The 139,521-nt window shown below is 56.0% G+C and overlaps 5 protein-coding genes across 5 annotated transcripts; all 5 read left to right on the top strand.

Annotated features, from left to right (window-relative positions):
- Positions 1–6,579: 6,579 nt before the first annotated feature.
- LOC311200807 (olfactory receptor 14C36-like) lies at positions 6,580–7,503 on the top strand (the record flags this gene model as incomplete). The annotated part of the gene is made up of 1 exon (XM_084275113.1): positions 6,580–7,503. The coding sequence occupies one exon, from the start codon at positions 6,580–6,582 to the stop codon at positions 7,501–7,503; it is 924 nt and encodes a 307-aa protein (XP_084131239.1).
- Positions 7,504–19,073: 11,570 nt separating this feature from the next.
- LOC311200800 (olfactory receptor 14C36-like) lies at positions 19,074–19,997 on the top strand (the record flags this gene model as incomplete). The annotated part of the gene is made up of 1 exon (XM_084275106.1): positions 19,074–19,997. The coding sequence occupies one exon, from the start codon at positions 19,074–19,076 to the stop codon at positions 19,995–19,997; it is 924 nt and encodes a 307-aa protein (XP_084131232.1).
- Positions 19,998–42,901: 22,904 nt separating this feature from the next.
- Positions 42,902–43,843, top strand: LOC311200865 (olfactory receptor 14A16-like; the record flags this gene model as incomplete). Its single annotated transcript, XM_084275169.1, has 1 exon — positions 42,902–43,843. The coding sequence occupies one exon, from the start codon at positions 42,902–42,904 to the stop codon at positions 43,841–43,843; it is 942 nt and encodes a 313-aa protein (XP_084131295.1).
- A 14,465-nt stretch (positions 43,844–58,308) lies between these two features.
- On the top strand, positions 58,309–59,235 carry LOC311200790 (olfactory receptor 14A16-like; the record flags this gene model as incomplete). Its single annotated transcript, XM_084275096.1, has 1 exon — positions 58,309–59,235. One exon carries the CDS (start codon positions 58,309–58,311, stop codon positions 59,233–59,235), a length of 927 nt encoding a protein of 308 aa, XP_084131222.1.
- A 9,102-nt stretch (positions 59,236–68,337) lies between these two features.
- LOC311200954 (olfactory receptor 14A16-like) lies at positions 68,338–69,264 on the top strand (the record flags this gene model as incomplete). Its single annotated transcript, XM_084275256.1, has 1 exon — positions 68,338–69,264. The coding sequence occupies one exon, from the start codon at positions 68,338–68,340 to the stop codon at positions 69,262–69,264; it is 927 nt and encodes a 308-aa protein (XP_084131382.1).
- Positions 69,265–139,521: the final 70,257 nt, after the last annotated feature.

The following is a 139,521-nucleotide window of genomic DNA, read 5'->3' as shown; positions in this document are numbered from 1 at the left end:
TGCCAGATTGCAGGCCGCGGCCCCAGAAGCACTCTCCGGCCAACATGCCCATCGTCCAGCATCTGCTCCCAAAGCGAAGGAGCCAGGACCCAAAGACCTAGCTGGCCTGAAGTGGCCCCAGGGGGCCCCCAAGCAGCCCCTCTCCATTTGGGTCTGGGGGCATTCGTTGGGCCGGGAACCTGGGAGGTACCTGCCAGGTTGCAGGCCGCGGCCCGAGAAGCACTCTCTGGTCAACATGCGCAATGACCAGTGAATGCTCCCAAAGCGAAGGAGCCAGGACCCAAAGACCTAGCTGGCCTGAAGGGGCCCCAGGGGGCCCCCAAGCAGCCCCTCTCCATTTGGGTCTGGGGGCTTTCGTTGGGCCGGGAACCTGGGAGGTACCTGCCCGGTTGCAGGCCGCGGTCCGAGAAGCACTCTCCGGCCAACATGCCCAACGTCCAGCGACTGCTCCCAAAGCGAAGGAGCCAGGACCCAAAGACCTAGCTGGCCTGAAGGGGCCCCAGGGGGCCCCCAAGCAGCCCCTCTCCATTTGGGTCTGGGGGCTTTCGTTGGGCCGGGAACCTGGGAGGTACCTGCCAGGGGGCAGGCCGCGGCCCGAGAAGCACTCTCCGGCCAACATGCCCAACGTCCAGCGACTGCTCCCAAAGCGAAGGAGCCAGGACCCAAAGACCTAGCTGGCCTGAACGGGCCCCAGGGGGCCACCAAGCAGCCCCTCTCCATTTGGGTCTGGGGGCTTTCGTTGGGCCGGGAACCTGGGAGGTACCTGCCAGGTTGCAGGCCCCGGCCTGAGAAGCACTCTCCGGCCAACATGCCAAAAGTCCAGCGACTGCTCCCAAAGCGAAGGAGCCAGGACCCAAAGACCTAGCTGGCCTGAAGGGGCCCCAGGGGGCCCCCAAGCAGCCCCTCTCCATTTGGGTCTGGGGGCTTTCGTTGGGACGGGAACCTGGGAGGTACCTGCCAGGTGGCATTCCGCGGCCCGAGAAGCACTCTCTGGCCAACATGCCTAACGTCCAGTGACTGCTCCCAAAGCGAAGGAGCCAGGACCCAAAGACCTAGCTGGCCTGAAGGGGCCCCAGGGGGCCCCCAAGCAGCCCCTCTCCATTTGGGTCTGGGGGCTTTCGTTGGGCCGGGAACCTGGGAGGTACCTGCCAGGTTGCAGGCCGCGGCCCGAGAAGCACTCTCCGGCCAACATGCCCAACGTCCAGCGACTGCTCCCAAAGCGAAGGAGCCAGGACCCAAAGACCTAGCTGGCCTGAAGGGGCCCCAGTGGGCCCTTAAGCAGCCCCTCTCCATTTGGGTCTGGGGGCTTTCGTTGGGCTGGGAACCTGGGAAGTACCTGCCAGGTTGCAGGCCGCGGCCCGAGAAGCACTCTCCGGCCAACATGCCCAACGTCCAGCGACTGCTCCCAAAGCGAAGGAGCCAGGACCCAAAGACCTAGCTGGCCTGAAGGGGCCCCAGGGGGCCCCCAAGCAGCCCCTCTCCATTTAGGTCTGGGGGCATTCGTTGGGCCGGGAACCTGGGAGGTACCTGCCAGGTTGCAGGTCGCGGCCCGAGAAGCACTCTCCGGCCAACATGTACAAACGTCCAGCGACTGCTCCCAAAGCGAAGGAGCCAGGACCCAAAGACCTAGCTGGCCTGAAGGGGCCCCAGGGGGCCCCCAAGCAGCCCCTCTCCATTTGGGTCTGGGGGCTTTCGTTGGGCCGGGAACCTGGGAGGTACCTGCCAGGTTGCAGGCCGCGGCCCGAGAAGCACTCTCCGGCCAACATGCCCAACGTCCAGCGACTGCTCCCAAAGCGAAGGAGCCAGGACCCAAAGACCTAGCTGGCCTGAAGGGGCCCCAGGGGGCCCCCAAGCAGCCCCTCTCCATTTGGGTCTGGGGGCTTTCGTTGGGCTGGGAACCTGGGAGGTACCTGCCAGGTTGCAGTCCGCGGCCCGAGAAGCACTCTCAGGCCAACATGCCAAACGTCCAGCGACTGCTCCCAAAGCGAAGGAGCCATGACACAAAGACCTAGCTGGCCTGAAGTGGCCCCAGGGGGCCCCCAAGCAGCCCCTCTCCATTTGGGTCTGGGGGCTTTCGTTGGGCCGGGAACCTGGGAGGTACCTGCCAGGTTGCAGGCCGCGGCCCGAGAAGCACTCTCCGGCCAACATGCCCAACGTCCAGCGACTGCTCCCAAAGCGAAGGAGCCAGGACCCAAAGACCTAGCTGGCCTGAAGGGGCCCCAGGGGGCCCCCAAGCAGCCCCTCTCCATTTGGGTCTGGGGGCTTTCGTTGGATCGGGAACCTGGAAGGTACCTGCCAGATTGCAGGCCGCGGCCCCAGAAGCACTCTCCGGCCAACATGCCCATCGTCCAGCATCTGCTCCCAAAGCGAAGGAGCCAGGACCCAAAGACCTAGCTGGCCTGAAGGGGCCCCAGGGGGCCCCCAAGCAGCCCCTCTCCATTTGGGTCTGGGGGCTTTCGTTGGGCCGGGAACCTGGGAGGTACCTGCCAGGTTGCAGGCCGCGGCCCGAGAAGCACTCTCCGGCCAACATGCCCAACGTCCAGCGACTGCTCCCAAAGCGAAGGAGCCAGGACCCAAAGACCTAGCTGGCCTGAAGGGGCCCCAGGGGGCCCCCAAGCAGCCCCTCTCCATTTGGCTCTGGGGGCTTTCGTTGGGCCGGGAACCTGGGAGGTACCTGCCAGGTTGCAGGCCGCGGCCCGAGAAGCACTCTCCGGCCAACATGCCCAACGTCCAGCGACTGCTCCCAAAGCGAAGGAGCCAGGACCCAAAGACCTAGCTGGCCTGAAGGGGCCCCAGGGGGCCCCCAAGCAGCCCCTCTCCATTTGGGTCTGGGGGCTTTCGTTGGGCCGGGAACCTGGGAGGTACCTGCCAGGTTGCAGGCCGCGGCCCGAGAAGCACTCTCCGGCCAACATGCCCAACGTCCAGCGACTGCTCCCAAAGCGAAGGAGCCAGGACCCAAAGACCTAGCTGGCCTGAAGGGGCCCCAGGGGGCCCCCAAGCAGCCCCTCTCCATTTGGGTCTGGGGGCTTTCGTTGGGCTGGGAACCTGGGAGGTACCTGCCAGGTTGCAGTCCGCGGCCCGAGAAGCACTCTCAGGCCAACATGCCAAACGTCCAGCGACTGCTCCCAAAGCGAAGGAGCCATGACACAAAGACCTAGCTGGCCTGAAGTGGCCCCAGGGGGCCCCCAAGCAGCCCCTCTCCATTTGGGTCTGGGGGCTTTCGTTGGGCCGGGAACCTGGGAGGTACCTGCCAGGTTGCAGGCCGCGGCCCGAGAAGCACTCTCCGGCCAACATGCCCAACGTCCAGCGACTGCTCCCAAAGCGAAGGAGCCAGGACCCAAAGACCTAGCTGGCCTGAAGGGGCCCCAGGGGGCCCCCAAGCAGCCCCTCTCCATTTGGGTCTGGGGGCTTTCGTTGGATCGGGAACCTGGAAGGTACCTGCCAGATTGCAGGCCGCGGCCCCAGAAGCACTCTCCGGCCAACATGCCCATCGTCCAGCATCTGCTCCCAAAGCGAAGGAGCCAGGACCCAAAGACCTAGCTGGCCTGAAGGGGCCCCAGGGGGCCCCCAAGCAGCCCCTCTCCATTTGGGTCTGGGGGCTTTCGTTGGGCCGGGAACCTGGGAGGTACCTGCCAGGTTGCAGGCCGCGGCCCGAGAAGCACTCTCCGGCCAACATGCCCAACGTCCAGCGACTGCTCCCAAAGCGAAGGAGCCAGGACCCAAAGACCTAGCTGGCCTGAAGGGGCCCCAGGGGGCCCCCAAGCAGCCCCTCTCCATTTGGCTCTGGGGGCTTTCGTTGGGCCGGGAACCTGGGAGGTACCTGCCAGGTTGCAGGCCGCGGCCCGAGAAGCACTCTCCGGCCAACATGCCCAACGTCCAGCGACTGCTCCCAAAGCGAAGGAGCCAGGACCCAAAGACCTAGCTGGCCTGAAGGGGCCCCAGGGGGCCCCCAAGCAGCCCCTCTGTGGGAAAAGCAGACGATGATTCTGCAGCTGCGAAATTGCACAGTGGAGCAAGCGACCAAGATCTGATAGCCTTGGTCGGACGAAAGTTGTGGGAGGCCTGATAGCCTTGGTCTGACGAAGGCTGTGAAGGCTGTGGGAGACCCGAAGAACGGGGCTTCTCAAAACATCATGAAGCGAGGAGCATTCCATTGTGTTGACAGTGTAACTGCAGCTGCGGTGTGAAGATAACCTTTAACTCTGATGACATCAGTAACCTGTAAAAAGCCTTCTGACGGTTTTATATTATCCAATCAATTTAAAGCTCGCTAAGCTTGACGCACTTAGAAAATATATAAGCTGCTGTATGTGTGCAATAAATAAAGTCACTTGCTTACATTAAGCGGTGTCCCGTCTCTCAGTTGCGGCAAATGGTGACCCCGACGTTATTCGATCCAAAACGGACCGGAGGACGTGATTCGATCCTAAGCGGACCGGACGACTCGGCACTCCAAGGAACTGGAGAACTGCCTATCTGGCAGCCGGTCGCAACTCCCGCAGAACTACAGAGTACGCTGCTGAAAGGAAGCAGGAGCCGGCAAACAATCCCTCGGGGAAGAGAGGTGAGCTGCGGGTAATCCAGATGGGAGGGCAAGCTTCGACTCCCGTAGAAAGAGACATATATGAACTTATGAAAGCTTTATTAGCTAAACATGGTAAGACTATTTCGGGTCATGATCTTAAATGCACTTTGAAGTGGGTCCAGGTTATTAGCTAAACATGGTAAGACTATTTCGGGTCATGATCTTAAATGCACTTTGAAGTGGGTCCAGGTTAAAATCCCCACTGTCACTGCATCGAATATTTTTACAACGGATATATGGGACTCCGTGGGTGTTAAACTTTGGGACGGAGCCACAAAGGGTGACCCCCAGGCACAAAAACTGCTCCCTTGGTGGAGAATTATATTTGAAACTTTAAAAGAGCAAGAGCGCTCTAATAGAGCGAATCAATCGCCTGGAAAAGACTCTGACGGGGACGATTCCCCTGTCGCTCCTTCAGCCCCACCGGAACTGCCTCCCTCCTCTGAAACCGACCCTTCATTAGTGCCAAAGCCATCCTCAAATAAAGGGGGATTAGTAAATTACCCTCCTGAAGACGACCCCTTTGATCCTGGTCCTTCGGACCCAGAGGATGAGCCTGATTTGTTCCCCCCTGACCCGCACAACGTATGGACCAAAATCAAACGGCAAGCGTTACGGGAAGGGGACTTGGAAATGGCACAAAAAATCGTAGCACCGGTCATGTATCAAGGGCTCGGGCGCGGGGCTCAGTGGGAACCTCTGTTGTTCAACAGAACGGGGGAGATGTGGGAAAAGCAGACAATGATTCTGCAGCTGCGAAATTGCACAGTGGAGCAAGCGACCAAGATCTGATAGCCTTGGTCGGACGAAAGTTGTGAAGGCTGTGAAGGCTGTGGGAGACCCGAAGAACGGGACGTCTCAAAACATCATGAAGCGAGGAGCATTCCATTGTGTTGACGGTGTAACTGCAGCTGCGGTGTGAAGATAACCTTTAACCCTGACGACATCAGTAACCTGTAAAAAGCCTTCTGACGGTTTTATATTATCCAATCAATTTAAAGCTCGCTAAGCTTGACGCATTTTCTGCTCCTGTGCACTGGGTGGGAAGTGGGAGCTGAGCTTTTCTTGATAACTTTGCAGCAGGCAGTGCAAACTCATTTGTCATTAGGACTTGTTAGAGCATCTCCTGAGCCCTGCACACACAGAGGTTCCCCAGGGCAATGATCTGATGCCAGGAGGGGTCTGCAGAGCAGAGCAGAGCACTAGGCAGTTTGGATGAGGTCTGTGAGCACAGAGCAGGAGGTGACATGGGCAAAGAGCATCAGCTCCAGGGACAGCTCCAGGCAGCAGAGACATTGTCAGGTAGGGAGAAGGAGCTCCCTAACAGGTATCCGTCAGGTACGTCCCTGACATCTCCTGTTGTGCTGCAACTTTCCCGAAGCAACCGCCTGGTTTCTGTCTCCAAGCACAAACTGCACCCAGAGTTCAAGGATTTCATACTGAGTCTTCTCCTTGGCAGCCCAACCCCAGTGAGTAGAAACCCCTGAGTGTCTCTCTGTCTGTCCCTGTCCTTACAGCCTTGGCTGCAGCATTTCTTGCTGTTCCTCCTCACGTCCTTGCTGCTTTTGTCCCACCATACCTGGGACTCTGGGCACATCCATTGGTGGTGCTGGCACTGAGCTTCCCCTCACTTCAGGACTCCCATTTGTAGCTTCAAAGCTCTGCTCTGGGGTTAAATTGGAGTGACAGTGCTGAAAAGCTCATTCCTATCCACAGGGGATTTAGTCTGAGATCACTCCAGCCTTCTATTTCCTTACTGCTGACTGTCAGGACTGAGTTCTCGAGAGCCAAAGCTGACCCTCCTTTCAGCAGTGGCACGCTCAAGTCAGCACAAAGCAGAGCTCCCAAAAGGGACTTGACAAAACTTGTCCTTAATGCAGAGTCAATCTGAGGGTATTCTATTAGAATTGAAGAGGTTTTCAAGAAGGAAGAGTTCCCTCAACTAGCTGCCTTTTCCTCCTTGGACAGGTCTCCACACTTGATGGAAGCAGCAGATGTCCAACAGCAGCTCCATCAGCCAGTTCCTCCTCCTGCCCTTTGCAGACACACGCGAGCTGCAGCTCCTGCACTTCTGCCTCTTCCTGGGCATCTACCTGGCTGCTCTCCTGGGCAATGGCCTCATCATCAGCACCATAGCCTGTGACCACCACCTCCACACCCCCATGTACTTCTTCCTCCTCAACCTCTCTGTTCTTGACAGTGGCTTCATCTCCACCAGTGTTCCCAAATCCATGGCCAATTCCTTGTGGGACACCAGGGCCATTTCCTACACAGGATGTGTGGCTCAACTCTTCTTCTTTGTATTGTTTATCTCTACAGAGTACTGTCTTCTCACTGTCATGGCCTATGACCGCTACGTTGCCATCTGCCACCCCCTGCACTACGAGACCCTCCTGGGCAGCAGAGCTTGTGTCCACATGGCAGCAGCTGCCTGGGGCAGTGGGTTTCTCTATTCTGTGCTGCACACAGTCAGTACATTTTCACTGCCCCTCTGCCATGGCAATGCCCTTGACCAGTTCTTCTGTGAAATCCCCCAGATCCTCAAGCTCTCCTGCTCAGATGCCTACCTCGGGGAAATTGGAGTCATTGTGTTTGGTATCTGTTTAGGTATTGGGTGTTTTGTGTTCATTGTGGTGTCCTATGTGCAGATCTTCAGGGCTGTGCTGAGGATCCCCTTAGGACAGGGACAGCACAAAGCCTTTTCCACCTGCATCCCTCACCTGGCTGTGGTCTCCCTGTTTGTCAGTTCTGGTATGTTTGCCCACCTGAAGCCCCCCTCCATCTCCTCCCTTGTTCTGGACCTGGTGTTGGCATTTCTTTACTCAGTAGTTCCACCAGCAATGAACCCCCTCATCTACAGCATGAGGAACCAGGAGCTCAAGGATGCCATGTGGAAACTGATGACTGGTTGTTTCTAAGAAACAATAAACTGCTCATCTTCCGCATATTGCTGCCCATGGAACTCATTATGACCAGCCTTTATTCTGTAGTGGTTTTAGTTGTTGGGGTTTTTTCCTTCTATTTTGACTGTCATGTAATTGCATGTTTCATGTTCATCCCATTTCAAACGTAGCACCTTCTGGTCTTGTGTGACCCAGATGATGAGTAATGACGAGCTGTGCTCTCCTTGCATCATATCTGCCTCCAAAGGGCTACAGTTTTTTCTTTCTTTTATTTCCCCATAAATTTTTAAATAATTTACCTCACATTTCCATCAGCTGAATCACTTGTCTCGAATGGCTTTCCCACTATGACAGAATGGGAATTTCCAGGATTGGGACCCATGGCAGCAGAAGAAATGTTCACCTGTCCCTGTACCTGCATTACCTCCAGGGTGTTTCTTTCATCTCCCCCATAATTCAGGTGTTTCCACCTGTCCTGATGATACAGCCATGACTAAGAACATCTTTTCCACAGATGGGCTGGACATGTGCACTTTACTTTGATCACAGGTTTCCACCTCCACTTGCTATTTGGTTACTCAAATGCTACTCATCTCTCTGGTTTCTGCTTTGAGCTCCAGAGAGTTGGAAAATGAGACCAATATCCATCCCAGAATGCTGCTGTCACTCCTTCCATCAACTGAGCCATGACAGGAAATACCTGTGAAAGGGAAAATATCCTCCATTGTAATATTCCTTTGAAATATTCATCATTAAATACCTAACTGTAATCCAATTATTTGTAGAACTCTGGATTATTTTTATGAAAAGCACTTGAAGAGGTATGCTTTTTAAGGCTTTCTGTATTTTCATTTGCTCCATGGTGTCTTTTCTTCTGAGTCCACACACCACAGATACTACGTGGCGAGTGAAGAAACCTCTCAAAATGTCAAAGTCAGAACGAATGCCCAAAGTACCTTGAAGTATTCATGGGCCCTACTGTGAGCCATTGCTGACAAAGCCTCCCCATGAACATCTTACACCTCACAAGTGGAGGCCATGAGGACAAACACAGGCACAGGGCAGGCAGCTCTGATGCTGAGGACACCCTGGCTTGGTCTGAGGAAGCAGAAATGCCAAGCGCTGACCCCCAGCCCCTGGGCAAGGAGATCGTGACCCTCACCTCTGTCTCAGGGCTCTTCCTTGGGATGTGGGCAGTGTGATGCCAAGGGAAGGACAGGGGTATGACACATGGATGCCTCCCTAGGTTGAGTTCAAGGAGGCAATGATATTCCATGGCCATGAGGACAATGTGTCTCCTCTGAGGCCTCTGCAGGGACATCAACCATTGCCAAGGGGGAAAAGACCTCGTTTCTGTCAGTTGCTTTCAGCCTGGCCAACACCCCCGACCTTCTGCACCGCAGCCCATCTCACTCTGCCCCACACCTGTGCCTGTTTCCCTGCAGGCACCCAACCCCTTCCCCCGCTTTGTTCTCACCCCACGATGTCCCTGCCTGTACTGCTGTCTCTCCCTCCTTGCCAGCTGTTCCCAGATAAACCAAGCTACCAGGTCATCCACACTTCCTCCAAGTAACTCCAAGCATCACAGCATTACCCTCAGAATGGCATTTCTCCATGCTTATTACCCATCTGCACCTCTAGTTTTAATTGCCATTAATTTGAAAAGGAATTTTCAAGCTCTCTGAGCTACCCCTACACTCTCCTCAGACTCCCCTTCCCCAGGCTAAAGAAGCCCGGGTCTCACAGCCTCTCCACACAAGACTCCTAACCCTATCTTGGCAGAATTTCTCTCAACCTTGTGACAGTTCCTCCACACTCGTCCTGACCACCCCCCCCCCACACACAAACTGACACACACAGACACTCCTGGACTCTCTGCTGGTGTCCTCCAGTACTGAGTCAAACTGTAAGTGCCTTTGCCTGTGTGGCCATACTGCTCCCAGTGCTGCCCAATGTGCTCACGGCCAGGTTTCTGTGTTGCAGCTCCGGCTGCTATGGCATCCCTCAGAATGCCCAAAGCCTGCTCCTTGACACTGCTGCTCCACCAGTCATGTCTGAATTCCCTTGATGTGTGGGTGTTGAGGTTTAACCCTGCTTGCTGATGATGTCATCATGCATGGGAGATGCTTTTGGGCAGCTGGCATCAGCTGCCCTGGCAGTCCTCCCTCACAACAACCAGTGCTCCCTGAGCTTCCTTTCTAGTGGAGCAGCATGTGAATCAGGAAGGGCCTTGATGCTGTGCAAGCACTGGGCAGCAATGAATAAATTATCATAGGTCACCAATGCTGGATTGGTCACAAAACAGGACGATGTGTTGGTTCTACCCCCTGTTGTGGTTATCCCCTGATGCAGAACATCACAAGATCAGAAGGAGCAGGTCAGCTCAGGTTGGAAAATGTTCTTGAGGTTTCTCTTTGTAAAACCACGGAGGGTTTTTGCCAGGATCTGCTGGGAGTGAAGCTCCGATGTGTCAGTGGTTAATGTGTGAGTGTAGAAGCCTCAGCTGACTTGTGGTGCCTCAGCAAGAGGCATTAAAGGACATGATAGAAAATCAATAAAAAGAGGAGAGAGTGCTGTAAATGCTTGTGGTGGTTCAGCCCCAAACAGTGTCTCAGCACCACACACCACAGGCTCACTCCCAGAGGAGAAAGAGACAGAGCCTCTGTTGGTTGGGATAAGGAGAGATCACTGAAAAAAGCACCATGAAACTAGAACAATAAACAGCCCATGACACTCATACCCGGTGAGACCACAGAGTACCTTACCCACCTGAGGGTTACAGAGTGCTGCAGGACAGGAGGACCAACCCAACACCCCAGCTGCACTCAGACTGCCCTGGAGGCACCCAGGAGTGGTGCCCAAACCAGCTTCTTTATGGAGAAGTGATGTCAGGTGGTGTGAAAAACAGCCAGGGCCAACTCAAACTCCTCAAGCAGCCAGCACAGGTGAGATAACTGTGGCCTGACCAGAACCAGGACGATATCTACCCCTTTTTGAACACCACCTAAGTCATGGACAGATGGATTTGCCTCTGCACTCCTGGTTGCTTTGTTTCTGTTGCTGCAACCACCCCCACAGGGCACCCCCACAGGAGTTGGCCAGACACCTCAGCCACTGTCGGTGCTTCTCCCTTTCCCCAATCTATTACTGCCAGTCAGTTGGCATATGATGCTGGTGCACTCCACACAGACTTACACCACATGGGTGAGGAACATTGGACTTCATCAGGATTGGTGGGTAGCTGCAGATCATCAGGATCATAGCAATTCATCTCTCACATGGCTAATCCCCTCAAACACTGCATACTCTGCTCTGTGGTCATGCACTTGCCTGGCCAACACATGACATCTTCACTGAACGGGTACCTTTCCCCAACACTTGACAGAAGCGGCCACCAGACCCTGAGAGCTTGAGACTTCTTTCCAATCACCTTGTCAATGACTCATTTTCTGGACAGGGATCCCAGCTGCTTGGCCTCCCTGCCTTCTAATTCCAGGCTGCCTGCCCCATTGTCTCAGCATCGGAGTAGCCAGGTGATGATGTGCTCCCCTGGAAGGCAGCTGAAACCTTTTCTCATTTCTCCCAGGTCCCTCATGTACAAGGATCAGGTTATAATGCTCACTCCTGGAGGAGAAACAGACAGACCCTCTGTGGGTTTGGAGGAAGACAGTTTACTGACAAAATCACGGTGAAAAAATGATAACAGCACATTGCAAACTACACTCACATCCAGTGATAACAGAGAGTACTTTATTGACCAAAGGATCACAAGGTACTGCACAATGCAAGGACAAACCAAATGCCACAGCCACACTCAGACTGCCCTTAAGGAACCCAGGAGTGCCGCTCCCCAACCAGCCCCTTTTATGGGGGAATGATGTGAGGTGGTGAGGAAAACAGCCTGGGCACACTCAGCTCAAGTGTACTAACTCAAGTCACCACTGCTGGCTAATTGGGGAGGTGAACTCTTGCCTGTCCAGAAGCAGGACAGCTGTGCATTTAATCTCCCCTGTCTGTCACATATTTCTACCTTTCCAAAGTCAATTGTCCATGTCTTAAATTATAGTTCCAACAGTGGATCTGCACACCAGTGCTTCTGGTTGCTCTCAAAATTTCCCTTCTACTTCCCCTTGGACCATTCAGACACCTCTCAACCATCCAGCTGCTGCTCTGAGTTTCAGGGAGTTAAACCCTTGCCTTTCTGGCAGTTGACTGACTCATTCTGTCTTTAGCCAGCTCTTGAGTTGCAGTGATTTCACAGCCTCCTTCCTCACTAGAACATTTCTCACAGGGTTAAGCTTTGTGGAAGGTGAACCTCACTGGTGGCAGATTGCACTTGGCATAGAGTGAGGAGTGTTGAATTTAATGGTGAATCTTGTCAAGTTTCTTCTGTTGAAGGGAAAATAACTCCCTCTGTGCTGCCTGTGTGCAGCCAGTTCTCTAAGGAAAGCAGGGGAGCTGGTACAGAGGGGCTGTAATGCCCCACTGTGGAGTGCAGCAGAGAGACCTAATGTAAGGGCAAGGGATGCAAGTCCCAGTTGGCTGGTGAGAGTCATGGTGGGCTTGTGGAGATGTGCAGCAAGGTTGTCCCCACTGTGTCAAGCAACCCTTTTTCAGACCAGTCCAGAGGTCCTTAGGAGGCACCCTGGATCAATCTCAGTCAGAGGCTGTCACCTCTCCTCTACAGTGAAAATAATAACCTACACCCTTAAAAAGAAATCAATTTTACTCTGAGCTCCCTTTGAAACAGCTTCAATGATCTGTACATCTCTTGAAGACTTGAAGATAATTACACAAAGAGACATAACTCATTAGGGCTTGCTTTTTTATTTTTAATTACCTCTGGGGTGCATTTGGTGCTGAGTCCTTGAAGCTCAGGTACTGAGAGGAAATTACAGAAGAAACTCCATGCCAAAAGCAGAAGCCAAAGTCCCCTGAAGTATTAATGAGTCCCGCTGAGAGCCATTGCTGGCTGAGCCTCCCCAGGGACTCGTTAGAACAGGTAATTGGAGGCCATGTTGTCTGGTAGGGAAAGGCAATGTACAAGCAGCTGAGATGCTGAGCAAGCCCTGGGTTGGTTTGATGAAGCAGAAAGGCCACGCCCTGCCCCCCAGCCCAGGAAAGACAGGTCCTGCCCCTCAGTCATTGCTCAGGCTCTTCCTGGGGCAGTGTGGGGTGCATAACACTCAGACAAGAACAACAAGGCTGAGGTGCTTAATGAAATCTTTGCCACTGTCTTCAGTAATAGAAGCAGTTGTACAGAGAGAATCCAATTCTCTGAGCTAGGAGACAGGGACAGGGAGCAGAATGAGCCCCCCTCAGTCCAGGACGAGATGGTACTGGTTCACCACAGAGGTGTGCACAGATCTGTGGGGCTGAATGGGATGCAGCCAAGGGTACTGAAAGAGATGCAAGGGGGGTTCACCAAGCCACTTTCCATCAGTCCTGGCTGACTGGATCAGTCAACGTAACCCCCTATATAAGAACGGACAGAAGGATGATCTGGGAATTTACAGGCCTGATAGTTTGACTTCAGTCCCAGAGAAGCTGATGGAGCAGATCATCCAGAGCAGCATTATCCAGTTCATGAAGAACCCCCAGCTGATCAGGCCCAGTCAGCTTGGCTTCATAAGGGTTTCTGTTTAACCAACCGGATCTCCCTCTGTAACAGAGTGACCTGCTTCTTGGAGAAGGGAAGGGCTCTGGATGTTGTCTACCTTGACTTTAGCAAGGCCTTGGACACAGAGTCCCACCACCTTTTCCTAGAGAAGCTCACTGCTTGTGGCTTGGATACTGTGGTGGTTCAGCCCCAAACAATGGCTGAGCATCACATGCGGTTCTCTCACTCGCGGAGGAGAAACAGACAGAGCCTCTGCGGGCTGGGATAAGGACAGTTTACTGACAAAAGCACCATAAAAGGGGAACAAAAACAGCCCATATTGCACTCACACCCAGGTATAGCACAGAGAGTACCTTACATACACAAAAATAACAGAGTGCTGCACCGTGTCATGACCACCCCTCCCCAACCAGCCCCTTCGACAGGGAAATTATGGCAGAGTGCTTATTTTGGTTGGGATGGAGTTAATTTCTTTTCTAATAGTGGATGGAATGCTGTGTTTGGGAGTTGGGATTGGAGAAGTGCTGATAACACCCTGATGTTTCTGGTTGTTACCAAGCAATCAAGGACTATTCAGATGTTCCTATTTCCCTACCAAGGAGAAGGAAGGGGACACAGCCAGGACAGGTGACCTGACCTGGCCAAAGGCTGTATTCCATGCCAATAACACCATGCTCAGCACAAAAAGGGGGCTGGTGGGAGGAGGAGAAGGCAGCTCCAGGACGTGCAGTATTGGGGATGGTCCTGTTTTCAGGACAGCTCTGGGCTGCATGCCTGGGTTGTGTGGTCCAATGACAAACTGCATTGTGCATCACCAGTTACATATATATTTCTACAAAGTCCTGGTATCTTTGTTATATCTCTCTTTCTGCTATTCTAGTAAACTATCCTTACCCCAACACACAGGGTTTTGTTTCCTTGGTTTTGTTTTTTTTTTCCTTTTCCATCCTCTTCCCCCTCCCCCTCCCCCCCCCCCCCCCCCCAAACTGTTTCTTCTTCCACACTCCCTTTTAAAGAACAAGCGACTGTTTGGTGCTCGGCTCTCAGCTGGGGCAAAACCACACCTACTAAAATCCAAAACAAATCTATTCTTAAAAACATGAAAATTCTTATATTAAAGTTGTATTAATTGTCTCCTAGCTACATCTACATCAATCTATTCAGCATGATTACATTTCATTGAATCATCAGGGCCAGTAATACAATGAAGAAGATGATCAGTTGGTTGCTGCTTAGAAACATCCAGTCATCAGTTTCCACATGGCATCCTTGAGCTCCTGGTTCCTCATGCTGTAGATGAGGGGGTTCACTGCTTGCGGAACCACCATGTAAAGAATTACCTCTACCAGGTTAAGTGGTCTGTGGAGATTGGACAGAGGCCAATGGCTCCAAGTTTGAGCATAGGAAGTTCCACACCAAAATGCAGAAGAAATTTTCAAAGTAAAGATGATACAGCCCTGGGACAGTCTGCTGAGAGGGTAGCAGAGTCTCCTTCTCCGGAGATATTCAAGACCCATCTGGATGCCGACCTGTCCGACCTGTCCAAGGGACCCTGCTTTTGAAGGGGGGCTTGGAATTGATGATCTCTGGAGGACCCTTCCAACCCCAGCAATTTTGAGAATCTGTGAATCTGTAAATAGGGAGGAGATTGAGAGGGGCTTCAGGTAGGCAAACATGTCAGTGCTGATGAAGAAGGAGTCTACTCCCATGTAAGGAAGGCAGGTGGAAAAGGCTTTGTGCCATCCCTGCTGCGAGGGGATCCTCAGAACAGCCCTGAAGATCTGCACATAGGACACCGCAATGAACACAAAACAACCCACAACTAAACAGACACTGACCAGAATGACCACTATTTCCCTGAGGTAGGCAGCTGAGCAGGATAGCTTGAGGATCTGTGGGATTTCACAGAAGAACTGGTCAAGGGCATTGCCTTGGCAGAGGGGGAGTGAAAATATATTTGCTGTGACAGTATATTTAGTAAGAAATTAAAAGTTATCTGCTGCTTTTTGCTGCCAGAGAAAAGAGCGAGAAAGTGCAAGAAACTTTGCAGACAAGGTTGGTGAAGAAGGGGGAGAAGGTCCTCCAAACCTCATTGCAGAGATTCCCTTGCAACCCATGCAGAAGACCATGGTGAATGAGGCTGTTCCCCCTCAGCCCATGCTGGATGATGTGGAACAGTGATTCTTTGTGCAGCCTGTAGACGTCACCGTGCTCAGGCAGGTGCAGACACCTGAAGGAGGCTGTGACCTCATAGGAAGCCTGTGCTGGAGCAGGTTTGCTGGCAGGACTGTGGAGGACCCACGCTGGGGCAGTCTGTTGTTGAAGGATGGCACCCCATTAAAGTGACCCACCCTGGAGCAGTTGGTGCTGATCTGAAGCTATGTGGGAAGGACTCATGTTGGAGGGAGTCATAGAAGAATGTCTCCTGTGGGTGGGACCCAATGCTGGAGCAAGGAGAGCCTGTGAGGAGTCTTCCCCATGATGAGGAAAAAGCAGCTGAAACAACGTGTGATGAACTGACCCCAACCCCCAATCGCTATCCCCCCGCGCCACTCAATCAGAGGAAGGAGAGAACTGGATGGGTTTATTGTTGTGTCAAGTTTATTCTACCAGCTTCCACCTTTGAAACCATTAGATGTAGAGAAATACCTCCCAAGCAAAATGTGTGTGGGCTGAAAAATGCTTTGGGCACCTCCTCAGGGTGGGAATTAGAAGAATCAGTAACCTTGGGGTTCAAGGCTTTCCCATTGAATGGAGGGGTCCTAACACTGCCTGACACCATTTTGCAGCTCTATCAGCATCAAGTTTCACAAACGCTCAATACCCAGCAACAGCACCCAAACAACATCTGTGAGGGATGAAGGATCTTACTGGCCTGAAAACTCCCTCACTAGGAGCACCAGTAACCTTGGGGCTCAGGGCTTTCCTAGCCAAGGGAATGGTTGTAACAGTGCCTGACATCATCTTCAAACTCTACCAGCACTTGACCTTTTGTTACATCTTCTCTTCCCTATGCAGCTGAGAAGGGGGAGAGATAGAGCAGCTTTGGTGAGCACCACACATTCAACAAGGTATGGAAGAGGAACAAATCCATGAGCATGTGGAGTCAATGGTTGTAGGCTGCAGTAATGATCATGACACTCTTGCCCAGGACAGCAGCCAGGTAGATGCCCAGGAAGAGCCAGAAGTGCAGGAGCTGCAGCTCCCATGTGTTTGCAAAGGGCAGGAGGAGGAACTGGCTGATGGAGCTGCTGTTGGACATCTGCTGCCTCTGGGTATGGAAAAGTGTTTTCCAAAGTAAAAGACAGGAGTGAGGAGAGATTTATAACAAGGAAAAATACAATCTTCATTTGTCTCACAAACACCCAGGTGTGCATGAGGAGCAGAAGCCTCCCCCATGGGCTCCCAAAGAGTCACTCCTGGTCTTCAGTTATGAGTACAGATGAATGGGGGTGACATACATTTTCAATCAGATGAAGTCCACTGTCATGGAGGAGGGGACCTTACAAACTTACCTCCACCCCAAGTAATTCCCATGGGAGCTGGGACCAGCAGCTCCCAGACAGAAGGTGCCTATTTTGTGCACACCAGAACTGTGGAAAGAAGAATCCCAGATCCAATGGCTTTGAGGCACACACAGGCCAGAGCTGTGTTCCCTTCCAGCCCCAGGGCTGCAAAGCAAGGATGAGGGGTCTGGAGTGAGTCGACTAACTCTCTTTCTTTCACAGGGGGAAAGAGTCCCCTTCCTTTTGCTGCCTGGTGGTCCTGCCTCATGGGGAGACACAAAAAAGATGATTGTCCTGCCCAGCTCTGGTTTGATCAGGAGAAAGGACTCTGCAGGACAGGATTTCTCCCCAGCCAAGGGAGGGAACATCAGAGAGGACTTCAGTGTCTTTCCAAGTAGATTCCCTGGAGCTCCAGGGAGGAGCCCAGAGGCAACAGAGGGTATGATGTCTTCACCTGCTCTTCTCCCGCTGAGCTGGGCTCGGCTCCTGGGACAGTGGGAGCTCAAGAATTATTACAGCGCTGCAGAGAGACAGCTCTGCCCAGGAGCAGCTCCTCTGCCAAGCACACAGGGCTGGGGACACTGCCTGTAGGCACCAAGGGGAGACCTGTGAGGCTGAGAGAGCTGATGGATGCTGAGAGCTCACTGGAGGAGAAATCTCCACAGCACTCTGCCTGGTATGTCTGTGGGTGCAGGGCAATGCAGGTTCTGTTCCTGGAGGCATCTCCTAAAGCTGGGACATGGGGCAGTGTGTGGGGTCTGTCAGGAGGACCGGTTCTCTCTCAGAAAGTGCTGCCTGGAAGGGATGCCCTTCTGCCCCATCAGAAGGACAGTGCAGGACATCTGTCTTCTCCTGGACATGGCTGCAGAGGTGTGAAGCAGCGTGTGCACCCAGGGGTGCCCAGGGCTGTCCTTGTGAGCAGGGTCCCTGCACCCCAGGGACTGTGTGCTGGGGCAGGGACTCTGCTGCTACCAGGGTCAGCAAGAAGCCTGCCTGGTGAGCTACCATCAGCATCGCTGCAGAAAGAAGCTGTGGGTGTAAAGTGTGTAGCACAGTGTAGGGTCCTTCTGCTGTAAGACAGTGCTGCATGGGTCAGCTTTGCTCCCAGCTCCAGCTGATCCTTATAAAAATTCGGAAGGGACTATGAAGAATGACATGAAGGAGGCATTTTCCTTCCTGACAGTGTCTTTACTTTGACATTTCCTCTCTTGTGGACTTTCTGACTGTGGTAAATGAGAAGTTATTTCTCCCAAAGTGGTCTGCAGAGAAGACCTCAGTGCAGGGCAGTTTGGATGAGGTCGGTAAGCACAGAGCTGGAGGTGACATAAGCAAAGAAAAGCAGCTGCAGGGACATCTCCAGGCAGCAGAGACATGGGCAGGGAGTTGAGAAGGAGCTGCTCCCAGAAATGTCCTGGTAGTGGGGATTTGGTACCTCCCCAACATCCCCCTCAGAGCAGACACTTTCCCACAGTGACCCCCTGGTTTGTGCCACCCAGCTCAGAATCAGAGCCTGGAGTTCCAGGATTTTAGACTGAGTTGTCTCCTTGGCAGCCCCTGAAAACCTCAGAAACCCCTGAGTGCCTGTCTGTCTGTCCTTGTCCTTCCAGTGTTGGCTGGAACATTTGTTGCTGTTTCCCCTCCTGTCCTTGTTGCTTTTGTACCACTATTACCCAGGGGTTCCTGCTGGGCTGCAGCTGCCTCCCAAAATGGCACCGCTCTCCTACAGACTCTTGTGCCTCAGAGAGGAGCCCCATGCTTGGCACTGAGGGCATGGAAATGCTGCTCATCGCCTGTGTTTGGCCAACTGCAATGAGCCCTGTGTGTCCCTGGCTGGGAGAAGGGAGCTGAGATCTTCCTTGGGTAGGATGAGACCTCAGGAGGGCTTTGGAGCTCTGCCCTGTGAGACTGGATTCCTCTGCTCTGTATGGGGTCCAGTTTCTTATGCGGGGAACAGCAGGGTGTGATCACAGAGTGTCCAGCACAGGGCAGCTGAGACCAGGGCTGATGGACAGAGCAGCTCTCCCCACTCTACACTCAGGGGAAGGTTTCACTGGCACTGCAGCAGCAATGTCAGGCAGTGCAGACAGAACAAACACTCCTCAGGTACAGGCAGGAGAAAACCAAAGCTGCAAAGCTCTGCTCTGCCATAGGGTGAAACTGGAGTGACAGTGCTGAAAAGCTCATTCCTATCCACAGGGGACTTAGTCTGAGATCACACCATCCTTCTATTTACTGACTGCTGCCAGGCAGGACTGAGTTCTCATGAGCCCACAGCTGACCCTCCTCCCATCAGTGGTATGCTCCAGCCAGCACAAAGGAGACCTCCCAAAAGGGACCTCCTGAATATAGAGTCAATCTGAGGGCATTCACTACGAATTGGAAGAGGCCTCATATAAGAATTCACGAAGTTCTCACTGCCTTTTCCTCCTTGGACAGGTCTCTACACTTGATGGTAGCAGATGTCCAACAGCAGCTCCATCAGCCAGTTCCTCCTCCTGCCCTTTGCAGACACACGGGAGCTGCAGCTCCTGCACTTCTGCCTCTTCCTGGGCATCTACCTGGCTGCTCTCCTGGGCAATGGCCTCATCATCATCACCATAGCCTGTGACCACCACCTCCACACCCCCATGTACTTCTTCCTCCTCAACCTCGCTGTTACTGACCTTGGCTGCATCTCCACCACTGTTCCCAAATCCATGGCCAATTCCCTGTGGGACACCAGGGCCATTTCCTACACAGGATGTGTGGCTCAACTCTTTTTCTTTGTATTTTTGATTGTCACAGAGTACTTTCTTCTCACTGTCATGGCCTATGACCGCTACGTTGCCATCTGCTACCCCCTGCACTATGGGACCCTCCTGGGCAGCAGAGCTTGTGTCCACATGGCAGCAGCTGCCTGGGGCAGTGGGTTTCTCAATGCTGTGCTGCACACAGGCAATACATTTTCACTGCCCCTCTGCCATGGCAATGCTGTTGACCAGCTCTTCTGTGAAATACCCCAGATCCTCAAGCTCTCCTGCTCAGATGCCTACCTCAGGGAAACTGGACTCACTGTGCTCAGTTCCTGTTTAGTTTTGGCATGTTTTGTGTTCATTGTGGTGTCCTATGTGCAGATCTTCAGGGCCGTGCTGAGGATCCCCTCGCAGCAGGGACGGCACAAAGCCTTTTCCACCTGCCTCCCTCACCTGGCCGTGGTCTCCCTCTTTGTCAGCACTGCTGTGTTTTCTTACCTGAAGCCCCCCTCCATCTCCTCCCTATTTCTGGTACTCTTATTGGCATTTCTTTACTCGGTTTTTCCACCAGCAGTGAACCCCCTCATCTACAGCATGAGGAACCAGGAGCTCAAAGACGCCGTGTGGAAACTGATGACTGGATGTTTCTAAGCAGCAATAAACTGCTCATTTTCTTCTGCATATCGCTGGTCATTTAACTCATGTTAGGACCAGTGTTTATTTAGTAGTTTTTAATTGGCTTTTTTCCTTTAATTTTGTCTATGCTGTAATTACATATTTCTCATTCATCCCATTCCTCCTGCAGTATGTCCAGGTCTTGGTGAACCCAGACATTACAGAAGAAATATGTACTTCCCCTGTACCTGCATTACCATAAGTCTGTCTCTGTTATCTCCCTCATCATTCGTTTTTTTCCACCTCTCCTGATGATATGGCCGTGCCTAAGGACAGCTTTTCAGCAGACTGGTTGGATGTATGAACTTCAATTCCTCACAGGTTACCAACTCTGATCGCTCTTTGGTCATTCAGATGCTGCTCAACTCTCCAGGTTCTGTGTTGTGCTTCAGAGTTGGAAAACATCCCATCTTTCAGAAGTCTAATGAAGTTCTCTGTAATGTCCAGGATAGAGTTAATTTTCCTTCTAGCTGCCAGTGGAATGCAAACTATGGGAGCAGGGATGAGAACAGTGCTGATAGAACATGGATGTTTCTAGTTGTTACCAGGCAATCAAGGACTTTTCAGTTGTTCGTATTTCCCTGCTAAGGAGAAGGTGATCTGAACTGGCTGAAGAGGGGATTCCATTCCAATTACTAGATGCTCGGCATAAAGGGTTGATTGGTGGTGGAAGGAGGAGGCAGCTCCAGGATGCACGGATTTGGGAACGGTCCATTTTTGGGATGACTCTGAGCTGTATGTTCTGAGCTTTCCAGTTGGGTGAGAAACCACACTGTGTATCACCAGATTTGTATATTTCATTATGAAGTCCTACTGTTGTTTCTCTCTCTTTGCTGCTCCAGTAAACTGTCCTTTTCCCAATCTCGAGGTTATGGATTCATTGGGTTTCCTTCTCCCTCCCTTTCCCCCTCCCTCAATTCCTCCCTCCCCACACCCTCTTAAAGAATAAGCAGCTGCCTGGTGCCTGGCTCTCAGCTGGGGCAAAACCACGACATGTCAGAAATTCAGTCTGTCAATAGCTAAGGTTATGGGACTGCTGGTGTGCTACCTGCAGAGGTTTCATGCCAGGAACACCTTTTCTTCAGCAGCTATTACAATACGTCTTATAAGTTGGAAGGTGGATCCTGGTAGAGACGGAAAATTATGTCAAGGAATATTAGGGTCATGTCCGTTGTAAGAATCTGCAGCTTCCTGTCCACTCCCTGGGAAGGCTTCAGGCCAGGAATATCCTTCATCCCTCACACCTTTTGCTTGGGACATACTGCTGGATGTTTAACAGGTTGAAAGGTGGGTGTTGGTATAGCTGGAAAGTGCAGCACCATATTACTGGCCTAAACCTCCCCTTTCCCTCCTCAAATGCCCACATATCCAGTCCCAGCACCTCGCTAACACATCCCCACGCTCACTCCCAGCACCCATGAGTTCCCCTGCAACCCCAGCTCCCTCAGCACCACCCTAGAACTCCTGGTAGGCCCCCCAGCATGACATTGTCACCCAGCCCTCCCTTTTTCACTCCCAAAAGTCCCCAAATCACCCCAGAGCCCCCCTACAATCCCCAAATTTCATCTCAGCACCAACTGGTTCCTCCCATCCTCATCCCCACGTTAACTCACCTAGCCCATCTTTTATACCTCCCCACCCCTCCCCCCCCCCAAACCTCCCTTTTTCATTTCCAAATCCCTGCATATCTCACGCAAGTGCTCCCATACACCCCCCTCCTTCATCAATCACGGGTACCCCTCCATGCTTTGACCCCCCTCTCAGCCTACCCTTAACCCCACCCAGAACCCTTGGTGGCCCCCCACCTCCCTGGTATGCTTTTCAAACCCCCCTTCCCCTAACAAATCTCACCATGCCCCCCCCAGCACATCCTACGCCACCTCCATGCCATTGCAGCACATATGCTGGAATGCTATGTGCCATGCCTCCTTTATGCACCCCAGCACTCCTTGGTGGCCCCCCAACACCCTCATAAACCCCACAACCTACTCTTTTCACCCTCAAATCCCTCGATATCTCCCCCTATCATTCCCGTATGCCCCCATGCCCCCCCCCCCAGAAACAAAGGGTTCCCCTACAACTACTTAAGACCCCTCAACCAAACCTTAACTCCCCAGCACCATCTATACCCCATATTACTCCCCCAAACCCTCTCCTTTTAACCCCCAAATCCCAACAGATCCACCCACAACAACCCCTAAAACCCCTACAAGCCCCCCCCTGAAAAATTAAGTGATCCCACTCTGTCCCCAGCCTCTTTTTAACTCCCCCCAAAAGCTTTTATACCCCTAAACACCATATTATCCCGCCCCAAATCCCACTGTAGTGAGGGAGGTAATATGGTGCTGAGGGTGTATGGAAGTGAGTGGGAGAGAAGGGTCTCTTTTATGTCAGGGCTGAGATCAGCCATGTTCAGAATCATATTGGCCACCTTGCTTTGCCTCATCCTTCTTACACCGACTTGTTTTGCTCCTGGAAATGAGCTGTTGCTCCTGAGCCTGGCTATCTGCAGACAGGGAAGGGACTGGCATGGATAGACATAAAGCAGGTGTGTTTGGAATAGCAGCCACACACAGAGGAAAGGGGATGAGGAGAAAATGCTTTTGTCCTACACTGTAAAAAGCCCAACACCGGCCCCACCCCCCAATAAAGCAAGGAAATGGGAATAGCACTTCTAAAGGTAATGAAGACTTTGCAACAGATGAAGGAAGTACTGTCACAGAATCACAGAATCACTGAATATCCAGAGTTGGAACGGACCTTGAAAGATCATCTAGTCCAAACCCCTGCCAGAGCGGGATCACCCAGACTAAATCACACAGGAACACATCCAGACAGGTTTGAATGTCTCCCGAGGAGGAGACTCCCCAACCTCTCTGGGCAGCCTGTCCCAGGGCTCTGTCACCATTACAGTGAAATAGTTTCTCCTTACATTCACATTCAACTTCCTCCGCTCCAGCTTGCACCTCTTGTCCTTTGTCCTATCGCTGACCATCACTGAGAAGAGCCTGGATTCCTCCTACTGACACTCACCCTTTATATATATATAAACCTGAACGAGGTCAGCCCTCAGTTTCCTCTTCTCCAAGCTAAAGAGGCCCAGCTCCCTCAGCCTTGCCTCATAAGGAAGGTTTTCTACTTTTGGGGTCGTTGAGCTGGGCTCTTTCAAGGGGTTCTCTGTCCTTATTGAACTGAGGGGCTGAGAGCTGGACCCAACATACCAGGTGCAGTCTCACCAATGCAGAGGAGAGAGGGAGAAGGACATCTCTTGACCTACTAACCACATCCATTCTCATACACCCCAGGATGCCACTGGCCTTCTTAGCCAGGAGGGCACATTGATGGCTCATGGTCATCCTGCTGTCCACCAGGACCCCCAGGTCCCTCTCACCTATGGATCTCTCTAACAGGCCAGTCCCCTACCTATACTAATGGATATTCTTGGGGATCTTCTTCCCCTGCTGCAAGACCCTACACTTGCCCTTGTCAAATCTCATAAACTTCTCCCTGCAAGTAGTAGTGTCAAGAACAACTCCAAATATACAAAAAATTCATGAGGCAATCACAGTCCTGGCCTGCTGTGGTGCACTGGGGAGCTGGAAGAAGATTCCTGAACTTTGACCCAAATGAAGTTAACCCTGATGAAGTTTGTGGGTTATACAGAACTCAGTGGGGAATGTAGGAACTTGGGAAGGGATTGTTATCTGGCAGGAAGATATGGACAGGCTGGAAGAGTGGGAAAGGTCAAGTGTGGGGACTAGGAGCTGGGAAAGCATGATCCAGGAGCGCAGCACTGACTGGGATCCACCTGGCTGGAGAAGAGCTCTGTGGAAAGGGACCTGGGGGTTCCTGTGAACAAGCAGCTCACTAGGAATAAACAGAGTGCTGCTGCAGCAAACAACTCCAAGGGGCATCAGCATGGGGATCACCAGCAGACATAAAGAAGTCACTGTCCCACTCTACTCAGCACTTGTCAGCCCATACTTGGAATACTGGGTGCAGTTTTGGTCGCTGCTCTAAAATAAATAAGTTATGTCCAGGCTGGAGAAGGGTCCAGAGAAGGGCTACAAAGATGACCCAAGGCCTGGGCAGCCTGCCATCTGAGGAAAGGCTGAGGGAGCTGGTTTATTTCAGCCTGCAGAACAAAAAGGCTTAGGGGAGACCTCACCAACAGATCCCAGTACTGAAAAGCTGTCTACAAAGAAGGGAGAGACTCCTGTTTTTAGAAGGAATCACATGAAATAGCTGAAGAATAATGGGTGCAAGTTCCCCCTGGAGAGGAGGACACAGGGAAAACCTTTTATCCTGAGAACAATCAGCCTTTGGCATAATCTCTCATGGGAAGTGATGGATTCCCCAACATCAGATGTTTATAACATTCAGTGGGATGGGGTGTGGGGACACTGGTCTATGTGGTGATTTTATTGAGACTGAGCATTAGCTGAATAAAGGTGGACCAAATGATCCCATCATACCCAATAGTCTGTGATGATTCTATTGATATCATTGCTATCCTCCAGAATCCTTCTGGAGTGGTTGAGCCCTTGTATATTGAACTAGAATGGTGGCCTGGTTTTGGCCAGGATAGGGTTAATTTTCTTTCTAGCAGCATGTGGATTTGGGAGTTTGGATGAGAACAGTGCTGATAACACAAGGATGATTTAGTTGTGTACAAGCAGTCAGGGACTTTTCCATTGTTCATACAGCCTTGTTCATTATAAGGCGGGGGGCACCCAGGAGCTGGGAGGGGACACAGCCAAGACAGGTGACCCAAACTGGCCAAAGAGCATATTCCATTCAATTACACTGAGCTCATGTGAAGATAGAGGGTTGTTTGGGGAGGATCATACAGACCCAGGATGTGCAGCTTAGTGGAGTGTCCAGCCTCAGGACAGCTCTGAGCTGTACGGCCTGAGCTGTGCAGTTCAGTGGGAAACTGCATTGTGCATTACCAGTTGTGTATATTCTGCTACAAAGTCCTATTGTTGGTGTTTCTGTCTCTGTCTCTCTGCTGTCCCAGTAAACTGTCCTTATCCCAAACCACAGGGTTTGTGGTTTTCTGGTAATGCAGGTACAGGGGATGAAGAGCATTTCTTTGTCTGCCTTTGATACCGATGCTGGAAATTCCCATTCTGACATGGTGGGAAAGCATTGCCATTTCAGACTAGTCAAGAGATTCAGCTATTGAAAAAGAGCTTGTGAACATGTTTAAAAATGTAAGGGAAAAGGTAAAAAGAAGGAAAAAAATGGCCTTGGCTTGCAGACCTAATGCAAAGAGAGCAGAGCTCGTCATTACGCAGTGTGTGGGTGAGACTGGAACTGGAGATACTGTATTAGCAAAGGATGAACGTGGAGCATGTTATTGCAGCTTAGAAAAACTGGAAGGTAAAAGCCAAAAACCCGATCTGAATAATCTAAAAAAACAGGGAGTGGTCGTAACATGAGTTACAGTTTTGGTGTTTATTATTATTATTATGAGCAGTTTATTACTGCTAAAAACATCCAGTCATCAGTTTCCACAGGGCATCCTTGAGCTCCTGGTTCCTCATGCTGTAGATGAGGGGGTTCACTGCTGGTGGAAACACTAGGTAATGACACTACAAGGTCCTTCCAGCCCCATGGCTGAGAGCAAGGATGAGGGCTCTGGAGAGAGTCACCTGACTCCCTTCCTTCCACAGGGGAAAAGAGTCCCCTCACTGTCCCTGACTGTGTCTTCTGTCTCATGCAGAGACAAGGAAAGGTGATTCTCCTGCCCAGCTCTGATCAGGAGAAATGACAGAAAGATTTCTCCCCAGATGACGGAGGTAACTTTAGTGAGGACTTCAGTGTCTTTCCAAGTTGGTTCCTTGGAGCTCCAGAGACACCTTGAAGGAGCCCAGAGGGGATGGAGTATGTGACGCCTTCACCTGCTCCTCTGCTGTGAGCTGGGCTGGACTCCTGGGATGAAGGGAGCCACTGCAACCCAGCAGCCCTGACAAGAGACAGCTCTGGCCAGGAGCAGCTCCTCTGCCAAGCACACAGGGCTGGGGACACTGCCTGTAGGCTCTGAGGGGAGAGCTGTGAGGCTGAGAGAGCTGATGGATGCTGAGAGCTCACTGGAGGAGAAATCTCCACAGCACTCTGCCTGGTATGTCTGTGGGTGCAGGGCAATGCAGGTTCTGTTCCTGGAGGGATCTCCTAAAGCTGGGACATGGGGCAGTGTGTGGGCTCTGTCAGAAGGACAGGTTCTCTATGGGACCAGAAGGTGCTGCCTGGCAGGGATGCCCTTCTGCCCCAGCAGAGGGACAGGGCAGGACAGCTGTCTTCTCCTGGTCATGGCTGCAGAGGTGTGAAGCAGTGTGTGCACCCATGGGTGCCCAGGGCTGTCCTTGTGAGCAGGGTCCCAACACCTTGTGGCTGTGTGTTGGGGCAGGGGCTTTGCTGCTGCCAGGGTCAGCACTCAGCCTGCTTGTTGGGCTTTAGACAGAGATAGTGACAGCAGTTGTGGGTTGTAGGAGAGACCCAGGGAAGGGCTGCGTAAGGTCCTTCTGCTGCAAGAAAGGGCTGCATGGGTCAAGTTTACTCCCAGTTCCATCTGATCTATGAGAAATTGCGAAGGATCTTTGAAGAACAATATCAAGGAAGCATTTTCCTGCCAGGCTAAGTCTTAGCTTTGACTTTTCCTCTCTTGTGGGCTGGGCTGACTGTGGTATATTAGAACTTATTTCTCCCCTCAGTAATATGCAATGATAATTCAATTCTCATTAAGACGTCAGAGCTTTGCCTGAGCCCTGTGCACACAGAGGTTCCCTGGGGCAGTGCCCTGATGCCAGGAGGGGTCTGCACAGAGTAGGAGGTCACATGGTTGAAGAGAAGCAGCTCCCAGAAATGCCCTGGCAGTGGGGATTTGGTACCTCCTTGACATCCCCCAGAGTGCTGACTTTCTCCCACGGTGACCACCTGGTTTCTGTCAACCAGCTAAGATTCTGCATTCAGAGTTCAAGGGTTTCAGGCTGAGTCTTCACCTTGGCAGCACAACCCTCTAGTGAGGAGAAACCCGTGAGTTCCTGTCTGTCTGTCCCTACCTTCCCGCCTAAGCTGAACCATTTTTTGGTGTTTCATCTCCTGTCCTTCCTGTCTTTGTGCCACCATTACCTGGGACTCTGATCATGTCCATTACTGGGACAGGCACTGAGTTGACCCTGACTTCAGTACCCCCATCTGTAGGACTGAGGACTTCGTGGGGGCTCCTGCTGGGCTGCAGGCTGCCTCTCACAATGGCAGCGCTGTCCTAGGGACTCTTGTGCCCCAGAGAGGAGTCCCATGCAGGAGACATCTCAGGATTGAGGCAATGGTAATGCCCTTTATCTCCTGTGTGTGGGCAGCTGCACTGAGCCCTGTGTGTCCTTGGCTGGGAGCAGGGAGCTGAGATCCTCCTTGGGTAAGATGAGACCACAGGAGGGCTTTGGAGTTCTGCCCTGGGAGATTGGATTCCTCAGCTCTCTGTGGGGTCCAGTATCTTCTATGGGGAACACGAGGGTGTGATCAGAGAGCGTCCAGCACAGGGCAGCTGAGAGCAGGGCTGATGGACAGAGCAGCTCTCCCCACTCTGCACTCAGGGGAAGGTTTCACTGGCACTGCAGCAGCAATGTCAGGGAGTCCTGACAGAAGAAACACTCCCCAGTTGCAGTCAGGAGAGCAAAGCTCCAACAGGCTGAGTTCTCAAGAGCCCACAGCTGACCCTCCTCCCAGCAGTGGTGCAATCAAGCCAGCACAAAACAGACCTCCCATAACGGGCATGACAAAAGTCTTCCTGAATCCAGAGAATCGATCTGATTCCCTAAGAACTGGAAGAGGTTTTCCTCAGAGAAGAGTTCCCTGAATTCTCACTGTGCCTTTTCCTCCTTGGACAGGTCTCCACAGTTGATGGTAGCAGATGTCCAACAGCAGCTCCATCAGCCAGTTCCTCCTCCTGCCCTTTGCAGACACACGGGAGCTGCAGCTCCTGCACTTCTGCCTCTTCCTGGGCATCTACCTGGCTGCTCTCCTGGGCAATGGCCTCATCATCATCACCATAGCCTGTGACCACCACCTCCACACCCCCATGTACTTCTTCCTCCTCAATCTCTCTGTTACTGACCTTGGCTGCATCTCCACCACTGTTCCCAAATCCATGGCCAATTCCCTGTGGGAAGAGTACTGTCTCCTCACTGTCATGGCCTATGACCGCTACGTTGCCATCTGCCACCCCCTGCACTACGGGACCCTGCTGGGCAGCAGAGCTTGTGTCCACATGGCAGCAGCTGCCTGGGCCAGTGGGTTTCTCCATGCTGTGCTACACACAGCCAGTACCTTTTCACTTCCCCTGTGCAAGGGCAATACTATAGACCAGTTCTTCTGTGAAATACCCGGGATCCTCAAGCTCTCCTGCTCAGATACCTACCTCAGGGAAATTGGAGTCATTGTGGTCAGTGCCTGTTTAACTTTTGGTTGTTTTGTGTTCATCGTGGTGTCCTATGTGCAGATCTTCAGGGCTGTGCTGAGGATCCCCTCGCAGCAGGGGCGGCACAAAGCCTTTTCCACCTGCCTCCCTCACCTGGCCGTTGTCTCCCTTTTTGTCAGCACTGCTGTGTTTGCCAGCTTGAAGCCTCCCTCCATCTCCTCCCTGTCTTTAAACCTGGTATTGGCATTTCTTTACTCAGTGATTCCACCAGCAGTGAACCCCCTCATCTACAGCATGAGGAACCAGGAGCTCAAAGATTTCATATTGAAACTGTTGACTGGATGTTTCTAAGTAGCAACAAAATACTTATCTTTGTCTGCATACCAATGGCCTTCACTTTGCTCAACGGTTTCCACCTGCGTTTGCTCTTTGGTTATTTACCTCCCATCAGCTCACCTGGTGATAAGTGACCTTTCTATGGATCTGATTAAATCTTTTCTGGGAGAGAATCTCCTCTGAAAGCTGACCCCCTTCACACGCTGCTTGGCCATAGCAGGCAGCTGAGGAGAGAGATTTCATGGGTATTAAACTGTGTCATGTTTAACTGCTGGGTTTTTGTCAGAGAAATCTGTCCCTGCCTGAGAGCACAGATGATGCCAGGAAAAGTGTTGGGAGTCCCAGGAGACCAGTGAAGCGACCTTCTGCGCTTTGGAAGAGCAAGACTCTCCAAACCGGGTTGGACCTCAAGAGACTGCTTTTCCTGACTGTCCAGATCTCTTTAGGAGACCTCTGGACCAGCCCCCATTGCAGCATGCTGCTGAAATTTCTTCCATCATCTGAGATATGACAGAAACATTTTTTCCTATGAAAAAATCCTCCATTGTCAAACTCCTTTGAAATTTTCATCACTCAAATAAAATCTCTCCAAGGAGTTGGCATGGCTTATTTTTTTTTTTTTTTTTAGAGAAAATTGCATGAAGAGCTATAGTGGTAAGGGCTTTCTGGATGTTAATAAGCCCCATAGTGTGTTTTCTTCTGAGTCCACAGACCTCAGATTCCAAGTGGAGAGTGAAGAAACCTCTCCACAAGTTGTCAGGAATAATGCCCAAAGAACGTGAACCTTACTGACAAAGCCTCCCCATGGGCTCCTTAGAGCAGACAACTAGAGGCCATAAGGACAAACACAGGCAAAGCACAGGCAGCTCTGATGCTGAGGACACCCTGGCTTGGTCTGATGAAGCAGGAATGCCAAGCGCTGACCCCCAGCCCCTGGGCAGGGAGATCCTGACCCTCACTTGTGTCTCATGGCTTTTCCTTGGGAAGTGGGGAGTGTGTTTCCAAGGGAAGGACACTGGGGCATGAAACATAGAGGCCTTCCCTGGGGTGGGTACAATGGGACAACAGTGCTCTGTGGCCATGAGGACAATGTGTTACCTCTGAGGCCTCTGTGGCAGGGACATCAGCAATAGCCAAGTGGGCACAGACCTCGTTTCTATCAGGCAGTTTCAGCCTGGCTGGTACCCTTGGCCATCTGCATCACAGATCATCCCACACTGCTCCACACCTGTGCCTGTTTCCCTGAAGTCTGCAGGCACCCAACACCCTTCCCCACCTTGTTCTCAGCCCACGATATCCCTGCCTGTTCTGCTGTCTCTCCCTCCACATCTGCTTTTCCCACAGACACAAAGCCACCAGCTCATCCACACTTCCTCTGAGTTTTTGCACCACAGCACTGCCCTCAGAATGGCATTTCTTTATCCTCACGTACACTCTGATCTTCAAAGCTGCAGTTTCAGTTTGACTTCCTTTCTTATGTTCTTTCCCTGTAGCACAAAGATGGATTCCCTCAGCATCTCCTTCACCAGGCTCACCCCAGGTCTCTCAGCCTCTCCACACAAGACCCCTAACTGTATCTTGGCAGACTTTCTCTGCCTATGTGACAGTTTCTGCCCATTCCTCCAGACCGGGGATACCAGCACTGGGACTGACTACTCCAGACATGGCCTCACCTGATCTGAGTCCGCATGCACAAGAAGGGCCCTTGTCTGCGTGGTCAGATTCCTCCCAGTGCAGCCCAATGTGCTCATGGCCAGATTCCTGTTCAGCACCTCTGACTGCTATGGCATCCCCTGCAATGCCCAAATTATTCTCCTTGCGGCTGGTTCTCCACCCGTCATGTTGGAGCCTGACTTGATGTGTGGGTGTTTGTCATGGTTTCGTGCCATGTTCTGCAAGGACAAGCTGACACCTGGAGAGCCCACATCAGAGCCCCAGACAGCCAGAGGCACCCTCAGATGGCAGGAAATGGACTTCCCAGAAAGGACCTTTCCAATATCTTATAGAACAGGGAGAGGCAGACCTTGGGTCTGCAATGAGAATGTTTTGCTCAGAGAAGAGTGCCCCATGTTCTCACTGCCTTGTTCTCCTTGCAGAGGGATTCATGCAAAGAGGCAGAGAATGCCCAAGGGCAGCTTCATTCCCCACTTCCTCCTCCTGCCCTTGGCAGACACACAGGAGCTGCAGCGGGTTTCTCAGTGCTGTGCTGCACACGACCAAGACATGTTCCCTACCCCTCTGCAAGGGCAATGCTGGTGACCAGTTCTTCTCTGAAATCCCCTAGATCCTCAGCCTCACATGCTCAGATGCCTACCCCTGGGAGACTGGTCTTCTTGTATTCCGTACCTGTTTAGTTTTGGGATGTTTTGTGGGATACCTGAGGAGGTTTGATGCCAGGAACATCTTTTGGCACTCGCACATTTTTTGGGGGGTGCTATTGTGGACAATTAGCGGTCTTGAAAATGGTCTGTGGTTGAGCCCAAAAATACGGCAGTCAATGTTATGCATTAGCAACACGGCCAGTCGTATGCAGTCCAGACAATTTCTGCAGTATGTTGAAGACAATTTCCTGCTACAGATGGTGCAGGAACCTACAAAGGGAGGGTGGGTGCTGGACCTTGTTCGTTAGGGAGGTGAAGGTCAGGGGCAGTTTAGGACAAAGCAACCACAAAATGTGAGAGTTCGAGATCCTGGGTGGAAGAAGCAAGCCAAAAAGTAGGATAGCTACCCTGAATTTTGGAAGAGCTAACTTTGATCTCCTCCAAAGTCTAGTATGAGCTGTCCTGTGGGCTATGCTGTTAGAAGGGAAGGGAGCCTGTGAGAACTGGGTAGCATCCAAACAGAGCTTCTTCCAAGCTCAGGATAGGTGCATCCCTTTGAGTAAGAAATCAGGAAAGAGAGGCAGAAGACCTGTGTGGATGAGCAGGGAGCTAATGAGTAAACTCAAAGGGAACCAGAAGGATTATGAACTGTTGAAACAGGGTCTGAGCACCTGGGGAGAATACAGGAATGTGGTCAGGGCCTGTAGGGACGTGACTAGGAAGGCGAAAGGCCACTTGGAAATGAAGCTGGCAAGGGACTTAAAGGGTAATAAAAAGGGTTTTTTTAGATACGTGAATAGTAAGAGGATGACCAGGGATAATGTAGGTCCCTTGCTGAATGAGGAGGGTGTCCTGGTAATGGGGGATGCTGAGAAGGTGGAGATACTGAATGCCTTATTTGCCTTGGTGTTCACTCCAAAGGCCCCTTAGGACCCACAGATCCTGGATGAAAGTAGGAGTGTTTGGGGAAATGAAGAGCTTCCCTCTGGTTGAGGTAGGGGAGGTCCAGGAGTGGCTCAAAGGGATTAATGCACACAAATCCATGGGCCCTGATGGGTTTCATCCACGTGTGCTGAGGGAGCTGGCGGAGGTGATTGCTGAGCCGCTCTCTATCATCTTCAACAGGTCTTGGAGGACAGGAGAAGTGCCTGAAGACTGGAGGATAGCCAATGTCACTCCAGTCTTTAAAATGGGCAAGAAAGAGGAACCTAGTAACTATGGGCCAGTCAGCCTCACCTTTGTCCCCGGAAAGGTGATGGAACAGCTTGTTCTGGATGCCATCTCCAACCAATAGGAAGAGGAGAAGGTCACAAGAAGTAGTCAGCATGGATTCACCAAGGGGAAATCGTGCTTGACCAATCTCATAGCCTTCTACGATCTCATGACCGGCTGGGTAGATGGAGAGAGAGCAGTGGATGTCATCTACCTTGACTTCAGCAAGGCCTTTGATACTGTCTCCCATGACACCCTGATAGCAAATCTGAGAGAGCATGGGATAGATGAGTGGACAGTGAGGTGGGTTGAGAATTGGCTGTCAGACCAAGTGCAGAGGGTTGTGATTCGAGGAGCAGAATCAGACTGGAGGCCTGTGACTAGCCGTGTTCCCCAGGGCTTGGTGTTGGGTCCAGTCTTGTTTAATATCTTCATTGACGACCTTGATGAGGGAATAGCATCAGCAAGTACCCGATGATACAAAGCTGGGAGGAGTGGCTGACATGCAGGAACACTGTGCTGCCATCCAGAGAGACCTAGACAGGCTGGAGAGCTGGGCAGGGAGAAAACAGATGAAGTTCAACCAAAGCAAGTGTAAAGTCTTGCACCTGGGAAGGAACAACCATTTGTATCAGTACCTGCTGGAGAAGAGCTCAGTGGAGAAGGACCTGGGGGTCCAAGTGGATGACAAGTTGGCCATGAGCCAGCAGTGTGCCCTGGTGGCTAAGAGAGCCAATGGGATCCTGGGGTGCATCCGGAGGAGTGTAGCCAGTAGGTCAAAGGAGGTGATCCTCCCCCTCTACTCTGCCCTGGTCAGGCCCCACCTGGAGTATTGTGTCCAATTCTGGGCTCCTCGGTTCAAAAAGGACAGGGACCTCCTGGAGACAGTCCAGAGAAGGGCTACAAAATGATTAATGGCCTGGAGGATCTTCCCTATGAGGATAGGCTAAGTAAGTTGGGACTCTTCAGCCTTGAGAAGAGAAGACTAAGGGGGGACCTAATTAAAGTTTATAATTATTTTAAGCAGGGGATGCAGGGGGAATCAGCCAGCCCCTTTTCAGTGTCTGTGGGGATAGGACAAGGGGCAATGGCTGCAAGTTGGAGCACAGGAAGTTCCGCACCAACAAGCGGAAGAACTTTTTCACAGTGAGGGTGACAGAGCCCTGGGACAGGCTGCCCAGGGAGGTGGTGGAGTCTCCTTCTCTGGAGATATTCAAGACCCGTCTGGACGCCTATCTGAGTGATATGTCCTAGGGAACCTGCTTTGACAAGGGGGTTGGACCCGATGATCTCTTGAGGTCCCTTCCAACCCCTACAATTCTATGATTCTTTGATTCTATGATTCAAAGTTGGAAGCTGGGAGACCCTGAAAATGACGTCAGGCACTGTTAGAACATTGTCTTGGTAAGGAGAGACCTGAGCCCCAAGATTTCTGGGGCTGCTAGTGGGCTAACCAGGGAGATTTCAAGCCAGGAACATCTTTCAGCCCTCACCCCTTTTCCTTAGGAGCTATTGCTGGACATGTAGGAGTTTCAACTGTGGACACTGGTGGAGCCCAAAAACATCAGGCAATCTTAGGACCTCTCCCTTGGTTAGCAATGCCCTGATCCTAAACGTTACTGGGGCTGCTTGTCCACTCCCTGAGGAGCAGTCAGGGCAATAATATCTTTAAACTCTCGCTCTTTTGTTTGGGAGGTGTTGCTGGAAGGTTAGAAGTTTTGAAGGAGGATGCTGGTAGAGCCTGAGGAGGCGTCAGGCAATGTTAGGAGAGTTCCCTTGGCAAGGAACGATCTGAGCACCAAGATTCCTTGTGTTTCACATCTGAACACTGATGAGGGTTCATGCCAGGAAAATCCTTCAGCCCTCGCTCCTCTTGTTAGAGACCTGTTGCTGGAGGTTTAGCACTTGCGAAGGTGATTGCTGGTAGATGGAAAAATGACATCAGGCACTCTAAAGGCTGTTGCCTTGGCTGGGAATGCCCTGAGCCTCAAGGTTTGCTGTACTGCTATTCTACTACCTGGGGAGGCTTCAGGCCACAAATCTTTCTCAGCCCTGACACCAATGGGTTTGGGAGCTATTCCTGGACGTTTCTCAGTTTCAAAGGTGGGCTCTTCTAGAGCTCAAAAATGAAGTCAGGCAATCTTAGAACTGCTCCCTCTCCTAGGAAAGCCCTGAGCCCCAAGGTTACTGGGGCTGTTAGTGGGCTACCTGGGGAGGTTTCATGCCAGAAACATCTCTCAGCCCATGCACATTTTGTTTGGGAGCTATTACTGGACATTTAGAATTTTCAAAGTTGGACTCTGGTAGAGCCTGAAAATTACATCAGGGACCCATAGGACCGTTCCCTCAGCTACGAAAGCTCTAGGCCCCAAAGTTACTGGCGCTGCTTTTGGGCTACCCAGGGAGCTTTCAGGCTCTCAAACCTTTTGTTCGGGACCTATTGCTGGACATTTGGCATTTTTGACTGGGGACATGGGTAGAGACAGAAAATGATGTCTGATATTATAGGACCATTGTCTTGGCTACGAATGCTCTTTGCCCCAAGGCTACCAGGGCTGCGTGTGGGCTACCTGGGGAGGTTTCAGCCCAGGAACATCATTCATCCTTTATAGATTTATTTGGGAGCTATTGCTGTATGTTTAGAATTTTTAAAGGGGGACACTAGTAGAGCCACAAAATGACACCAGGGACTCTTCAGACCATTCCAGTGGTTAGGAAAGCCCTGACCCCCAAGGTTACTGGACATGCTAGTGGGCTACCTTGGAGGGTTTCTGGCTAGGAAACTTTTTCAGCCCTTGCTAATTTTTTTTGGTGATCTACAATAAAGATTTTGGATTCTCCCTGTCCCTCCTTTTCTTAATAGTTCTATAAATACATGAATAACAATATTACTGGTATAAATAATAGTTCTTTTATATATTAATTAATATTAAGTATAAATATTAATACCAATGTTAATATTATTATCAATATCAATATTGATAATTCATAATAATTATATAAATATATTAATGACAAATGGAGTGACAGTGAGAATCTCGAACGTTTATTCGACTCAGGGGGACCAATGTAATAGAGGGTGAAGAAAAGGCTGAGGAACTTAGTGCCTTTTTTTCCACAGTCTTTAGCAGTAAGACCAGTTGTGTCCTGATTCCCAGACCCCTGCGTGGAAAAATGGAGATGTGAATCGGACCGAAGCTCTCATAATCCCAGGGGAATTGGTTAGTGACCTGCTCAGCCACTTAGATCTGTACAAGTCAATGGGTCCGGATAGGATACACCTGAGGGTACTGAGGGAGCTGGCAGAAGTGCTCCCCAAGCCACTTTCCCTTATTTACCAGCAGTCCTGGCTGACCAGGGTGGCTCTACCTGACTGGAAGCTGCACATGTGACACCCATCTGCAAGAAGGGCCAGTAGGAGGTTCCCAGGGAACAAAATGCCTGTCAGCCTGACCTCGGTGCTGGGGAAGGTGATGGAACAAATCATCTTGAGTGCCATCATGCAACACATGCAGGGCACCCAGGGGATCAGGCCCAGTCAGACTGGGTTTAGGAAAGGCAGATCGTGCTTGACCAAACTGATGTTTTTCTGTGACAAGGTGACCTGCTCTTTGGATGTGGGGAAGGCTGTGGATGTGATCTACCTGGACTTCAGTGACACCTTCATCACTGCCTCCCACAGCATCCTGCTGGAAAAACTAGCTGCCCATGGATTAGATGTGTATACTCTGTGCTGGGTTAGAAACTGGCTGTACAGCCAGACCCAAACAGTTGTGATGAAGGGAGTTAAATCCAGTTGGCAGCAGGTCACACGTGGTTTCCCCAGGGGTCAGTGCTGGGGCCAGTTCTCTTTAGTATCTTCATTAATGATCTGGCTGTGTGGATCAATTGGACCCTCAGTAAATTTGCAGATGGCACAAAAGTGTGTGAGTGTTGATCTGCTGGAAGGCAGGAAGGCTCTGCAGGGTGACTTGGACAGGCTGAAAAAAGGTCCTCCAGAGGAAATTCCTTTGAAATCTAAGGAATTACTAAGGACCCAACTAAAATCCAAGTAGTTGTATAAGTCCTGAGTTTTTTAATGAAAGTGACTTGAAGAGCCATGCTTGTAAGGGCTTTCTGGATGTTAATGAGCCCCATGGTGTCTTTTCTTCTGAGTCCACAGACCTCAGACACCAAGAGGAGAGTGAAGGAATGTCTCCAGAAGTTGAAGTCAGGTGTAAAGCCCAAAGTGCCTTGAAACATTAAGAGGCCTCACTGGGAGCCATTGCTGACAAAACCTCCCCATGGGCTCATTAGAATAGACAACTACAGACAAACACAGGCAAAGCGCAGGCAGCTCTGATGCTGAGGACACCCTGGCTTTGTCTGATGAAACAGAAATGCCAAGTGCTGACCCCAGCCCCTGGGCAGAGAGATCCTGACCCTCACCTGTGTCACCCTCCTTAGGTGTGTGATGCCAAAGGAAGGACAGGGCTATGAGACCTGTGGCCTCCCCTGCAGTGGGTGCAAGGAGGCAATGATTCTCCATGCCTGTGAGGACAATATGGCTCCTCTGAAGCCTTTGTGTCAGGGACATCAGCCATAACCAATGGGTAAAGACCTGGTTTAATCGGGGCATTTCAAACTGGCCACCACCCTTTGCCATCTTCACCACAGCCCATCCCACCCTGCCCCACGCCTGTGCCTGCTTCCCTGCAGGCTGTAGGAACCTAATGCACTCCCCACCTCATTCTCACCCCACCATGTCCCTGCCCGTACTGCTGTCTCTCCCTCCTTGCCAGCTGTTCTCACAAACACAAAGCCACCAGCTCAGCCAGGCTGCCTCCAAGGGATTTCTTGCACCACAGCACTACCAGAGGGTCAGAATGACATTTCTTTATCTTCATGTCCACTCTCTGACCTCCAAAGCTGTGGTTTCACATGGACTTCCTTTCTTATTTCTACATAGCACAAAGATGGCTTCCCTCAGCACTCCACCGGCCCCTACAAAGAAAATGAACATTATCTTGGTCAGAACCAGGCCACCTTTGCAGACAACAAGTGCAACACAACACTTGGCTCACTCCTGTAGTCACACAGTATGGATAAGCCTGTTGGTCAGTTATGGTCAGCTGGGGCTGTTCTGTCCCCTTCCAGGTACTTGTGCACTCCCAGTTGACTCATTTCTGAGGCAGAATTAGACAAAAGCCCTTGATGCTGTGCAAGCCCTGCTCAGCAAGCAACAAACAGGTTTATTCAGACTTTTTTTGCTTACAAATCCAAACCACAGAACTCTGGTGGCTGCCAGCATGAGAATTCATTCCAGTCCAGCCAAAATATGGTCAGGAGGAGAAGATCTTTCCTGGTTTAATACATTCTCAATATTCCTGTTCATCAAATTCCCAGAGTTTGTCAAGGTCTGTTTGAAGTGCAGTGCCATTTTCTTAGCAGTACACATCTCCTTGCAGGTGGCTCTTCAAAGTTGTGGTGCATTAAAAAAAATGACAGCAAGAGGTGTCAAAGAACCTGGGACTCTATTGCTGGATTTGTAGCATCTTCAAAGGTCGATTATGGTAGAGCCTGAGCAAAACAGACTCAAGACAGAATAAAAGAAAGAAAGAAAAGTGATTTATTACTACTACAACTACACACTGAGTGAACCAGTCGGGTAATGAGAAGCACAGGCCTCTCAGAAGGACTCCCTTCCATGGGTGCTGATGTTCGGGCCCAGACTCCCCTGACCTGGTCCCCCACAGAGTCACAACTCCCCTGGCAAACCTGCTGCAGGGTGGGTCAGTCTGTGCACAGGCCATAGATGGTCTCTGCTCCTCGTCCTTATCCATGGGCTGTGAGGGGACATCCACTCCACCATGGTCTTCACCATGGGCTGCAGGGGAATCTCTCTCTCTGGCACCCATGGGTGGGGATAAGGACAGTTTACTGCCAAAAATCACCATGAATGTGGAACAATAATGGTTAGTTACACTCACACCCAGTGCTAACAGGGAGTACCTTATTGACCCAAGGACAACAGAAGGCTGCCCAACAGGAAGGACAGAACAACAGACCCACCATCCCAGCCACACTCAGACTGTCCTGGAGGCAGCCAGCCAGCTCCCCCTCAACCAGCTGCATTTATGGGGAAGGTGGAGTGGAAAACAGCCTGGGCCAACTCAGCTCACCTGGGCTAACTCAGATCACCTGTGATGGCTGATTGGGGAGGTTAACCCTGGCCTGGCCAGAACCAGGACAGCTGAACAATTAATGGGTCGACACCCAAGGAAGATACAAGGATTCCCAGACCTGAAGGTCCAATCACACACACTGTGACCCACAAAACCTCCATTGTTGTCATTCCAATTCAGACAATATTCCCCCTTTTCTGGAACTGGGGTTTTCCATGGGTTTGTTTCCTCATTCCAACAGAATGAATCATGACCAATGGTTATGTCACTTCTATCACTCAGGAGCCATTTAGGGGATATTGTTTCAATGCCCATGGCCAGTCTTTAAATCCTGAAGGGCTCCCACATCCCCAACAATTTGTCAGGTTAAAAGCGTTGGGCACCTGCTGGCCTAAAGTTATAAATCCATTTTGCCACCCCAGGCTGAAGAGGGGGGCACAAACGTTACCCCAGATATAATAGGTGGTGAGAATGGTCGACTAAAACAATGTTTGTGATAGTCTGCTAAACCTCCTATAAATATTAACAAAGCAGTTATTAACTAAACTATACAGACAATTAACAGCTTCATCTATTCCTTCAAGAAGGTGTCAGAGATTCCATCTGGAAAAGAAAAGAAGAAGCTGGACTAGGTTCTTTTTAAGAAACCAGAAGTAGCTTGTTATCAGAAGGATGGAATAATCCACCTTGTATTGACTTTGTGTTCCTTCCCATGGGCATCTTTTGCTTTCCAAGCGTGTTTGTTGAGGGGCTCAGCCAGTACTTGGGGAACGGTCCCAATGGTCGGCATTTCTACCAAGACTGGCAGACCAGGAGAGAAAAATGGCTTGTCTGGGGTGCTGGGAGTGTGGGGTTTGGGGATTAAGTTTGGGGTTTGGGTCAAAAGGCATTGAGTTGGGACATCCAATTATTCCCCAGCAATCACTGACTTGGGGAACTGCATCCCAGAGTCGTTCTGCCCAGTGTGGCTTGTGAGCTTTTAAAAACCCTTTCAAAAGCCCATTAGTTCCCCCACTATCCCATTAGCTTGGGGGTAACACGGGGGGTGAAACCCCCACCTGACTCCTCCTTCCTTGGCCCACTCCTGCCCCTTGGCAGCAGTGAAATGACTGCCCTGGGCTGACTGAACAGACTGGGGGTTGGCAGAAAGTGAAACCAGTTTGTCAGGGCCCTCCCTGGCTGTTCTCCTGCTGCTCCTGGAAATGCCTGGGCTGGGACTAGGCCAGAAATGATTTCCACTCCCACTAATACTCTTGTTTCCCCTCCGCCTTCCCAAGGGCTCCAATAGAGTTGATTTTCCAGGCCTCCCAAAGGGTCTTTTTCTCTCTCAGCTGGAGGGGGGTCTCTTCCATGGGGTGCCGCTCTAGCCGCAGGCAGCATTGTTCACAGGCCCAGAGCCAGGTGGGGCAAGCTTCCCAGTGACAGGCCACCCCCTGGCATGTGCCTCCCTGTGGGAATCCTTGGATCCTGCCTGGCCACGTTTCACATGCAGCCATTCCAGGAGCCTGTCCCAATGTCCTCTGAGCTGGTCCTCTTTCTGCAGAGGGGCAATGCTGGCCAGTTCCTCTGAGCTGAGGGAGCTGGGCCTCGTTAGCTTGGAGAAGAGGAGACTGAGGGGTGGCCTTATTCAGGTCAATGGGTAAAAGCTGGAGCAGAGCAAGTTCCATGTGAATGTCAGGAGAAACTCTTTCACTGTGAGGGTGCCAGAACCCTGGGACAGACTGCCCAGAGAGGTTGTGGAGTCTCCTCCTCTGGAGACATTCACACCCACCTGGATGTGTTCCTGTGTGGTTTAGTCCAGGTGATCCTGCTCTGGCAGGGAGGTTGGACTAGATGACCTTTTGAGGTCCCATCCAACTCCTGACGTTCTGTGATTCCTTGACCTTGGATCTCCCTGCACGTCTCTGGAGCACCTCTGGCCCCTCAGGTTTCACCGGGTGTTGGTGTTTGAACACCTCCTTCTTGGCCTCCCCCCCATTAATTCCCATGAGAGCTGGGACCAGCAGCTCCCAGGAAGCAGGTGCCTCTTTTGTGCCCACTGGAACTGTGGGAAGAGGAATCCCAGCTTTGGTTGGATTGAGGCAGCCATGTGCCAGAGCTGCATCCCCTCCCCAAGGGGAAAGAGTCCCCCTCCCGTCAACGTCTGGGGGTCCTGCCTCATGTGGAGACAAGAAAAAGTGATTCTTCTGCCCAGCTCGTGTTTGATCAGGAGAAAGGACTCTGCTGGACAGAAGGATTTCTCCCCAGACTAGAGAGCAGATGGCAGGGAGGACTTCACTCTCTTTCCAAGTTGGTTCCCTGGAGCTTCAGGAATACCTCAGAGGAGCAGTGGAGTACGTGACGCCTTCACCTGCTCCTCTGCTGTAGCTGGGCTGGACTCCTGGGACAGTGGGAGCTGATGAAACATTACAGCACTGATGAGGGACAGCTCTGCCACAGAGTAGCTCCTCTGCCAAGCACACAGGGCTGTGGACACTGCCTGTAGGCATCAAGGGGAGACCTGAGAGGTTGAGAAAGCTGACAGATGCTGAGAGGTCACTGGAGGAGAAATATCCTCAGCACTCTACCTGTGAGTATGTCCGTGGTATGTCTGTGGGTGCAGAGCAATGCAGGTTCTGTTCCTGGAGGGATCTCCTAAAGCTGGGACATGGGGCAGTGTGTGGTGTCTGTCAGGAGGACAGACCTGAATGTTCTGCCTGGAAGGGATGCCCTTCTGCCCCATCAGAGGGACAGTGCAGGACAGCTGTCTTCTCCTGGGCATGGCTGAGGGGTGCCGAGGGCTGTCCTTGTGAGCAGGGTCCTTTTATCCCAGGGTGTGTGCTGGGGCAGGGACTCTTCTGCTGCCAGGGTCAGCACTCAGCCTGCCTGCTGGGCTTTCCACAGGGATATAGACAGCACCTCTGGGTTGAAGCAGTGACCCAGGGAAGGGCAACGTAAGGTCCTTCTGCTGTCAGAAAGTGCTGCCTGGGTCAGCTTTGCTCCCAGCCAGAGCTGATCCTTGAGAAATGCCAAAGAGAATATTTCTGCAAAGGCAGAGTCTTTGCTTTGACTTTTCCTCTCCTGTGGGCTGTGCTGAGTGTGGTAGATGAGAACTGATTTCTCCCCTTGAGAATATGCAGTGAAAACTTGATTCTCCTGAAGATGTTGGAGCCTGGGCTGAGCCCTGCACAGACAGAGGTTCCCTGGGGCAGTGCCCTGATGCCAGGAGGGGTCTGCAGAGCAGAGCTGAGCATAGGGCAGGTTGGATGAGGTCTGTGAGCACAGAGTAGGAGGTGAGATGGGCAAAGAGAAGCAGGTGCAGGGACAGCTCCAGGCAGCAGAGACACTGTCAGGGAGGGAGGAGCTGCTCCCAGAAATGCTCTGGCACTGGGGATTTGGGACCTCCCTGACACTTTCCAACACCCACCCCCTGGTTTCTGCCACCCAGCAGAGGCTCTGCAACCAGAGTTACAGGGTTTCAGGCTGAGTCTTCGCGGCAGCCCAAACAGCAGTGAGGAGAAACCCCTGAGTGCCTGTCTGTCTGTTCCTGACCCTAAAGATTTTGCTGCAGCATTTCCTGCTGTATCCCCTCCTGTCCTTGCTGCCTTTGTCCCACCATTACCTGGGGCTTTGAGCACGTCCATTGGTGGGGCTGGCACTGAGCTGACCCTCACTTCAGGACCCCCATCTGTAGGAATGAGGTTTTCCAGGCAGCTCCTGCTGGGCTGCAGCTGCCTCCCACAATGGCACTGCTCTCCCAGGGACTCTTGTCCCCCAAAGAGGAGCCCCATCCAGGACACATCTCGGCACAGAGGCCGTGGCAATGCCACTCATCACCTGTGTGTGGACAGCTGCACTGTGCCCTGTGTGTCCCTGGCTGGGAGCGAGAAGCTGAGATCCTCATTGGGTGGGATGAGACCGCAGGAGGGCTTTGGAGCTCTGCCCTGCAAGACTGGATTCCTCAGCTCTCTTTGGGGTCCAGTTTCTTTTGCAGGGAACAGCAGGGTGTGATCAGAGAGTGTCCAGAACAGGGCAGCTGAGAGCAGGGCTGATGGACAGAGCAGCTCTCCCTACTCTGCATTCAGGGTAAGGTTTCACTGGCACTGCAGCAGCAATGTCAGGGAGTTCTGACGGAAGAAACAGTCCTCAGCTCATTTCACAGGGGATTTAGTCTGAGATCAGGCCATCCTTCTATTTACTGACTGCTGCCAGGCAGGACTGAGTTCTCCAGAGCCCACATCCAACCCTCCTCACAGCAGTGACACGCTCAAGCCAGCACAAAGCAGACCTCCCAAAAGGGACCTGACAAAAGTCCTCCTGAATACTAAGTCAATCTCAAATGATTCTGTTAAAACTGGAAGATGTTTGCCTCAAAGAAGAGTTCCCTAACTTCTCATTTTGCCTTTTAATCATTGGAAAGGTCTCCATGCTCACAGAAAGCAGAAGATGTCCAACAGCAGCAGCTCCATCAGCCAGTTCCTCCTCCTGCCCTTTGCAGACACACGGGAGCTGCAGCTCCTGCACTTCTGGCTCTTCCTGGGCATCTACCTGGCTGCTCTCCTGGGCAATGGCCTCATCATCATCACCATAGCCTGTGACCACCACCTCCACACTCCCATGTACTTCTTCCTCCTCAACCTCTCTGTTCTTGACCTTGGCTGCATCTCCACCACTGTTCCCAAATCCATGGCCAATTCCTCGAGGGACACCAGGGCCATTTCCTACACAGGATGTGTGGCTCAGTTCTTTTTCTTTTTAATTTTTATCTCTACGGAGTACTATATTCTCACCATCATGGCCTATGACCGCTACGTTGCCATCTGCCACCCCCTGCACTACGGGACCCTCCTGGGCAGCAGAGCTTGTGTCCACATGGCAGCAGCTGCCTGGGCCAGTGGGTTTCTCAGTGCTGTGCTGCACACAGCCAATACATTTTCCCTCCCCCTCTGCAAGGGCAATGCTGTTGACCAGTTCTTCTGTGAAATCCCCCAGATCCTCAAGCTCTCCTGCTCAGATGCCTACCTCAGGGAAACTGGACTAATTATGGTCAGTTCCTGTTTAGCTTTCGGGTGTTTTGTGTTCATTGTGGTGTCCTATGTGCAGATCTTCAGGGCTGTGCTGAGGATCCCCTCGCAGCAGGGACGGCACAAAGCCTTTTCCACCTGCCTCCCTCACCTGGCTGTGGTCTCCCTCTTTGTCAGCACTGCCATCTTTGCCTACCTGAAGCCCCCCTCCATCTCCTCCCTATTTCTGGACCTGGTAGCAGCATTTCTTTACTCAGTGTTTCCACCAGCAGTGAACCCCCTCATCTACAGCATGAGGAACCAGGAGCTGAGGGAAGCCGTGTGGAAACTGAGTCCTGTATGTTTTGAATTAGCCATGAACTGATCATCTTCGGCATATCACTGGCCATGTAGCTGTCATTAGGACCAGTCTGTATTTAGTAGGGGTTTTGGTTGTTGTTTTGTCTTTTCATTAGCCTAGAGGGATGTATGGACTTCACTTGCTCAGCAGGTTTCCACCTCTTCTTGCTGTTTGGTCATTCAGGAGCTGTTCATCTTTCCAGTGTCTTCTTTGAGCTTCACAACATTTGAAAACATCCCGTCTTTCAGATGTCTAATAAACGGTTCTCTCAGAAGTTCAGTGTGTTGATAAGTGACCTTTCTATCTATCTGAACAAAAGTTGGTTTGGAGAGAATCTCCTCTGAAAGCTGAACCCCTTCATATGCTGCAGGATGAGCATGAGCCAGCAATGTACCCTCCTGGCTAAGAAGGCCAATGGCATCCTGGGGTGTATTAGAAGGGGTGTGTTCAGTAGGTCAGACAGGTCTTTCTCCCCTTTGCCCTGGTGATACCACACCTGGAATGTTGTGTCCAGTTCTGGGCTTCTCAGTTCAAGAAGGACAGAGAGCTCTTTGAAAGAGTCCGGACAGGGCCATTCTGTGGCTCTATGATTCTGTGGTACCTGCACAATGGAATGATCCTAAAAGCTCCTGTTATCATTTTCAGGCTCAACCAGTGTCCACCTTAGGAAGTGCTAAATGTGCAGGTAGGGCTCCAAAGCAAAAGATTTGAGTGCTGAAAGATGTTCCTGGCCTAAAACCTTCCTAAGTACCCAGTAGCAGTCCAAGTAACCTTAGGGCTCAGGGCTTTCCTTTCCAAGGGAACAATCCTAACATGCCTGTGGGCACTGACAGGCTCTCCCAGCATCCAACATTGAACACACTAAATGTAAAGCAGTAACCTCAAACATAACATGTGAGGTTATAAAAACTCCCCTTGTAGCCCACTAGAACCCCATTAACCTTGGGGCACAGGGTTTTCATAGACAATGCAATGGTATGATATTTGCCTGTTGTCGTTTTCCAGCTCTAAGAGTGTCCACCTTCAAAAACATTCAATGTCCAGCTGTAAGTCCCAAAGAAAAAGTTTGAGGTGTGAAAGATGTTTCTGACCTTCAACCTGCCTGGGTATCCCACTAGCAGCCCCAGTAACCTTGGGGCTCAAGGTTTTCTTTACAAAGGGAACAGTGTGATGCCATTTTGGAGCTATATCTGCATACACTGTCAAACTGCTTAATGAACAGCAAGAGATCCCTTACAAAAGTGTGAGAGATGAAAGATTCTCCTGGCCTGAAACGTGCCTAGGTAGATCACCGGCAGCTCCAGTACCTTAGGGCTCAGAGCGTTCAGAGACAAAAGAAGGGTCCTAACATTACTTGATGTCATTTCTGGCCATACCAGCGTCCACCTTTGAACCTGCTAAATGCCCAGCAATACATCCCAAACTAAAGGTGTGAGGGATGAAAGATGTTCATGGCCTTACATATCCCCAGGTATCCCAATAGCAGCTCCAGAAATATGGGGGTGAGGGCTTCTGTAGCCATGGGAGTGGATGTAACTCTGCTCAACATAATTTTCCAGATTCAACACTGTCCACCTTTGAAACTGCACAATGTCCAGCACCAGCTCCATGGCAAAAGGTGCGAGGGCAGAAAAAGGTTTCTGGCCTGAAACCTCCCCAGGTAGCCCACTAACAGCCCCAGTAACCTTGGGGCTCAGGGCATTCCGAGCCATGGGAACAGTCCTAACAATGTCATTTTCAGGCTATAACATCATTCACTTTCAAACATGCTGAACAATCAGCAATCGAGTCCCAGGTTCTTTAGCACCTATTGCTGTCATTTTGTTAGAAGCACCGTAAGTTGGAGAGCCATCAGCAAGCACATGTGAACCATTAGTGAAATGGGCCTTCCCTTCAAATGGACCTTGATGAACAGGAACATCAGGAAGATTTCCAAACAGAAGAGATCTTCTCCTCCTGCCCATATTTTCTATGCGGCTGGAATTAATTCTCATGTTGGTGGCCCCAATAGTTCTGGTGTTTGGATTTGTAAGTCATAAAGTCTAAATAAATATGTTTGTTCCTTGCTGAGCAGTGCTTGCACAGCATCAAGGGCTTTTTTCTAGTTCTGCTGCAGAAATGAGTCAACTGGGAGTGCACAAGTGCCTGGAAGGGCACAGGAGTGAGCCCACCATTGTGTTGCACTTGTTGTCTACAAAGGTGGCCTAAATTTGGGAGGAATACATTTGACTTTCTTTCTAGCAGCCAGTGTGGTGTCACGTGTGGGTGTTCAGATGAGAGCAGTGCTGGTAACAGGGAGGCTGTAGTTGTGTCCAAGCAATCAGACTTTTCTGTTGTTCATACTCCACTACTAATGGGAAGCTGGGGGGGACCCAGGGAGCTGGGAGGGGACACAGCCAGGACAGGTGACCCAAACTGCCCAAAAAAGCATATTCCTTTCAAATTGCACCATGATCAGCATAAAGGAGTGTGGTGGGGGCAGAAGAACTCAGCTCCAGGACACACATGTTTTTGGGATGGCTGTGAGCTGTGCGGCCAGAGCTGTGGGTTCAGTAAGAAACTGCACTGTGCATCACCTGTTGTGTGTATTTTGCTACAAAGTCCTGTTGTTGTTGTTTCTCTCTCTTCTGTCCCAGTAAACTGTCCTTATCCCAGCCCACAAGGTTTAGGGCTTTTTGGTTTCCTTTTCCCATCCTTTCCCCCCACCCCCAATCCCCCTACACACACCCCCTCTTAGAGAGAGAGCGGCTGCGTGGTGCTCGGCTCTGGGCTGGGGTGAAACCATGAGAAAAGGTTCCAGCATAACACCCCCACATCAAGGCAGCTCAGACATGATGGGTGGAGAACCAGCCACAAGGAGAAGAATTTGGGCATTGCAGGGGCTGCCATAGCAGTCAGAGGTGCTGAACAGGAATCTGGCCATGAGCACATTGGGCTGCACTGGGAGGAGTGTGGCTGCACAGACAAGGGCCCTTCTGGTCCATCTGGACTCAGCACTGGTGATGCCACCTCTGGAGCAGTCAGTCCCAGTGTGGGGCTTCCCAGTCTGGAGGAATGAGGAGGAACATGTATGTGGTCAGGGAAAGTCTACCAAGAGACCCGGGCTTCTTTAGCCTGGGGAAGGGGAGGCTGAGGGAAGCCCTCTTTGTGCTACAGAGAAAGAACATAAGAAAGGAAGTCCATGTGAACTGATGGCTCTGAAGGCCAGGGTGGACATGAGGATAAAGAAATGTCATTCTGAGGGTAGTGCTGTGGTGCAAGAAGTCACTGGGAGGAAGTGTGGACGAGCTGGTGGCTTTGTGCTTGTGGGAACTGCTGGCGAGGATGGAGAGACAGCAGTACAGGCAGGGAGATTGTTAGGTGACAATGAGGTGGGAAAGCGTGTTGCATCCCTGCAGCCTACACAGAACCAGGTACAGGGGTGTGAGGCAGTGTGGCACGGGCTGTGGTGTAGATGGCCAAGGGTATCATTCAGGCTACAAGTGCCTGATAGATCTTTGCCCCCTTGGCTGTGGCTGATGTCCCTGCCACAGAGGCCGCAGAGGAGGCACATTGTCCTTATGGCCATGGAGCATGGTTGCCTCCTTGCACCCACCCCAGGGGAGGCCTCCATGTGTCATACCCCTGTCCTTCCCTTGGTGTCACACTCCCCACATCCCAAGGAAGAGCCCTGAGACACAGGTGAGGGTCAGGATCTCCCAGTCCAGGGGCTGGGGGTCAGCACTTGGCATTTCTGCTTCATCAGACCAAGCCAGGGTGTCCTCAGCATCAGAGCTGCCTGTGCTTTGCCTGGGTTTGTCCTCATGGCCTCCAGTTGTCTGCTCTAACGAGCCCCTGGGGAGGCTTTGTCAGGAATGGCTCCCAGTGGGGACTGTTGGTGCTTCAAGGTACTTTGGGCATTAGTCCTGCCTTAAACTTCTTGAGAGGTTTCTTCAGTCTCTTCTTTGTAGCTGAAGTCTCTGGTCTCACCAGAGACTCCATGAGGCTCATTAACATCCAGAAAGCCCTTACAAGCCTATCTCCTCAGGTAATTTCCTCTAAAAAATTAAGACTTGTATAAGTAATTAGAGAGGTTTTAATTGGGTGATGAAAATTTTGAAGGAATTTCACAATGGAGGATTTTTTCATACAGAAAAAAATTGTTTCTGTCATTTTTCAGTCCATGGAAGAGGTTTTAGCAGCATTCTACAGTGGATGTTTGTACAGAGGTCTCCTAAATAGTTCTGGACAGGCAGGAAAAGCAGTCTCTTGAGATCCAACCCTGCATGGAGAACCTTGCTCTTCCCCAAGCCCAGCAGTTCCCTCACTGGCCTCCTGGGACTCCCAACACTTTTCCTGGCATCATCTGTGCTCACAGGCACAGACAGATTTCTCTGACCACAAACAGCAGTTCAACATGACACAGTTTAATACCCATGAAATCTCTCTCCTCAGCTGCTGCTACGGCCAAGCAGCGTGTGAAGGGGGTCAGCTTTACTGGTGCTCCCAGTGCACAACCTGGGGAGGTTTCAGGCCAGGGAGATCCTTCATCTCTTGCAACTTGTGCTTGGGTGCTCTTGCTGGGTAGTTAGAATTTTTGAAACTTTTTCTGGTAGAGCTGGAAAACTACCTCAGGCACAGTTAGTGGGAGAGCTGGGGATGTTTCAGGCCAGGAATATCTTCAAGCCTCCACTCCTTTTCTTTGGCACCTCTTGCTGGAGGTTTAGCAGTTTTAGAGGTTGTTGCTGGCAGATTGAAATATGACGTCAGGCACTCTTAGGACCGTTGCCTGGGCTAGGAATGCCCTGGCCCTCAAGGTTTCTTGTTGTGCTACTTTACTACCTGGGGAGGTTTCAGACCACAAAACCTTTTCCAGACCTCCCATCAATTTGTTTGGGAGCTGTTACTGGACATTTATCAGTTTCACAGGTGGACGCTTGTAGAGCCTGACCATGAAGTCAGGCAATCTTAGGACTGTTCCTTCACCTATGAAGGGGGGCCTGAGCCCCAAGGTTACTGGTGCTCTCTGCTGGCTCCCTGGGGAGATTTCCTGCCAGAAAATTCTTTCCTGCCTCACACCTTTTGTTTGGAGCTCTTACTGGACGTTTGGCATTTTTCAAAGTTGGATGCTTGTAGAGCCCAGCAAGGACATCACACACTCTTATGACCGTTCTCTCAGCTATGAAAGCTCTGAGTCCTAAATTTACTGGGGCTGCTTTTGCTCCTCCTACCAGGGGAGGTTTCAAGCTTACAAGATATTTCAGCTCTCAAACCTTTTGTTTGGAAGTTATTGCTGGACGTTTAGCACTTCTTGACTGTGGACACTGGTAGAGCCAGAAAATGATGTCTGGTGTTACAGGACCATTCCCTTGGCTGGGAATTCCATTCGCCCCAAGGTTACCAGTGCTGCTTGTGGGCTACCTGGAGTGGTTTCAGCCCGGGAACATCGTTCAGCCTTCATAGATTTACTTGGGAGCTATTGCTGTATGTTTAGAAATATCAAAGGGGGAACCTAGTAGAACCCAAAAATGATGTGAGGCACTCTTAGGACCATTCTCTTGACTAGGAACGCCCTGACCCCCAAGGTTACTGGGCTGCTAGTGGGTTACCTGGGGGGATTTCAGTTCAGGATGCTTTTACAGCCCTTGTAACTTCTGTTTCCCACCTATAATAAAGGTGGGATATTCTTTCTGTCCCTCCTTTTGATATTGTACTTAAGGAATTAAAAAATAGAATCTATTAAAAACTGATAAAGTATTAAAAATAGAATCTCCCACACGTTGGATCTCGGGGGAACCACTGTGATGGAGGATAAAGAAAGAGCTGATGTACTTAATGCCTTTTTTTGCCTCAATCAATAGCAGCATGGTCAGTTGTCTCCTGATACCAAGACCCCTGAGTGGAAAGATGGGGATGGGAGGTAGATGGAAGCCCCCATAATCCTAGGAGAATTGGTTACTGACCTGCCCAGCCACTTATATCTGCAGAAGTTGATGGGCTTGGATGGGATACACCCAAAAGCACTGGGGGGGGGGGGGGGGGGTGGGGTGGATTTGCTCATCAAGCTACTTTGCCTTATTAACCAGCAGTCCTGGCTGACCAGGGTGGTTCCACCTGACTGGAAGCTGGCACATGTGACACCCATCTACAAGAAGGGACAGAAGGAGGACCCAGGGAACTACAGGCCTGTCAGCCTGACCTGAGTGCTGGGGAAGGGAATGGAACTAATCATCTTGAGTACCATCATGCAGCACATGCAGGACACTCTGGCCATCAGGCCCTGTCAGCATGGGTTGAGGAAAGTCAGACTGTGCTTGACCAGACTTACCTCCTTCTATGACAAGGTGACCTGCTGCTTATTGGATGAGGGGAAGGCTCTGGATGTGTTCTACCTGGTGTCGGTAGATAGGGCCTGGCGGTTGGAAGATTTCGGGCTGTACGGAAAGTTAGGACCCCCCCCTCTCCTTAGGTAACCAATAGTAGGTAGCCAGTGAGATAAGCGGACGGAAGTGACATCAGACCCCTGGGGTATAAAGCCCCGCGCCCCTCTCCAATAAACGCCATTTGCCGCCCACCACATTGGTGTCTGTGAGCTGATGGACCGTGCTGCCAGAGTGTGGCACCGGTGCCGTTCCTGAACCAGGTCGCCATGCCTAACAAAGGCAACAAGTGGCGCCGAAACCCGGGAAATTCGCCTGGATTCGGGTGAATGGTGGCCGGAGCGGCGGGACCAGCCCGGCGGGGAGGACGCTCCCGGACCAACAAGGAGGATGGAAGCCCTTGTGAAGGTCGTATTGGAATTGCATAAGCAGTGGGGTATTGAGTGTCAGGTTAAAGATTTTACTCTCACCGTTGTGAGACTTTTAAAAATCGGGGTCATTGACCAGCTGGTTGATATTCTCCACCCTGAGGTGTGGGATAAATGTACTAAAGCTTTGGCCGAGGAAATTATGTCCTCAGTTAGTGGGAAAACTCTGAAATCGTGGGGGAGGGTCGTGCAGGCCCTCCGGAAAGCGATACAAGAGCAGGACACTTGGAGGGAGGCGAAAGAATGTTTGTCGGTCATCCCAAAAATTGGGCATCGGGGCAGCCACACAAACTTTGCAGCCCCCAGACGGTGATAAGCCTGCCGAGCCCAAAGATCGAGAGGGTGATATGCCTCGTAAAAGTTCATGTAAAGTATCATTGGTTTGTTTTCCCCCAGCCCCTGAACTACAAGGGACAGCAATATGACGTGATTTGGATTTTTGCAATTGGACACATTCAAATCGTTAATTAATGTCTATCTAATGTTAACAGTCCTTACTGACTATTGCAAATGCAATTTGAAAATTGTTAATTGTTTGAATGTTTTGATTGTAGCTATTGAGCTATTGTGCACACACTTTTCCTTCCTCCTTACTTTATCTCTATCCTCTATCTATCACGGAGTACCATCAATAAGATGGCAATGTTGAGCCATGGGGTGGTGTGACATACCGTGTCCCTCCACGAATGCCTGTACCAGTGGAATTATGTCTCAACATTGCTGAAATGTTGCATTAAGACGCTTGTAAAGGGTTAAGGAAGGATTGCTAACAGGATAGCTTGAAGTGCCCTAGCTATAACCTCCCATAAACAATGCCTCACTTGAACGACTCTGCCTCACTGATAAAGAAGAAACATCAAAAGGGACATAAGTTTGGGTCTAACACCCTATTTTAAGTAAATTACACTCTCAAGGACTATGTGCTCTGTGGAAATAAAATGACTTCTTTGATGAGTTCCAGTCTCCCCCTCCTCCTTATCTGTTCATGAATTCCTTGCTTGTCTCTAATTGGTCACAAATGCAGGCAAAGCATTTCATTGTAACTAGTTCAAGCTCCCCCTTGTCCTTGCAGGTACACAAAACCTGCTAAATCCAAACTTGTAGTTTGGATCAGAGTCAAGGGGTAACTGAGTCTGCAGAAGACAGAAGGTTACTTGCAGTGACAAAGAGGAGCCACCCGACTTCATCCCCATGAGCCTCAACAACCACCACCCAACAGCAGTGCGCAGGCGCAGCTGGGAGGAGTTGATGGAAATCACTTCTTGGAACTCATTTTAATACAAAGTGGGACAGGTTATGAATATGTACAGGGGTGTGAGGTCACCTAATGAATAAGTAACATTGAACTGTATATAACCAAGCAGAACTGCCACGTTAGTGTGCATGTCCCCAGTGGAGCAACCCCCCGGCACCCAGCGCTGAACCATGACAACCAGCAACTAAAGGAACTCCCCACCCGACGTGAAGCCGATTCAGACTGATGGGACGCTTCAGCTCCGTGGTGGTAGATATTGCAATCTCTCTCTCTCTCTTTCTTACTGTCTCTCTCTCTCACTCTCTTTCTCACTCTTCTCTCTTTCTTCCTCGCCCCACCCCCCTCCTTCTCCTGCGCACTTGTTGCAGGCCAAATAAAGTGACTTAAACCTTGACTGCATTTTGAGTCTTAATTCTGTTCCCAGGAATTGAGAAGACGTCCTCACGATAAAGCACCTAATTGGACATCACTCAGGGGTTCAGCCCAGCCACCCCCAGCCACCCAGAGCAATCTGAGGTGGGTTGGAATGCAGGGGGGTTTAACCTCTGCCAAAGCAGTCTATCTGGTGTGGATCATGACATTCCTGACTTGAACTTCTTGAGAGGTTTCTTCACTCTCCTCTTGGTATCTGAGGTCTGTGGACTCAGAAGAAAAGACACCATGGGGCTCATTAATCATACAGAAAGACCTTACAAGCATGTCTATTCAAGTAATTTACTTTAAAAACATTAAGACCTGCGTAACTAATTGGAGAGGTTTTATTTGAGTGATGAAAATTTCAAAGGAGTTTCACAGTGGAGGATTTATTTCATAGGAAAAAATGTTCTTGGGGGACAGTCGGGTTCTGGGACGGCTCTGGGTGGCACGGCCTGAGCTGTGAGTTTGGTGAGAAACTGCATTGTGTATCAACAGCTTCATATATTTTTGCTTTGAAGTCTTGTTAGTATTGTTACATTGTATCTTTCTGTTATCTCAGTAAACTATCCTTAGCCCAACCCACGGTCCTCTTAGTTTCTTGGTTTTGGGGTTACTTGCCCCTTCCTCTTCCTTTTCCCTTCTCTTCCCTCTTTCCCCACCCCCCACCCCCCCCCCCCCACCCCCCCCACCCCCCCCTTCCCTCTTCCCCTGCTCTTTTCCTTTAAGGAGCAGGCAGCTGCGTGGATGTTGGCCCTCAGCCGGGGTGAAACCATGACAAAGTCAGAGGTCAGAGTGGTTTTAGATCCACAGGGAGGGAGGGAGTCCCAACGCTGGCAGCCAACCCAGGCTGGGAAATGGGAAGCAACAGAGGGACTGTGAAAACTACGCTCCTGATACCCTGTGACAGTATGCTTCCCCCATTGCCCCCATGTTTTCCTGACTTTTCCCTGTTTATATGGATTGGTAACCATTGGTGTTGATTGTGATTTCTGCATCTGTCTCACAGTGAGTTCAGGAAGACAGGTAACAACACAATCGCCAAGGGTTATCTATGCTCATGTGCCCACCCAGGCACTGGTCAGTGTCCACTGTCCACGGGTGGTATGTAAATATGACTATGAGCCAATCATCTTACTCCATAAATAGTGAGCAGTCCAAGAGCCCTTTGAGCTCTCCTGAGACGACAGTGGGCTGCACGTCAGGATCTCCCCTTGAAAGGGACGCCTCTCAAGGTGACTCCTCGAGGTCGAGAGAATCCTTGCCACGACAGATCCGCAACAGATCCTGGGTAAGTGAGCTGGGAATAAGTGCACTTAGATTTGTGATCTTGGCTAAGAAATAGAAAGGATTGATTGTGTATAGAATCCTTTAGATATAAACCGTTGACCAAGTCTGGGACTGAGACTGAATCCAGCCGCACCTGGGCTCCTCTCTGAGCAGGAGTTTAGAAACCAAGGGGATTCTTTCTGAACCTCGTGACTCAACAGGAGGGTCTCCCTGATAGATTCGTCTGACCCTGTTCTCTGTGCACTAACTAATCAAGAGTACCTTCCTATCGAATCTGAATTACTCTCACGTTTATTACCAAACACCATTACACCCTTTTGTTTTATATCCATAAACATATTATTGCCTCTCCCTTAAGAGTGAAGTGCATCCCTCTGATCTATCCCATCTGCGACAGCTGTGCAGCCCAGAGCCATCCCGAAAACTGGACCGTCCCCAAAACTGCACGTCCTGGAGCTGCCTCCTCCCACCAGCCCCTGCTTTTATGCTGAGCATGACAGAATGGGTATGGAATACCCCCTTTGGCCAGTTCGGGTCACCTGTCCTGGCTGCATCCCATCCTTTCTCATTAGTAGGGAAATATGAACAACTGGAAAAGTCATTGATTGCTTGGCAACAGGGTGCTCTCAGCACTGCTCTCATCCTAATTCCTAAACACAGCATTCTATCCACTATAAGAAAAGAAATTAAACTCCATCCTAGCTGAAAACAGGACACTTAGGTATGCAATGGATCAAGCATGTGGAGAGTAGCCTCATAGATTTGGTAGATGCTTGGGAGGTCACTGGAAATCTCAACAATGTGTCCTTGGCCAATAGGGGAATACATGCTTCTGAGGTCATACTGACAGACCTGGAGCAGGCTGTGGACAGTGGAGGTTGTTGTGAGGTCACTGATTCCGGAACAGTTGACAGGACAAGAGAAGGCAGATGGTCTGTGTTGTGATGTCAGTGGTTCCCAAGTAGCTGATAGGTCAGACAAAGCCCAAAACTTGTGTAGAGAGTATCATTACTCCCTGAATGGTTGATAGGCTGGGAAAAGACCAATAGGCTGTGTGGGTTCTGAGGAAATATCTCTAGCCTGAGTCTAGGACCAGGCTTATGGACAGTACACGTCCTTCTGAGGCTACTGGTAGCTGGATGTATGATTAGCCAGGAACTGACAGATATCTTGTGAATGTCCTTGTGATGTCAGTGGCACCAAAATACCTGACAAGCCAGGAATGGGCACATGTCAGTGGTAGATGCTGTGATATCACCTTTGCCTGAGTGGTGGACAGGCCAGGAGTGTGCCCCTTACTTGTGCATGACGTTGTGGTTTCATTGGTGCTGGATTAGCTTTGATGCTGAGAGAGGCATGTGGCTGGTGTGGGTGTGGTGGTTTAGCCCTGGCTGGAGGCCAGACACCCACCAAAGTCGGTCTATCCCTCCCCTTTTTATTTGGACGGGGAGAAAATAGATATCAAGAGGCTTAGGAGTCAAGATAAGGACAGGGAGGGATCATCCTGTAATGAACGACCTGGGCAAAACAGACCCAACAGAGGGAAGGACAGAAAACTCTCCAGTTTCTTACACTGCACTGCACACCCAGTGACACCAGAGTTGGGTAATGAGAAGCGTGACCAGATCTTAAAACAATGGGACCAGATCTCAAAGCACCTTCCCCCCACCCCTCCCTTCTTGCAGACTTCAGTGTAGTCAGGATTTTGCTCCCTTCTTCCCCCCCATTGTGGCTCGGGAGGGGCAGGGACTGGGAGATGGGGGCTTCAGTTAGTCCCTTGCAAGTTGGTTTCCTTCTTGGCCAGGGTGGGGGGGTCATTCATTCCTCAGCCCCTTCCCCTGCTGCACTGTGGGGTCCCACCCAGGGCAGAGAGTCCTTCACGACCTTCTCCAACATGAGTCCATGAGCTGCCCCACCGTGGGTCACTGCTATGGGTGCAGTCACCAGTCACAGTGTCTCTCAGTCCCAGTCCTCCACGGGGTCACCAGCCTCCCCCCAGCAAAACTGCTCTGGCACAAATCTCTCCCTCGCTCATCTCTGTGTCTCTGTCTCTCTCCATGAGCTGCCAGTGCTGGCAGGGGCTGGCTCCAACGTGGGTCACAGCATCTCCTGTCTGTCTCCCCCTGCTCCATACAGCATGGGGCCTCTCCACGGGCTGCAGGTGGGGTCTGGGCTTTTTCCCTGGGCTGTGGTGGGACACCCGCTCCACCATGGGTTTCTCCCCAGGCTGCAGGGGCATCTTTCACTCGGGCACATTGGGCACATCCTCCCCCCTCTTCCCGGCCTTGGTGTCTGCACAGCTCGTTACATCTTCTCACTCCCTTCTCTGCTGGAAAAAGGCAGCTGCTTGTGTTTATGTTTCCCTAAATGTGATTCCCAGAGGCGCTGTGACCATCACTGATGGGCTTGGCCTTGGTCAGCAGTGACTCTGCCCTTGGATCAACCAATGTTTGCTCTGCAGGGCCTGCAGAGAACTTATAGCTGCTTCTTGCAGGAGCCATCTCTGCAGCCCCCATCCTCTCCCAGCACCCAGCTACGCCAGACTGCTACAATAACTGACCTTCCTATGTATCTGAATAACAATGTTCTGGGAGAGAATCTCCTCTGGAAGCTGACCCCCTTCACATGCTGCTTGGCCGTAGCAGCAGCTGAGGAGAGAGATTTCATGGGTATTAAACTGGATCATGTTGAACTGCTGTTTGTTGTCAGAGAAATCTGTCTGTGCCTGTGAGCCCAGATGATGCCAGGAAAAGTGTTGTGAGTCCCAGGAGGCCAGTGAGGGAACTGCTGGGGTTGGGGAAGAGCAAGGTTCTCCATGCAGGGTTGGATCTCAAGAGACTGCTTTTCCTGCCTGTCCAGATCTCCTTAGTAGACCCATATCGATCACAGAATGCTGCTGACACTTCTTCTATCAGCTGAGCCATGACAGAAAATACCTGTGACTGGAGAAAGGTCCTCCATGGGAAATTCCTTTGAAACATGTATCACTAAGGACACAACTAAAATCCAAGTAGTAGGAGGAGTTTTGAGATCTTCAATGAAAATGAGTTAGAGCCATGCTTGTAAGGGCTTTCTGGATGTTAATGGGCCCCATGGTGTCTTTTCTTCTGAATCCCCAGACCTCAGATACCAAGAGGAGAGTGAAGAAACCTCTCACGAAGTTCAAGTCAGGAGTAATGCCCAAAGTACCTTGAAGCACTAACAGGCCCCACTGGGAGCCATTACTGACAAAGCCTCCCCAGGGGCTCGTTAGAGCAGACAACTGGAGGCCATGAGGACAAACCCAGGCAAAGCACAGGCAGCTCTGATGCTGAGGACACCCTGGCTTGGTCTGATGAAGCAGAAATGCCAAGTGCTGACCCCAGGCCCTGGGCAGGGACATCCAGAGAATGTCAGAGATGAGATCATAGAACGATCCCCATGAGGCCTGAGGCACCAGGAGGGAGTCTACAAGAACTGGTCTTCTCCTGCTGAGCTAAGCCAGGCTCCTGCGATGGGGGGAGCTCATGACAACCTGGCAGCGCTGCAGAGAGACAGCTCTGCCCAGGAGCAGCTCCTCTGCCAAGCACACAGGGCTGGGGACACTGCCTGTAGGCACCGAGGGGAGACCTGTGAGGCTGAGAGCTGATGGATGCTGAGAGCTCACTGGAGGAGAAATCTCTGCAGCCTCTCCCTGGTATGTCTGTGGGTGCAGGGCAATGCAGGTTCTGTTCCTGGAGGGATCTCCTAAAGCTGGGACATGGGACAGTTGTGGGGTCTGTCAGGAGGACAGGTTCTCTATAGGACCTGAAAGTGCTGCCTGGAAAGGATGTCCTTCTGCCCCATCAGAGGGACAGGGCAGGACAGCTGTCTTCTCCTGGCCATGGCTGCATTCGCCCTGTGGAAAGAAGCGGTGGATGTAAAGTGTGACAAATGGAAATATGGTGCAGGGTCCTTGTCCCAGAGAGAAGAAACCTCCGAGTGCCTGTCCTTCCAGCCTCCTGTGGAATATTCCTCGCCGTTTCCTCTCCTGTTCTTGTTGCCTTTCTCCCACCGTTTCCTGGGCTTCTGGGCAAATCCAATATTGGGGCTGGCACTGAGCTGACCCTCACTTCAGGACCCCCATCTGTAGGACTGAGGTTTTCCAGGCAGCTCCTGCTGGGCTGCAGCTGCCCCCCACAATGGCACCGCTCTCCCAGGGACTCTTGTGCCCAGGAGAGGAGCCCCATGCAGGAGACATCTCGGCACAGAGGCCGTGGCAATGCCACTCATCACCTGTGTGTGGGCAGCTGCACTGAGCCCTGTGTGTCCCTGGCTGGGAGTGGGGAGCTGAGATCCTCCTTGGGTAGGATGAGACCGCAGGAGGGCTTTGGAGCTCTGCCCTGCGAGACTGGATTCCTCAGCTCTCAGTCAGGAGAAAACCAAAGCTCCAAAGCTCTGCTCTGCCCTCGGGTGAAACTGGAGTGACAGTGCTGAAAAGCTCATTGCTATCCAAAGAGGATTTAGACTGAAATCACACCATCCTTCTATTTACTGACTGCTGCCAGGCAGGACTGAGTTCTTGAGAGCCCACAGCCAGCCCTCCTCCCAGCAGTGGCACACTCAAGCCAGCACAAAGCAGACCTGCCAAAAGGGACCTGACAAAAGTCTTCCTGAATACAGGGAGTCAATGTGAATTGGAAACTGTTTCCCTCAAAGAATCGTTCCCTAACTTCTCAATACATTTTTCCACCTTGGACAGGTCTCAACACTTGACAGCAGCAGATGTCCAACAGCAGCAGCTCCATCAGCCAGTTCCTCCTCCTGCCCTTTGCAGACACACGGGAGCTGCAGCTCCTGCACTTCTGCCTCTTCCTGGGCATCTACCTGGCTGCTCTCCTGGGCAATGGCCTCATCATCATCACCATAGCCTGTGACCACCACCTCCACACCCCCATGTACTTCTTCCTCCTCAACCTCTCTGTTACTGACCTTGCCTACATCTCCACCACCCTTCCCCAATCCATGGCCAATTCCTTGTGGGACACCAGGGCCATTTCCTACACAGGATGTGTGGCTCAACTCTTTTTCTTCCTATTTTTGCTGTCCACAGAGTACTTTCTTCTCACTGTCATGGCCTATGACCGCTACGTTGCCATCTGCCACCCCCTGCACTACGGGACCCTCCTGGGCAGCAGAGCTTGTGTCCACATGGCAGCAGCTGCCTGGGGCAGTGGGTTTCTCAGTGCTGTTCTGCACACAGTCAACACATTTTCCCTTCCCCTCTGCCATGGCAATGCTGTTGACCAGTTCTTCTGTGAAATCCCCCAGATCCTCAAGCTCTCCTGCTCAGATGCCTACCTCTTGGAAACTGGACTCATTGTGCTTGGTATCTGTTTAGGTTTTGGGTGTTTTGTGTTCATTGTGGTGTCCTATGTGCAGATCTTCAGGGCTGTGCTGAGGATCCCCTCGCAGCAGGGACGGCACAAAGCCTTTTCCACCTGCCTCCCTCACCTGGCCGTGGTCTCCTTGTTCCTTAGCACTGCCTTCTTTGCCTACCTGAAGCCCCCCTCCATCTCCTCCCAAATTCTGGACCTGGTAGCGTCATTTCTTTACTCAGTGTTTCCACCAGCATTGAACCCCCTCATCTACAGCATGAGGAATCAGGAGCTCAAGGATGCCCTTTGGAAACTGATGACTGGATGTTTCTAAGCAGCAACAGACTTTTCATCGTCTTCTGCATATCACTGTCCATGTAACTCACATTAGGACCAGTCTCTATTTAGTAAGTTTTAGTTGTCAGAGGTTTTTGTCAGTTTCTGTTTTGTCTCAGCTGTAATAAGGTTTCACGTTCATCCCATTCCTAATGACGTATCTCCAGGTCTTGGGTGACCCTTTACATATCACTGACCATGTAACTCACTGTATGACCAATCTTTATTTTGTTCCTTCTGTAGTTGTGGTTGCTTTTGTTCCAGTTTGGCTGTGCTATAATCACAGTGTCCACGTTCATCCCATTCCTGCTGTAGTCTTGTGTGACCCTGACACTGCGTGTTGACTACAGTTTACTAGCACATGACTGGAATGGCCATGCTTTCCATCCAGGGCAGAATGTGAATTTCTAGGATTGGTACAGATGATAGCAGAATAAATACCTTCCCCTGTACCTGCATTACTGCCAACCTGTCCCTTTCATCTTCCCCATCACTCAGGTGTTTCCACCTCTCCAGATGATAGGACCATGTGCAAGGACACCTTATAAGCAAGCTGGCTGGATGTGTGCACTTCACTTTTCTCAACAGGTTTCCACCTCCGCTCAGCTCTCTGGTTTATACTTTGAGCTTCAGAGATTTGGAAAACGTCCCATCTATCACAGAATCACAGAATCACAAGGTTGGGAGAGACCTTTGAAGATCATCAAGTCCAACCATTCCCATCCTAATATAAACCAGATCCCTAAGTACCTCATCTACCCTCTTTTTGAACACATCCAGGGATGGTGACTCAACCCCCTCCCTGGGCAGCCTCTTCCAATATCCAATCTGTCCCTGCCCTGGCACAGCTTCATGCCATTTCCCCTTGTTCTATATACACACTCTTACAGAAAGGTAAACCCTGGGAGTGGAAATTAGAACATGAAGAAGCAGAAAAGGCTTTAACTGAAGAATTAAAAACATATCAGTCACTGGGACCAGTACAGCCACGCGACCCTATCACAGTCGAATGGGGTTTTGCTGAACATGTTACTCACTGTGGTCTGTTCCAATCTGGCCCTGAGGCGCCACAAAGACCTTTATTGTTCAGCTCAACCGCATTTAAAGAAACAGAGCAGAGATACTCTGAATGGGAAAAAGGACTCTTATCTTTAGTCCGAGCAGTTAAACAAGTTGAGAAAACACATCAGGGACAACCTGTGAAAACTAGCAGACCTTTTAATTTGCTGGAAGCAATTTTAAAGGGAACTGCTCCTCCAGAGGGAATTGCTCAAAAACCCACCATCAGAAAGTGGTCTGCTTATCTGACAGGAGTTGCAGAAAATATGCAATTAACTGAAGGACACACTGAGGTTTCCAAATTTCAAATGCCCATAAATACAGACCCTTTAGCATTACAACAGCCTTTTAAACCTTCCCCCATTCCGGATGCACCTCCCCTCACTGAGGATACACCAACAGAAAATATTTGTTTTACAGATGCTTCAGCAACAAGATTAAACAGTAAATGGCAATATAAGGCTGTTGCATTGGATATTACCACTGGCAAACAAGTGATAGAGGAAGGTGAAGGCAGTGCACAAGTAGGAGAAATAAGAGCAGCTGTTTTGGCAGCACAAAATGGAGCAAAAATCATATATGTAGAATCTTACGCTGTCTGGGCTTGTGCCACACAGTGGCTCTGTCAATGGGAAACCTTGAATTGGGAAGTAAACAGATCTCCAGTATGGAGAAACAAAGACTGGCAAATATGACTAGATATAGCCAGGAAAAAACCCTTTAAGATGGGATGGGTGAAAGCTCATGCTAAAAATAATCAACCAGCCACAAAATGGAATCAAAAAGTAGATGAACTAACTAAAATTCGGACAATCAGCTTAAATCCTGAGTGATATCGATTAAGAGAATGGTTACATCAAAACTTAGGCCACACAGGTAAAGAAGCACTTTACTTTGCTGCACAGGGTAGAGGCTGGCCTATAAACAGGAAAACTTGTGAAACTGTTCTTCCAGAATGTCCTCAGTGTAGATTGAAATTGCAAGCAGATCACCCTGCTACTGGGATAATGCAACTAAATTTGCAAGGGAATTTCAATCCTGGTGGTACTTAGTTAATTTTACTTATGACCCCATCAACAATAAAGCCACAGCTTTTGTCTTAACAATACACAAGCTTCGGTATACACAATATACCCAATCATTGCGTTAGGATTAAATCATAATGGAGCTATACTCTATCCATTGGAACATAGAGTATGGGCCCAACGGAATGGAAACAAATGGCAAACTGTTGATGTCAGTGCATGTATTGTACGGAAACAAGAAGGATTTATTTGTGAGAGTAACACCATCAAAGCTCAAGACATTTGTCTTGACACTGAACAAAATGTATGTCATTTTGAAATACATCCTGATGAACCCCCTGAAACTGTACTTGTATATATTGGAAAAGGATGTATTTGTATGAGAACTCTTTGCAACTTTATAGTCATAGATAACATTACTGTAGATACAAGTAATCACTCAAATATTTGTGTTTGTAACTTTACTAAAATTATGGGATGTGACTTTAATTATTTAGCCCCTGTAATGTCTTACCAGTTATTGCAATCTAATTATATGTTAAGTCACGATATATTGCCTACCCCCATTGGAATGAACCTTACTTTGGTGAAGAAATTATTACAACACAATGACCTGTGTCAACTGTTAGAACGTGCCCGAAACAATGGACACAAAACTCTAATTAACATTCATCATGATACCGAAGAGATACACCATGTCATGGAAAGAGTGAAGAAGGATGGAGAACATCGTTTGTGGGAAATTCTTCTTGGATGGTCACCAACAGCAACAGGACTGTTTAATTGTATGCTTCACCCCGTTGTGGTTTTACTAATTCTAACTCTGGTATGTCTGCTACTTCTAACCATATTGTATATAAAGGTTTGGTATATGATGAAACAACTAACACAAACCAAAACATACAAAGTAGTACATAACAAATAGCAATACTTCACTGCCTACTTGCCATGGATCTGTAAGTGCATAAACTACCAATAATCTATTTATGGCACAGAGGCAAGAGGTGACCGTACCACCAGTCTGTGAGGGTAAGATGAATTGACTATAGTCACGGGGTGGAGTGTGACAGTATGCTTCCCTCATTGCCCCCATGTTTTCCTGTTTATCCTGTTTACATGGATTGATTGATAACCATTGGTGCTGATTGTGATTCCTGCATCTGTCTCACAGTTCAGGAAGACAGATAACAACACAATAGCCAAGGGTTATCTATGCTAATGTGCCCACCTGGGCACTGGTCAGTGTCCATTGGCATACATGGGTGGTATGTAAATATGACTATGAGCCAATCATCTTACTCCATAAATAGTGAGCAGTCCAAGAGCCCTTTGAGCTCTCCCAAGATGACAGCGGGCTGCACGTCAGGATCTCCCCTTGAAAGGGACGCCTCTCAAGGTTACTCCTTGAGTTTGAGAGAATCCTTGCCGCAACATATCTGCAACAGATCCTGGGTAAGTGAGCTGGGAATAAGTGCACTAACATTTGTGATCTTGGCTAAGAAATAGAAAGGATTGATTGTATATATAATCCTTTTGATATAAACCGTTGACCAAGTCTGGGACTGAGACTGAATCCAGCTGCACCTCAGCTCCTCTCTGAGCAGGAGTTTAGAAAACAAGGGGATTCTTTCTGAACCTCGTGACTCAATGGGAGGGTCTCCTGATAGATTTGTCTGACCCTGTTCTCTGTGCACTAACTAATCACGATTACCTTACCAACAAATCTTAATTACTGTCACGTTTATTACCAAACACCGTTACAGCCTTTTGTTTTATACCCATAAACATCTTATTGCCTCTCCCTTAAGAGTGAAGTGCATCCCTCTGATCTATCCCATCTGCGACAGCCGTGCAGCCCAGAGCCATCCCGAAAACTGGACCGTCCCTAAAACTGCACGTCCTGGAGCTGCCTCCTCCCACCAGCCCCTGCTTTTATGCTGAGCATGACAGAATGGGTATGGAATACCCCCTTTGGCCAGTTTGGGTCACCTGTCCTGGCTGTGTCCCATCCTTTCCCATTAGTAGGGAAATATGAACAACTGAAAAGTCCTTGATTACTTGGCAACAACTGGAAACATCAGGGTGCTCTCAGCACTGCTCTCATCCTAATTCCTAAGCAGAGCATTCTATCCACTATAAGAAAAGAAATTAACTCCATCCCAACCGAAACCAGGACACTTAGGTATGCAATGGATCAAACCTGCTTCAATAAAGTTTAATTTATTGAAGAATAAATGTTTAAAGGTGAAAAGAAACACAAAGCCATCCGGGTCCCCCACTTAAACAGGCTGCTGAACAAACCCTGAGAGGTCTGAGATGGAATACTTCAAGCATGTGGAGAGTAGCCTCTTGGATTTAGTAGATGCTTGTAAGGTCACTGGAAACTGAATATCTCAACAATGTGTCCTTAGCCAATAGGAGAATACGTGCTTGTGAGGTCATACTGACAGATCTGGAGCAGGCTGTGGACAGTGAAGGTTGTTGTGAGGTCACTGATTCCGGAACTGTTGACAGGACAAGAGAAGGCAGATGGTCTGTGTTGTGATGTCAGTGGTTCCCAAGTAGCTGATAGGTCAGACAAAGCCCGAAACCTGTGTAGAGAGTACCATTACTCCCTGAATAGTTGATAGGCAGGGAAAAGACCAATAGGCTGTGTGGGTTCTGAGGAAATATCTCTAGCCTGAGTCTAGGACCAGGCTTATAGGTCCTTCTGAGGCTACTGGTAGCTGGACGTATGATTGGCCAGGAACTGACAGATATCTTAGGAATGTCCTTGTGATGTCAGTGGTGCCAAAATACCTGACAAGCCAGGAATGGGGACATGTCAGTGGTAGATGCTGTGAGATCACCTTTGCCTGAGTGGTGGATAGGCCAGGAGTGTGCACCTACTTGTGTATGACGTTGTGGTTTCATTGGTGCTGGATTAGCTTTGATGCTGAGAGAAGGCATGTGGCTTGTCTGGGTGTGGTGGTTTAGCCCTGGCTGGAGGCCAGACACCTACCAAAGTCAGTCTAGCCCTCCCCTTTTTATTTGGACAGGGGAAAAAATAGATATTAAGAGGCTTAGGAGTCAAGATAAGGACAGGGAGAGATCATCCTGTAATGAACGACATGGGCAAAACAGACTCAACAGAGTGGACAGAAAACTCTAGTTTCTTACACTGCACTGCACACCCAGTGACACCAGAGTTGGATAATGAGAAGCGTGACCAGATCTTAAAACAACGGGACCAGATCTTAAAGCACCTTCCCCCCACCCCTCCCTTCTTGCAGACTTCAGTCAGGATTATGCTCCCTTCTTCCCCCCGCATTGTGGCACAGGAGGGGCAGGGACTGGGTGATGGAGGCTTTGGTCAGTCCCTTGCAAGTTGGTTTCCTTCTTGGCCGAGGCAGGGGAGTCATTCATTCCTCACACTCTTCCCCTGCTGCACCGTGGGGTCCCACCCAGGGCAGACAGTCCTCCACGACCTTCTCCAACGTGAGTCCTTTCCCACAGGGCTTCAGCTCTTCCCCAGCTGCCCCACCGTGGGTCACTGCTATGGGTGCAGTCATCAGTCACAGTGTCTCTCAGTCCCAGTCCTCCACGGGGTCACCAGCCTCCCCCCAGCAAAACTGCTCTGGCACAAATCTCTCCCTTGCTCATCTCTGTGTCTCTGTCTCTCTCCACGGGCTGCCAGTGCTGGCAGGTGCTGGCTCCAACGTGGGTCACAGCATCTCCTGTATGTCTCCCCCTGCTCCATCCAGCGTGGGGCCTCTCCACGGGCTGCAGGTGGGGTCTGGGCTTTTTCCCTGGGCTGCGGTGGGACACCCGCTCCACCATGGGTTTCTCCCCAGGCTGCAGGGGCATCTTTCACTCTGGCACATTGGGCGCATCCTTCCCCCTCTTCACGGCCTTGGTGTCTGCACAGCTCGTTACATCTTCTCACTCCCTTCTCTGCTGGAAAAAGGCAGCTGCTTGTGTTTATGTTTCCCTAAATGTGATTCCCAGAGGCGCTGTGACCATCACTGATGGGCTTGGCCTTGGTCAGCAGTGACTCTGCCCTTGGATCAACCAATGTTTGCTCTGCAGGGCCTGCAGAGAACTTATAGCTGCTTCTTGCAGGAGCCATCTCTGCAGCCCCCATCCTCTCCCAGCACCCAGCTACGCCAGACTGCTACAATAACTGACCTTCCTATGTATCTGAATAACAATGTTCTGGGAGAGAATCTCCTCTGGAAGCTGACCCCCTTCACATGCTGCTTGGCCGTAGCAGCAGCTGAGGAGAGAGATTTCATGGTTATTAAACTGGATCATGTTGAACTGCTGTTTGTTGTCAGAGAAATCTGTCTGTGCCTGTGAGCCCAGATGATGCCAGGAAAAGTGTTGTGAGTCCCAGGAGGCCAGTGAGGGAACTGCTGGGGTTGGGGAAGAGCGAGGTTCTCCATGCAGGGTTGGATCTCAAGAGACTGCTTTTCCTGCCTGTCCAGACCTCCTTAGCAGACCCATATCCATCCCAGAATGCTGCTGTCACTTCTTCTATCAACTGAGCCATGACAGAAAATACCTGTGACTGGAGAAAGGTCCTCCATGGGAAATTCCTTTGAAACATGTATCACTAAGGACACAACTAAAATCCAAGTAGTAGGAGGAGTTTTGAGATCTTCAATGAAAATGAGTTAGAGCCATGCTTGTAAGGGCTTTCTGGATTTTAATGATCCCCATGGTGTCTTTTCTTCTGAATCCCCAGACCTCAGATACCAAGAGGAAAGTGAAGAAACCTCTCAAGAAGTCCAAGTCAGGAGTAATGCCCAAAGTCCCTTGAAGCACTAACAGGCCCCACTGGGAGCCATTCCTGACAAAGCCTCCCCATGGGCTCATTCGAGCAGACAACTGGAGGCCATGAGGACAAACACAGGCAAAGCACAGGCAGCTCTGATGCTGAGGACACCCTGGTTTGGTCTGATGAAGCAGCAATGCCAAGTGCTGACCCCCAGCCCCTGGGCAGGGAGATCCTGAGAATGTCAGAGATGAGATCATGGAACAATCCCCATGAGGCCTGAGGCACCAGGAGGGAGCCTAGAAAAACTGGTCTTCTCCTGCTGAGCTGGGCCAGGCTCCTGGGATGGAGGGAGCTCATGGCAACCCAGCAGCACTGCAGAGAGACAGCTCTGCCCAAGATCAGCTCCTCCACACCGGGCTGGGGACACTGCCTGTAGGCACCAAGGGGAGACCTGTGAGGCTGAGAGATCTGACGGATGCTGAGAGCTCACAGCAGGAGAAATATCCTCAGCACTCTGCCTGGTATGTCTGTGGATGCAGAGCAATGCAGGTTCTGTTCCTGGAGGGATCTCCTAAAGCTGGGACATGGGGCAGTGTGTGGGGTCTGTCAGGAGGACAGGTTCTCTATAGGACAAGAAGGTGCTGCCTGGAAGGGATGTCCTTCTGCCCCATCAGAGGGACAGGGCAGGACAGCTGTCTTCTCCTGGGCATGGCTGAGGGTGCCCAGGGCTGTCCTTGTGAGCAGGGTCCTTGTGACCCAGGGGCTGTGTTCTGGGACAGGGACTCTGCTGCTGCCAGGGTCAGCACTCAGCCTGCCTGCTGGGCGTTCCACAGGGATGTAGACAGAACCTCTGGGTTAAAGCAGTGACCCAGGGAAGGGCAACGTAAGGTCCCTCTGCTGTAAGAAAGTGCTGCCTGGGTCAGCTTTGCTCCCAGCCAGAGCTGATCCTTGAGAAATGCCAAAGAGAATATTTCTCCAAAGGCAGAGTCTTTGCTTTGACTTTTCCTCTCCTGGGGGCTGTGCTGAGTGTGGTAGATGAGAACTGATTTCTCCCCTTGAGAACATGCAGTGAAAACTTGATTCTCATGAAGATGTTGGAGCCTGGGCTGAGCCCTGCACACACAGAGGTTCCCTGGGGCAGTGCCCTGATGCCAGGAGGGGTCTGCAGAGCAGAGCTGAGCATAGGGCAGGTTGGATGAGGTCTGTGAGCACAGAGCGGGAGGTGAGATGGGAAAAGAGAAGGATCTGCAGGGACAGCTCCAGGCAGCAGAGACACTGTCAGGGAGGGAGGAGCTGCTCCCAGAAATGCCCTGGCAGTGGGGATTTGGGACCTCCCTGACACTTTCCAATACCCACCCCCTGGTTTCTGCCACCCAGCACAGACTCTGCACCCAGAGTTACAGGGTTTCAGGCTGAGTCTTCTCCTTGGCAGCCCAAGCAGCAGTGAGGAGAAACCCCTGAGTGCCTGTCTGTCTGTTCCTGACCCTAAAGCTTTTGCTGCAGCATTTCCTGCTGTATCCCCTCCTGTCCTTGCTGCCTTTGTCCCACCATTACCTGGGGCTTCAAGCACGTCTATTGGTGGGGATGGCACTGAGCTGACCCTCACTTCAGGACCCCCATCTGTAGGACTGAGGTTTTCCAGGCAGCTCCTGCTGGGCTGCAGCTGCCCCCCACAATGGCACCGCTCTCCCAGGGACTCTTGTGCCCCAGAGAGGAGCCCCATGCAGGAGACATCTCGGCACAGAGGCCGTGGCAATGCCACTCATCACCTGTGTGTGGGCAGCTGCACTGAGCCCTGTGTGTCCCTGGCTGGGAGCGGGGAGCTGAGATCCTCCTTGGGTGGGATGAGACCGCAGGAGGGCTTTGGAGCTCTGCCCTGTGAGACTGGATTCCTCAGCTCTCAGTAAGGAGAAAACCAAAGCTCCAAAGCTCTGCTCTGCCCTCAGGTGAAATTGGAGTGACAGTGTTGAAATGCTCTTTGCTATCCAAAGAGGATTTAGTCTGAGATCACACCATCCTTCTATTTACTGACTGCTGCCAGGCAGGACTGAGTTCCCTGAGCCCACAGCCAACCCTCCTCCCAGCATTGGCACACTCAAGGCAGCACAAAGCAGAACTCCCAAAAGGGACCTGATAAAAGTCTTCTTGAAAACAGAGAATCAGTGTGAATTGGAAAGTGTTTTGATCAAAGTAGAGTTCCCCAACTTCTCACTACCAATTTCCTCCTTGGACAGGTCTCCACACTTGACGACAGCAGATGTCCAACAGCAGCAGCTCCATCAGCCAGTTCCTCCTCCTGCCCTTTGCAGACACACGGGAGCTGCAGCTCTTGCACTTCTGCCTCTTCCTGGGCATCTACCTGGCTGCTCTGCTGGGCAATGGCCTCATCATCATCACCATAGCCTGTGACCACCACCTCCACACCCCCATGTACTTCTTCCTCTTCAACCTCTCTGTTACTGACCTTGCCTACATCTCCACCACTGTTCCCAAAGCCATGGCCAATTCCTTGTGGGACACCAGGGCCATTTCCTACACAGGATGTGTGGCTCAACTCTTTTTCTTTTTAGTTTTGCTCTCCACAGAGTACTTTCTTCTCACTGTCATGGCCTATGACCGCTACGTTGCCATCTGCCACCCCCTGCACTACGGGACCCTCCTGGGCAGCAGAGCTTGTGTCCACATGGCAGCAGCTGCCTGGGGCAGTGGGTTTCTCCATGCTGTGCTGCACACAGCCAACACATTTTCACTGCCCCTGTGCCATGGCAATGCCCTTGACCAGTTCTTCTGTGAAATCCCTCAGATCCTCAAGCTCTTCTGCTCAGATGCCTACCTCAAGGAAACTGAAGTCCTTGTGGTCAGTGTCTGTTTATGTTTTGGGTGTTTTGTGTTCATTGTGGTGTCCTATGTGCAGATCTTCAGGGCCGTGCTGAGGATCCCCTCGCAGCAGGGACGGCACAAAGCCTTTTCCACCTGCCTCCCTCACCTGGCTGTGTTCTCCCTGTTTGTCAGCAGTTCCTTCTTTGCCTACCTGAAGCCCCCCTCCATCTCCTCCCTATTTCTGGACCTGGTAGCGTCATTTCTGTACTCAGTGTTTCCACCAGCAGTGAACCCCCTCATCTACAGCATGAGGAACCAGGAGCTCAAGGATGCCGTGTGGAAACAGATGACTGGATGTTTCTAAGCAACAACGAACTGCTCATCTTCTGCTTATCACTGACCGTGTAACTCACATTAGGACCAGTCTCTATTTAGTATGGGTTTTAGTTCCTGGTTCTTTGTTTGCCTCTAGTTTATTTAAACTGGAATATGATGGTCCACGTTCATCCCATTGCTGATACAGTATGTCCCACACGCTGGGTAACGATGGGCTGTGCTCTCTCTGCATCACGTCTGCCTGAAAAGGTGCACATATTTTTCTTTCTTAAAATTTCTCCTGACATTTATTAAATATTTAACATTTTCATCAACTGAATCACTTGACCACTTGTCTGAAATGGCAATGCTTTCCCACCATGACAGAACAGGAATTTCCTTGAAGTGGAACAAACATAAAGTCACAGAATCTTTTACAAAGTCCAACCACAGCCGAACCCTGCCTAGTCCACCTCCAGACCATGTCATCAAGCACAACATCTGCACACCTTTGTAATACTTCCAGGGGTGGCTACTCCACCACGTCCCTGGGCAGCCTGTTCCAATAGCTGAATACCCTTTCCATAAAGAAATTCTTCCTGATCTCTAACCTAAATCTCCCCTGGTATAATTTCAAGCCATTCCCTGTCATCCTATCGCTTGTTAGCTGAGATAAGAGGCCAACCTGCACCTCTCTATATCCTTCTTGCAGGTACTTCTAGAAAGTGATAAGGTCTCCCTCAGCATCCTGAAGACTAAAACGCCCCAGTTCCCTCAGTTGATCCTCACAGGACTCGTGCTGCAAACCTTTCACTGTCTACTCTGCCATTCTCTGGACACAATTCAGCATCTCAACGTCCTTCTTTTAGCAAGGGGCTCAAAACTGGACACAGTACTCAAGGTGTGGCCTCACCCGAGCTGAGTATAATGGAACAATCTCTTCCCACTCCTGGCAGTCACACTATTCCTGATCCAGGCCTGGATGCCGCTGGCCTTCTTGGCCACCTGGGCACAGCGCTGGCTCATATTCAGCTAACACCCCCATATCCTGTACTTCTAGGGAGCTCTCCAGCCACTCTGCTCCAGGACTGTAACCCTGCCTGTTGTTATTGTGACCAAAGCTCATGACCAAGCCCCATAAAGCCTCTGCCAATTGATCCAGCCTGTCTAGGTCACTCTGCAGAGCCTTCCTGCCTTCCACAATTTGGTGTCATGTACCAACTTATTGAGGCTGCACTCAATCCCCTCGTCCAGATCATTAATAAAGATGTTAGAGAGGATGGACCCCAGCACTGAGCCCTGGAGAACACCACATGGGATGTGCTGCCAGCTGGATTTAACTCCATTCACCACAGCTGTTTGGGCCCAGCCTTCAGCCAGTTTCTGACCCAGCAAAGAGTATACCCATCTAATTCATGAACAGATGCTTCAGCAGGGTGCCCTGGGGGAAACTGATGAAGGCTTGACTGAAGTCCATGTAGATCACATCCACAGCCTTCCCCTCGTCCACTAAGCAGGTCACCTTGTCATAGAAGGAGATCAGCAGCTTGAAGCACAATCTGCCTTTCCTAAACCCATGCTGACTGGGCCTGATGGCCTGAGTGTGGTGCATGTGTTGCGTGATGGTACTCAAGATTATTTGTTCCATCAACTTCCCCAGCACTGAGGTCAGGCTGACAGGCCTGTAATTCCTCAGGACCTCCCTCTGTCCCTTCCTGTAGATGGGTGTCACGTGTGCAGCTTCCAGTCAGGTGGAAGCACCACGTTCAGCCAAGACTGCTGGTAACTAAGGGAAAGTGGTCTGGGGAGGAAATCCACCAGCTCCCTCAGTACCTTGGGGTGTTTCTCATCCAGACCCATCAACTCGTATGGATCTAAGCAGCTGAACAGGTCAGTAACCAGTTCCCCATGGATGGTGGGGACTTCAGTCCACTTCCCATCCCCATCTTTCCACTCAGTGGTCTGGGTATCAGGGGACCAATGGTGTTACTACTAAGGACTTAGGCAAAGTACATCAGCCTTTTCTTCATCCTCCATCACAGTGGTTCCCCCCAATCCAGTGAAGGTGGGAGATTCTCCCTGGCCCTCCTTTTGCTATTAATGAATTTATAGAATTAATAACAAAAGGATTACCAGGGAGAATCTCCCACCGTTATTGTAGGTCACAAACAAAAGGTGCAAGGGTTGAAAAAATTTCCTTTCTAGAAACCTCCCCAGGTAGCCCACTAGTAGCCCCAGTGTCTTTGGGGTCAGGGCTTTCCTAGCCAGGGGAACAGTCCTACGATTGCCCCACACAATTTTTGTGTCTCTACTAGTTTCTGCCTTTGAAAATTCTAAACATCAATAGCTCCCAAATAAATCTGTGAAGGCTGAAAGATGTTCCTGGGCTGAAACCTTACCAGTTAGCCAACAAGCAGCTCTTGTAAACTGTGGGCAAAGGGCATTCCTGGCTATGGGAATTGTCCTATAACACCAGACATCATTTTCCAGCTCTACCAGCGTCCACATTCAAAGACGCTAAATGCCCAGCAATAGCTCCACAACAAAAGGTTTGAGGGCTGAAACATCTTGGGAGTCTGAAAACTCCCCAGGATGCCCAAAAGCAGCCCCAGTAACCTTGAGGCTCAGAGCTTTTGTAGCTGAGAGAACAATCTCAACAGTGCCTGATGTCATTTTCAGCCTCTACCAGCATCCAACTCCAAATGTGCTGAATGTCCACCAATAGCACCAAAGCAAAAGGAGCGAGTGATTAAAGCTGCTCCTGGCCTGAAACCTACTCAGACATCCCATTAGCAGCCCCAGTAATCTTGGAGCTCAGGACTGTCCTTGTCAAAGGGAACAGTCCTTACAAGTGCCTGACCTCATCTTCCTGCTCCAGCAGCGTCAAGTTTCAAAAATGCAAAATATCCAGCAAGAGCACCTAAACCTGCCCAGGCTGTGCACTGGGAGCACCAGTAAAGCTGACCCCCTTCACACGCTGCTTGGCCGTAGCAGCAGCTGAGGAGAGAGACTTCATGGTTATGAAACTGGATCATGTTGAACTGCTGTTTGTTGTCAGAGAAATCTGTCTGTGCCTGTGAGCCCAGATGATGCCAGGAAAAGTTTTGGGAGTCCCAGGAGGCCAGTGAGGGAACTGCTGGGCTTGGGGAAGAGCAAGGATATCCAGACAGGGCTGGATGTCAAGAGACTGCTTTTCCTGCCTGTCCAGATCTCCTTAGCAGACCCAGAGCCCTGGGACAGGCTGCCCAGGGAGGTGGTGGAGTCTCCTTCACTGGAGATATTCAAGACCCGCCTGGACTCCTATCTGAGTGATATGTCCTAGGGAGCTGCTTTGGCAGGGGGTTGGACCTGATGATCTCTCAATGTCCCTTCCAACCCCTACAATTCTATGATTCTATGTCCATCACAGAATGCTGCTGTCACTTCTTCTGACAACTGAGCCATGACAGAAAATACCTGTGACTGGAAAAAGGTCCTCCATGGGAAATCCCTTTGAAACCTGTATCACTAGGGATCCAACTAAAATCCAAGTAGTTGGTGGCCTCCCCTTTGGTAGATGCAAGAAGGCAACCATGCTCCATGGCCTTGAGGACAATGTGTCTTCCCTGAGGCCTCTTTGGCAGGGACATCAGCCACAGCTAAGGGGGCAAAGATCTCATTTCTATCAGGCCCTTTCCACCTGTCTGGCACCCTTGGCCATCTGCACCACAGTCATCCCACACGGCCTCACCCCTGTACCTGGTTCTTTGTAGGCTGCAGGGATGCAACACGCTTTCCCACCTCATTGTCACCTAACAATGTCCCTGCCTGTACTGCTGTCTCTCCCTCCTCGCCAGCTGTTCCCACAAGCACAAACCCACCAGCCCATCCACACTTCCTCCCAGTGACTGCTTGCACCACAGCACTATCCTCAGAATGACATTTCTTTATCCTCATGTCCACCCTGGCCTTCAGAGCCATCAGTTCACATGGACTTCCTTTCTTATGTTCTTTTCACATAGCACAAAGAGGGCTTCCCCCAGTCTCCCCTTCCCCAGGCTAAAGCAGCCCAGGTCTCTTGGCAGCCTTTCCCTGACCACATACATGTTCCTCCTCATTCCTCCAGACTGGGAAGCCCCACACTGGGACTGACTGCTCCAGAGGTGGCATCACCAGTGCTGAGTGCAGATGGACCAGAAGGGCCCTTGTCTGTGCAGCCACGCTCCTCCCAGTGCAGCCCAATGTGCTCATGGCCAGATTCCTGTTCAGCACCTCTGACTGCTATGGCAGCCCCTGCAATGCCCAAATTCTTCTCCTTGTGGCCGGTTTTCCACCCGTCACGTCTGAGCTGCCTTGATGTGGGGGTGTTGTGCTGGAACCTTTTCTCATGGTTTCACCCCAGCCCAGAGCCAAGCACCACGCAGCCGCTCTCTCTCTAAGAGGGGGGGTGTGGGGGAATTGGGGTTGGGGGGAAAGGAAGGGAAAAGGAAACCAAAGAAACCCTAAACCTCATGGGCTGGAATAAGGACAGTTTACTGGGACAGCAGAGAGAGAAACAACAACAACAGGATTTTGTGGCAAAATACACACAACAGGTGATGCACAGTGCAGTCTGTCACTGAACCCCACAGCTCTGGCCGCACAGCTCACAGCCATCCTGAAAGCACGTGTGTCCTGGAGCTGAGTTCTCCTGCCCCCACCACGCTCCTTTTATGGTGTGATCTGAATGAAATAGGCCTTTTTGGGCAGTTTGGGTCACCTGTCTTGGCTGTGTCCCCGTTCCAGCTCCCAGGGTGCTCCCCACCTTCCTGTTACTAGTAGAGAATGAACAACAGAAAAGTCTGATTGCTTGGACACAACTAAAGCCTCCCTGTTATCAGCACTGCTCTCATCCTAACAACCAAATGTGGCACCACGCTGGCTGCTAGAAGGAAAATCAACTGTATTCCTCCTGAAACCAGCCCACCTTTGTAGACAACAAGTGCACCACAACAGTGGGCTCACTCCTGTAGTCATACAGTGTGGATAATCCCCTTGGTCAGTTATGGTCAGCTGGGCCTGTTCTGTCCCTTTCTGGGCACTTGTGCACTCCCAGTTGACTCATTTCTGGAACAGAATTAGAATAAAGGCCTTAATGCTGTGCAAGCCCTGCTCAGCAAGGAAGAAACATATTTATTTAGACTTTATGGCTTACAAATCCAAACACCAGAACTATGGGGGCCACCAACATGAGAATTAATTCCAGCCGCAGAGAAAATATGGGCAGGAGGAGGAGATCTCTTCTGCTTGGAAATCTTCCTGATGTTCCTGTTCATCAAATCCCAGAATTTCTAAAGGTCTCTCTGAAGGGAATCTCCATTTCACTAATGGTTCACATGTGCTCACAGATGGCTCTCTAACTTTCTGTACTTTTAACCAAATGACAGCAATAGGTGCTAAAGAACCTGGGCCTCTATTGCTGGACATCTAGCATGTTTGAGAGTGGATGATGGTACAGCCTGAAAATGACATTTTTAGGACTGTTTCTGTGGCTAGGAATGTCCTGAGCCCCAAGGTTAATGGGGCTGTTAGTGGGCTACCTGGGGAGGTTTCAGGCCAGAAACCTTTTTCCACCCTCGCACCTTTTGCCATGGAGCTGGTGCTGGACATTGAGCAGTGTCACAGGTGGACACTGTTGAAGCTGGAAAATTATGTTGGGCAGAGTTACATCCACTCCCATGGCTACAAAAGCCCTGACCCCATGTTCCTGGAGCTGTTAGTGGGATACCTGGGGATATGTAAGGCCATGAACATCTTTCATCCCTCACACCTTTAGTTTGGGATGTATTGCTGGGCATTTAGCAGGTTCAAAGGTGGACACTGGTATAGCCAGAAATGACATCAGGCAATGTTAGGACCCTTCTTTTGTCTCTGAACACTCTGAGCTGTAAGGTACTGGAGCTGCCAGTGATCTACCTAGGCAGGTTTCAGGCCAGGAGAATCTTTCATCCCTGACACTTTTGTTAGGGATCTCTTGCTGTCATTTAGCAGTTTGTAGGTGTATGCTGGTAGAGCCCCAAATGCCTGTCTTCCAATACCCCGAGCAGCTGGAGAATCTATCCCAAGGGGAATTCTGACAATGAACCTGACTACTGTAGAAAGCAGAAATGAAACTGCCCATTGAGAACAGGAGCCAATACCAGGGTGGCAAGAAAGAAGAGAGTACATTAGAAAGTAATGGAAATCCCCAGGGAGCAGAGTCCTGGCTGAGCAGGGTGGTTCCACCAGACTGGAAACTGGCAAATGTGACAGAAAGAAAGACCAGAAGGAGGATTAAGGGAACTACAGGCCTGTCAGCCTGACCTCAGCGCTGGGGAAGGGGATGGAACTAATCATCTTGAGTACCATCATGCAGCACATGCAGGACACTCAGGGGTGAGGCCGTGTAAGCATGGCTTTAGGAAAGGCAGATTGTGCTTGAGGAAGCTGATCTCCCTCTATGACAAGGTGACCTGCTTAGTGGAGGAGGGGACGGCTGTGGATGTGATCTACCTGGACTTCAGTAAATCCTTCATCACTGTCTCCCACAGCATCCTGCAGGAGAAACTGGCCACTCATGGATTAGATGGGTATACTCTTTGCTGGGTTAGAAGTTGGATGAAGGCCAGAGAGTTGTGGTGAACAGAGTTAAATCCAGCTGGTGGCAGGTCACCCTGCTGTAAGGCAGAGAGGCTCTGCAGAGAGACCTGGACAGACTGGATCCATGGGCAGAGGCCAGTTTTAAGGAGTTCAACAAGGCCAGGTGCACTTTGGTCACAATCCCCCCAGGCAATGCTACAGGCCTGTGGCAGAGAGGCTGGAGAGCTGCCTGGAGGAAAAGGATCTGGGGATGTTAGTGGACAGGCAGATGAACATGAGCCAGCACTGTGCCCAGGTGGCCAAGAAGGCCAACAGCATCTTGCCTTGTATAAGGAGTAGTGTAACCAGCAGTAGTAGGAAAGTGATTGTTCTGTTGTACTCAGCTCTGGTGAGGATGCACCTTGAGTACTGTGTCCAGTTTTTTACCCCTCACTAAAAGAAGGACGTTGAGATGCTGGACCGTGTCCAGAGAAGGGCAACCAAGCTGGAGAAGGGTGTGGAGCACAAGTCCTGTGAGGAGTGGCTGAGGGAACTGGGGCTTTTTAGTCTTAAGAAAAGGAGACTGAGCAGAGACCTTATCCCTCTCTACACTACCTGCAAGGAGGGTGTAGGGTGTTGGGGTTCAGTTTCTTATCTCAATAGACAGGGATGGGATAAGAAAAAATGGTGTCAGATTGCACCATGGGAGATTTTAGTTAGATATAAGGAGGAATTTCTTTACTGAAAGGGTAGTGAAGTATTGGAAGAGGCTGCCCAAGGAAGTGGTGGACTCACCATCCCTAGAGGTATTGAAAAGGTGTGTAGATGTTGTGCTTGAGGACATGGTCTAGAGATGGACTAGACAGGGTTAGGGTCTGGTTGTGGACTCGACTATATTAAAGATCTCTTCCAACCTAAGTGGTTCTATGATTCTGTGGTAGACTTCCAGGAAATTCTGGTTCTGTCATGGGGGGAAAGCATTGCCATTTCAGACAAGTAGACAAGTGATTCAGCCAATGAAAATATTCTAATAATTTTTTTAGAAATTCCAGGAGAAAAGTAAAGAAAAACTGTGCACCCTTCCAGGCACACATGATGCAAAGAGAGCACAGCTCGACATCACAAAGTGGCTGCGTCACAAAAGACCAGGGGGTACTACATTAGGAATGGGATGAACATCCACCATGTCATTACAGCACAGAGAAAACAGAAGGAAACAAACCCTTCAAAATACAGGCTGATCCTAACGTGTGTTCCATGGCCAGCGACAGCAGAAACAGATGAGCAGTTTGTCACTGCTTAGAAACATCCAGTCCTCAGTTTCCACAGGGCATCCTTGAGCTCCTGGTTCCTCATGCTGTAGATGAGGGGGTTCACTGCTGGTGGAAACACCGAGTACAGAAATGACAATACCAGGTCCAGAAATAGGGAGGAGATGGAGGGGGGCTTCAGGTTGGCAAACACAGCAGTGCTGAGAAACAGGGAGACCACAGCCAGGTGAGGGAGGCAGGTGGAAAAGGCTTTGTGCCGTCCCTGCTGCGAGGGGATCCTCAGCACAGCCCTGAAGATCTGCAAATAGGACACCACGATGAACACAAAACACCCAAAATCTAAACAAACACTGACTACAATGACCCATATTTCCCTGAGGTAGGCATCTGAGCAGGAGAGCTTGAGGATCTGGGGGATTTCACAGAAGAACTGGTCAACAGCATTGCCCTTGCAGAGGGGCACTGAAAATGTATTGGCTGTGTGCAGCACAGCATGGAGAAACCCACTGGCCCAGGCAGCTGCTGCCATGTGGACACAAGCTCTGCTGCCCAGGAGGGTCCCGTAGTGCAGGGGGTGGCAGATGGCAACGTAGCGGTCATAGGCCATGACAGTGAGAAGAAAGAGCTCTGTGGAGATCAAACATACAAAGACAAATAGTTGAGCCACACATCCTGTGTAGGAAATGGCCCTGGTGTCCCACAAGGAATTGGCCATGGATTTGGGAACAGTGGTGGAGATGTAGCCAACGTCAGTAACAGAGAGGTTGAAGAGGAAGAAGTACATGGGGGTGTGGAGGTGGTGGTCACAGGCTATGGTGATGATGATGAGGCAGTTTCCTAGGAGAGCAGCCAGGTAGATGCCCAGGAAGAGGCAGAAGTGCAGGAGCTGCAGCTCCCGTGTGTGTGCAAAGGGCAGGAGGAGGAACTGGCTGATGGAGCTGCTGCTGTTGGACATCTGCTGCTGTCAAGTGTGGAGACCTGTCCAAGGAAGTAAAGGTTTGGTTTTCTCCTGACTGAGAGCTGAGGAATCCAGTCTCGCAGGTCAGAGCTCCAAAGCCCTCCTGCGGTCTCATCCTAACCAAGGAGGATCTCAGCTCCCTGCTCCCAGCCAGGGACACACAGGGCTCAGTGCAGCTGTCCACACACAGGTGATGACTGGCATTGCCACGGCCTCTGTGCTGAGATGTCTCCTGCATGGGGCTCCTCTCTGGGGCACAAGAGTCCCTGGGAGAGCGGTGCCATTGTGGGGGGCAGCTGCAGCCCAGCAGTAGCTTTAGGGTCAGGAACAGACAGACAGGCACTTAGGGGTTTCTCCTCACTGCTCGTTGGGCTGCCAAGGAAAAGAATCAGCCTGAACCCTGTAACTCTGGGTGCAGAGTCTGTGCGGGGTGGCAGAAACCAGGGGGTGGGTGTCAGGAATAGTCATGGAGGTGCCAAATCTCCACTGCCAGGGCATTGCTGGGAGCAGCTCATCCCTCCCTGACAATTCCTCTGCTGCCTGGAGCTGTCCCTGCAGCTGCTTCTTTCTACCCATCTCACCTCCTGCTCTGTGCTCACAGACCTCATCCAACCTGCCCTGGGCTCAGCTCTGCTCTGCAGACCCCTCCTGGCATCAGGGCTCTGCCCCAGGGAACCTCTGTGTGTGCAGAGAATCAAGTTTTCACTGCAGATTCTCAAGGGGAGAGATAAGTTCTCATCTACCACACTCAGCAGAGCCCACAGGAGAGGAAAAGTCAAAGCAAAGACTCTGCCTTTGCAGAAATATTCTCTTTGGCATTTCTCAAGGATCAGCTCTGGCTGGGAGCAAAGCTGACCCAGGCAGCACTTTCTTACAGCAGAAGGACCTTACGTTGCCCCTCTCTTGGTCTCTCCTTCAACCCAGAGGTGCTGTCTATATCCCTGTGGAAAGCCCAGCAGGCAGCCTGAGTGCTGACCCTGGCAGCAGCAGAGTCCCTGCCCCAGCACACAGACCCCAGAGTCACAAGGACCCTGCTCGCAAGGACAGCCCTGGGAACCCCTCATCATGCCCAGGAGAAGACAGCTGTCCTGCCCTGTCCCTCTGATGGGGCAGAAGGGCATCCTTTCCAGGCAGCAACTTGTCCTATAGAGAACCTGTCCTCCTGACAGACCCCACACTTTGCCTCATGTCCCAGCTTTTGGAGATCCCTCCAGGAACAGCACCTGCATTGCTCTGCACCCACAGACATACCACAGACATACTCACAGGTAGAGTGCTGAGGATATTTCTCTTCCAGTGACGTCTCAGCATCTGTCAGCTCTCTCAACCTCTCAGCTCTCCCCTTGATGCCTACAGGCAGTGTCCCCAGCCCTGTGTGCTTGGCAGAGGAGCTACTCTGTGGCAGAGCTGTCCCTCATCAGTGCTGTAATGTTTCATCAGCTCCCACTGTCCCAGGAGTCCAGCCCAGCTACAGCAGAGGAGCAGGTGAAGGCGTCACGTACTCCTCGGCTCCTCTGAGGTATTCCTGAAGCTCCAGGGAACCAACTTGGAAAGAGAGTGAAGTCCTCCCTGCCATCTGCTCTCTAGTCTGGGGAGAAATCCTTCTGTCCAGCAGAGTCCTTTCTCCTGATCAAACACGAGCTGGGCAGAAGAATCACTTTTTCTTGTCTCCACATGAGGCAGGACCCCCAGACAGGGACAGAAAGGGAACTCTTTCCCTTGGAGAGGGTAAAAAAGTATGACAAGTGACTAGAGGCACTTCATCCTTGCTTTGCAGCCCTGGGGCTGAAAGGGGATGCAGCTCTGGCACAGGGCTGCCTCAATCCAAGGCAACCTGGGATTCCTCTTGCCACAGTTCCAGTGGGCACAAAAGAGGCACCTGCTTCCTGGGAGCTGCTGGTCCCAACTCCTATGGGAATTAATGGGGGGTGGAGGTCAAGAAGGAGGTGTTCAAACACCAACACCTGATGAAACCTGAGGGGCCAGAGGTGCTCCAAGAGACGTGCAGGGAGATCCAAGGTCAAGGAATCACAGAATGTTAGGAGTTGGATGGGACCTCAAAAGGTCATCTAGTCCAACCCCCCTGCCAGAGCAGGATCACCTGGACTAAACCACACAGGAACACATCCAGGTGGGTGTGAATGTCTCCAGAGAAGGAGACTCCACAACCTCTCTGGGCAGTCTGTCCCAGGGCTCTGGCACCCTCACAGTGAAAGAGTTTCTCCTGACATTCACATGGAACTTCCTCTGCTCCAGCTTTTACCCACTGACCCGAATAAGGCCACCCCTCAGTCTCCTCTTCTCCAAGCTAACGAGGCCCAGCTCCCTCAGCTCAGAGGAACTGGCCAGCATTGCCCCTCTGCAGAAAGAGGACCAGCTCAGAGGAAACAGGGACGGGCTCCTGGAATGGCTGCATGTTAAACGTGGCCAGGCAGGATCCAAGGATTCCCACAGGGAGGCACATGTCAGGGGGTGGCCTGTCACTGGGAAGCTTGCCCCACCTGGCTCTGGGCCTGTGAACAATGCTGCCTGCGGCTAGAGCGGCACCCCATGGAAGAGACCCCCCTCCAGCTGAGAGAGAAAAAGACCCTTTGGGAGGCCTGGCAAATCGACTCTATTGGAGCCCTTGGGAAGGCGGAGGGGAAACAATAGTATTAGTGGGAGTGGAAATCATTTCTGGCCTAGTCCCAGCCCAGGCATTTCCAGGAGCAGCAGGAGAACAGCCAGGGAGGGCCCTGACAAACTGGTTTTGCTTTCTGCCAACCCCCAGTCTGTTCAGTCAGCCCAGGGCAGTCATTTCACTGCTGCCAAGGGGCAGGAGTGGGCCAAGGAAGGAGGAGTCAGGTGGGGATTTCACCCCCCGTGTTACCCCCAGGCTAATGGGATAGTGGGGAGAACTAATGGGCTTTTGAAAGGGTTTTTAAAAGCTCACAAGCCACACTGGGCAGAAGAACTCTGGGATGCAGTTCCCCGAGTCAGTGATTGCTGGGGAAGAAAGGGATGTCCCATCTAAATGCCTTTTGTCCCAAACCCCCCAACTTTAATCTCCAAGCCCCATACTCCCAGTACCCCAGAAAAGCCATTTTCTCTCCTGGTCTGCCAGTCTTGGTAGAAATGCCGACCATTGGGACCGTTCCCCTTGTCCTGGCTGAGCCCCTCAACAAATACGCTTGGAAAGCAAAAGATGCCCATGGGAAGGAACACAAAGTCAATACAAGGTGGATTATTCCATCCTTCTAATAACAATCTACGACCAGTCCCTTAATACAAACTGAGTCTGGGTTTTTCTCTTTTCCATATGGAATCTCTGACACCTGCTTGAAGGAATAGATGAAGCTGTTAATTGTCTGTATAGTTTAGTTAATAACTGCTTTGTTAATATTTATAGGACGTTTATCAGAGTATCACAAACATTGTTTTGGTCAACCATTATCACCACCTTTAATATCTGGGGAAATGTTTGTGCCCCCCTCTTCAGCCTGGGGTGGCAAAATGTATTTATAACTTTAGGCCAGCAGGTGCCCAACGCTTTTAACCTGACAAATTGTTGGGGATGTGGGAGCCCTTCAGGATTTAAAGACTGGCCATGGGCATTGAAACAATATCCCCTAAATGGCTCCTGAGTGATCTAAGTGACATAACCATTGGTAATGATTCATTCTGTTGGAATGAGGAAACAAATCTATGGAAAACCCCAGTTCCAGAAAAGGGGGAATATTGTCTGAATCGGAACGACAACAATGGAGGTTTTGTGGGTCGTAGTGTGTGTGATTGGACCTTCAGGTCTGGAAATCCTTGTATCTTCATTGGGTGTCGACCCATTAATTGTTCAGCTGTCCTGGTTCTGGCCAGGCCAGGGTTAACCTCCCCAATCAGCCATCACAGGTGATCTGAGTTAGCCCAGGTGAGCTGAGTTGGCCCAGGCTGTTTTCCACTCCACCTTCCCCATAAATGCAGCTGGTTGAGGGGGAGCTGGCTGGCTGCTTCCAGGACAGTCTGAGTGTGGCTGGGATGGTGGGTCTGTTGTTCTGTCCTTCCTGTCGGGCAGCCTTCTGTTGTCCTTGGGTCAATAAGGTACTCTGTGTTAGCACTGGGTGTGAGTGTAACTAACCATTATTGTTCCACATTCATGGTGATTTTTGGCAGTAAACTGTCCTTATCCCCACCCATGGGTGCCAGAGAGAGAGATTCCCCTGCACCCCGTGGTGAAAACCATGGTAGAGCGGATGTCCCCTCACAGCCCATGGATAAGGCTGGGGAGCAGAGACCACCTATGGCCTGTGCACAGACTGACCCACCCTGCAGCAGGTTTGCCAGGGCACTTATGACTCTGTGGGGGACCAGGCTGGGGGAGTCTGGGCCCGAACGTCAGCACCCATGGAAGGGAGTTCTGCTGAGAGGCCTGTGGTGAGGAGATGACTCCCCGGTAGAGAGGACTCACACTGCAGAAGTTTGTGGATATGACTCGTGTGGGAGGGACCCCACGGTGCAGCAGGGGAAGGGGGTGTGTGTGGAATGACCCCTGAGCTAAGATGGAAGAGAACTTGGGAGGAATGGACTGAAAACCCCCATTCCCTGCCCCTCCCTGTGCTGTGATGGGGGAAAGAAGGGAGCAAATTGATGATTAAAGTCATATGTGTGAAGAAGGGGGGGGGCAGGAGGAAGGAAGATGAAGTGTTAAGACCTGGGCAAGGAAAGCAGCTTTAGAGGAACCTCCAGAACCCCACTCCCCATTCCCTGCCCCTCCCCACGCCATGTTGGGTGGGGGAAGAAGGGAGTAAAATCGTGATGGAGTTTAACTCTGCTAAGAAGCAAGGGGCAGGGGGAAGGTGCTTTAAGACCTGGCTGTGCTTCTCATTACCCGACTCTGGTTCACTCAGTGTGTAGTTGTGGTAGTAATAAATCACTTTTCTTTCTTTCCTTTATTCTGTCTTGAGTCTGTTTTGCCCATTGTGCTAATTGGAAAGTGATCCCTCTGTCCTTATCTCAAGTCCTAAGCCTCCTGATATATATTTTCTCCCCTTTTTGGCTGGAAAGGGGAATGACAGAGCAGCTTGGTGGCCATTTGGCCTTTAGCCAGGGCCAAACCACAACAGAGGGTTAAGGGTGGGCTGAGGTAGGGTTTAAGGTGTGGGTGGGCAACCACGGGTGCTGGGAGGGGACATGGGGATTTTGAAGGAGGGTTCTGGGGGTGGATATGGGGGGATCTGGGTGGAGGAAGAGGAAAATTATGGGAGTAATATGGTGCTATACTTTCCAGCTATACCAGCATCCACCTTTCAACCTGTTAACCATAGAGAAGTACATTCCAAGCAAAAGGTGGGAGGGATGACACATGTTCCTGTCCTGAAACCTCCCCAGGTTGCACACTGGCAGCCCAAGTAACTTTGGGCATCAGGGCTTTCCTTTCAAAGGGTCAATCCTAAAAGTACCTGGTGTCATTTTCAGATTCTACCAGCATCTGACTTTGAACATGCAAAATGTAGAGTATTAGCACACAAAAAAAAGGTGTGAAGGATGAAAGATGTTCCTGTCCTGAAACCACCTCAGGGAGCAGCCAAGAAGCCCCAGTAACCTTGTGGGTCAGGACTGTCCTTTCCAAGGGAACTGTCCTAGCACTGCCTGACATCATTTTTGGGGTCTACCAGTGTCCACCTTCAAACATGCTAATGGTCCAGCAGTATTTCCCAAACAAAAGGTGGGAGGGATGAAAGATGTTCTGGGCCAGAAACCTCCCCAGGTAGCCCACAAGCAGCCCAAGTAACCTTGAGGCTCAGGGCATTCCCAGCCAAGGGCATCATCCTAACAGTGCTGGACGTCATTTTCCGGCTCTGCCAGCATCCACATTCATAACTTCTGAATGTGCAACTACACCACCAAAACAGAAGGTGTGAGGGCTGAAAGATGTTCCTGGCCTGAAACCTCCCCAGGTACCACACTAGAAGCACCGTTACGCTTGGAGCTCAGGGCATTCCCAGCCATGGGAATGGTCCTAGCAATGCCTGATGTCATTTTCAGGCTCTATCATAATCGACCTTTGAAGATGCCAAACATCGAGCAATAGAGTCCCAGGTTCTTTGACACCTCTTGCTGTCATTTTTTTTAATGCACCACAACTTTGAAGAGCCACCTGCAAGGAGATGTGAACTGCTAAGAAAATGGCACTTCACTTCAAACAGACCTTGACAAACTCTGGGAATTTGATGAACAGGAATATTGAGAATGTATTAAATCAGGAAAGATCTCCTCCTGACCATATTTTGGCTGGACTGGAATGAATTCTCATGCTGGCAGCCACCAGAGTTCTGTGGTTTGGATTTGTAAGCAAAAAAAGTCTGAATAAACCTGTTTGTTGCTTGCTGAGCAGGGCTTGCACAGCATCAAGGGCTTTTGTCTAATTCTGCCACAGAAATGAGTCAACTGGGAGTGCACAAGTACCTGGAAGGGGACAGAACAGCCCCAGCTGACCATAACTGACCAACAGGCTTATCCATACTGTGTGACTACAGGAGTGACCCCACCATTGTGTTTCACTTGTTGTCTGCAAAGGTGGCCTGGTTCTGACCGAGATAAAGTAAATTTTCTTTGTAGGGGCCGGTGGAGTGCTGAGGGAAGCCATCTTTGTGCTATGTAGAAATAAGAAAGGAAGTCCATGTGAAACCACAGCTTTGGAGGTCAGAGAGTGGACATGAGGATAAAGAAATGTCATTCTGACCCTCTGGTAGTGCTGTGGTGCAAGAAATCCCTTGGAGGCAGCCTGGCTGAGCTGGTGGCTTTGTGTTTGTGAGAACAGCTGTCAAGGAGGGAGAGACAGCAGTACAGGCAGGGACATGGTGGGGTGAGAATGAGGTGGGGGAGTGCATTGGGTTCCTACAGCCTGCAGGGAAACAGGCACAGGCATGGGGCAGGGTGGGATGGGCTGTGGTGAAGATGGCAAAGGGTGGTGGCCAGTTTGAAATGCCCTGATAGAAACCAGGTCTTTACCCATTGGTTATGGCTGATGTCCCTGACACAAAGGCTTCAGAGGAGCCATATTGTCCTCACAGGCATGGAGCATCATTGCCTCCTTGCACCCACTGCAGGGGAGGCCACATGTGTCATAGCCCTGTCCTTCCTTTGGCATCACACACCTAAGGAGGGTGACACAGGTGAGGGTCAGGATCTCTCTGCCCAGGGGCTGGGGTCAGCACTTGGCATTTCTGTTTCATCAGACAAAGCCAGGGTGTCCTCAGCATCAGAGCTGCCTGCGCTTTGCCTGTGTTTGTCTGTAGTTGTCTATTCTAATGAGCCTATGGGGAGGTTTTGTCAGCAATGGCTCCCAGTGAGGCCTCTTAATGTTTCAAGGCACTTTGGGCTTTACACCTGACTTCAACTTCTGGAGACATTCCTTCACTCTCCTCTTGGTGTCTGAGGTCTGTGGACTCAGAAGAAAAGACACCATGGGGCTCATTAACATCCAGAAAGCCCTTACAAGCATGGCTCTTCAAGTCACTTTCATTAAAAAACTCAGGACTTATACAACTACTTGGATTTTAGTTGGGTCCTTAGTAATTCCTTAGATTTCAAAGGAATTTCCTCTGGAGGACCTTTTTTCAGCCTGTCCAAGTCACCCTGCAGAGCCTTCCTGCCTTCCAGCAGATCAACACTCACACACTTTTGTGCCATCTGCAAATTTACTGATGGTCCAATTGATCCCCTCAGCCAGATCATTAATGAAGATACTAAAGAGAACTGGCCCCAGCACTGACCCCTGGGGAAACCACGTGTGACCTGCTGCCAACTGGATTTAACTCCCTTCATCACAACTGTTTGGGTCTGGCTGTACAGCCAGTTTCTAACCCAGCACAGAGTATACACATCTAATCCATGGGCAGCTAGTTTTTCCAGCAGGATGCTGTGGGAGACAGTGATGAAGGTGTCACTGAAGTCCAGGCAGACCACATCCACAGTCTTCCCCTCATCCAAAGAGCAGGTCACCTTGTCACAGAAAAACATCAGTTTGGTCAAGCACAATCTGCCTTTCCTAAACCCAGTCTGACTGGGCCTGATCCCCTGGGTGCCCTGCATGTGTTGCATGATGGCACTCAAGATGATTTGTTCCATCACCTTCCCCAGCACCGATTTCAGTCTGACAGGCATTTTGTTCCCTGGGAACCTCCTATCGGCCCTTCTTGCAGATGGGTGTCCCATGTGCAGCTTCCAGTCAGGCGGAACCACCCTGGTGAGCCAGGACAGCTGGTAAATAAGGGAAAGTGGCTTGGAGAGCACTTCTGCCAGCTCCCTCAGTACCCTCAGGTGTATCCCATCTGGAACCATTGACTTGTGCAGATCAAGGCGGCTGAGCAGGTCACTTACCAATTCCCCTGGGATTATGGGAGCTTTGGGCCAATTCACATCTCCATTTTTCCACACAGGGGTCTGGGTATCAGGACACAACTGGTCTTACTGCTAAAGACTGAGGCAAAAAAGGCACAAAGTTCCTCAGCCTTTTCTTCACCCTCTATTACATTGATCCCTCTGGGTCGAATAAACGTTGGAGATTCTCCCTGTCCCTCCTTTTGTCATGAAAATATTTATATAATTATTATTAATTATCAAAAGCACGAAATATTAATATTACTCTTAATATTACTTAATATTTAAAGAACTATTATTTATACCAGTAACATTGTCATTAATATATTTATAGAATTATTAAGAAAAGGAGGGACAGAGAGAATCCAAAACCTTTACTGTTGGTCAAAAAAAAAAAACATTTTCAGCCCTTGCAAATTTTTTTTTTCTTAATAATTCTATAAATATATTAATGACAATGTTACTGGTATAAATATGTTTCCCATCCAGAAACTCTCCTAGGTATCCCACTAGCAGCCCCAGTAACCTTGGGGGTCAGGGCTTTCCTAACCACTGGAATGGTCTGAAGAGTCCCTGGTGTCATTTTGTGGCTCTACTAGTGTCCCCCTTTAAAAATTCTAAACATACAGCAATAGCTCCCAAATAAATCTATAAAGGATGAATGATGTTCCTGGGCTGAAACCTCCCCAGGTAGCCCACACGCAGCCCTGGTAGCCTTGGGGCAAAGAGCATTCGTAGCCAAGACAATGGTCCTATAATATCAGACATCATTTTCTGTCTCTACCCATGTCCACAGTCAAAAATGCCAAATGTCCAGCAATAGGTCCCAAACAAAAGGTTTGAGAGCCTGAAAGCTCCCTGGGTAGCCCAAAAGCAGCGCCAGTAACTTTGGGGCCTAGAGCTTTCGTAGCTGAGGGAACGGTCCTATGGGTCCCTGATGTAATTTTCAGGCTCTACCAGAGTCCAACTTTGGAAATTCTAAATGTCCAGTAATAGCTCCCAAACAAAATGTGCATGGGCTGAGAGATGTTTCTGGCATGAAACCTCCCCAGGTAGCCCACTAGCAGCCCCAGTAACCTTGGGGCTCAGGGCTTTCCTAGGAGAGGGAGCAGTTCTAAGATTGCCTGACTTCATTTTTGAGCTCTACAAGAGCCCACCTTTGAAACTGAGAAACATCCAGGAATAGCTCCCAAACCCATTGGTGTCAGGGCTGAGAAAGGTTTGTGGCCTGAAGCCTCCCCAGGTAGTAGAGTAGCAGTACAGGAAACCTTGAGGCTCAGGGCATTCCTAGCCAAGGCAACGGTCCTTAGAGTGCCTGACGTCATTTTTCCATCTACCAGCAATCACCTTCGGAAGTGCTAAACCTCCAGCAACAGGTCTGTAACAAGAGGAGCGAGGGTTGAAAGATATTCTTGGCATGAACCCTCATCAGTGTTCAGACGTGAAGCACAAGGAACCTTGGTGCTCAGGTCGTTCCTTGCCAAGGGAACTCTCCTAATATTGCCTGATGCCTCCTCAGGCTCTACCAGCATCCATCTTTGAAATTTCTAAACTTCCAGCAACAGCTCCCAAACAAAAGAGCGAGAGTTTAAAGATATTATTGCCCTGACTGCTCCTCAGGGAGTGGACAAGCAGCCCCAGTAACCTTTAGGATCAGGGCATTCCTAACAAAGGGAGAGGTCCTAAGATTGCATGATGTTGTTTTTGGGCTCTACCAGCATCCACAGTTGAAACTCCTAAATGCCCAGCAATAGTTCCTAAGGAAAAGGGGTGAGGGCTGAAAGATGTTCCTGGCTTGAAATCGCCGTGGTTAGCCCACTAGCAGCCCCAGAAATCTTGGGGCTCAGGTCTCTCCTTACCAAGACAATGTTCTAACAGTGCCTGACGTCATTTTCAGGCTCTCCCAGCTTCCAACTTTGAATCATAGAATCAAAGAATCATAGAATTGTAGGGGTTGGAAGGGACCTCAAGAGATCATCGGGTCCAACCCCCTTGTCAAAGCAGGTTCCCTAGGACATATCACTCAGATAGGCATCAAGACGGGTCTTGAATATCTCCAGAGATGGAGACTCCACCACCAACGAAATCCCCCAGACCCGAATGGAGAGGGGCTGCTTGGGGGCCCCCTGGGACACCTTCAGGACAGCTAGGTCTTTGGGTCCTGGCTCCTTCGCTTTGGGAGCAGTCGCTGGACGTTGGGCATGTTGGCCGGAGAGTGCTTCTCGGGCCACGACCAGCAACCTGGCAGGTACCTCCCAGGTTCCCGGCCCAACGAAAGCCCCCAGACCCAAATGGAGAGGGGGTGCTTGGGGGCCCCCTGGGGCCCCTTCCGGCCAGCTAGGTCTTTGGGTCCTGGCTCCTTCGCTTTGGGAGCAGTCGCTGGACGTTTGGCATGTTGGCCGGAGAGTGCTTCTCGGGCCGCGGCCTGCAACCTGGCAGGTACCTCCCAGGTACCCGGCACAACGAAAGCCCCCAGACCCAAATGGAGAGGGGCTGCTTGGGGGCCCCCTGGGGCCACTTCAGGCCAGCTAGGTCTTTGGGTCCTGGCTCCTTCGCTTTGGGAGCAGTCGCTGGACGTTGGACATGTTGGCCGGAGAGTAATTCTCGGGCCGCAACCTGCAACCTGGCAGGTACCTCTCAGGTTCCCGGCCCAACGAAAGCCCCCAGACCCAAATGGAGAGGGGCTGCTTGGGGGCCCCCTGGGGCCCCTTCAGGCCAGCTAGGTCTTTGGGTCCTGGCTCCTTCGCTTTGGGAGCAGTCGCTGGACGTTTGGCACGTTGGACGGAGAGTGCTTCTCGGGCCGCGACCTGCAACCTGGCAGGTACCTCCCAGGTTCCCGGCCCAACGAAAGCCCCCAGACCCAAATGGAGAGGGGCTGCTTGGGGGCCCCCTGGGGCCCCTTCAGGCCAGCTAGGTCTTTGGGTCCTGGCTCCTTCGCTTTGGGAGCAGTCGCTGGACGTTGGGCATGTTGGCCGGAGAGTGCTTCTCGGGCCGCGACCTGCAACCTGGCAGGTACCTCCCAGGTTCCTGGCCCAACGAAAGCCCCCAGACCCAAATGGAGAGGGGCTGCTTGGGGGCCCCCTGGGACACCTTCAGGACAGCTAGGTTTTTGGGTCCTGGCTCCTTCGCTTTGGGAGCAGTCGCTGGACGTTGGGCATGTTGGCCGGAGAGTGCTTCTCGGGCCACGACCTGCAAGCTGGCAGCTACCTCCCAGGTTCCCGGCCCAACGAAAGCCCCCAGACCCAAATGGAGAGGGGCTGCTTGGGGGCCCCCTGGGGCCCCTTCCGGCCAGCTAGGTCTTTGGGTCCTGGCTCCTTCGCTTTGGGAGCAGTCGCTGGACGTTTGGCATGTTGGCCGGAGAGTGCTTCTCGGGCCGCGACCTGCAACCTGGCAGGTACCTCCCAGGTTCCCGGCCCAAAGAAAGCCCCCAGACCCAAATGGAGAGGGGCTGCTTGGGGGCCCCCTGGGGCCCCTTCAGGCCAGCTAGGTCTTTGGGTCCTGGCTCCTTCGCTTTGGGAGCAGTCGCTGGACGTTTGGCATGTTGGCCGGAGAGTGCATCTCGGGCCGCGACCTGAAACCTTGCAGGTATCTCCAAGGTTCCGGGCCCAACAAAAGCCCCCAGACCCAAATGGAGAGGGGCTGCTTGGGGGCACCCTGGGGCCCCTTCAGGCCACCTAGGTCTTTGGGTCCTGGCTCCTTCGCTTTGGGAGCAGTCGCTGGACGTTGGGCATGTTGGCCGGAGAGTGCTTCTCGAGTTGCGACCTGCAACCTGGCAGGTACGTCCCAGGTTCCCGGCCCAACGAAAGCCCCCAGACCCAAATGGAGAGGGGCTGCTTGGGGGCCCCCTTGGGCCCCTTCAGGCCAGCTAGGTCTTTGGGTCCTGGCTCCTTCGCTTTGGGAGCAGTCGCTGGATGTTTGGCATGTTGGCCGGAGAGTGCTTCTCGGGCCGCGACCTGCAACCTGGCAGGTACCTCCCAGGTTCCCGGCCCAACGAAAGCCCCCAGACCCAAATGGAGAGGGGCTGCTTGGGGGCCCCCTGGGGCACCTTCAGGCCAGCTAGGTCTTTGGGTCCTGGCTCCTTCGCTTTGGGAGCAGTCGCTGGACGTTTGGCATGTTGGCCGGAGAGTGCATCTCGGGCCGGGACCTGCAACCTTGCAGGTACCTCCAAGGTTCCGGGTCCAACAAAACCCCCCAGACCCAAATGGAGAGGGGCTGCTTGGGGGCCCCCTGGGGCCCCTTCAGGCCAGCTAGGTCTTTGGGTCCTGGCTCCTTCGCTTTGGGAGCAGTCACTGGACGTTTGGCATGTTGGACGGAGAGTGCTTCTCGGGCCGCGACATGCAACCTGGCAGGTACCTCCCAGGTTCCCGGCCCAACGAAAGCCCCCAGACCCAAATGGAGAGGGGCTGCTTGGGGGCCCCCTGGGGCCCCTTCAGGCCAGCTAGGTCTTTGGGTCCTGGCTCCTTCGCTTTGGGAGCAGTCGCTGGACGTTGGGCATGTTGGCCGGAGAGTGCTTCTCGGGCCGCGGCCTGAAACCTGGCAGGTACCTCCCAGGTTCCCGGCCCAACGAAAGCCCCCAGACCCAAATGGAGAGGGGCTGCTTGGGGGCCCCGTGGTGCCCCTTCAGGCCAGCTAGGTCTTTGGGTCCTGGCTCCTTCGCTTTGGGAGCAGTCGCTGGACGTTTGGCATGTTGGCCGGAGAGTGCTTCTCGGGCCGCGACCTGCAACCTGGCAGGTACCTCCCAGGTTCCCGGCCCAACGAAAGCCCCCAGACCCAAATGGAGAGGGGCTGCTTGGGGGCCCCCTGGGGCCCCTTCAGGCCAGCTAGGTCTTTAGGTCCTAGCTCCTTCGCTTTGGGAGTAGTCGCTGGACGTTTGGCATGTTGGCCGGAGAGTGCTTCTCGGGCCACGACCTGCAACCTGGCAGGTACCTCCCAGGTTCCCGGCCCAACGAAAGCCCCCAGACCCAAATGGAGAGGGGCTGCTTGGGGGCCCCCTGGGGCCCCTTCAGGCCAGCTAGGTCTTTGGGTCCTGGCTCCTTCGCTTTGGGAGCCTTTCGCTGGAAGATTGGCATGTTGGCTGGAGAGTGCTTCTCGGGCCACGACATGCAACCTGGCAGGTACCTCCCAGGTTCCGGGCCCAACGAAAGCCCCCAGACCCAAATGGAGAGGGGCTGCTTGGGGGCCCCCTGGGGCCCCTTCAGGCCAGCTAGGTCTTTGGGTCCTGGCTCCTTTGCTTTGGGAGCAGTCGCTGGACATTTGGCATGTTGGCCGGAGAGTGCTTCTCGGGCCGCGAACATCAACCTGGCAGGTACCTCCCAGTTTACCGGCCCAACAATAGCCCCCAGACCCAAATGGACAGTGGCTGCTTGGAGGCCCCCTGGGGCCACTTCAGGCCAGCTAGGTCTTTGGGTCCTGGCTCCTTCGCTTTGGGAGCAGTCGCTGGACATTTGGCATTTTGGCCGGAGAGTGCTTCTCGGGCCGCGACCTGCAACCTGGCAGGTACCTCCCAGGTTCCCGGCCCAAGGAAAGCCCCCAGACCCAAATGGAGAGGGGCTGCTTGGGGGCCCCCTGGGGCCCCTTCAGGCCAGCTAGGTCTTTGGGTCCTGGCTCCTTCGCTTTGGGAGCAGTCGCTGGATGTTTGGCATGTTGGACGGAGAGTGCTTCTTGGGCCGCGACCTGCAACCTGGCAGGTACCTCCCAGGTTCCCGGCCCAACGAAAGCCCCCAGACCCAAATGGAGAGGGGCTGCTTGGGGGCCCCCTGGGGCCCCTTCAGGCCAGCTAGGTCTTTGGGTCCTGGCTCCTTCGCTTTGGGAGCAGTCGCTGGACGTTGGGCATGTTGGCCGGAGAGTGCTTCTCGGGCCGCGACCTTCAACCTGGTAGGTACCTCCCAGGTTCCCGGCACAACGAAAGCCCCCAGACCCAAATGGAGAGGGACTGCTTGGGGGCCCCCTGGGGCCCCTTCAGGCCAGCTAGGTCTTTGGGTCCTGGCTCCTTCGCTTTGGGAGCAGTCGCTGGACGTTGGGCATGTTGGCCGGAGAGTGCTTCTTGGGCCGCGATCTGCAACCTGGCAGGTACCTCCCAGGTTCCCGGCCCAACGAAAGCCCCCAGACCCAAATGGAGAGGGGCTGCTTGGGGGCCCCCTGGGGCCCCTTCAGGACAGCTAGGTCTTTGGGTCCTGGCTCCTTCGCTTTGGGAGTAGTCGCTGGACGTTTGGCATGTTGGCCGGAGAGTGCTTCTCGGGCCACGACCTGCAACCTGGCAGGTACCTCCCAGGTTCCCGGCCTAACAAAAGCCCCCAGACCCAAATGGAGAGGGGCTGCTTGGGGGCCCCCTGGGGCCCCTTCAGGCCAGCTAGGTCTTTGGGTCCTGGCTCCTTCGCTTTGGGAGCAGTCGCTGGACGTTGGGCATGTTGGCTGGAGAGTGCTCCTCGGGCCGCGGACTGCAACCTGGCAGGTACCTCCCAGGTTCCCGGCCCAACGAAAGCCCCCAGACCCAAATGGAGAGGGGCTGCTTGGGGGCCCCCTGGGGCCCCTTCAGGCCAGCTAGTTCTCTGGGTACTGGCTCCTTCGCTTTGGGAGCAGTCGCTGGACCTTTTGCACGTTGGCGGGAGAGTGCTTCTCGGGCCGCGACCTGCAACCTGGCAGGTACCTCCCATGTTCTCAGCCCAACGAAAGCCCCCAGACCCAGATGGAGAGGGGCTGCTTGGGGGCCCCCTGGGGCCCCTTCAGGCCAGCTAGATCTCTGGGTCCTGGCTCCTTCGCTTTGGGAGCAGTCGCTGGACGTTGGGCATGTTGGCCTGAGAGTGCTTCTCGGGCCACGACCTGCAACCTGGCAGGTACCTCCCAGGTTCCCGGCCCAACGAAAGCCCCCAGACCCAAATGGAGAGGGGCTGCTTGGGGGCCCCCTGGGGCCCCTTCAGGCCAGCTAGGTCTTTGGGTCCTGGCTAATTTGCTTTGGGAGCCGTCGCTGGACGTTGGGCATGTTGGCCGGAGAGTGCTTCTCGGGCCGCGACCTGCAACCTGGCAGGTACCTCCCAGGTTCCTGACCCAAAGAAAGCCCCCAGACCCAAATGGAGAGGGGCTGCTTGGGGGCCCCCTGGGGCCCCTTCAGGCCAGCTAGGTCTTTGGGTCCTGCCTCCTTCGCTTTGGGAGCAGTCGCTGGACGTTGGGCATGTTGGCCGGAGAGTGCTTCTCGGGCTGCGACCTGCAACCTGGCAGGTACCTCCCAGGTTCCCGGCCCAACGAAAGCCCCCAGACCAAAATGGAGAGGGGCTGCTTGGGGGCCCCCTGGGGCCCCTTCAGGCCAGCTAGGTCTTTGGGTCCTGCCTCCTTCGCTTTGGGAGCAGTCGCTGGACGTTGGGCATGTTGGCCGGAGAGTGCTTCTCGGGCCACGACCTGCAAGCTGGCAGCTACCTCCCAGGTTCCCGGCCCAACAAAAGCCCCCAGACCCAAATGGAGAGGGGCTGCTTGGGGGCCCCCTGGGGCCCCTTCAGGCCAGCTAGGTCTTTGGGTCCTGGCTCCTTCGCTTTGGGAGCAGTCGCTGGACTTATGGCATGTTGGCCGGAGAGTGCATCTCGGGCCGCGACCTGCATCCTGGCAGGTACCTCCCAGGTTCCGGGCCCAACGAAAGCCCCCAGACCCAAATGGAGAGGGGCTGCTTGGGGGCCCCCTGGGGCCCCTTCAGGCCAGCTAGGTCTTTGGGTCCTGGCTCCTTTGCTTTGGGAGCAGTCGCTGGACATTTGGCATGTTGGCCGGAGAGTGCTTCTCGGGCCGCGAACATCAACCTGGCAGGTACCTCCCAGTTTACCGGCCCAACGATAGCCCCCAGACCCAAATGGACAGTGGCTGCTTGGAGGCCCCCTGGGGCCACTTCAGGCCAGCTAGGTCTTTGGGTCCTGGCTCCTTCGCTTTGGGAGCAGTCGCTGGACATTTGGCATTTTGGCCGGAGAGTGCTTCTCGGGCCGCGACCTGCAACCTGGCAGGTACCTCCCAGGTTCCCGGCCCAAGGAAAGCCCCCAGACCCAAATGGAGAGGGGCTGCTTGGGGGCCCCCTGGGGCCCCTTCAGGCCAGCTAGGTCTTTGGGTCCTGGCTCCTTCGCTTTGGGAGCAGTCGCTGGACGTTGGGCATGTTGGCCGGAGAGTGCTTCTCGGGCCGCGACCTGCAACCTGGTAGGTACCTCCCAGGTTCCCGGCACAACGAAAGCCCCCAGACCCAAATGGAGAGGGACTGCTTGGGGGCCCCCTGGGGCCCCTTCAGGCCAGCTAGGTCTTTGGGTCCTGGCTCCTTCGCTTTGGGAGCAGTCGCTGGACGTTGGGCATGTTGGCCGGAGAGTGCTTCTTGGGCCGCAGCCTGTAACCTGGCAGGTACCTCCCAGGTTCCCGGCCCAACGAAAGCCCCCAGACCCAAATGGAGAGGGGCTGCTTGGGGGCCCCCTGGGGCCCCTTCAGGCCAGCTAGGTCTTTGGGTCCTGGCTCCTTCGCTTTGGGAGTAGTCGCTGGACGTTTGGCATGTTGGCCGGAGAGTGCTTCTCGGGCCACGACCTGCATCCTGGCAGGTACCTCCCAGGTTCCCGGCCTAACAAAAGCCCCCAGACCCAAATGGAGAGGGGCTGCTTGGGGGCCCCCTGGGGCCCCTTCAGGCCAGCTAGGTCTTTGGGTCCTGGCTCCTTCGCTTTGGGAGCAGTCGCTGGACGTTGGGCATGTTGGCTGGAGAGTGCTCCTCGGGCCGCGGACTGCAACCTGGCAGGTACCTCCCAGGTTCCCGGCCCAACGAAAGCCCCCAGACCCAAATGGAGAGGGGCTGCTTGGGTGCCCCCTGGGGCCCCTTCAGGCCAGCTAGTTCTCTGGGTACTGGCTCCTTCGCTTTGGGAGCAGTCGCTGGACCTTTTGCACGTTGGCGGGAGAGTGCTTCTCGGGCCGCGACCTGCAACCTGGCAGGTACCTCCCATGTTCTCAGCCCAACGAAAGCCCCCAGACCCAGATGGAGAGGGGCTGCTTGGGGGCCCCCTGGGGCCCCTTCAGGCCAGCTAGATCTCTGGGTCCTGGCTCCTTCGCTTTGGGAGCAGTCGCTGGACGTTGGGCATGTTGGCCTGAGAGTGCTTCTCGGGCCACGACCTGCAACCTGGCAGGTACCTCCCAGGTTCCCGGCCCAACGAAAGCCCCCAGACCCAAATGGAGAGGGGCTGCTTGGGGGCCCCCTGGGGCCCCTTCAGGCCACCTAGGTCTTTGGGTCCTGGCTAATTTGCTTTGGGAGCCGTCGCTGGACGTTGGGCATGTTGGCCGGAGAGTGCTTCTCGGGCCGCGACCTGCAACCTGGCAGGTACCTCCCAGGTTCCTGACCCAAAGAAAGCCCCCAGACCCAAATGGAGAGGGGCTGCTTGGGGGCCCCCTGGGGCCCCTTCAGGCCAGCTAGGTCTTTGGGTCCTGCCTCCTTCGCTTTGGGAGCAGTCGCTGGACGTTGGGCATGTTGGCCGGAGAGTGCTTCTCGGGCTGCGACCTGCAACCTGGCAGGTACCTCCCAGGTTCCCGGCCCAACGAAAGCCCCCAGACCAAAATGGAGAGGGGCTGCTTGGGGGCCCCCTGGGGCCCCTTCAGGCCAGCTAGGTCTTTGGGTCCTGCCTCCTTCGCTTTGGGAGCAGTCGCTGGACGTTGGGCATGTTGGCCGGAGAGTGCTTCTCGGGCCACGACCTGCAAGCTGGCAGCTACCTCCCAGGTTCCCGGCCCAACAAAAGCCCCCAGACCCAAATGGAGAGGGGCTGCTTGGGGGCCCCCTGGGGCCCCTTCAGGCCAGCTAGGTCTTTGGGTCCTGGCTCCTTCGCTTTGGGAGCAGTCGCTGGACTTATGGCATGTTGGCCGGAGAGTGCATCTCGGGCCGCGACCTGCATCCTGGCAGGTACCTCCCAGGTTCCGGGCCCAACGAAAGCCCCCAGACCCAAATGGAGAGGGGCTGCTTGGGGGCCCCCTGGGGCCCCTTCAGGCCAGCTAGGTCTTTGGGTCCTGGCTCCTTCGCTTTGGGAGCAGTCGCTGGACGTTGGGCATGTTGGCCGGAGAGTGCTTCTCGGGCCGCGACCTGCAACCTGGCAGGTACCTCCCAGGTTCCCGGCCCAACGAAAGCCCACAGACCCAAATGGAGAGGGGCTGCTTGGGGGCCCCCTGGGGCCCCTTCAGGCCAGCTAGGTCTTTGGGTCCTGGATCCTTCGCTTTGGGAGCAGTCGCTGGACATTGGGCATGTTGGCCGGAGAGTGCATCTCGGGCCGCGACCTGCAGCCTGGCAGGTGCCTCCCAGGTTCCGGGCAAAACGAAAGCCCCCAGACCCAAATGGAGAGGGGCATCTTGGGGGCCCCCTGGGGCCCCTTCAGGCCAGCTAGGTCTTTGGGTCCTGGCTCCTTCGCTTTGGGAGCAGTCGCTGGACGTTGGGCATGTTGGCCGGAGAGTGCTTCTCGGGCCGCGACCTGCAACCTGGCAGGTACCTCCCAGGTTCCCGGCCCAACGAAAGCCCCCAGACCCAAATGGAGAGGGGCTGCTTGGGGGCCCCCTGGGGCCCCTTCAGGCCAGCTAGGTCTTTGGGTCCTGGCTCCTTCGCTTTGGGAGCAGTCGCTGGACGTTTGGCATTTTGGCCGGAGAGTGCTTCTCGGGCCGCGACCTGCAACCTGGCAGGTACCTCCCAGGTTCCCGGCCCAACGAAAGCCCCCAGACCCAAATGGAGAGGGGCTGCTTGGGGGCCCCCTGGGGCCCCTTCAGGCCAGCTAGGTCTTTGGGTCCTGGCTCCTTCGCTTTGGGAGCAGTCGCTGGACGTTTGGCATGTTGGCCGGAGAGTGCTTCTCGGGCCGCGACCTGCAACCTGGCAGGTACCTCCCAGGTTCCCGGCCCAACGAAAGCCCCCAGACCCAAATGGAGAGGGGCTGCTTGGGGGCCCCCTGGGGCCCCTTCAGGCCAGCTAGGTCTTTGGGTCCTGGCTCCTTCGCTTTGGGAGCAGTCGCTGGACATTGGGCATGTTGGCTGGAGAGTGCTTCTCGGGCCGCGGCCTGCAACCTGGCAGGTACCTCCCAGGTTCCCGGCCCAACGAAAGCCCCCAGACCCAAATGGAGAGGGGCTGCTTGGGGGCCCCCTGGGGCCCCTTCAGGCCAGCTAGGTCTTTGGGTCCTGGCTCCTTCGCTTTGGGAGCAGTCGCTGGACGTTTGGCACGTTGGCGGGAGAGTGCTTCTCGGGCCGTGACCTGAAACCTGGCAGGTACCTCCCAGGTTCCCGGCCCAACGAAAGTTCCCAGACCCAAATGGACAGGGGCTTCTTGGGGGCCCCCTGGGGCCCCTTCAGGACAGCTAGGTCTTTGGGTCCTGGCTCCTTCGCTTTGGGAGCAGTCGCTGGACGTTTGGCATGTTGGCCGGAGAGTGCTTCTCGGGCCGCGACCTGCAACCTGGCAGGTACCTCCCAGGTTCCCGGCCCATCGAAAGCCCCCAGACCCAAATGGAGAGGGGCTGCTTGGGGGCCCCCTGGGGCCCCTTCAGGCCACCTAGGTCTTTGGGTCCTGGCTCCTTCGCTTTGGGAGCAGTCGCTGGACGTTGGGCATGTTGGCCGGAGAGTGCTTCTCGGGCCGCGACCTGCAACCTGGCAGGTACCTCCCAGGTTCCCGGCCCAACGAAAGCCCCCAGACCCAAATGGAGAGGGGCTGCTTGGGGGCCCCCTGGGGCCCCTTCAGGCCAGCTAGGTCTTTGGGTCCTGGCTCCTTCGCATTGGGAGACTTTCGATGTAATTTTGGCATGTTGGCCGGAGAGTGCTTCTCGGGCCGCGACCTGCAACCTGGCAGGTACCTCCCAGGTTCCCGGCCCAACGAAAGCCCCCAGACCCAAATGGAGAGGGGCTGCTTGGGGGCCCCCTGGGGCCCCTTCAGGCCAGCTAGGTCTTTGGGTCCTGGCTCCTTCGCTTTGGGAGCCTTTCGCTGGAAGATTGGCATGTTGGCCGGAGAGTGCTTCTCGGGCCGCGACATGCAACCTGGCAGGTACCTCCCAGGTTCCCGGCCCAACGAAAGCCCCCAGACCCAAATGGAGAGGGGCTGCTTGGGGGCCCCCTGGGGCCCCTTCAGGCCAGCTAGGTCTTTGGGTCCTGGCTCCTTCGCTTTGGGAGCAGTCGCTGGACATTTGGCATGTTGGCCGGAGAGTGCTTCTCGGGCCGCGAACATCAACCTGGCAGGTACCTCCCAGTTTACCGGCCCAACGATAGCCCCCAGACCCAAATGGACAGTGGCTGCTTGGAGGCCCCCTGGGGCCACTTCAGGCCAGCTAGGTCTTTGGGTCCTGGCTCCTTCGCTTTGGGAGCAGTCGCTGGACATTGGGCATGTTGGCTGGAGAGTGCTTCTCGGGCCGCGGCCTGCAACCTGGCAGGTACCTCCCAGGTTCCCGGCCCAAGGAAAGCCCCCAGACCCAAATGGAGAGGGGCTGCTTGGGGGCCCCCTGGGGCCCCTTCAGGCCAGCTAGGTCTTTGGGTCCTGGCTCCTTCGCTTTGGGAGCAGTCGCTGGATGTTTGGCATGTTGGACGGAGAGTGCTTCTTGGGCCGCGACCTGCAACCTGGCAGGTACCTCCCAGGTTCCCGGCCCAACGAAAGCCCCCAGACCCAAATGGAGAGGGGCTGCTTGGGGGCCCCCTGGGGCCCCTTCAGGCCAGCTAGGTCTTTGGGTCCTGGCTCCTTCGCTTTGGGAGCAGTCGCTGGACGTTGGGCATGTTGGCCGGAGAGTGCTTCTTGGGCCGCGATCTGCAACCTGGCAGGTACCTCCCAGGTTCCCGGCCCAACGAAAGCCCCCAGACCCAAATGGAGAGGGGCTGCTTGGGGGCCCCCTGCGGCCCCTTCAGGCCAGCTAGGTCTTTGGGTCCTGGCTCCTTCGCTTTGGGAGTAGTCGCTGGACGTTTGGCATGTTGGCCGGAGAGTGCTTCTCGGGCCACGACCTGCAACCTGGCAGGTACCTCCCAGGTTCCCGGCCTAACAAAAGCCCCAAGACCCAAATGGAGAGGGGCTGCTTGGGGGACCCTGGGGCCCCTTCAGGCCAGCTAGGTCTTTGGGTCCTGGCTCCTTCGCTTTGGGAGCAGTCGCTGGACCTTTTGCACGTTGGCGGGAGAGTGCTTCTCGGGCCGCGACCTGCAACCTGGCAGGTACCTCCCAGGTTCCCGGCCCAACAAAAGCCCCCAGACCCAAATGGAGAGGGGCTGCTTGGGGGCCCCCTGGGGCCCCTTCAGGCCAGCTAGGTCTTTGGGTCCTGGCTCCTTCGTTTTGGGAGCAGTCGCTGGACTTATGGCATGTTGGCCGGAGAGTGCATCTCGGGCCGCGACCTGCAGCCTGGCAGGTGCCTCCCAGGTTCCGGGCCCAACGAAAGCCCCCAGACCCAAATGGAGAGGGGCTTCTTGGGGGCCCCCTGGGGCCCCTTCAGGCCAGCTAGGTCTTTGGGTCCTGGCTCCTTCGCTTTGGGAGCAGTCGCTGGACGTTTGGCATGTTGGCCGGAGAGTGCTTCTCGGGCCGCGACCTGCAACCTGGCAGGTACCTCCCAGGTTCCCGGCCCAACGAAAGCCCCCAGACCCAAATGGAGAGGGGCTGCTTGGGGGCCCCCTGGGGCCCCTTCAGGCCACCTAGGTCTTTGGGTCCTGGCTCCTTCGCTTTGGGAGCAGTCGCTGGACGTTGGGCATGTTGGCCGGAGAGTGCTTCTCGGGCCGCGACCTGCAACCTGGCAGGTACCTCCCAGGTTCCCGGCCCAACGAAAGCCCCCAGAGCCAAATGGAGAGGGGCTGCTTGGGGGCCCCCTGGGGCCCCTTCAGGCCAGCTAGGTCTTTGGGTCCTGGCTCCTTCGCTTTGGGAGCAGTCGCTGGACGTTGGGCATGTTGGCCGGAGAGTGCTTCTCGGGCCGCCACCTGCAACCTGGCAGGTACCTCCCAGGTTCCCGGCCCAACGAAAGCCCCCAGACCCAAATGGAGAGGGGCTGCTTGGGGGCCCCCTGGGGCCCCTTCAGGCCAGCTAGGTCTTTGGGTCCTGGCTCCTTCACTTTGGGAGCAGTCGCTGGACGTTGGGCATGTTGGCCAGAGAGTGCTTCTAGGGCCGCGACCTGCAACCTGGCAGGTCCCTCCCAGGTTCCCGGCCCAACGAAAGCCCCCAGACCCAAATGGAGAGGGGCTGCTTGGGGGCCCCCTGGGGCCCCTTCAGGCCAGCTAGGTCTTTGGGTCCTGGCTCCTTCGCTTTGGGAGCAGTCGCTGGACGTTGGGCATGTTGGCCGGAGAGTGCTTCTCGGGCCACGACCTGCAACCTGGCAGGTACCTCCCAGGTTCCCGGCCCAACGAAAGCCCCCAGACCCAAATGGAGAGGGGCTGCTTGGGGGCCCCCTGGGGCCCCTTCAGGCCAGCTAGGTCTTTGGGTCCTGGCTCCTTCGCTTTGTGAGCAGTCGCTGGACGTTTGGCATGTTGGCCGGAGAGTGCTTCTCGGGCCGCGACCTGCAACCTGGCAGGTACCTCCCAGGTTCCCGGCCCAACGAAAGCCCCCAGACCCAAATGGAGAGGGGCTGCTTGGGGGCCCCCTGGGGCCCCTTCAGGCCAGCTAGGTCTCTGGGTCCTGGCTCCTTCGCTTTGGGAGCAGTCGCTGGACGTTTTGCACGTTGGCGGGAGAGTGCTTCTCGGGCCGTGACCTGCAACCTGGCAGGTACCTCCCAGGTTCCCGGCCCAACGAAAGCCCCCAGACCCAAATGGAGAGGGGCTGCTTGGGGGCCCCCTGGGGCCCCTTCAGGCCAGCTAGGTCTTTGGGTCCTGGCTCCTTCGCTTTGGGAGCAGTCGCTGGACGTTGGGCATGTTGGCCGGAGAGTGCTTCTCGGGCCGCGACCTGCAACCTGGCAGGTACCTCCCAGGTTCCCGGCCCAACGAAAGCCCCCAGACCCAAATGGAGAGGGGCTGCTTGGGGGCCCCCTGGGGCCCCTTCAGGCCAGCTAGGTCTTTGGGTCCTGGCTCCTTCGCTTTGGGAGCAGTCGCTGGACGTTGGGCATGTTGGCCGGAGAGTGCTTCTCGGGCCGCGACCTGCAACCTGGCAGGTACCTCCCAGGTTCCCGGCCCAACGAAAGCCCCCAGACCCAAATGGAGAGGGGCTGCTTGGGGGCCCCCTGGGGCCCCTTCAGGCCAGCTAGGTCTTTGGGTCCTGGCTCCTTCGCTTTGGGAGCAGTTGCTGGACGTTGGGCATGTTGGCCGGAGAGTGCTTCTCGGGCCGCGACCTGCAACCTGGCAGGTACCTCCCAGGTTCCCGGCCCAACGAAAGCCCCCAGACCCAAATGGAGAGGCGCTGCTTGGGGGCCCCCTGGGGCCCCTTCAGGCCAGCTAGGTCTTTGGGTCCTGGCTCCTTCGCTTTGGGAGCAGTCGCTGGATGTTGGGCTTATTGGCCGGAGAGTGCTTCTCGGGCCGCGACCTGCAACCTGGCAGGTACCTCCCAGGTTCCCGGCCCAACGAAAGCCCCCAGACCCAAATGGAGAGGGGCTGCTTGGGGGCCCCCTGGGGCCCCTTCAGGCCAGCTAGGTCTTTGGGTCCTGGCTCCTTCACTTTGGGAGCAGTCGCTGGACGTTGGGCATGTTGGCCAGAGAGTGCTTCTAGGGCCGCGATCTGCAACCTGGCAGGTCCCTCCCAGGTTCCCGGCCCAACGAAAGCCCCCAGACCCAAATGGAGAGGGGCTGCTTGGGGGCCCCCTGGGGCCCCTTCAGGCCAGCTAGGTCTTTGGGTCCTGGCTCCTTCGCTTTGGGAGCAGTCGCTGGACGTTGGGCATGTTGGCCGGAGAGTGCTTCTCGGGCCACGACCTGCAACCTGGCAGGTACCTCCCAGGTTCCCGGCCCAACGAAAGCCCCCAGACCCAAATGGAGAGGGGCTGCTTGGGGGCCCCCTGGGGCCCCTTCAGGCCAGCTAGGTCTTTGGGTCCTGGCTCCTTCGCTTTGTGAGCAGTCGCTGGACGTTTGGCATGTTGGCCGGAGAGTGCTTCTCGGGCCGCGACCTGCAACCTGGCAGGTACCTCCCAGGTTCCCGGCCCAACGAAAGCCCCCAGACCCAAATGGAGAGGGGCTGCTTGGGGGCCCCCTGGGGCCCCTTCAGGCCAGCTAGGTCTCTGGGTCCTGGCTCCTTCGCTTTGGGAGCAGTCGCTGGACGTTTTGCACGTTGGCGGGAGAGTGCTTCTCGGGCCGTGACCTGCAACCTGGCAGGTACCTCCCAGGTTCCCGGCCCAACGAAAGCCCCCAGACCCAAATGGAGAGGGGCTGCTTGGGGGCCCCCTGGGGCCCCTTCAGGCCAGCTAGGTCTTTGGGTCCTGGCTCCTTCGCTTTGGGAGCAGTCGCTGGACGTTGGGCATGTTGGCCGGAGAGTGCTTCTCGGGCCGCGACCTGCAACCTGGCAGGTACCTCCCAGGTTCCCGGCCCAACGAAAGCCCCCAGACCCAAATGGAGAGGGGCTGCTTGGGGGCCCCCTGGGGCCCCTTCAGGCCAGCTAGGTCTTTGGGTCCTGGCTCCTTCGCTTTGGGAGCAGTTGCTGGACGTTGGGCATGTTGGCCGGAGAGTGCTTCTCGGGCCGCGACCTGCAACCTGGCAGGTACCTCCCAGGTTCCCGGCCCAACGAAAGCCCCCAGACCCAAATGGAGAGGCGCTGCTTGGGGGCCCCCTGGGGCCCCTTCAGGCCAGCTAGGTCTTTGGGTCCTGGCTCCTTCGCTTTGGGAGCAGTCGCTGGATGTTGGGCTTATTGGCCGGAGAGTGCTTCTCGGGCCGCGACCTGCAACCTGGCAGGTACCTCCCAGGTTCCCGGCCCAACGAAAGCCCCCAGACCCAAATGGAGAGGGTCTGGAGAGGCGCTGCTTGGGGGCCCCCCTGGGGCCCCTTCAGGCCAGCTAGGTATTTGGGTCCTGGCTCCTTCGCTTTGGGAGCAGTCGCTGGACGTTTGGCATGTTGGCCGGAGAGTGCTTCTCGGGCCGCGGCCTGCAACCTGGCAGGTACCTCCCAGGTTCCCGGCCCAACGAAAGCCCCCAGACCCAAATGGAGAGGGGCTGCTTGGGGGCCCCCTGGGGCCCCTTCAGGACAGCTAGTTCTCTGGGTACTGGCTCCTTCGCTTTGGGAGCAGTCGCTGGACGTTTGGCACGTTGGCGGGAGAGTGCTTCTCGGGCCACGACCTGCAACCTGGCAGGTACCTCCCAGGTTCCCGGCCCAAGGAAAGCCCCCAGACCCAAATGGAGAGGGGCTGCTTGGGGGCCCCCTGGGGCCCCTTCAGGCCAGCTAGGTCTTTGGGTCCTGGCTCCTTTGCTTTGGGAGCAGTCGCTGGATGTTGGGCTTATTCGCCGGAGAGTGCTTCTCGGGCCGCGACCTGCAACCTGGCAGGTACCTCCCAGGTTCCCGGCCCAACGAAAGCCCCCAGACCCAAATGGAGAGGGGCTGCTTGGGGGCCCCCTGGGGCCCCTTCAGGCCAGCTAGGTCTTTGGGTCCTGGCTCCTTCGCTTTGGGAGCAGTCGCTGGACGTTGGGCATGTTGGCCGGAGAGTGCTTCTCGGGCCGCGACCTGCAACCTGGCAGGTACCTCCCAGGTTCCCGGCCCAACGAAAGCCCCCAGACCCAAATGGAGAGGGGCTGCTTGGGGGCCCCCTGGGGCCCATTCAGGCCAGCTAGGTCTTTGGAACCTGGCTCCTTCGCTTTGGGAGCAGTCGCTGGACGTTTGGCATGTTGGCCGGAGAGTGCTTCTCGGGCCGCGACCTGCAACCTGGCAGGTACCTCCCAGGTTCCCGGCCCAACGAAAGCCCCCAGACCCAAATGGAGAGGGGCTGCTTGGGGGCCCCCTGGGGCCCCTTCAGGCCAGCTAGGTCTTTGGGTCCTGGCTCCTTCGCTTTGGGAGCAGTCGCTGGACGTTGGTCATGTTGGCCGGTGAGTGCTTCTCGGGCCGCGGCCTGCAACCTGGCAGGTACCTCCCAGGTTCCCGGCCCAACGAAAGCCCCCAGACCCAAATGGAGAGGGGCTGCTTGGGGGCCCCCTGGGGCCCCTTCAGGACAGCTAGGTCTCTGGGTACTGGCTCCTTCGCTTTGGGAGCAGTCGCTGGACGTTTGGCACGTTGGCGGGAGAGTGCTTCTCGGGCCACGACCTGCAACCTGGCAGGTACCTCCCAGGTTCCCGGCCCAACGAAAGCCCCCAGACCCAAATGGAGAGGGGCTGCTTGGGGGCCCCCTGGGGCCCCTTCAGGCCAGCTAGGTCTTTGGGTCCTGGCTCCTTCGCTTTGGGAGCAGTCGCTGGATGTTGGGCTTATTCGCCGGAGAGTGCTTCTCGGGCCACGACCTGCAACCTGGCAGGTACCTCCCAGGTTCCCGGCCCAACGAAAGCCCCCAGACCCAAATGGAGAGGGGCTGCTTGGGGGCCCCCTGGGGCCCCTTCAGGCCAGCTAGGTCTTTGGGTCCTGGCTCCTTCGCTTTGGGAGCAGTCGCTGGACGTTGGGCATGTTGGCCGGAGAGTGCTTCTCGGGCCGCGACCTGCAACCTGGCAGGTACCTCCCAGGTTCCCGGCCCAACGAAAGCCCCCAGACCCAAATGGAGAGGGGCTGCTTGGGGGCCCCATGGGGCCCCTTCAGGCCAGCTAGGTCTTTGGGTCCTGGCTCCTTCGCTTTGGGAGCAGTCGCTGGACATTTGGCATGTTGGCCGGAGAGTGCTTCTCAGGCCGCGACCTGCAACCTGGCAGGTACCTCCCAGGTTCCCGGCCCAACGAAAGCCCCCAGACCCAAATGGAGAGGGGCTGCTTGGGGGCCCCCTGGGGCCCCTTCAGGCCAGCTAGGTCTTTGGGTCCTGGCTCCTTCGCTTTGGGAGCAGTCGCTGGACGTTGGGCATGTTGGCCGGAGAGTGCTTCTCGGGCCGCGACCTGCAACCTGGCAGGTACCTCCCAGGTTCCCGGCCCAACGAAAGCCCCCAGACCCAAATGGAGAGGGGCTGCTTGGGGGCCCCCTGGGGCCCCTTCAGGCCAGCTAGGTCTTTGGGTCCTGGCTCCTTCGCTTTGGGAGCAGTCGCTGGACATTGGGCATGTTGGCCGGAGAGTGCTTCTTCGGGCCGCGACCTGCCACCTGGCAGGTACCTCCCAGGTTCCCGGCCCAACGAAAGCCCCCAGACCCAAATGGAGAGGCGCTGCTTGGGGGCCCCCTGGGGCCCCTTCAGGCCAGCTAGGTCTTTGGGTCCTGGCTCCTTCGCTTTGGGAGCAGTCGCTGGACGTTGGGCATGTTGGCCGGAGAGTGCTTCTCGGGCCGCGACCTGCAACCTGGCAGGTACCTCCCAGGTTCCCGGCCCAACGAAAGCCCCCAGACCCAAATGGAGAGGGGCTGCTTGGGGGCCCCCTGGGGCCCCTTCAGGCCAGCTAGGTCTTTGGGTCCTGGCTCCTTCGCTTTGGGAGCAGTCGCTGGTTGTTGGGCATGTTGGCCGGAGAGTGCTTCTCGGGCCGCGACCTGCAACCTGGCAGGTACCTCCCAGGTTCCAGGCCCAACGAAAGCCCCCAGACCCAAATGGAGAGGGGCTGCTTGGGGGCCCCCTGGGGCCCCTTCAGGGCACCTAGGTCTTTGGGTCCTGGCTCCTTCGCTTTGGGAGCAGTCGCTGGACGTTGGGCATGTTGGCCGGAGAGTGCTTCTCGGGCCGCGACCTGCAACCTGGCAGGTACCTCCCAGGTTCCCGGCCCAACGAAAGCCCCCAGACCCAAATGGAGAGGGGCTGCTTGGGGGCCCCCTGGGGCCCCTTCAGGCCACCTAGGTCTTTGGGTCCTGGCTCCTTCGCTTTGGGAGCAGTCGCTGGACGTTTGGCATGTTGGCCGGAGAGTGCTTCTCGGGCCGCGACATCCAAGCTGGAAGGTACCTCCCAGGTTCCCGGCCCAACGAAAGCCCCCAGACCCAAATGGAGAGGGGCTGCTTGGGGGCCCCCTGGGGCCCCTTCAGGACAGCTAGGTCTCTGGGTCCTGGCTCCTTCGCTTTGGGAGCATTCGCTGGACTTTTGGCATGTTGGCCAGAGATTTCTTCTCAGGTCGCCACCTGCAACCTGGCAGGTACCTCCCAGGTTCCCGGCCCAACGAAAGCCCCCAGACCCAAATGGAGAGGGGCTGCTTGGGGGCCCCCTGGGGCCCCTTCAGGCCAGCTAGGTCTTTGGGTCCTGGCTCCTTCGCTTTGGGAGCAGTCGCTGGACGTTTGGCATGTTGGCCGGAGAGTGCTTCTCGGGCCACAACCTGCAACCTGGCAGGTACCTCCCAGGTTCCCGGCCCCACGAAAGTCCCCAGACCCAAATGGAGAGGGGCTGCTTGGGGGCCCCCTGGGGCCCCTTCAGGCCAGCTAGGTCTTTGGGTCCTGGCTCCTTCGCTTTGGGAGCAGTCGCTGGACGTTGGGCATGTTGGCCGGAGAGTGCTCCTCGGGCCGCGACCTGCAACCTGGCAGGTACCTCCCAGGTTCCCGGCCCAACGAAAGCCCCCAGACCCAAATGGAGAGGCGCTGCTTGGGGGCCCCCTGGGGCCCCTTCAGGCCAGCCAGGTCTTTGGGTCCTGGCTCCTTCGCTTTGGGAGCAGTCGCTGGACGTTGGGCATGTTGGCCAGAGAGTGCTTCTCGGGCCGCGGCCTGCAACCTGGCAGGTACCTCCCAGGTTCCCGGCCCAACGAAAGCCCCCAGACCCAAATGGAGAGGGGCTGCTTGGGGGCCCCCTGGGGCCCCTTCAGGCCAGCTAGGTCTTTGGGTCCTGGCTCCTTCGCTTTGGGAGCAGTCGCTGGACGTTTGGCATGTTGGCCGGAGAGTACTTCTCGGGCCGCGACCTGCAACCTGGCAGGTACCTCCCAGGTTCCCGGCCCAACGAAAGCCCCCAGAGCCAAATGGAGAGGGGCTGCTTGGGGGCCCCCTGGGGCCCCTTCAGGCCAGCTAGGTCTTTGGGTCCTGGCTCCTTCGCTTTGGGAGCAGTCGCTGGACATTGGGCATGTTGACCGGAGAGTGCTTCTTCGGGCCGCGACCTGCCACCTGGCAGGTACCTCCCAGGTTCCCGGCCCAACGAAAGCCCCCAGACCCAAATGGAGAGGGGCTGCTTGGGGGCCCCCTGGGGCCCCTTCAGGCCAGCTAGGTCTTTGGGTCCTGGCTCCGTCGCTTTGGGAGCAGTCGCTGGATGTTTGGCATGTTGGCCGGAGAGTGCTTCTCGGGCCGCGACCTGCAACCTGGCAGGTACCTCCCAGGTTCCCGGCCCAACGAAAGCCCCCAGACCCAAATGGAGAGGGGCTGCTTGGGGGCCCACTGGGGCCCCTTCAGGCCAGCTAGGTCTTTGGGTCCTGGCTCCTTCGCTTTGGGAGCAGTCGCTGGACGTTGGGCATGTTGGCCGGAGAGTGCTTCTCGGGCCGCCACCTGCAACCTGGCAGGTACCTCCCAGGTTCCCGGCCCAACGAAAGCCCCCAGACCCAAATGGAGAGGGGCTGCTTGGGGGCCCCATGGGGCCCCTTCAGGCCAGCTAGGTCTTTGGGTCCTGGCTCCTTCGCTTTGGGAGCAGTCGCTGGACGTTTGGCATGTTGGCCGGAGAGTGCTTCTCGGGCCACAACCTGCAACCTGGCAGGTACCTCCCAGGTTCCCGGCCCAACGAAAGCCCCCAGACCCAAATGGAGAGGGGCTGCTTGGGGGCCCCCTGGGGCCCCTTCAGGCCAGCTAGGTCTTTGGGTCCTGGCTCCTTCGCTTTGGGAGCAGTCGCTGGACGTTTGGCATGTTGGCCGGAGAGTGCTTCTCGGGCCGCGACCTGCAACCTGGCAGGTACCTCCCAGGTTCCCGGCCCAACGAAAGCCCCCAGACCCAAATGGAGAGGCGCTGCTTGGGGGCCCCCTGGGGCCCCTTCAGGCCAGCTAGGTCTTTGGGTCCTGGCTCCTTCGCTTTGGGAGCAGTCGCTGGACTTTTGGCATGTTGGCCGGAGAGTGCTTCTCGGGCCGCGGCCTGCCACCTGGCAGGTACCTCCCAGGTTCCCGGCCCAACGAAAGCCCCCAGACCCAAATGGAGAGGGGCTGCTTGGGGGCCCCCTGGGGCCCCTTCAGGCCAGCTAGGTCTTTGGGTCCTGGCTCCTTCGCTTTGGGAGCAGTCGCTGTACGTTTGGTATGTTGGCCGGAGAGTGCTTCTCGGGCCGCAAAAAGCAACCTGGCAGGTACCTCCCAGGTTGCCGGCCCAACGAAAGCCCCCAGACCCAAATGGAGAGGGGCTGCTTGGGGGCCCCCTGGGGCCCCTTCAGGCCAGCTAGGACTTTGGGTCCTGGCTCCTTCGCTTTGGGAGCAGTTGCTGGACATTTGGCATGTTGGCCGGAGAGTGCTTCTCGGGTCGCCACCTGCAACCTGGCAGGTACCTCCCAGGTTCCCGGCCCAACGAAAGCCCCCAGACCCAAATGGAGAGGGGCTGCTTGGGGGCCCCCTGGGGCCCCTTCAGGTCAGCTAGGTCTTTGGGTCCTGGCTCCTTCGCTTTGGGAGCAGTCGCTGGACGTTGGGCATGTTGGCCGGAGAGTGCTTCTCGGGCCGCGACCTGCAACCTGGCAGGTACCTCCCAGGTTCCCGGCCCAACGAAAGCCCCCAGACCCAAATGGAGAGGGGCTGCTTGGGGGCCCCCTGGGGCCCCTTCAGGCCAGCTAGATCTTTGGGTCCTGGCTCCTTCGCTTTGGGAGCAGTCGCTGGACGTTGGGCATGTTGGCCGGAGAGTGCTTCTCGGGCCGCAACCTGCAGCCTGGCAGATACCTCCCAGGTTCCCGGCCCAAGGAAAGCCCCCAGACCCAAATGGAGAGGGGCTGCTTGGGGGCCCCCTGGGGCCCCTTCAGGCCAGCTAGGTCTTTGGGTCCTGGCTCCTTCGCTTTGGGAGCAGTCGCTGGACGTTGGGCATGTTGGCCGGAGAGTGCTTCTCGGGCCGCGACCTGCAACCTGGCAGGTACCTCCCAGGTTCCCGGCCCAACGAAAGCCCCCAGAACCAAATGGAGAGGGGCTGCTTGGCGTCCCCCTGGGGCCCCTTCAGGCCAGCCAAGTCTTTGGGTCCTGGCTCCTTCGCTTTGGGAGCAGTCGCTGGACGTTGGGCATGTTGGCCGGAGAGTGCTTCTCGGGCCGCGAACTTCACCCTGGCAGGTACCTCCCAGGTTCCCGGCCCAAGGAAAGCCCCCAGACCCAAATGGAGAGGGGCTGCTTGGGGGCCCCCTGGGGCCCCTTCAGGCCAGCTAGGTCTTTGGGTCCTGCCTCCTTCGCTTTGGGAGCAGTCGCTGGATGTTGGGCATGTTGGCCGGAGAGTGCTTCTCGGGCCGCGACCTGCAACCTGGCAGGTACCTCCCAGGTTCCCGGCCCAACGAAAGCCCCCAGAGCCAAATGGAGAGGGGCTGCTTGGGGGCCCCCTGGGGCCCCTTCAGGCCAGCTAGGTCTTTGGGTCCTGGCTCCTTCGCTTTGGGAGCAGTCGCAGGACTTTTGGCGTGTTGGCCGGAGAGTGCTTCTCGGGCCGCGACCTGCAACCTGGCAGGTACCTCCCAGGTTCCAGGCCCAACGAAAGCCCCCAGACCCAAATGGAGAGGGGCTGCTTGGGGGCCCCCTGGGGCCCCTTCAGGCCAGCTAGGTCTTTGGGTCCTGGCTCATTCGATTTGGGAGCAGTCGCTGCACGTTGGGCATGTTGGCCGGAGAGTGCTTCTTGGGCCGCGACCTGCCACCTGGCAGGTACCTCCCAGGTTCCCGGCCCAACGAAAGCCCCCAGACCCAAATGGAGAGGGGCTGCTTGGGGGCCCCCTGGGGCCCCTTCAGGCCAGCTAGGTCTTTGGGTCCTGGCTCCTTCGCGTTGGGAGCAGTCGCTGGACGTTGGGCATGTTGGCCGGAGGGTGCTTCTCGGGCCGCGGCCTGCCACCTGGCAGGTACCTCCCAGGTTCCCAGCCCAACGAAAGCCCCCAGACCCAAATGGAGAGGGGCTGCTTGGGGGCCCCCTGGGGCCCCTTCAAGCCAGCAAGGTCTTTGGGTCCTGGCTCCTTCGCTTTGGGAGCAGTCGCTGGACGTTGGGCATGTTGGCCGGAGAGTGCTTCTCGGGCCGCGACGTGCACCCTGGCAGGTACCTCCCAGGTTCCCGGCCCAACGAAAGCCCCCAGACCCAAATGGAGAGGGGCTGCTTGGGGGCCCCCTGGGGCCCCTTCAGGCCAGCTAGGTCTTTGGGTCCTGGCTCCGTCGCTTTGGGAGCAGTCGCTGGACGTTGGGCATGTTGGCCGGAGAGTGCTTCTCGGGCCGCGACCTGCAACCTGGCAGGTACCTCCCAGGTTCCCGGCCCAACGAAAGCCCCCAGACCCAAATGGAGAGGGGCTGCTTGGGGGCTCCCTCGGGCCCCTTCAGGCCAGCTAGTTCTTTGGGTCCTGGCTCCTTCGCTTTGGGAGCAGTCGCTGGACGTTGGGCATGTTGGCCGGAGAGTGCTTCTCGGGCCGCGACCTGCAAGCTGGCAGGTACCTCCCAGGTTCCCTGCCCAACGAAAGCCCCCAGACCCAAATGGAGAGGGGCTGCTTGGGGGCCCCCTGGGGCCCCTTCAGGCCAGCTAGGTCTTTGCGTTCTGGCTCCTTCGCTGTGGGAGCTGTCCCTCGACATTTGGCATGTTGGCCGGAGAGTGCTTCTCGGGCCGCGGCCTGCAACCTGGCAGGTACCTCCCAGGTTCCCGGCCCAACGAAAGACCCCAGACCCAAATGGAGAGGGGCTGCTTGGGGGCCCCCTGTGGCCCCTTCAGGCCAGCTAGGTCTCTGGGTCCTGGCTCCTTCGCTTTGGGAGCAGTCGCTGGACGTTGGGCATGTTGGCCGGAGAGTGATTCTCGGGCCGCAGCCTGCAACCTGGCAGGTACCTCCCAGGTTCCCGGCCCCACGAAAACCCCCAGACCCAAATGGAGAGGGGCTGCTTGGGGGCCCCCTGGGGCCCCTTCAGGCCAGCTAGGTCTTTGGGTCGTGGCTCCTTCGCTTTGGGAGCAGTCGCTGGACGTTGGGCATGTTGGCCAGAGAGTGCTTCTCGGGCCGCGACCTGCAACCTGGCAGGTACCTCCCAGGTTCCCGGCCCAACGAAAGCCCCCAGAGCCAAATGGAGAGGGGCTGCTTGGGGGCCCCCTGGGGCCCCTTCAGGCCAGCTAGGTCTTTGGGTCCTGGCTCCTTCGCTTTGGGAGCAGTCGCTGGACGTTGGGCATGTTGGCCGGAGAGTGCTTCTCGGGCCGCGACCTGCAACCTGGCATGTACCTCCCAGGTTCCCGGCCCAAGGAAAGCCCCCAGACCCAAATGGAGAGGGGCTGCTTGGGGGCCCCCTGGGGCCCCTTCAGGCCAGCTAGGTCTTTGCGTCCTGGCTCCTTCGCTGTGGGAGCTGTCCCTGGACTTTGGGCATGTTGGCCGGAGAGTGCTACTCGGGCCGCGACCTGCACCCTGGCAGGTACCTCCCAGGTTCCCGGCCCAACGAAAGCCCCCAGACCCAAATGGAGAGGGGCTGCTTGGGGGCCCCCTGGGGCCCCTTCAGGCCAGCTAGGTCTTTGGGTCCTGGCTCCTTCGCTTTGGGAGCTGTTGCTGTACCTTTGGCACGTTGGCCGGAGAGTGCTTCTCGGGCCGCGGCCTGCAACCTGGCAGGTACCTCCCAGGTTCCCGGCCCAACGAAAGCCCCCAGACCCAAATGGAGAGGGGCTGCTTGGGGGCCCCCTGGGGCCCCTTCAGGCCAGCTAGGTCTTTGGGTCCTGGCTCCTTCGCTTTGGGAGCAGTCGCTGGACGTTGGGCATGTTGGCCGGAGAGTGCTTCTCGGGCCGCGACCTGCAACCTGGCAGGTACCTCCCAGGTTCCCGGCCCAACGAAAGCCCCCAGAGCCAAATGGAGAGGGGCTGCTTGGGGGCCCCCTGGGGCCCCTTCAGGCCAGCTGGGTCTTTGCGTCCTGGCTCCTTCGCTGTGGGAGCTCTCCCTGGACGATTGGCATGTTGGCCGGAGAGTGCTTCTCGGGCCGCGACCTGCAACCTGGCAGGTACCTCCCAGGTTCCCGGCCCAAGGAAAGCCCCCAGACCCAAATGGAGAGGGGCTGCTTGGGGGCCCCCTGGGGCCCCTTCAGGCCAGCTAGGTCTTTGGGTCCTGGCTCCTTCGCTTTGGGAGCAGTCGCTGGACGTTGAGCATGTTGGCCGGAGAGTGCTTCTCGGGCCGCGACCTGCAACCTGGCAGGTACCTCCCAGGTTCCCGGCGCAACGAAAGCCCCCAGACCCAAATGGAGAGGGGCTGCTTGGGAGCCCCCTGGGACTCCTTAAGGCCAGCTAGGTCTTTGGGTCCTGGCTCCTTCGCTTTGGGAGCAGTCGCTGGACGTTGGGCATGTTGGCCGGAGAGTGCTTCTCGGGCCGCGACCTGCAAGCTGGCAGGTACCTCCCAGGTTCCCGGCCCAACGACAGCCCCCAGACCCAAATGGAGAGGGGCTGCTTGGGGGCCCCCTGGGGCCCCTTCAGGCCAGCTAGGTCTTTGGGTCCTGGCTCCTTCGCTTTGGGAGCAGTCGCTGGACGTTGGGCATGTTGGCCGGAGAGTACTTCTCGGGCCGCGACCTGCAACCTGGCAGGTACCTCCCAGGTTCCCGGCCCAAGGAAAGCCCCCAGACCCAAATGGAGAGGGGCTGCTTGGGGGCCCCCTGGGGCCCCTTCAGGCCAGCTAGGTCTTTGGGTCCTGGCTCCTTCGCTTTGGGAGCAGTCGCTGCACGTTGGGCATGTTGGCCGGAGAGTGCTTCTCGGGCCGCGACCTGCAACCTGGCAGGTACCTCCCAGGTTCCCGGCCCAACGAAAGCCCCCAGACCCAAATGGAGAGGGGCTGCTTGGGGGCCCCCTGGGGCCCCTTCAGGCCAGCTAGGTCTTTGGGTCCTGGCTCCTTCACTTTGGGAGCAGTCGCTGGACATTTGGCATGTTGGCCGGAGAGTGCAACCTGGCAGGTACCACAGGGCCCAAGCCCCCAAGCAGCCCCTCTCCATTTGGGTCTGTGGGCTTTCTTTCGGATGGGAACCTGGGAGGTACCTGCCAGGTTGCAGGCCGCGGCCCGTGAAGCAATCTCCGGCCAACATGCCCAACGTCCAGCGACTGCTCCCAAAGCGAAGACGCCAGGACCGAAAGACCTAGCTGGCCTGAAGTTGCCCCCAAGCAGCCCCCAAGCAGCCCCTCTCCATTTGGGTCTGGGGGCTTTCTTTGGGCCGGGAACCTGGAAGGTACCTGCCAGGTTGCAGGCCGCGGCCCGAGAAGCACTCTCCGGCCAACATGCCCAACGTCCAGCGACTGCTCCCAAAGCGAAGGAGCCAGGACCCAAAGACCTAGCTGGCCTGAAGGGGCCCCAGGGGGCCCCCAAGCAGCCCCTCTCCATTTGGGTCTGGGGGCTTTCGTTGGGCCGGGAACCTGGGAGGTACCTGCCAGGTTGCAGGCCGCGGCCCGAGAAGCACTCTCCGGCCAACATGCCCAACGTCCAGCGACTGCTCCCAAAGCGAAGGAGCCAGGACCCAAAGACCTAGCTGGCCTGAAGGGGCCCCAGGGGGCCCCCAAGCAGCCCCTCTCCATTTGGGTCTGGGGGCTTTCCTTGGGCCGGGATCCTGGGAGGTACCTGCCCGGTTGCAGGTCGCGGCCCGAGAAGCACTCTCCGGCCAACATGCCCAACGTCCAGCGACTGCTCCCAAAGCGAAGGAGCCAGGACCCAAAGACCTAGCTGGCCTGAAGGGGCCCCAGGGGGCCCCCAAGCAGCCCCTCTCCATTTGGGTCTGGGGGCTTTCGTTGGGCCGGGAACCTGGGAGGTACCTGCCAGGTTGCAGGCCGCGGCCAGAGAAGCACTCTCCGGCCAACATGCCCAACGTCCAGCGACTGCTCCCAAAGCGAAGGAGCCAGGACCCAAAGACCTAGCTGGCCTGAAGGGGCCCCAGGGGGCCCCCAAGCAGCCGCTCTCCATTTGGCTCTGGGGGCTTTCGTTGGGCCGGGAACCTGGGAGGTACCTGCCAGGTTGCAGGTCGCGGCCCGAGAAGCACTCTCTGGCCAACATGTCCAACGTCCAGTGACTGCTCCCAAAGCGAAGGAGCCAGGACCCAAAGACCTAGCTGGCCTGAAGGGGCCCCAGGGGGCACCCAAGCAGCCCCTCTCCATTTGGGTCTGGGGGCTTTCGTTGGGCCGGGAACCTGGGAGGTACCTGCCAGGTTGCAGTCCGCGGCCCGAGAAGCACTCTCCGGCCAACATGCCCAACGTCCAGCGACTGCTCCCAAAGAGAAGGAGCCAGGACCCAAAGGCCTAGCTGGCCTGAAGGGGCCCCAGGGGGCCCCCAAGCAGCCCCTCTCCATTTGGGTCTGGGGGCTTTCGTTGGGCCGGGAACCTGGGAGGTACCTGCCAGGTTGCAGGCCGCGGCCCCAGAAGCACTCTCCGGCCAACATGCCCAACGTCCAGCGACTGCTCCCAAAGCGAAGGAGCCAGGACCCAAAGACCTAGCTGGCCTGAAGGGGCCCCAGGGGGCCCCCAAGCAGCCCCTCTCCATTTGGCTCTGGGGGCTTTCGTTGGGCCGGGAACCTGGGAGGTACCTGCCAGGTTGCAGGCCGCGGCCCCAGAAGCACTCTCCGGCCAACATGCCCAACGTCCAGCGACTGCTCCCAAAGCAAAGGAGCCAGGACCCAAAGACCTAGCTGGCCTGAAGGGGCCCCAGGGGGCCCCCAAGCAGCCCCTCTGCATTTGGGTCTGGGGGCTTTCGTTGGGCCGGGAACCTGGGAGGTACCTGCCAGGTTGCAGGCCGCGGCCCGAGAAGCACTCTCCGGCCAACATGCCCAACGTCCAGCGACTGCTCCCAAAGCGAAGGAGCCAGGACACAAAGACCTAGCTGGCCTGAAGGGGCCCCAGGGGGCCCCCAAGCAGCCCCTCTCCATTTGGGTCTGGGGGCTTTCCTTAGGCCGGGAACCTGGGAGGTACCTGCTAGGTGGCAGGCCGCGGCCCGAGAAGCACTCTCCGGCCAACATGCCCAACGTCCAGCGACTGCTCCCAAAGAGAAGGAGCCAGGACCCAAAGGCCTAGCTGGCCTGAAGGGGCCCCAGGGGGCCCCCAAGCAGCCCCTCTCCATTTGGGTCTGGGGGCTTTCGTTGGGCCGGGAACCTGGGAGGTACCTGCCAGGTTGCAGGCCGCGGCCCCAGAAGCACTCTCCGGCCAACATGCCCAACGTCCAGCGACTGCTCCCAAAGCGAAGGAGCCAGGACCCAAAGACCTAGCTGGCCTGAAGGGGCCCCAGGGGGCCCCCAAGCAGCCCCTCTCCATTTGGCTCTGGGGGCTTTCGTTGGGCCGGGAACCTGGGAGGTACCTGCCAGGTTGCAGGCCGCGGCCCCAGAAGCACTCTCCGGCCAACATGCCCAACGTCCAGCGACTGCTCCCAAAGCAAAGGAGCCAGGACCCAAAGACCTAGCTGGCCTGAAGGGGCCCCAGGGGGCCCCCAAGCAGCCCCTCTCCATTTGGGTCTGGGGGCTTTCGTTGGGCCGGGAACCTGGGAGGTACCTGCCAGGTTGCAGGCCGCGGCCCGAGAAGCACTCTCCGGCCAACATGCCCAACGTCCAGCGACTGCTCCCAAAGCGAAGGAGCCAGGACACAAAGACCTAGCTGGCCTGAAGGGGCCCCAGGGGGCCCCCAAGCAGCCCCTCTCCATTTGGGTCTGGGGGCTTTCCTTAGGCCGGGAACCTGGGAGGTACCTGCTAGGTGGCAGGCCGCGGCCCGAGAAGCACTCTCCGGCCAACATGCCCAACGTCCAGCGACTGCTCCCAAAGCGAAGGAGCCAGGACCCAAAGACCTAGCTGGCCTGAAGGGGCCACAGGGGGCCCCCAAGCAGCCCCTCTCCATTTGGCTCTGGGGGCTTTCGTTGGGCCGGGAACCTGGGAGGTACCTGCCAGGTTGCAGGCCGCGGCCAGAGAAGCACTCTCCGGCCAACATGCCCAACGTCCAGCGACTGCTCCCAAAGCGAAGGAGCCAGGACCCAAAGACCTAGCTGGCCTGAAGGGGCCCCAGGGGGCCCCCAAGCAGCCCCTCTCCATTTGGGTCTGGGGGCTTTCGTTGGGCCGGGAACCTGGGAGGTACCTGCCAGGTTGCAGGCCGCGGCCCGAGAAGCACTCTCTGGCCAACATGTCCAACGTCCAGCGACTGCTCCCAAAGCGAAGGAGCCAGGACCCAAAGACCTAGCTGGCCTGATGGGGCCCCAGGGGGCACCCAAGCAGCCCCTCTCCATTTGGGTCTGGGGGCTTTCGTTGGGCCGGGAACCTGGGAGGTACCTGCCAGGTGGCAGGCCGCGGCCCGAGAAGCACTCTCCGGCCAACATGCCCAACGTCCAGCGACTGCTCCCAAAGAGAAGGAGCCAGGACCCAAAGACCTAGCTGGCCTGAAGGGGCCCCAGGGGGCCCCCAAGCAGCCCCTCTCCATTTGGGTCTGGGGGCTTTCGTTGGGCCGGGAACCTGGGAGGTACCTGCCAGGTTGCAGGCCGCGGCCCGAGAAGCACTGTCCGGCCAACATGCCCAACGTCCAGCGACTGCTCCCAAAGAGAAGGAGCCAGGACCCAAAGACCTAGCTGGCCTGAAGGGGCCCCAGGGGGCACCCAAGCAGCCCCTCTGCATTTGGGTCTGGGGGCTTTCGTTGGGCCGGGAACCTGGGAGGTACCTGCCAGGTTGCAGGCCGCGGCCCGAGAAGCACTCTCCGGCCAACATGCCCAACGTCCAGCGACTGCTCCCAAAGCGAAGGAGCCAGGACACAAAGACCTAGCTGGCCTGAAGGGGCCCCAGGGGGCCCCCAAGCAGCCCCTCTCCATTTGGGTCTGGGGACTTTCGTGGGGACGGGAACCTGGGAGGTACCTGCCCGGTTGCAGGCCGCGGCCGGAGAAGCACTCTCCGGCCAACATGCCCAACGTCCAGCGACTGCTCCCAAAGCGAAGGAGCCAGGACCCAAAGACCTAGCTGGCCTGAAGGGGCCCCAGGGGGCCCCCAAGCAGCCCCTCTCCATTTGGGTCTGGGGGCTTTCGTTGGGCCGGCAACCTGGGAGGTACCTGCCAGGTTGCAGGCTGCGGCCCGAGAAACACTCTCTGGCCAACATGCCCAAAATCCAGTGACTGCTCCCAAAGCGAAGGAGCCAGGACCGAAACAACTAGCTGGCCTGAAGGGGCCCCAGGGGGCCCCCAAGCAGCCCCTCTCCATTTGGGTCTGGGGGCTTTCGTTGGGCCGGGAACCTGGGAGGTACCTGCCAGGTTGCAGGTCGCGGCCCGAGAAGCACTCTCCGGCCAACATGCCCAACGTCCAGCGACTGCTCCCAAAGCGAAGGAGCCAGGACACAAAGACCTAGCTGGCCTGAAGGGGCCCCAGGGGGCCCCCAAGCAGCCCCTCTCCATTTGGGTCTGGGGGCTTTCGTTGGGCCGGGAACCTGGGAGGTACCTGCCAGGTTGCAGGCCGCGGCCCCAGAAGCACTCTCCGGCCAACATGCCCAACGTCCAGCGACTGCTCCCAAAGCGAAGGAGCCAGGACCCAAAGACCTAGCTGGCCTGAAGAGGCCCCAGGGGGCCCCCAAGCAGCCCCTCTCCATTTGGGTCTGGGGGCTTTCGTTGGGCCGGGAACCTGGGAGGTACCTGCCAGGTTGCAGGTCGCGGCCCGAGAAGCACTCTCCGGCCAACATGCCCAACGTCCAGCGACTGCTCCCAAAGCGAAGGAGCCAGGACACAAAGACCTAGCTGGCCTGAAGGGGCCCCAGGGGGCCCCCAAGCAGCCCCTCTCCATTTGGGTCTGGGGGCTTTCGTTAGGCCGGGAACCTGGGAGGTACCTGCCAGGTTGCAGGCCGCGGCCCGAGAAGCACTCTCCGGCCAACATGCCCAACGTCCAGCGACTGCTCCCAAAGCGAAGGAGCCAGGACCCAAAGACCTAGCTGGCCTGAAGGGGCCACAGGGGGCCCCCAAGCAACCCCTCTCCATTTGGCTCTGGGGGCTTTCGTTGGGCCGGGAACCTGGGAGGTACCTGCCAGGTTGCAGGCCGCGGCCAGAGAAGCACTCTCCGGCCAACATGCCCAACGTCCAGCGACTGCTCCCAAAGCGAAGGAGCCAGGACCCAAAGACCTAGCTGGCCTGAAGGGGCCCCAGGGGGCCCCCAAGCAGCCCCTCTCCATTTGGCTCTGGGGGCTTTCGTTGGGCCGGGAACCTGGGAGGTACCTGCCAGGTTGCAGGCCGCGGCCCGAGAAGCACTCTCTGGCCAACATGTCCAACGTCCAGCGACTGCTCCCAAAGCGAAGGAGCCAGGACCCAAAGACCTAGCTGGCCTGAAGGGGCCCCAGGGGGCACCCAAGCAGCCCCTCTCCATTTGGGTCTGGGGGCTTTCGTTGGGCCGGGAACCTGGGAGGTACCTGCCAGGTGGCAGGCCGCGGCCCGAGAAACACTCTCCGGCCAACATGCCCAACGTCCAGCGACTGCTCCCAAAGCGAAGGAGGCAGGACCCAAAGACCTAGCTGGCCTGAAGGGGCCCCAGGGGGCCCCCAAGCAGCCCCTCTCCATTTGGCTCTGGGGGCTTTCGTTGGGCCGGGAACCTGGGAGGTACCTGCCAGGTTGCAGGCCGCGGCCCGAGAAGCACTGTCCGGCCAACATGCCCAACGTCCAGCGACTGCTCCCAAAGAGAAGGAGCCAGGACCCAAAGACCTAGCTGGCCTAAAGGGGCCCCAGGGGGCCCCCAAGCAGCCCCTCTGCATTTGGGTCTGGGGGCTTTCATTGGGCCGGCACCTGGGAGGTACCTGCCAGGTTGCAGGCCGCGGCCCCAGAAGCACTCTCCAGCCAACATGCCCAAAGTCCAGCGACTGCTCCCAAAGCGAAGGATCCAGGACCCAAAGACCTGGCTGGCCTGAAGGGGCCCCAGGGGGCCCCCAAGCAGCCCCTCTCCATTTGGGTCTGGGGGCTTTCGTTGGGCCGGGAACCTGGGAGGTACCTGCCAGGTTGCAGGCCGCGGCCCGAGAAGCACTCTCCGGCCAACATGCCCAACGTCCAGCGACTGCTCCCAAAGCGAAGGAGCCAGGACCCAAAGACCTAGCTGGCCTGAAGGGGCCCCAGGGGGCCCCCAAGCAGCCCCTCTCCATTTGGGTCTGGGGGCTTTCGTTGGGCCGGCAACCTGGGAGGTACCTGCCAGGTTGCAGGCTGCGGCCCGAGAAACACTCTCTGGCCAACATGCCCAAAATCCAGTGACTGCTCCCAAAGCGAAGGAGCCAGGACCGAAACAACTAGCTGGCCTGAAGGGGCCCCAGGGGGCCCCCAAGCAGCCCCTCTCCATTTGGGTCTGGGGGCTTTCGTTGGGCCGGGAACCTGGGAGGTACCTGCCAGGTTGCAGGCCGCGGCCCGAGAAGCACTCTCCGGCCAACATGCCCAACGTCCAGCGACTGCTCCCAAAGCGAAGGAGCCAGGACCCAAAGACCTAGGTGGCCTGAAGGGGCCCCAGGGGGCCCCCAAGCAGCCCCTCTCCATTTGGATCTGGGGGCTTTCGTTGGATCGGGAACCTGGGAGGTACCTGCCAGGTTGCAGGCCGCGGCACCAGAAGCACTCTCCAGCCAACATGCCCAACGTCCAGCGACTGCTCCCAAAGCGAAGGAGCCAGGACCCAAAGACCTAGCTGGCCTGAAGGGGCCCCAGGGGGCCCCCAAGCAGCCCCTCTCCATTTGGGTCTGGGGGCTTTCGTTGGGCCGGGAACCTGGGAGGTACCTGCCAGGTTGCAGGCCGCGGCCCGAGAAGCACTCTCCGGCCAACATGCCCAACGTCCAGCGACTGCTCCCAAAGCGAATGAGCCAGGACCCAAAGACCTAGCTGGCCTGAAGGGGCCACAGGGGGCCCCCAAGCAGCCCCTCTCCATTTGGGTCTGGGGGCTTTCGTTGGATCGGGAACCTGGGAGGTACCTGCCAGATTGAAGGCCGCGGCCCCAGAAGCACTCTCCGTCCAACATGCCAAATGTCCAGCGACTGCTCCCAAAGCGAAGGAGCCAGGACCCAAAGACCCAGCTGGCCTGAAGGGGCCCCAGGGGGCCCCCAAGCAGCCCCTCTCCATTTTGGGTCGGGGGGCTTTCGTTGGGCTGTGAACCTGAGAGGTACCTGCCAGGTTGCAGGCCGCGGCCCGAGAAGCACTCTCGGGCCAACATGCCCAACGTCCAGCGACTGCTCCCAAAGCGAAGGAGCCAGGACCCAAAGACCTAGCTGGCCTGAAGGGGCCCCAGGGGGCCCCCAAGCAGCCCCTCTCCATTTGGGTCTGGGGACTTTCGTGGGGCCGGGAACCTGGGAGGTACCTGCCAGGTTGCAGGCCGCGGCCCTAGAAGCACTCTCTGGCCAACATGCCCAACGTCCAGCGACTGCTCCCAAAGCGAAGGAGCCAGGACCCAAAGACCTAGGTGGCCTGAAGGGGCCCCAGGGGGCCCCCAAGCAGCCCCTCTCCATTTGGGTCTGGGGGCTTTCGTTGGGCCGGGAACCTGGGAGGTACCTGCCAGGTTGCAGGCCGCGGCCCGAGAAGCACTCTCCGGCCAACATGCCCAACGTCCAGCGACTGCTCCCAAAGCGAAGGAGCCAGGACCCAAAGACCTAGCTGGCCTGAAGGGGCCCCAGGGGGCCCTCAAGCAGCCCCTCTCCATTTGGGTCTGGGGGCTTTAGTTGGATCGGGAACCTGGGAGGTACCTGCCAGATTGCAGGCCGCGGCCAGAGAAGCACTCTCCGGCCAACATGCCAAACGTCCAGCGACTGCTCCCAAAGCGAAGGAGCCAGGACCCAAAGACCTAGCTGGCCTGAAGGGGCCCCAGGGGGCCCCCAAGCAGCCCCTCTCCATTTGGGTCTGGGGGCTTTCGTTGGGCCGGGAACCTGGGAGGTACCTGCCAGGTTGCAGGCTGCGGCCCGAGAAGCACTCTCTGGCCAACATGCCCAAAATCCAGTGACTGCTCCCAAAGCGAAGGAGCCAGGACCCAAAGAACTAGCTGGCCTGAAGGGGCCCCAGGGGGCCCCCAAGCAGCCCCTCTCCATTTGGGTCTGGGGGCTTTCGTTGGGCCGGGAACCTGGGAGGTACCTGCCCCGTTGCAGTCTGCGGCCCGAGAAGCACTCTCCGGCCAACATGCCCAACGTCCAGCGACTGCTCCCAAAGCGAAGGAGCCAGGACCCAAAGACCTAGCTGGCCTGAAAAGGCCCCAGGGGGCACCCAGCAGCCCCTCTCCATTTGGGTCTGGGGGCTTTCGTTGGGCCGGGAACCTGGGAGGTACCTGCCCGGTTGCAGGTCGCGGCCCGAGAAGCACTCTCCGGCCAACATGCCAAACGTCCAGCGACTGCTCACAAAGCGAAGGAGCCAGGACCCAAAGACCTAGCTGGCCTGACGGGGCCCCAGGGGGCCCCCAAGCAGCCCCTCTCCATTTGGCTCTGGGGGCTTTCGTTGGGCCGGGAACCTGGGAGGTACCTGCCAGGTTGCAGGCCGCGGCCCGAGAAGCACTCTCTGGCCAACATGCCCAACGTCCAGCGACTGCTCCCAAAGCGAAGGAGCCAGGACCCAAAGACCTAGCTGGCCTGAAGGGGCCCCAGGGGGCCCCCAAGCAGCCCCTCTCCATTTGGGTCTGGGGGCTTTCGTTGGGCCGGGAACCTGGGAGGTACCTGCCAGGTTGCAGGCCGCGGCCCGAGAAGCACTCTCCGGCCAACATGCCCAACGTCCAGCGACTGCTCCCAAAGCGAAGGAGCCAGGACCCAAAGACCTAGCTGGCCTGAAGGGGCCCTAGCGTGCCCCCAATCAGCCACTCTCCATTTGGGTCTGGGGGCTTTCGTTGGGCCGGGAACCTGGGAGGTACCTGCCAGGTGGCATGCCGCGGCCCGAGAAGCACTGTCCGGCCAACATGCCCAACGTCCAGCGACTGCTCCCAAAGCAAAGGAGCCAGGACCTAAAGACCTAGCTGGCCTGAAGGGGCCCCAGGGATCCCCCAAGCAGCCCCTCTCCATTTGGGTCTGGGGGCTTTCGTTGGGCCGGGAACCTGGGAGGTACCTGCCAGGTTGCAGGCCGCGGCCCGAGAAGCACTCTCCGGCCAACATGCCCAACGTCCAGCGACTGCTCCCAAAGCGAAGGAGCCAGGACCCAAAGACCTAGCTGGCCTGAAGGGGCCCCAGGGGGCCCCCAAGCAGCTCCTCTCCATTTGGGTCTGGGGGCTTTCGTTGGGCCGGGAACCTGGGAGGTACCTGCCAGGTTGCAGGCCGCGGCCCGAGAAGCACTCTCCGGCCAACATGCCCAACATCCAGCGACTGCTCCCAAAGCGAAGGAGCCAGGACCCAAAGACCTAGGTGGCCTGAAGGGGCCCCAGGGGGCCCCCAAGCAGCCCCTCTCCATTTGGGTCTGGGGGCTTTCGTTGGGCCGGGAACCTGGGAGATACCTGCCAGGTGGCAGGCTGCGGCCCGAGAAGCACTCTCCGGCCAACATGCCCAACGTCCAGCGACTGCTCCCAAAGCGAAGGAGCCAGGACCCAAAGACCTAGCTGGCCTGAAGGGGCCCCAGGGGGCCCCCAAGCAGCCCCTCTCCATTTGGGTCTGGGGGCTTTCGTTGGGCCGGGAACCTGGGAGGTACCTGCCAGGTGGCAGGCCGCGGCCCGAGAAGCACTCTCCGGCCAACATGCCCAACGTCCAGCGACTGCTCCCAAAGCGAAGGAGCCAGGACCCAAAGACCTAGGTGGCCTGAAGGGGCCCCAGGGGGCCCCCAAGCAGCCCCTCTCCATTTGGGTCTGGGGGCTTTCGTTGGGCCGGGAACCTGGGAGGTACCTGCCAGGTGGCAGTCCGCGGCCCGAGAAGCACTCTCTGGCCAACATGCCCAACGTCCAGCGACTGCTCCCAAAGTGAAGGAGCCAGGACCCAAAGACCTAGCTGGCCTGAAGGGGCCCCAGGGGGCCCCCAAGCAGCCCCTCTCCATTTGGGTCTGGGGGCTTTCGTTGGGCCGGGAACCTGGGAGGTACCTGCCAGGTTGCAGGTCACTCAGGTTGCCGGTTGGGCAAGGCAACCCATCAGGCCAGGAAGCCAGTGTGCATGGTGGCCACCTGACCCGCCGCCTGACGTGACCTGTCGCCTCCTCTGACACGCCGTGAACAGCAACTGTGGAGCACTTCTGCGGCTGTGAACAGCACCTATGGAAATATCTCAAAGGTTTCCTGGCTAACCAAAGCCCTCAGAGCCACAATGCTAGGGGCTGCTTGTGGGCCGCCTGGGGAGGTTTCAGGCCAGCTATGTCTTTCAGTCCTGGCCGCCTTGCCCTACCTGACCAGCCGCCTGACCTGACCTGACCAGCCACCATGCCCAACCGTCCACTTGACCTGACCTGACCGGCTGCCTGACCTTACTGGCCGCCTGCACGATCTGACTGGCCGCCTGCCCGACCGACGGCCCAACATGACCAGCCGCCTGCCCCACCTGACCAGACGCCTGACCAACCTGACCGGCCGCCTTCCCGACCTGCAGCCTGACCTGACCAGTCGCCTTGCCCGACTGGTCACCTGACCTGACTGGTCGACTCTCCCTTCTGGCCGCATGACCTGACCTGACCGGCCGCCTTGCCTGAACTGACTGGCAACCTGACCTGACAGGCCGCCTTGCCCAACCGGCCACCTGACCTGACCGGCTGAGTGACTTGACCTGACCTGACCGGATTCCTGACCTGACGGGCTGCCATGCCCAACCTGACCAGCCGTCTGCCCGACTGGCCACCTGACCTGACCTGACTGGCCGTCTGACCTGACCAGACCGTCTGCCATCCTGATTGGCATCCTGATTGGCCCCCTTGCCCGACCGGCCGCCTGCTTGACCAGCCGTCTGACATGACCGACCGCCTTGCCCGACCTGACTGGAAGCCTGCCCAACCGGCCGCCCGACATGACCAGCCGCCTTGCCCGACCTGACTGGCCGTGTGCCCGAATGGCCTCCTTACCCGGCCTGACGTGCCGCCTGCCCGACCTGACCGGCCACCTTGCCCAACCAGCGTCCTGACTTGACCGATCGCATTGCCCGACTGGCCGCCTGACCTGATCTGACCAGCCGCCTTACCTGACCTGACTGGCCACCTGTCCTGACCGGACGCCTTGCCCAACCTGACCGTCATGCGGCCACTCAGGTCAGGTCAGGCGGCCGGAAAGGTCAGGCGGTCGTTCGGGCAGGCGGCCGGTCGAGCTGGCGGCCGGTCATGTCGGGCAAGGCCACCACTCAGTTCAGGCAGCTGGTCGGACAGGCAGCCTGTCAAGTTGGGCAAGTCAGCCGGTCAGGTTAGGCGGCCGGTTGGGAAGGCGGCCGATAAGGTCGGGCAGGCTGCCGGTCAGGTCAGGCGATTGGTCAGGTAGTGCGGCCAGTCAGGCAGTCAGTCAGGTCGGGTGCCTGGTCGGGCAGGCGACCGGTCAAGTCTGACAAGATGGCCGGTCAGGTAAGTTGGCCGGTGATGTGAGGTGGCCGGTCAGGGCTGGCGGCCGGTCAGGCAGGTTGCTCGTCAAGTCTGGCAAGGCGACCATTCAGGCAGGCGGATGGTCAGGTCTGGTCAGGCAGCCAGTCAGGTAAGGTCAGGCAGCCAGTCAGGTCAGGCAGGTGGCCAGTCAAGCAAGGTGGGCAGTCAGGTCAGGTGGCCTGTCAGGTTGTGCAAGGTGGCCAGTCAGGTCATGTGGCCGGTGAGGTTGGGCAAGGTGGCCGGTCAGGTCAGGCAGCCTGTCAGGTAGGTGGCCTGTCAGGCAGGCGGCCTGTTGGACAAAGTGGCCGGTCGGGTAGGTGGCCAGTCTGGTTGGGCAAGGCAGCCATTTGGGCAAGGTGGCCGGTCAGGTCGGGCGTCCAATCGGGTAGGAGGCCGGTCACGTCGGTGGGCTGATTGGGCAAGAGGCCGGTCACATCGAGCAAGGGGGCCAGTCAGGTTGGGCCGTTGGTCAGACAGGCTGCCGGTCCCGTCGGACAAAGCAGCCGGTCAGATCAGCTGGCCGGTCAGGCAGGCAACCAGTCAACTCTGGGAAGGCGGTCGGTCAGGTCACGCGGACGGTCAGGTAAGGTCACATCAGGCGGCCGGTCAGATAAGCTGGCCGGTCAGGCAAGGCGGCCGGTCAAGTCAGGCGGCCGGTCTGGTCACGTCAGGTGGCCGGTCAGGTCAGGCGACTGGTCGGGCATGCGACCGGTCAGGTCAGGCAAGGCAGACGGTCAGGTCAGGTGGCCATTCTGGCCAGGTCAGGTCAGGCTGCCGGTCAGGCAGGCGGCCGGTCGGGGAATGCGGACAGTTGGATATGCAGCCGGTTGTGTCGGGCAAGGCGGCCAGTCAGGAAAGGCAGCTGGTCAGGTCAGGCAGCCAATCAGGAAGGAGGCTCGTCACGTCGTGGGGCCGATCGGGCAGGAGGCCGGTCACGTCGAGCTAGGTGGCTGGTCAGGTTGGGCCGTCTGTTGGACAGGTGGCCAGTCAGGTCAGAGAAGACGGCTGGTCAGGCCAGCTGGTCGGTCCGGCAAGGCAGCCGGTCAGGTAGTGCAGCCGGTCAGGCAGGCGACCAGACAAGTCTGGGAAGGCGGCCAGTCACGTCGGGCGGCCAGTCAGGTAGTCGGCCATTCAAGTCTGGCAAGGCAGCCTATCAGGTCAGGCGGCCGGTCACGTCAGTTCAGGTCAGGCATCTGGACAGGTCAGGCGGCAGGTCAGGTCAGGTCATGTCAGGTGGCCAGTCAGGGAGTGGGCCAGTCAGGTCAGGTCAGGTCAGGTGGTCGGTCGGTCAGGTGGCCAGTCAGGTAAAGGAAGACGACCGGTCAGATCAGGCAGGCGGCTAGTCGGGGAGGCAGCCTGTCAGGCAAGGTGGCCGGTCAGGTCAAGCAGCTGGTCAGGTCAGGTCAGGCGGCTGTTCGGGAAAGGCAGCCGGTCAGAGAGGCCAGTCAGGTCAGGCGGCCGTTCAGGTCAGGAAGGCGGCCGGTCAGGTGGGGCGGCTGGTCCAGCAAGGTGGCCGGAAAGGTCAAGCGGCCGGTCAAGTCAAGTCAGGTCAGGCGGCCGGTCAGGTCAAGCGGATGGGCAGGTCAGGCGTCCGGTCAGGTTAGGTCAGGTCAGGTCAGGCAGCTGGTCCGTTCGGGCAAGGTGGCCGGTCCGGACAGGTCAGGTGAGGCAGCCGGTCAGGTCAGGCAGCCAGTCAGGTCAGGTCAGGTCAGGCGGCCGGTCAGGTCAGGTGGCCAGTCAGGTCGGGAGAGTTGTACGGTCACGTGTGGCGGCTGGTCGGGCAGGCATCTGGTCGATTCGGGTAAGGTGGCTGGTCAGATCAGGTCAGGTCAGGCGGCCGGTCAGGTCAGGTCAGGTTAGGCGTCCGGTCAGGTAGGCAGCCGATCAGGTTGGGCAAGGCGGCTGGTCAGGCGGCCGGTCAGGTCAGGCAAGGTGGCCGGTCGGGCAAGGCGGCCAGTCAGGTCAGGTGTCTGGTCATGTCAGGTCATGTGGCCGGTCAGGCAAGGCGGACTGCTAGGTCACGTGGAAAGTCAGGTCAGGTCAGGCGGCCAGTCGGGCAAGGCAGCCGCTCAGGTGAGTCAGCTGGTCGGGCAGGCGGCATGTCAGGTCGGGCAAGGCGACCGGTGAGGTCAGGATGCCGGTCGGGCAGGTGGCCGGTCAGGTCGGGCAAGGCGTCAGGTCGGGCAGGCGTCTGGTCAATTCGGGTAAGGTGGCCAGTCAGATCAGGTCAGGTCAGGCGGCTGGTCAGGTCAGGTCAGGTGGAAGGTCAGGTCGGGCGAGGTGGCCGGTCAGGTCAGGCGGCTGGTCGGGCAAGGCAGCCGGTCAATTCTGGCAGGCGGCAGGCCAGATCACGCGGCCAGTCAGGTCAGGCAAGGAGTCCTGTCAGGTCAGGCAGCAGGTCGGGCAGGCAGCCAGTCAGGTTGGGCAAGATGGCCGGACAGGTCGGGCCGTTGGTCAGGCAGGCGGCCTGTCAGGTCAGGAGGCCGGTCAGGTCAGGTCAGGCATCGAGTCAGGCATGGCGGCCGGTCACGTCAGGTGGCTGGTCTGGCAAGGCGGGCAAGGAGGCCTGTCAGGTCAGGCGGCTGGTCAGGTCAGGTCAGGTAGCCAGTCGGGTAGGAGGCCAGTAAGAAGAGCAAGGCAGCCAGTCAGGTCAGGTGGCCGGTCAGGACAGGCAGCCGGTCACTCAGGCGGACGATCAGGTCGGGAAGGCAGCGGGTTGGTCAGGCGGACGGTAATGTTGGGCAAGGAGGCTGGTCAGGTCAGGCAGGCGTCCGGTAAGGTGGGGCAGGCGGCCAGTCAGTTCGGGCGGGCGGTCAGGTCAGGTGGCCGGTCAGGTGAGGTCAGGCGGCCCGGTCGGGCAGGCGGGTGGTCAGGTCGGGCGAGGCGGGTGGTTAGGTCAGGTGGCTGGTCAGTTCAGGCCAGGCAGCCAGTCAGGGAGGCAGCCGGTCACGTCGTGCAAGGCAGCCAATCAGTTCAGGTGGACGGTCGGGTCACACGGCCAGTCAGTTCGGGCAGGTGGCCGGTCAGATCGCGTAGCCGGTCAGGTCAGGCAAGACGGCCGGTCAGGTCAGGCCGCCAGTTGGGTCAGGTCAGGTCAGGCGGCCGGTCAGGTCGGGCGAGGTGGCTGGTCAGGTAGGGTGGCCGGTCGGGTACGCGGCCGGTCAGGTCGGGCAAGGAGCCCGGTCAGGTCAGGAGGCTGGTCGGGCAGTGGACAGTCTGGTGGGTCGGGCGGCCGGGCAGGTCGGGCAGGCGGCCGGTCAGGTTGGGAGAGGCGGATGGTCAGTTGGCCTGTCAGGTCGGTCAAGGAGGCTGGTCGGGCATGCGACCGGTCAGGTCAGGCAAGGCAGACGGTCAGGTCAGGTGGCCATTCTGGCCAGGTCAGGTTAGGCATCCGGTCAGGTCAGGCTGCCGGTCAGGCAGGCGGCTGGTCGGGGAATGCGGACAGTTGGATATGCAGCCGGTTGTGTCGGGCAAGGCGGCCAGTCAGGAAAGGCAGCTGGTCAGGTCAGGCAGCCAATCAGGAAGGAGGCTCGTCACGTCGTGGGGCCGATCGGGCAGGAGGCCGGTCACGTCGAGCTAGGTGGCTGGTCAGGTTGGGCCGTCTGTTGGACAGGTGGCCAGTCAGGTCAGAGAAGACGGCTGGTCAGGCCAGCTGGTCGGTCTGGCAAGGCAGCCGGTCAGGTAGTGCAGCCGGTCAGGCAGGCGACCAGACAAGTCTGGGAAGGCGGCCAGTCACGTCGGGCGGCCAGTCAGGTAGTCGGCCATTCAAGTCTGGCAAGGCAGCCTATCAGGTCAGGCGGCCGGTCACGTCAGTTCAGGTCAGGCATCTGGACAGGTCAGGCGGCAGGTCAGGTCAGGTCATGTCAGGTGGCCAGTCAGGGAGTGGGCCAGTCAGGTCAGGTCAGGTCAGGTGGTCGGTCGGTCAGGTGGCCAGTCAGGTAAAGGAAGACGACCGGTCAGATCAGGCAGGCGGCTAGTCGGGGAGGCAGCCTGTCAGGCAAGGTGGCCGGTCAGGTCAAGCAGCTGGTCAGGTCAGGTCAGGCGGCTGTTCGGGAAAGGCAGCCGGTCAGAGAGGCCAGTCAGGTCAGGCGGCCGGTCAGGTCAGGTCAGGTTAGGCGTCCGGTCAGGTAGGCAGCCGATCAGGTTGGGCAAGGCGGCTGGTCAGGCGGCCGGTCAGGTCAGGCAAGGTGGCCGGTCGGGCAAGGCGGCCAGTCAGGTCAGGTGTCTGGTCATGTCAGGTCATGTGGCCGGTCAGGCAAGGCGGACTGCTAGGTCACGTGGAAAGTCAGGTCAGGTCAGGCGGCCAGTCGGGCAAGGCAGCCGCTCAGGTGAGTCAGCTGGTCGGGCAGGCGGCATGTCAGGTCGGGCAAGGCGACCGGTGAGGTCAGGATGCCGGTCGGGCAGGTGGCCGGTCAGGTCGGGCAAGGCGTCAGGTCGGGCAGGCGTCTGGTCAATTCGGGTAAGGTGGCCAGTCAGATCAGGTCAGGTCAGGCGGCTGGTCAGGTCAGGTCAGGTGGAAGGTCAGGTCGGGCGAGGTGGCCGGTCAGGTCAGGCGGCTGGTCGGGCAAGGCAGCCGGTCAATTCTGGCAGGCGGCAGGCCAGATCACGCGGCCAGTCAGGTCAGGCAAGGAGTCCTGTCAGGTCAGGCAGCAGGTCGGGCAGGCAGCCAGTCAGGTTGGGCAAGATGGCCGGACAGGTCGGGCCGTTGGTCAGGCAGGCGGCCTGTCAGGTCAGGAGGCCGGTCAGGTCAGGTCAGGCATCGAGTCAGGCATGGCGGCCGGTCACGTCAGGTGGCTGGTCTGGCAAGGCGGGCAAGGAGGCCTGTCAGGTCAGGCGGCTGGTCAGGTCAGGTCAGGTAGCCAGTCGGGTAGGAGGCCAGTAAGAAGAGCAAGGCAGCCAGTCAGGTCAGGTGGCCGGTCAGGACAGGCAGCCGGTCACTCAGGCGGACGATCAGGTCGGGAAGGCAGCGGGTTGGTCAGGCGGACGGTAATGTTGGGCAAGGAGGCTGGTCAGGTCAGGCAGGCGTCCGGTAAGGTGGGGCAGGCGGCCAGTCAGTTCGGGCGGGCGGTCAGGTCAGGTGGCCGGTCAGGTGAGGTCAGGCGGCCCGGTCGGGCAGGCGGGTGGTCAGGTCGGGCGAGGCGGGTGGTTAGGTCAGGTGGCTGGTCAGTTCAGGCCAGGCAGCCAGTCAGGGAGGCAGCCGGTCACGTCGTGCAAGGCAGCCAATCAGTTCAGGTGGACGGTCGGGTCACACGGCCAGTCAGTTCGGGCAGGTGGCCGGTCAGATCGCGTAGCCGGTCAGGTCAGGCAAGACGGCCGGTCAGGTCAGGCCGCCAGTTGGGTCAGGTCAGGTCAGGCGGCCGGTCAGGTCGGGCGAGGTGGCTGGTCAGGTAGGGTGGCCGGTCGGGTACGCGGCCGGTCAGGTCGGGCAAGGAGCCCGGTCAGGTCAGGAGGCTGGTCGGGCAGTGGACAGTCTGGTGGGTCGGGCGGCCGGGCAGGTCGGGCAGGCGGCCGGTCAGGTTGGGAGAGGCGGATGGTCAGTTGGCCTGTCAGGTTGGTCAAGGAGGCTGGTCGGGCATGCGACCGGTCAGGTCAGGCAAGGCAGACGGTCAGGTCAGGTGGCCATTCTGGCCAGGTCAGGTTAGGCATCCGGTCAGGTCAGGCTGCCGGTCAGGCAGGCGGCCGGTCGGGGAATGCGGACAGTTGGATATGCAGCCGGTTGTGTCGGGCAAGGCGGCCAGTCAGGAAAGGCAGCTGGTCAGGTCAGGCAGCCAATCAGGAAGGAGGCTCGTCACGTCGTGGGGCCGATCGGGCAGGAGGCCGGTCACGTCGAGCTAGGTGGCTGGTCAGGTTGGGCCGTCTGTTGGACAGGTGGCCAGTCAGGTCAGAGAAGACGGCTGGTCAGGCCAGCTGGTCGGTCCGGCAAGGCAGCCGGTCAGGTAGTGCAGCCGGTCAGGCAGGCGACCAGACAAGTCTGGGAAGGCGGCCAGTCACGTCGGGCGGCCAGTCAGGTAGTCGGCCATTCAAGTCTGGCAAGGCAGCCTATCAGGTCAGGCGGCCGGTCACGTCAGTTCAGGTCAGGCATCTGGACAGGTCAGGCGGCAGGTCAGGTCAGGTCATGTCAGGTGGCCAGTCAGGGAGTGGGCCAGTCAGGTCAGGTCAGGTCAGGTGGTCGGTCGGTCAGGTGGCCAGTCAGGTAAAGGAAGACGACCGGTCAGATCAGGCAGGCGGCTAGTCGGGGAGGCAGCCTGTCAGGCAAGGTGGCCGGTCAGGTCAAGCAGCTGGTCAGGTCAGGTCAGGCGGCTGTTCGGGAAAGGCAGCCGGTCAGAGAGGCCAGTCAGGTCAGGCGGCCGTTCAGGTCAGGAAGGCGGCCGGTCAGGTGGGGCGGCTGGTCCAGCAAGGTGGCCGGAAAGGTCAAGCGGCCGGTCAAGTCAAGTCAGGTCAGGCGGCCGGTCAGGTCAAGCGGATGGGCAGGTCAGGCGTCCGGTCAGGTTAGGTCAGGTCAGGTCAGGCAGCTGGTCCGTTCGGGCAAGGTGGCCGGTCCGGACAGGTCAGGTGAGGCAGCCGGTCAGGTCAGGCAGCCAGTCAGGTCAGGTCAGGTCAGGCGGCCGGTCAGGTCAGGTGGCCAGTCAGGTCGGGAGAGTTGTACGGTCACGTGTGGCGGCTGGTCGGGCAGGCATCTGGTCAATTCGGGTAAGGTGGCTGGTCAGATCAGGTCAGGTCAGGCGGCCGGTCAGGTCAGGTCAGGTTAGGCGTCCGGTCAGGTAGGCAGCCGATCAGGTTGGGCAAGGCGGCTGGTCAGGCGGCCGGTCAGGTCAGGCAAGGTGGCCGGTCGGGCAAGGCGGCCAGTCAGGTCAGGTGTCTGGTCATGTCAGGTCATGTGGCCGGTCAGGCAAGGCGGACTGCTAGGTCACGTGGAAAGTCAGGTCAGGTCAGGCGGCCAGTCGGGCAAGGCAGCCGCTCAGGTGAGTCAGCTGGTCGGGCAGGCGGCATGTCAGGTCGGGCAAGGCGACCGGTGAGGTCAGGATGCCGGTCGGGCAGGTGGCCGGTCAGGTCGGGCAAGGCGTCAGGTCGGGCAGGCGTCTGGTCAATTCGGGTAAGGTGGCCAGTCAGATCAGGTCAGGTCAGGCGGCTGGTCAGGTCAGGTCAGGTGGAAGGTCAGGTCGGGCGAGGTGGCCGGTCAGGTCAGGCGGCTGGTCGGGCAAGGCAGCCGGTCAATTCTGGCAGGCGGCAGGCCAGATCACGCGGCCAGTCAGGTCAGGCAAGGAGTCCTGTCAGGTCAGGCAGCAGGTCGGGCAGGCAGCCAGTCAGGTTGGGCAAGATGGCCGGACAGGTCGGGCCGTTGGTCAGGCAGGCGGCCTGTCAGGTCAGGAGGCCGGTCAGGTCAGGTCAGGCATCGAGTCAGGCATGGCGGCCGGTCACGTCAGGTGGCTGGTCTGGCAAGGCGGGCAAGGAGGCCTGTCAGGTCAGGCGGCTGGTCAGGTCAGGTCAGGTAGCCAGTCGGGTAGGAGGCCAGTAAGAAGAGCAAGGCAGCCAGTCAGGTCAGGTGGCCGGTCAGGACAGGCAGCCGGTCACTCAGGCGGACGATCAGGTCGGGAAGGCAGCGGGTTGGTCAGGCGGACGGTAATGTTGGGCAAGGAGGCTGGTCAGGTCAGGCAGGCGTCCGGTAAGGTGGGGCAGGCGGCCAGTCAGTTCGGGCGGGCGGTCAGGTCAGGTGGCCGGTCAGGTGAGGTCAGGCGGCCCGGTCGGGCAGGCGGGTGGTCAGGTCGGGCGAGGCGGGTGGTTAGGTCAGGTGGCTGGTCAGTTCAGGCCAGGCAGCCAGTCAGGGAGGCAGCCGGTCACGTCGTGCAAGGCAGCCAATCAGTTCAGGTGGACGGTCGGGTCACACGGCCAGTCAGTTCGGGCAGGTGGCCGGTCAGATCGCGTAGCCGGTCAGGTCAGGCAAGACGGCCGGTCAGGTCAGGCCGCCAGTTGGGTCAGGTCAGGTCAGGCGGCCGGTCAGGTCGGGCGAGGTGGCTGGTCAGGTAGGGTGGCCGGTCGGGTACGCGGCCGGTCAGGTCGGGCAAGGAGCCCGGTCAGGTCAGGAGGCTGGTCGGGCAGTGGACAGTCTGGTGGGTCGGGCGGCCGGGCAGGTCGGGCAGGCGGCCGGTCAGGTTGGGAGAGGCGGATGGTCAGTTGGCCTGTCAGGTTGGTCAAGGAGGCTGGTCGGGCATGCGACCGGTCAGGTCAGGCAAGGCAGACGGTCAGGTCAGGTGGCCATTCTGGCCAGGTCAGGTTAGGCATCCGGTCAGGTCAGGCTGCCGGTCAGGCAGGCGGCCGGTCGGGGAATGCGGACAGTTGGATATGCAGCCGGTTGTGTCGGGCAAGGCGGCCAGTCAGGAAAGGCAGCTGGTCAGGTCAGGCAGCCAATCAGGAAGGAGGCTCGTCACGTCGTGGGGCCGATCGGGCAGGAGGCCGGTCACGTCGAGCTAGGTGGCTGGTCAGGTTGGGCCGTCTGTTGGACAGGTGGCCAGTCAGGTCAGAGAAGACGGCTGGTCAGGCCAGCTGGTCGGTCCGGCAAGGCAGCCGGTCAGGTAGTGCAGCCGGTCAGGCAGGCGACCAGACAAGTCTGGGAAGGCGGCCAGTCACGTCGGGCGGCCAGTCAGGTAGTCGGCCATTCAAGTCTGGCAAGGCAGCCTATCAGGTCAGGCGGCCGGTCACGTCAGTTCAGGTCAGGCATCTGGACAGGTCAGGCGGCAGGTCAGGTCAGGTCATGTCAGGTGGCCAGTCAGGGAGTGGGCCAGTCAGGTCAGGTCAGGTCAGGTGGTCGGTCGGTCAGGTGGCCAGTCAGGTAAAGGAAGACGACCGGTCAGATCAGGCAGGCGGCTAGTCGGGGAGGCAGCCTGTCAGGCAAGGTGGCCGGTCAGGTCAAGCAGCTGGTCAGGTCAGGTCAGGCGGCTGTTCGGGAAAGGCAGCCGGTCAGAGAGGCCAGTCAGGTCAGGCGGCCGTTCAGGTCAGGAAGGCGGCCGGTCAGGTGGGGCGGCTGGTCCAGCAAGGTGGCCGGAAAGGTCAAGCGGCCGGTCAAGTCAAGTCAGGTCAGGCGGCCGGTCAGGTCAAGCGGATGGGCAGGTCAGGCGTCCGGTCAGGTTAGGTCAGGTCAGGTCAGGCAGCTGGTCCGTTCGGGCAAGGTGGCCGGTCCGGACAGGTCAGGTGAGGCAGCCGGTCAGGTCAGGCAGCCAGTCAGGTCAGGTCAGGTCAGGCGGCCGGTCAGGTCAGGTGGCCAGTCAGGTCGGGAGAGTTGTACGGTCACGTGTGGCGGCTGGTCGGGCAGGCATCTGGTCAATTCGGGTAAGGTGGCTGGTCAGATCAGGTCAGGTCAGGCGGCCGGTCAGGTCAGGTCAGGTTAGGCGTCCGGTCAGGTAGGCAGCCGATCAGGTTGGGCAAGGCGGCTGGTCAGGCGGCCGGTCAGGTCAGGCAAGGTGGCCGGTCGGGCAAGGCGGCCAGTCAGGTCAGGTGTCTGGTCATGTCAGGTCATGTGGCCGGTCAGGCAAGGCGGACTGCTAGGTCACGTGGAAAGTCAGGTCAGGTCAGGCGGCCAGTCGGGCAAGGCAGCCGCTCAGGTGAGTCAGCTGGTCGGGCAGGCGGCATGTCAGGTCGGGCAAGGCGACCGGTGAGGTCAGGATGCCGGTCGGGCAGGTGGCCGGTCAGGTCGGGCAAGGCGTCAGGTCGGGCAGGCGTCTGGTCAATTCGGGTAAGGTGGCCAGTCAGATCAGGTCAGGTCAGGCGGCTGGTCGGGCAAGGCAGCCGGTCAATTCTGGCAGGCGGCAGGCCAGATCACGCGGCCAGTCAGGTCAGGCAAGGAGTCCTGTCAGGTCAGGCAGCAGGTCGGGCAGGCAGCCAGTCAGGTTGGGCAAGATGGCCGGACAGGTCGGGCCGTTGGTCAGGCAGGCGGCCTGTCAGGTCAGGAGGCCGGTCAGGTCAGGTCAGGCATCGAGTCAGGCATGGCGGCCGGTCACGTCAGGTGGCTGGTCTGGCAAGGCGGGCAAGGAGGCCTGTCAGGTCAGGCGGCTGGTCAGGTCAGGTCAGGTAGCCAGTCGGGTAGGAGGCCAGTAAGAAGAGCAAGGCAGCCAGTCAGGTCAGGTGGCCGGTCAGGACAGGCAGCCGGTCACTCAGGCGGACGATCAGGTCGGGAAGGCAGCGGGTTGGTCAGGCGGACGGTAATGTTGGGCAAGGAGGCTGGTCAGGTCAGGCAGGCGTCCGGTAAGGTGGGGCAGGCGGCCAGTCAGTTCGGGCGGGCGGTCAGGTCAGGTGGCCGGTCAGGTGAGGTCAGGCGGCCCGGTCGGGCAGGCGGGTGGTCAGGTCGGGCGAGGCGGGTGGTTAGGTCAGGTGGCTGGTCAGTTCAGGCCAGGCAGCCAGTCAGGGAGGCAGCCGGTCACGTCGTGCAAGGCAGCCAATCAGTTCAGGTGGACGGTCGGGTCACACGGCCAGTCAGTTCGGGCAGGTGGCCGGTCAGATCGCGTAGCCGGTCAGGTCAGGCAAGACGGCCGGTCAGGTCAGGCTGCCAGTTGGGTCAGGTCAGGTCAGGCGGCCGGTCAGGTCGGGCGAGGTGGCTGGTCAGGTAGGGTGGCCGGTCGGGTACGCGGCCGGTCAGGTCGGGCAAGGAGCCCGGTCAGGTCAGGAGGGTGGTCGGGCAGTGGACAGTCTGGTGGGTCGGGCGGCCGGGCAGGTCGGGCAGGCGGCTGGTCAGGTTGGGAGAGGCGGATGGTCAGTTGGCCTGTCAGGTCGGTCAAGGAGGCTGGTCGGGCATGCGACCGGTCAGGTCAGGAGGCCTGTCAGCTAAGATCAAGTGGCCAGTTGGGCAAGGTGGCCGGTCAGCTCAGGCGGCCAGTCAGGTCAGGTCAGGCGGCCCGTAGGACAGGGGGACCAGTCAGATCGCACAGCTGGTCAGGTCGGGTAAGGCAGCCGGTCAGTTCAGGCGGTCGGTCGGGCAGGCGGCCTATCAAGTTGGACAAGGCGGCCGGTCGGTTCAGGCGGCCATGCAGGTCAGGCCAGGCGGCCAGTCGGTCAAGGCAGCTGGTCAGGTCAGGCAAGGCGGCTGGTCAGGTCAGCGAAGGTGCCCAGTCAGGTTACGCGGCTGGTCAGGCAAGGCCGCCATTCAGGTCAGGTGGGCGGCTCTTAGGGCTTTTGTTTGCCAGGAAACCTTTGAGCTCTCTCCGTAGTTGCTGTTCACGGCCTCAGAAGTGCTCCCTTGAAAACATGCCGAACGTCCAGCAATAACTCCCAAACCAAAGGAGCCAGGACTGAAAGACATAGCTGGCCTGAAACCTCCCCAGGCAGCCCACAAGCAGCCCCTTGCATTGTGGCTCTGAGGGCTTTAGTTTGCCAGAAAACCTTTGAGCTGTCTCCATAGGTGCTGTTCATGGTGGGTCAGGGGAGGTGACAGGTCACGTCAGGTGGCGGGTCAGGTGGCCACCATGCACACTGGCTGCCTGGCCTGATCGGCCGCCTTGCTCAACCGGCCACCTGAGTGACCTGCTGCCTTAGAGACTGGCTGCCTCACTGACCGGCCACCTGCCTCACTGGCCACCGTCACTGACCGGCCGCCTCGGCGACCGATCGCCTTGCCTGACCTGCCGTCTGCCTGACCAGACACCTTGTTTGACCGGCCTCCCTGCCTCACTGGCCACCTTGCCTGACCATACACCTGCCTGACCAACTGCCTTGGTTACCGGCCTCCCTGCCTGACCAGCTGCCTACCTGACCTGATACCTTGCCTGACCAGCCACCATGTAGACCGGTCTCCTTGCCTTACTGGCCGCCATGTTGACCGGTCTCCTTGCCTGACCGGCCGCCTTGCTGACTGGGCCTTACCTGACCGGCCGTATGTGGGGAGATCACATGGGGAGAAAGTCAGAAGGGCTGAAGCCCAACTGGGACTCAGCCTGGCCAGTTCTGTACCAGAGAATCAAAGTCCTACTCTAGGGAGATGAACAGGAACAGGAGGGTCAAGGGGAATCTCCACCCCTGACTGGACGCAGGGGGAACAGGAGTGACAAGGGATGAGGACAAGGCTGAGGTCCTGAATTCCTTCTTTCCCTCAGCCTTTACTAGTCAAATTATTTGCAGGAGACTGCGGGCGCTGCACTTACAGTGCCTTCCTCCTCCTCCTCCTCCTCTGCATGGGGGTGCAGCGGTGCAGGACAGAGCGGCGCCCTGGGTAAAAAGGGAATCTGTGAGTCCCCTGCCTCGCTCCCTGCTGCCCGGCCACCCTTGCGTCGCCCACCGCTCGCAGCCCCAGGACATCCCACAACGCCTGGGGACGGGCCCCGTTTCCATGGCCTCCCTTGGCGTTGCTGCCTGTGGCTGGCAGCTGGCTGCCCCCCCTTTCTCCGGCTGTGTGTCTGCCGGGCGCGCCTGGAGCGGGGTCTCTGCCGGCGGCTGCTCCAGCTGTGGCTGCAGCGGTACCCGGCCATGGCTCCTGCTGCCACGGCTGCTCCTGGGCTTCTGGCAGCCCCACAGCCGCCACACCCCAAGTTATAGTGGAGGGTGAGTGTGACGTGTGATGACATCACAGTGCCGAGAGGTGACGGTGCAAGGGGCAGCCAACCATGTGCCGCCACCTGGGCAAAGTCAGTGCCTGGCGTCGCCTGGGAGACCAAGAGGAGCTGGCCCTGGCACCCCAAATGCCCCCAGCCCCTTGCCCGGGGGGTGAGGGTCAGCTGGGGGCCTGCTGAGGCTTTGATTCTGGCTTTTCCAGGATTCAGGATGAGTCCCCAAGCCTGCCAGCTTCCCAGAGGCCATGTAAAAGCCACGGTAAGAAGATGGGAAAGGGAATGAACCTCTGGGTCAAGGCCCCCCCCCAAGCACAGCACTTGGTCTGAGCAGCCCCTCTTCTCTCCCAGCACCCAGCGACCCAGAACTGGGACAGAGCTGGAGGAGGCTGAGCTGGGGGCAGGACGACAAATCTGGGCCACGCGTTGCTCCAAGGGCAGATGGCTGGCGTGACCAGTGGAGGGTTGGGGTGACCAGTTGAGTGTTGGGGTGGAATGGTAATGTCTGCGTCCTTTGACCATAACCCTCATGGCTCGGCCGTGTTTGCCCCCAACCCCAACCCAAACCTTGACCCCTGGAGCCATGGCAAAGGCTCAGCCCAGACTTGCTCCCATAGAAGGATGAGGACATGGACGTGGAGGCAACTTCTTGGATCTCTCTCCTCAGGCAAGCTGGCTTCCTTCCTGGCCGACTCCTCTTCACACAGCCTGGGACAGCCTGTTCTTGTGCCGCCAAGTTTTCCTTCAAGGGGTCGGTTGGCCCCACAGTTGGGTTCTGAAGGAAACTGGGGGAGATTTTCGTTAGAAACACTCCAAGATGACTTAAAAGAGATTGAGAATGGGACAAAATGGTGGGGATACAGGGATGGGGTCAAGGCCACCACCAGCACCACCAGGAGCTCTGGCTCAGTAGTAGGTGGCCGTGTCACCATCCCTGAGGCTGTTCATCTGCAGCATCACCGTGCTCTGGGAGTTGTCCTTGGAGATGGTGAACCGGCCCTTGACCGATGACCCGTAGTCGGTGCTGCTACCATCGTTGCTAATGTGTGTGACCCACTCCAGCCCCTTACCGGGGGCCTGGCGAGCCCAGAACATGTGGGTGCTGCTGAAGTCAAAGCCAGACGCCTTGCAGAGGAGGCGCAGGGACCCCCCGGGTGTCTTGAAGCCCCTCTGGACTCCACCACTGTCCCAGCTGGAAAAATTAGAGGTTTTTGGAGGAATATAAAGGATTTTTGAGGGAAATGAAGGAATTTGTGGAAAATATGAGGGAATTTTGGGGCAAATTAAGGAAATTTAAAAGATAATTAAGGAATTTGTGGAATAATTATGAGAATTTCAGGAAAATTTAAGAGAATTTTGGGGAAAATTAGAGGTGAGGCTGTTTGAGGGAATGGGGGCTGCAGAAAACGGGTGCTGTAAGAAGCAGCCAGAAACTCTCTGAAGACCCCAGAGAGTAAACATTGGCTGATTCAAGGCCAGAGCTGCTGCTGACTAAGGCCGAGCCAATTGGCGATGGTCACAGCGCCTCTGGGAATCACATACAGGAGAAAGAGAAACACAAGCAGCTGCATTTGCCACCAGAGAAGGGAGCAAAATCCTGACTAAAGTCTGCTAAGAAGGGAGGGGTGGGGGAAGGTGCTTTGAGATCTGGTCACGCTTCTGACTCGACTCTGGTGTCACTGTGTGTGTAGTGCAGTGTCATCAATCAGAGAGTTTTCTTTCCTTCACTCTGTGTTGAGTCTGTTTTGCCGTGTTGTTGATTACAGGATGATCTCTCCCTGTGTTTATCTTGACTCCTGAGCCTCTCAATATGTATTTTCTCCCCTGTCCAACTAAAAAGGGGAGTGATAGATCGACTTTGGTGGGTGTCTGGCCTCCAGCCAGGCCTAAACCACCACACATACCAATGTCACTGAACTGGGGCCTCATTGCTTCCTTGCACCCCCTCAGGATGCTGGGAGCTGTGGTACCCTTGTACCACACGCTGCATCACACACCCCATGTGACACTGGCCCAGGAAGAGCCCTGAGGCAATGCAGGGGACAGAATCCCACTTCTGTGGGGCTGGCTCTTCTGCTTGATAAAATACATCAAGGCTTTACTCAGCATCACATCCACCTGCACACTGCCCTAGTCTACCTTAAATCACAGACTCCAATTTTCTGCTCTAACCCATTCATGAGGAGAGAGGCTTTCTCAGTAATGGGCCTCAGTGGGGCCAATTAACACTCTACAGCAGTTCAGCTTTTTCT

Source organism: Gallinula chloropus, assembly GCF_964237585.1.
Source record: "Gallinula chloropus genome assembly, chromosome: 25".
Classification (NCBI taxonomy): Eukaryota; Metazoa; Chordata; class Aves; order Gruiformes; family Rallidae; genus Gallinula; species Gallinula chloropus.
This window is presented reverse-complemented; position numbering and strand designations above follow the sequence as displayed.